Source organism: Elephas maximus, chromosome 3, assembly GCF_024166365.1.
Source record: "Elephas maximus indicus isolate mEleMax1 chromosome 3, mEleMax1 primary haplotype, whole genome shotgun sequence".
Classification (NCBI taxonomy): domain Eukaryota; kingdom Metazoa; phylum Chordata; class Mammalia; order Proboscidea; family Elephantidae; genus Elephas; species Elephas maximus.
This window is the reverse complement of record NC_064821.1, coordinates 48786210-48929659: the sequence shown is the minus strand read 5'-3', so window position 1 is coordinate 48929659 and position 143450 is coordinate 48786210. Positions and strand designations below refer to the sequence as shown.

Genomic DNA, 143450 nt, shown 5'->3' with positions numbered 1-143450 from the left:
TGGGGGCGGGGCTCTACGTACCGTCTCCACAGCAACACTTTTGCCATCCAGAGCTCCGCTCCTCCGGATCGCGCCAGGCGCTCTTGGATGACGTCACCCACACCGCGGCGCTTGCATGACGTAATGACAGCCGGGGTGGAGAGGGCTCCGCAGTCCGGCAGGTGTCAAAGAGTGCGACCTCGGGCAGTGCGCATGTGTCATCTCAGGGTAGCGCATGTGCAGCTGGTAAGCTCCAAGTCGTGAGCAAGCACAATTGCTCCCTGACGTTGGTAGTGAGATCTAGCTGCCTTCGTTGCTGTGCCTTTGATCTCGGCCAGAGAAATCGTTGAGATTACTACAGGTTCGATCTGGCTACCTCGGACCTAGTCTGCGCACAGATATCCGTGAACCTGACAGTTTACTTTGTCTTGTCAGTTGCCAGCTCCTGGCTTGTTCATCGTTGGCATGTATACGCGAGTTTGAAAATGCTAGTTGAATTCCCAAATTGCTGTGGTCAGCAAGCCTCATCTAACAGACCATCTCCTTTCTAAGCGGATGCTTCTAAATGTGAGCTGGAAAGATTACCACCCATGCTTTCTAGGACTGATTTTTTTTTTTTTTAATAATTCTTATTGTGCTTTAAGTGAAAGTTTACAAATCAAGTCAGTCTTACACAAAAACACATATACAGCTTGCTAACACACTCCCAATTACTCTCTCCCTAATGAGACAGCCTGCCCTCTCCCTCCGCTCTCTCTTTTCGTGTCCATTTCGACAGCTTCTAACCCCCTCAACCCTCTCATCTCCCCTCCAGGCAGGAGATACCAACATAGTCTCAAGTGTCCACCTGATCCAAGAAGCTCACTCCTCACCAGCATCCCTCTCCAACCCATTGTCCAGTTCAATCCATATCTGAAGAGTTGGCTTCGGGAATGGTTCCTGTCCTGGGCCAACAGAAGGTCTGGGGGCCATGACCACCGGGGTCCTTCTAGTCTCATTCAGATCATTAAGTCTGGTCTTATGAGAATTTGGAGTCTGCATCTCACTGCTCTCCTGCTCCCTCAGGGGTTCTCTGTTGTGTTCCCTGTCAGGGCAGTCATCGGTTGTAGCTGGGCACCATCTAGTTCTTCTGGTCTCAGGATGATGTAGTCTCTGGTTCATGTGGCCCTTTCTGTCTCTTGAGCTCGTAATCGCCTTGTGACTAGGACTGATTTTAAAGGAAGGGCAAAGAGACTGCAACTGAGGGCCTGAAAGTTCTAGGACTTGTGACTTCTGTTGACTGTGGTTCTTTCTGATTTTTAGCCAGGATCCAAACAGTTGACCTTGCTAAGGTAACAGGCCTCCAGATAAACGAAGTGTCACCCTTCTGAAACTTAGAATTCCTTCGTTAAATTATCTATTCATTCACTGACATTCATTAAGCATTCACTGTATGCGGACCCCTGGGGATAGGATGATAATGACATGGTCCCTGCTCTCGAAGATAGCACATTTCATTGATTAATTCAAGCAACATTTATTGAACACCCAACTGTGTGCTAGGCACAGTTTAGGCTATTTCTGTTCATTGAAAGAATGAAGTGTGATCTCCTAGGATTTAAATCTAAATATAGGATTTACCACGTGATTAGCAATCATTTTAATTTGAACTTTGGCCGTGGTCCATACTTGTCTTGTACCTTAGGTGACTTACAAATCCCTTCTGTATTTCAATTTCATGATTTGTAAAAATGAGCATAACAATGCCTACAACATAAGGGTAGTAGGAGAGTTAAACTTCATGCTACGGTTTTGTGAATCCTCACTCCCCCCATTTCCTTCTTCCCTTCAAAAAAATGAGGGAAACAAAAACAGCACAACCTGCACACTTTCTTACTCGCTTCACAAAGGATGGGACTACTAGTGGAAAAACAGCCCCCTGACCAGCAAACGGCCTTGGTGGTCATCCACAGATTCTCCTCAAATTGCTTTAAAAACAGCTTTCATCCAGACACTGCTTTTTGTGGGTCTGTATGCTGAGGCCAGGTTATATTTAAGCAAAGCTCTCCACCCCACCGCCCCCCCCCAAAAAACTTCTAAAACCACCCAAACCCAAAAGGAAAAGAAATCCGTCTTTTCAATTGCCTGGTGGCTTGAAGCTAAACACAGGCAGGGTGTCAGAGGGTGCCCTGAGAGATCGAGTCTGATCCCGACTCATTGTCTAAGGAGGGACGAGGCGCTATAAGAGTTGGGGAGCCAGTGTCTGGCTCCCTTGTCACGACAAAGCTTGTGGTTTCCAACCCTGTCTGCATCCACGTCTCACTAAACAACAGTGGGAGAGCAAATAGACATGCACACAGTCGGACACACGCACACACCCAGACTTGCACAGCCCTCTGAGGAAGTGGAGCACCAGATGTTCTGGGTTTCCTGTTCGATGCTTCCACAGCTGGTCGGGTCTGTGGTTGTGGTTTGTCTGTCTCGGGCTCATGTGAGAGACAAAAGCTGGGCTGACGGGAAGCCTCCCCTCCTGGCCCCCCTTCACCAGCTCTGACTGAGCAGCTACACGGAAACCTGACAGGTCAGAAATTTCCTGAAACACCCAGAGTTTGGATTCTTCCAGGAGCAGGCTGAATCCCCTGTCCCCAACAAATGACCTCCAAGTTGTGTGGTCCACCCTCACAGAACCTGGGGTGGAACTATGGAAACCTCTCCAAAACCCCATCCCTGCTGAGCAGAATGAAGCTGAGACCAGGCTGCTACAGCCTCTAATCCGGGACCTGGTCTAGAGTAACCACTCAAAAACACTTGCCACATGAAGGAATGACCAAGGAACATGGAACTTCATCTTTGGGGGTTGGATCTAAGAGTTCCAACTGGGCATCACTTCTCCTAAGTGACTTTGGATTCAAACAGACAAAGGTTTGAAGCTGCACTGTGCTGCTGACTTGCTGTGTGATTTTGAGCAAGTAATTTAATCTCTCTGGGGCCCTGGTGGTGTGGTGGTTAAGCGCTTGGCTGCTAACCGGGAGGTTGGTGGTTTGAACCCACTAACTGCTCTGGGGGAGAAAAATGTGGCTTCTATAACGATTTATAGCCTTAGAAACCCTATGGGGCAGTTCTACCCTGTCCTACAGGGTCGCTATGAATCAGAATAGACTTAAACACAATGGGTTTGGTTTTTTGGGTCTGAGGCCTGGTTTCCTCATCTATAAAAAAAATAGGGGACAATAATATTTCTTTCATAGGGCTGTGAGAGCTCAACGAGACACTGTACATGGATTTGCTTGACACAAAATCTCGTTCATAGTGGTTTCCCATTCTCCTTGTAACACTGCAGTTTATTTAAGGAGACACACTCAAAACAAATGAAATAAAACAAAATAGCCAAAACATTGATCCCGGGACAAGATCTTAGATGGGACAGCAGAGGAAGGCTGTTGGCCAGAGGGAGAGAAGTGTTGTTTTCCATGTCTTGGGTGCTGGTGTCTCCCAGTGAACAAGAGGGCAAAGTACACCAGAGTGTGCCAGGACCTTGAATCAGTCAGGGAATACTGGGTAACGCTGCAGTAACAAACAATCCCCGGATCTCACAGGCTGGGTGAACACAACAAAAATGTAGTTCGTGCTCATGTGTTCCAGGAGGGTGGCAGGAGGTTATGCTCCACAGAGGCACTCAGGGACCCAGGCTGACAGAAGCACCACCATCTTGCAGCAGCACTACCTGGAACAGCCTCCACAATCACAGTAGACGGCCGGGAAAGAAAGACTAGAGAGTCGGGGGTTGGCTGTTTACTGCCTCAGCCTGAAGGCAACACATGTCACTCTGGCTCAATTTCATTGGCTAACAACATATGGCACAGCTGGGAAAGGTAGGAGCAAATGGCCTATCTGGTGAGCATTATTGTTTCTGTCACAGGATATTTCAAAGAGTAGGAAGATCTGAACTCTTGGTTCAGTCTTCCAGTCTTTCCAGACAGACTAAGGACTCTCAGAGAGAAAAGGAAGGAAGACTCCTGTGTTGAATTGTTCTTGCACCCTACATTCTGAGCACCTCAGGGAAAACCCAGACAGTTTTCCTGCCGGGTGGAGTGCAGTTTTATTTATTTGAGAATGTGGGTTTTTTTTTTTTTTTCTTTCTCATTCTCTCTCACCATCAAAATGTAGGAAGCAAAGCAGTCTGCCTCCCACAGCCCGTGGCCTGGCTGAGGCCCCCTAAGATGGAGTGGAGCCACTTCCCAGCAGGCTGAGAAATACCCAAGAGCTCCCAGGGTCTGTGGGAGAGGAGGTTGACACAGCCAAGAGAACCAGAGTGGGGCTGAACAGAGGCCGCGGCGGTATGCCCGGCCGCCCACACCACAATCAGTCCTAGCGCTCGCAGAGCTGAAGCAACCCAAGTGTCTTCTGAAATGGAGAACACTGGACTGGAACCCAGCAATTTGGGGCAGCAGTTTTTCTGGAGCACACAGCTTGCCTTAAGAAATTTTTCACTCCTAGAGTGTTGGTAGATGAATGGCATTTATTTGTTTAACCTCAAATCAAGCTGCAGCCCCCATTTCTGGGCCGCTCTGAGAGGGTTGCTTTAAAAGAGCTGAACGTGCTGAAAAGTATGGGTCGAGGTTGCTGGAATGGCTCTGCAGAAGGCAGCCAGGCTCAGGAAGTTCTTTAATTTTCCATAGAATGTGAGTGGCAGTGGCAGACGGGAGGTGGGGTGTGGGGAGGGCGCAAGGCCTGGGGCAGTTCTGTTGTTGTTGGGTGCCATAGGGTTGACTTCAACTCATAGTGACCCCATGTGATGGAGTAGAACTGCCCCATAGGGCATTCTTGGCTGTAATCTTTATGGAAACAGATCACCATGTCTTTCCCGTGTGGAGCAGCTGGTGGGTTCGAACTGTGACCTTTCGCTTAGCAGCCAAGTGCTTAGCCACTGCGCCACCAGGTCTCATTTTCGGTTAGCAGCCAAGCACTTATACCAGGGCTCCCCTTGTAGAAGACTGCATATTGGCTGGACTGTCTGTGTGGTGGGGTCAATGTGCCCTTGGAGGTTCAGGGTGAGTGCAAAATCTAGAAGGTTCCTTTCTGAGATCCAGTCTAGGCAGCTTTAAATTCAACAGAGAGGCCTTCCTCTGTTATTTCTGTTTAACTAGTCTTTTACTCTCCCTCTTCGTGTGGTAACAGAATATCTCTTCCCTTTTTAGAATCTATTTCCTTGGTTTAGGTAGGGCTGACTCAGTGCTGTGCATAAGTGTTTAACAGTCAGCTCTGGAAAGTGGGGTAGGGAAGCCCTGATTGGTAGCATTTGCCAGTTCCCGTGGTGTAAATCTTCCCTCCATGGCCAATTTCAAGCTATAACCATGATATCATAGGGACATCACTGAACATGGCACTGCGAAGAGATGCGCACACTCAGCTGATTCCACCCATCCAGGGATGGGCACACGACCCAAAGATGGCCTATCAGAGAAGACTTTCTTTCTTTTGGCATTGATAAAGGTAGGATGTTAGTCTGAAGCTGCCAGTAGCCATCTTGCCAGCTATAGAAAGAAAACGTGTTTGAGAGAGGGGAAGAAAGAGCTCCTATGGCCTTATTGAACCCCTGGAAGTTCTCCTGGACTTTCTAGGTACACAAATCAACATTCCCCCTTCTTTGCCTAGGTAGTGTGAGTTACAGATGGGTCACCCATGAGGAAGCCAGTAAAGTAGATTTGGTGTGTGTGTCTGGATTGTGGTAGTGATTTCACAGACGTTAACACCCACTGAATTGTGCAACTTATTGTGAGTAAATTATACCTCAATTAAGGGGTTAAAAAATAGATTTGGGATGTGTATATTGGAGCAAGGTAAGAGGGGGAGCTTTTTCCGTATCTAACTCTGTCAGGCAAAGGTTCAGAAGGAAAATAAAGCAAAAATAAAAGGATTGTTCTACCATCAATATCAACCAGAATCTGCTTCAACCTGTACTATTATTTTTATCCACCCACCCGTTTAAGCACCTGGGGCTTCTTGGAGAAAAAAACAGGTGAAGGAAGGAAACACTTGTCTTGGAAATGGGAGAAGCATTGTTCTCCCAAGTTGAAGCTGGGTGTTACCTGTTCTTGGCAGCCGTGGAGACCAGCTGTGTTACCATTCTTCTTCACCCAGTAAAGACAGCCTTGCAGACTGTTGTTGTGGGGTGCCATCAAGTTGATTCTAACTCATAGCAACTCCATATGGCAATGTAGAACTGCCCCATAGAGTTTTCTAGGCTGTAATCTTTACAGGAGCAGATCCCCACGTCTTTCTACCATGGGGCTGCTGGCTGGATTGAACTGGTGACCTTTTGGTTAGCAGCTGAGCCCTTAACTGTTGTGACACCAGGTCTTCTGCCTTGCAGACTGTCAGCCCTGAAAAGAACAAAAGCGCAGCCCAGCAAGGCTTTAGTGGCCTGGTACAGCTTTGAGAAGGAGGTGAAATGAACTTGATACTAACCCGTTATCCCTTTCTCTCTATGCAGTCTGGGGAGAGGGTGGCTTTAGTATGTAAAGGAGAGGCCTAACCCTCAGTTCCCACCATTCAGCCCAGGCTGAGGGCTCTACTCCCTCCCACTGCCCTGAATTGCTGAGGAGTGCATTTTGGCACCTGGGCAAACACCTTTGTCTTCTATATGCCAATTTAGTTCCAAAGGGAGTGGTGAAATAGTATCGATAACAGTAGCTACTGCTACTTCTCTTTCTATGAGACCATTTGAGTGCTTTATAAGTGTGAGCTCATTTAATTTTCACAATCCTTGAGGTAAGTTCCCATTTTACAATTGAGCCTAGCTGAGGCTCAGAGAGGTTGAGTAACTTGCCCAGGGTCACACAGCTGAGAAGAGGACAGAGCTGGGCCTGAAACTCAGGTCTATCTGGCCCCAAACCTGGCTCCCATGTTTGTATAGGCTGCAAAGCAGAGAGAACTGCATGTATCTTTCTCACTTAGTGAGAAATTCTTCATAATCAGCCCCAAACAAGGTGAACACTTCTCCATAAAATATATTTCAAATACCTGCCAGCAGTATAGGATTGCTCCCTAGCACCATGGCCAGGGCAGTTTCCCAGCTGATCCACAGTCCTCCACCCCAAGAAGGAGTGGGGTGCTGGAGGTGGAGCAACGCAGGGGAGCCCTCCTTCCATGGGCCAAATCAGCCCCAGCTCGAGGCTCTGCAAGAAAGGCCAGGCATACGTGCCAGCCGTGGGCACTGCTCCAAGCTTGGTGAGTGCCTTCCAGGGCAGGCAGAGGGCTCCGCTCGGTCTGCCCCCCACACGCACTTCTCAGATGACCACCTGGTCCCAAGGGGAAGGCATTCTGAGCCATCGAGAAGTCACCAGTGACTCACATTTCCTGTACAATGGGTGCAAGGACGTGGCTCCTTGCACTTAGTTCACTCTGGGACGCCTGTGTCTGGTCTCCCGGAGCTCTGACATTCCACCGAAATCACCCCCTTCCCTGTCTCAGCTCTTGTCTGCCCAGAGCTGGCTCTGAGGAAAGGGCCTGCCTTGGCTGACACTTTAGCTAGATTCCAGAGAGGATGGTGTGGTCTGATTTGGGGACAAGGATGGGTGGCCCAGAGTGGGAGAGGCTGTAAGGACATCGAGTGACAGTGAGGGTGGCACTGGCTCTGCCCCCATCCAGGTGTGGAGGGAGAGAGTGAGAGGGCAAGGAGGAGGAGGGAGATGGGTGTGAGGTGGGGAGGTGGTCCAGGGGGTGGGATGTGGGTGGAGAGAATGGGAAGGCCAGTGAGTTTAGTAGGAAAGATGGCGCAGGGTGGGGGGTAGGGGGAGCTCTGAGGCCAAAAAGAGGAGAAAGAGAAGCATGCTGCCTGGACTGGAAAGAAAGATATTGTCAGGGAAGATGCCTGGAAGAGAGGAAAAAAAAACAGAATAATTAGAGTAGAAAGACAGAGGCAGAAAAAAAAACAACTAGTTGCCATGATCCCAACTCATGGTGACCGCAAATGTGTCAGAGTAGAACGGTGCTCTAGAGGCTTTTCAACGGCTAATTTTTCAAAAGTAGATCGCTAGGTTTTTCTTCCAAGTTGCCTCTGAGTGGACTCAAACCTCCAATCTTTCAGTTAGCAGCGAAGCTGATTAATCACGTGTGCCACTCAGGGACACCAAAATGGAAATATCCATAGTTTTATCTGTGTATAGAACGACACCAGAGGCTGGAAATTGACGAGGTGGGGAGCAGCTGAGTGGTCCCAGAGGGCGGGTGGACATTGCCCAGGTTTGGGGACTAATTGCCTGCTTTTCGGTGGTTGCAGTGCTGCTGTCTGTGTGTGTTTGGGTCTGGCAGTAATCGTGAGCAGGGCCTTGGCCTGCCGGTCTGGGCTTCGACGTCTGCAGGACAGATAGCCCTGGGTCTCCAGAGGCCATCCTGGTTGGGGGGGGCAGGGTGGGGTGACAGCTGTTTCTGTAAGGGAGCTGTTCTCAGGAAATGAAATTGTACCACAGGGAACTCCAGAACAAGAATGAACTCCAGGAGGCTTTGTTTAGGCCTATGGATCCTTTAGCTAGCTGCCTGAGGTAGCCACTGATTAAGCATTTACTAACTGTGGCAAGCCACACTGAGCCTGTGCTCAGCACCTAGCACGAATTATATCATTTAATTGCCCCAACACTACTGGTATGATGGAGATACTACTTTTATAGAGGGGGAAACTGAGGTTTAGGGTCCAGTCAGTCTCATACGAGGGAGCAAATGGTGGAGCTGGGATTTGGGCATGGATCAGCCTTCACTGCTTATGTCCTTAAGCAGCAGGCCCCTCTGGTGCCACGGAAGGACGTGGGAACTCAGGCAGGGTCTACAACTGCTGGGTGAGTGGACTTTAAAGGGCCCTTGTGTTTCATGCTGGGCCCAGTGAGGCCCTCAGCCCTTTGCCAGTTGGCTTCTCCTGGTTGACCAAGAGTTCCTCCTCCCTTTCCTCTGTGTGGGCCATTAAGGGCAAGTCAGTTCTGATGGCGCATGTATGCGTTTGTGTATGTGTGTAATGGGAGTGTGAGTGAATTGTAAGAGCAAGTGTGATTGTGTCAGTGTGACTGATTGTGAGCATGGAAGTGTGTGTATGTGCATGAGTGTGAGTGTGAAAGTGTGTGAGTGCATGTGAGAGTGTGAGTATGTGTGTGAGTGCACAAGTATGTGAGTGAGTGTCTTGTGTGAGTGTGTGTGGGTGGTTTCCTCAGAGATGGCTGCCTCTCTGACCTGAGGCTGTACCAGCCAGGGGACATGACCATTCACAGTGTCCAGTTGTCCTGACAGAGAGTAGCTGGGCCTTGGTTGTACATGGCAGCTTTCCCTGAGCCTGGACAGGATGTGTGGTCGCCACAGAAAAACAGGAACTGGGAGGGAGGGGAAGGAGGCTGTTGTCAAGAGAGGCTTGGGGAGGGTGAGGGTGGGAGATAGGTGTGGAAAAGGTGAAGCAGGTGAGAGGCTTGAAGTAGGCAGGTGGGAGACGGGGCTGGGATGAGCATGTCCATATCACCACCGCCTCCTGTCCCCAGGGATGTACTGGGGAACGGGGCAAGCCTATGACTGCCTCTTGGCCTGGCTTCTCATTGCTTTTTCACCTCTGGATGAGTTCTAAGTGCCAACCCAGGACCCCAGAGTACCCTGCCCTGGGGCCATACCTCCCTCCACTCTGCCAGCAGAAATGTGCATGTCTTTGAAGACACAACATACCTTCACCTTCCCCATGCTGTGGGACCAGTGGTTCTTCTCTCCATGCCCTAAGTTGCTCAAGTTGCCCAAGTCACCCAAGTCCCTGAGCCAGCACACTGCCCTCTGCCACAGGAATTTTCCTCACCAAACATACAGATCTTAGCTCCCGCTATCCATCTGGGAGCTAAGATCTGTACGTTTGGTGTATATATATATATATATATATATATATGAATGAGGCTTTGCAGGGGACAGGACAGAGCGTGGGATCTCTCCTACCCCTTTCCTCACCTCCCTATACCCTCCTCACCCCAACACATATGGTTTTTATCATCAGTAGTAGTATTGTCTACCTTAGGACAATATCATTTTTATCATTAGCAGTATAAAAAATATATATTATAAAATATGTATATATGTAAATATATACATATTTATATATATATAAACAAAAAACAAACCCTTTGCTGTCGAGTTGATTCCCACTCATAGCGGCCCTATAGGACAAAGTAGAACTGCCCTATGGGGTTTCCAAGGAGCGGCTGGTAGATTTGAACTGCCGACCATTTGGTTAGCAACCAAGTTCTTAATCACTGTACCACTAGGGCTATATATATACTGGGACTATATATGTATATATATTCCAAATATATGTATATATATCCCAAATATATATATAAAACCAAAACCACATCGCAGGCATATGCATATATATACACAGTCATATATATATTTATGTGTATATACCAAACCCATTACCATTCAACCTCACAGGACAGAGGAGAACTGACCTATAGGGTTTCCAAGGGGTGGCTGGTAGATTCCAACTGCCAACCTTTTGGTTAGCAGCAGAGCTCTGAACCACTGTACTACCCTAAGGCTCCTATCTAATCTTTCAAGTTGCTTTTGTCAATTTGACCCCATATAAATCCAAACCCACTGCTGTCGAGTCGATTCCGACTCCTAGCGACCCTATAGGACAGAGTAGAGCTGCCCCATAGAGTTTCCAAGGAACGCCTGGAGGATTCCAACTGTCGACCTTTTGGTTAGCAGCTGTAGCACTTAACCACTGTGCCACCAGGGTTTCCTGATCCCATACAGATAACGCTTAGAAGAGCATAACGCTCAAGGCAGACATCATTTGCTAGCTAAGCTAAACTACCATTTGATTTTAAAATGACTTCAGGGGTATTTTTGGCTTAAGGTTTAAGGGCAATAGTCTCAGGGGCTCATCCAACCTTCATAGCTCCAGGAAGTCTGGAGTCCATGAGAATTTGAAACTCTGCTCTGCATTTTCCCCCTTTTGAGGAAATAAACTTTTTAAATAATCTGTAACTTGGCCATTTGAATCAAGAATATGAAGAACATCTGCACTTTTCATGGTGTAATCCCACACACGGAAATTTGAGAATTTGATCTAAGACAATAGTCTCCAAAAAGGAAAGAATCTTACATGTGAAGATGTTCTCAACAGTGTTACTTAAAATAGCTGAAAAATTGGAAACCACCTATATATCCTAAAATCTGAGAATGGTTAAATGAGTAATAGTGTATCTACTTAATAGGTGTTAGATAAAAAGAGGTGTTAGATAGACATTTTAAAAGATGGTTATGATGGCTTTGTTATAACACAAGGTTTTGTAATGATGTAAAATACCTATGTTACAAAACAAAACTCTACATCCAAAATGTCTCCATGGAAAAATAGCAAAAGAAAACACAGCAAGTGTGCTGTGGAACTTGGGTCACCGTTCTACTTTGCAACAAAGTAAAAAGTAGTGGATTTTTGTTAGTCTAAGAAATAGAAACAAAGAAAATTAAGATTAAAAAAAAAAAAAAAAAGCCCCACAGCAAAATGTTAATGGTAACAGTACCACGGGTGATCTCTAGTTTCTCATTTCTACTTTCCTATAACAGCATGAATAATTTATATCGAGATCAATTTTCCTTTAAAAATAGCTTTTTTTTCCTTATCTTGAAAGTCATATTTATTTTTGGCAAAATAATATGAATAAGAAAAAATAAGAAATGTTAACATTTCATGTATTTCCTTCCAGTCCTTTCTCCATGCATATTTCCATATCTATAAATAGGTACACTTTTAACTAGGGAAGAAAACCCCAAGGAATTCTGGAGGCATTCTTTCTGGGCTTGGAGGTCCCAGTTCCCTGGAAGTTTCTTGCGGCTCTGGGAAGAGCCAGGCTGCTGGCCCAGGCTGGTGTGACGAGAGCCAGGATGTGGGGGAGGGCATTTCTCCCTCCTCAGGATCTCAGACCAGGCTGAGCCCACCACCCTCAGGCCAGGCAGCTGCCCCTCAGGGACCAGCTTGTTTGGTGTCCCCCAGGCCCAACTTCCCCATCCAGCTTCCAGGCCCTGGCCCTCCCTCTTCCATGTCTTTCTAGGGACCTCTGAGCAACCCATCTGCTAATTAATCCTGGCATTTCCAAAGTCTCAAGTCCCTTTAACCAGCAGGAAACGTTCTCCTTTCAAGTGGTTTTGGCAGTTGTTGGCCACAGTTGGGGGATTTTCCATCTCCGTTCCATGAGTTGGCCTATTGGCAGACCCCCAGGCCTGCTGGGCCCTCCCCCACCTTGCCCTGCTCAGGTGGTGACCCTTGCTTTGGACTCTGCTAAAGCTGGGCCATGCTGCCCCCTGGGAATCTGCGGGTTAGTTTCTGGCACCCTACAGACCTGTCAACTCATTCACCCCCGCAGGTCCAGCCAGCTCACTGCCCTTACGTCCCTTGATCAGGGAGGTAGATGCTGCCTTCACTCCTCTTAGGAAATGCCATGCACTTTTAGGGATGGGGGTGGGGTATGAGGAACCCCAGTTTCCGCACAGTCTGTCCTCAGTGAAGGTGTCCTTCCCCCTACCCCGCCCCTTCCCGTGCTGTGGCCACATCTGCCCCCATGAATAAGATCCTGTGATTCAGAACTTCTCTATTCCACCTCTAATAATCACCCTCTTCTCTTGGCCCCCACCCAACCCCCACCAACCCTGGGCCGCCCAGCAGCTTTCTGATAACCACAGCTGGGTTTCTTTCTTGGTCAGAGGTGAATATGAATAAACAGAGTCACTGGGTTCACCTCAGCAGACTTTTCTTTGCAGCAGCTTGCTTCTATGTAAAGGACAAAACAGGTCAGGCTGGCCGAGCCCTGCTCCCGTCAGGGTGAAGATGGGAAATGCGGAGGCTGGGCTGGAGATGGAACCAGGACACCCAGGAACTGTCATTTTCAGTCTGCTTAAGGGCCCAGTACAATCACAAAGGAGGCACTTCAGAGTATTTATAGACCAATGGTCTTCTCCAGGCCCCAAGGGGATGGAAGCCGCCATTTTAGTTCCCTCTTCTGGAATCTAAATTCATTCAGAAAGCATTAGCTAAGCATCCACTGTGTGCGGAATACTTGCTTCTTTTTCAAAGAAGAACGTTGTCACCCCATCCTTCACCCCCTAACCAGACTTGGAGGATTGCTGTTCCTGATGTCATAGGTCAAACCCAGGCTCCTAACCCTGTAGGGGAGGAATCCGATGCTTTGCGTACCTGGTCTTACCATGTGGCCTGGTGTGTTGGAATTTAAAGTGAACCTTCTTAGCAACACTTCCTTTAATTCCTCAAACATTTATTTTTAGGATGAGATTTTACTCTTTTAATCATTGCTAATGGTAGGGCCTCACATACCAAGGTGCCCCAGAATTGATGGCCAAACCCATAAGATGGCTGCTTGCCAAGGGCAGCAAAGAGAAGAAGGAGCAGGGCCTGGGGGGATATGGAGATGGTGAGAAACCCCACTATTTGTATTAGTGTCTGGCTCCTCAGAAAGGCCCACTCAAGGATTCCTCACAGACTGGGGGTCCACTGGAAGGATAGATGTGGAGCAAAAGATGACGACGGGAGAGCAGGCCTTGGGAGACCTGAGTGCCTCGGGATCTAAGAGACCTAGCAGAGCTGGGGGACCTGGGGCTGCCCCTCAGGGGAGGCCTGGCTAATCCCTTCTCTACAGCTCCACCCTTCACAGGACTCAGCAAATGTGCCCTCATCTCAGAGTCTGTCACTGAGGCGTCTTCTCAAAGCTCCTTCTGTTCCTGTTCCCAAGAGCCTGGCTCTTTCTAGGTACCTCACATTCAAATTCCTGAGGGAGGAAGCCTGATCGGCCCAGCTCATGATGGGGGTGGAGCTGGCACTCCTCAGGGGTACCTCACAGGCTGCTGATTGACCTAGCTCAAGTTGGAGTGGAAGATTTCACTCCCCAACCACCTCTAACTGCATGATTTGTTTAATAATAGGCACACAACCCAAACTGGCCAATCAGAACACTCCTGGCTACATTTCTGCAGTGTCACTGGAAAGCAGCCCTCATTTCTGGGGGGGAGTGCTGCTGGAGGGATGCCAGCCTTTGGTCTCACCTGACCCTCATTGTTCCCTCCTTATAGGGAATGCCTTATCTTAGAGATGTGGAGAATGACAGAGACTTAATGACATAATTTGAGCTCCTGGATCTTGATGTACCTGAAGCTGAAGCTGGCCAATCTGTGAACTTTTCATATACAAGCCTCTAGATTTTTCCCCCACTTAAGCTGTTTTTTTTTTTTTTTTAAGCTGGCATGAGTTGGGTTTCTGGCACTTTTAAGTAAAAGACAACTCCACAGGGTTGCTGCCACTGCAACCTTGATGAACTCAGTTGGATATGGCTTGAGTGTCCTTGGGAGGAACCCATTAGAGTTTATTTTTTTTAAGCTAGGCTTGATACACCAGGCCTTTCATGACTTGACTTCAGACTCTTTCTGCAACCTCATGGCTCCCCAAGTCCCCAACACACGCACACAAGCTTCTCTTTGGCTGTGCTCACACAGAATAATGGCCTCCCCAAAGATGTCCACGTGCTAATCCCTAGAAGCTGTGACTATGTTACCTTACATGGCACACAGCCTTGCATGATGTGAATAAGTTAAGAATTTTGAAATGGGGAGATTATCCTGAATTATCTGGATGGGCCTGATGCAGTAGCAAGGATCTTATAAGAATGAAGGAGGAGGATCAGCGTCAGAAAAGGAAAGGTTGGAGTGACCACAAGCCAAGGAATGCAGGTGGCCTCTAGAAGATGGAAAAAGCAAGGAAATCGATTCTCCTTGGAGTCTCCAGAAGACCGTAGCCCTCTTGACACCTTGATTTTAGTGAAATTGATTTTTTTTTTTTTCCTGGTGAGCTCTCCTGCCTTGTGTTACAGTGGCATCCTGATCAAGGGGTCCTTTGCTACCATGTTACGATCTCTGATCTCCAGAACTGTAAGGTAATAAATTTATATTGTTTTAAGCAACTAAGTCTGTGATAGAAGAAAGGTCTGGTGACCTATTTCAAAAAAAACCCTATGGATCACAATAGTCTGATCCCATCGTGCAGTAGTCGGGGGCCGACTTGAAAGCAGCTAACAACAACAAAAATGAAGTTTGTGGTAATTTGTTCCAGCAGCCATAGGAGACTGATACAGTCAGTCAGCCATGCTTTCTCCCTTTCACTGTAACTTCTTCATACCTGCTGAAAGAAAAGGCTTGGCTAACCCCTCCCCAAAGCCACATTCTTCATAAGACTCAGTAACACTCCCTTATCTCAGCCTGCCTGGCATGCCTATTACTGCTCCTAGCTGTCTAATCCCTCCCAGTCCTTCAGTACTCAACCCAAGTGTCCAGGAAGTCTTCCTTGGTCCCCTACAACCATCGGTTTATTTATCTGTCCTCCACCCCCAACCGGGCTGTAAACTCCTATCTCCCATTCATCCATCTAACTGATGAGCACCTGCTGTGGGCTTGCAAACACCAATACTCTTGCCCTTTAGGAGCTTTTGTTCTGCTAGGGGAGAGAGACACAGGAGTCAGAGGGCAGGGTCTCCACCTCTCTCACCAGTGTGTCCCCAGTACCTGGCTGTGTTGGGCACATGGTAGACTCAATATCTGTTGCATTAATGAAAGGCAGAGTGAGAGAGGTAAGAGAGTCTAGCCTGAAGGAAGCCTACCATTCCAGGCCTCATCCTTCCACAAATCCCTATGGCTGCCCCATGCCCAAGGGCAGCCTCCTTCTGAGAAAGCCCAGACTCCAGGTCTCAAGGCTGGTGCATTGGTCAGAGTGTTTTTCTGGCACTGAGAGCTCCCCGGCTCCTCCTGCATTTGCCAAGTCTTTTCATTGCTCAGCCAGCCTCCAAGGCCAACTATGGGACCAAGGGCATATGCAGCCTATTCATCAGTCTGTGCCCTCAGTGTGTCCCCTCTGAGTGGCACTTCTCACTGTCTGGGAGGAAAATCAATCCCACTTTCAGGACCCCAGTGGTTCTCAACTCGGGACAATTTTGTCCCTCAGGGGAATCTGACGGCGTCTGAAGACATTTCTGGTTGTCACAATTTGGGGGTGATGGTACTGGCATCCAGTGGGTAAAAGGCAGTGATGCTGCTAAACATCCTACAATGCACAGGACAGCCCCACAACAAAAAATCGTCGGACCCGAATGTCAATAGTGCTGAGGTTGAGAAACCCTGAGGCCTAGCCACAAACTTTTGAACTACTTTTGACTGGTAACCTTTAGTGTTTGGGTTATGGAGGTTTGGCTCCTATTTTCAAGAAATAGATGGACAGAGCTCTCTTGTCTTCCGTTATGGTGGAGTCCTGGTCAAGGGGCCCTCTGCTTCTTTTCAAGGCCTTCCCTGATATCTCTGCTCTAGTTAAGAGAGAACCCCCACAGTGCTGTATTCTTTACCTGGCTTCCTCCCCTACAGTGTTATATAGAAAAATCATTTCCTTTGCTGGGCTCCCCCCACCCACCCCTAGCTTTGCATGTGAATCCTGCTTTTGTTTGGAGGTTATATGTAACCCCACTGCACCTGCATAGTAGGGCTAAGAATGACTACCTTGTATGAACTCCCTACTTGTAAACCCCTTTAAAAATAACTTGCCTGCCCACCCTTGGCAAGCTGCCTTGGCAGCAGCAGCTCCGACTGACTCTTTTTCCTTGTACAATGAAATAAAAGTGTCTTTCCTGTTCTCCCACCTCCGTCTCTCGTTTATTGGCCTGTACAAGTCACGCTGAGCAAAAACCTGGGGTTTCCACCTGGTAACAGTGGATTATTACCCACTGGGGTTGTGATGTTTGGAGGCCAGGCCAGACTGGTAGGTATGTGTGTTAGCTGTTTCCTGGACACATAAGTAAGTGCCCAAGCATCTTTGGGGGTCAGCCCCTGCTCACCTTGGCCCAATACAAGCAACATGTGAAGGATGGCATCATGGCATTCAGACCATCCTGAGCTCAAGTCCCTGCTGCGTGGTCTGCTAGCCTCAGATCCTCATCTGTAAAAGAGGACTAGTAAAACCTGTACTGCAGAGTTGTGGGGAAATGAAAAGTGAATTTCACTGGTGTGCTAGAGCTGGCTCCTAATGGCTTGAGCTGATTGTTAAATTTTCAGAAATCTTGTTAGCCAGTTGTTAAACACAGCCATCATTAAAAATTAAGTTATATGCATTAACCAGTCAAATAAACTATGTTAAAAACAAAGCTAATAAATACTCAAAACTCATCACTTCCTAATTATTTTTATCACATCTGACTATTATCTATGCTCTTGAGGTTATTTCTATTTTATTGGATTGGTGGAAATACTGTAGAACAATGTGCTACTGCATGTCTCTTCCCAGCTCCAAGTTCAGTGATGCCATGTTGGTAGCTCGAAATCAGCCATGGCGGCAGTATTTACACCATGGAAATTGGCAAATGCTAGCAGTCAGAACTTGATTGTTTTACTGATTTTCTAGACTTAAGAAAGTGATAGGGAAAATGTTGATAAAGCAGATTAAACTTGAAAGTGAGTCATGTCTGTAGCCATTACATTATAAATAGCACAAAAAATTGAGATAATACTCTTTCAGTATTCAAAAACTATTACCCAATTCAGACAAAAGCGTGGAGCTCCAATATACATCTTCATTGTTTCAGTTTTTTCCTAGACACTAATGTAAACGAAGATATCAGTCCACTTTCCTGTCAGAACTGCTCTCCTTCATCAATGATACAAACTACTTCTTCGGTGAATGTGATAGTGATCAAGCATCTATTTGTAGTAAGATTTATACTAAACTTATGTACATCTCCTCTCTTCCCCAGAAAGCCAGTTGTTAAACATTTATCAGCACACCGTGGATGTAAAAATATTAGCATAGGGATGGTGCTCCACAATGTCAGCTCAGAAACATCAGGAGAACTTGGACTGAGCAGGTTGGAAGGGCAAGATCTAAGCCTAGGAGACTTATTGGGAGTAGAAGTGAGTCCTGTCTAGTAGGCAAAATGGTGGGCACTAGGTCATTTGCACCAAGTCATTCATTCATTCATTCAAGCATCATCCAAAGAGCATTAAGTCTGTGCCCGACACTAAGCTGGGTGGTAGTCATATAGTTCACCTATCTTTGGTGAGCACCTACTATGTTCCAGGTACTACTTTGTGGTGAACAAGATCCTCGTGGAGCTTATAGTCTAGTGAGAGAGTGAAATAACCAGGAAATTATAACATCAAGTTGGAGGTCTTTGAATGGGCTACAGGGGACGGTCCATGAATCCTCTGAAATGTGGAGTGAATGTGTGTGTGTATTTCAGGTCCCAGGCCAAGACCCCCAAAGCCCAAGCACAGCTCCGGCAGAGTGTAGTTAAGTGCTATGGCAGAAAAATTACAGGGTGCGGTGGGATGGACTTGGGGTGTCAGGGAGGGCTTCCAGGAGAAAGGCAAAGGTGGAGAGAAAGAGCGTTGTAGGCAGAAGGAACAGGTTGTGTCAAGGCCTGGAAGCTTGAGAGTATGGCCTGAATCGGTGGCAAGGGTAGTGGTGGCAGTGCAGGGCCGGGCAGGGATCAGACTGGGAAAGGCTGTATCAAGAAGCATCACAGCAACCATTGTGAATAATAAACTCTAAGCCGGCTAATGTGTTGCTGTTTTACTAGGAAAGTACAAAAGCAAACGTTGGTTGATGAAAGATAAATGAATAATTTATAAGGATCAGCACAAAGCTGGTTCCCATAAGGCAGAGGTTAAAGATCTCCTAAATGTCCAACTTTTCCAAACTCAGCATCTCTAACGTCAGCTCTCTTCCTCCTCTCTGTACTCTCCCTCCCACCTTTGGGTTCCGTAATTCATTGCAACTTCTCACAGAACTCACAAACTGTACTTAGAGTTAAGTGGTTCATTAAGGAAGTAACAGCATACAAGTTGGGATAGCGATCAACTTGGAAGTAACAGAAATAACTCAGGAAGCAGTTCTTCTGTCAGGACAGCTTCTTCTTGCCTTCTGCCACCAGGCCCTGCTGGGAGCCTTCTGCCCCTGGGCCCTGCTGGGGGCCTTCTGCCCCTGGGCCCTGCTGGGGGTCTTCTGCCCCTGGGCCCTGCTGGGCATCTTCTGCCCCTGGGCAGTGCTGGGGGCCTTCTCAGGCAAGTGTTACAACTCTTAGTTCCCTTAGTCGCTAAGCCCCACTGCAGCCATCTAGTGCTGGTCTCCTGGTTCCTGCCGTATTGTGCCGCTATCTTTCTTGCTACTGCTGCGCTACCATCTCTGGCTGTCTTCTGGGTTATAGCTCCTGTCTCTCTCCTTCCCTCCCCCGCCCCATGTCTCCCCTTAAGCCTAGCGGGATGGCAAAACTGACCAATGCCCTCATTAGGATTCCATATACCTTATTTGCATAATACACCCCACAAGGGTGCCATGCACCTTATTTACATTGTCAGCCAGCTACCCTATTCCTTAGGTAGGCCACATACACTTCATTTGCATAGTCATATCCAGTTATTTGGTGTGAGTTACAAAAACTATGGCTAGAAGGGTCATATTAAGTAATTCGCTGCAGAAGAATGAAGAAGAGACAGGAAACCCATCCCTGAACTTCGAAGGACTGAAAAGTTCTCAAATATCTGAGACCCTGCATGGGCAGGGATGAGCCAAGTGGGAGATTCCAAGCCAGCAAGGACCCCCACCCCCTCAAACAGAAGCCACAAGGACTTTCCCTTTCTCAGGACCAAATTGTCAGGTGAATGACTGGTGCAACGGGTCCTTGCCTATGATCAAGCACTTCCTGCCCTGCAGGATTGGCACTGAGTGGCTGGCAAGGTCAGGAGGGTGGTCAAGCAAGCTCAGACTTTATATAAAAGGCCAGAAGATGACCCTTCCTGGGGGCTTTTCATCCAAGCCCGCTTCCCATGACCCCACCTGAGATCTTCCACAAGGTTCTGCACCCATACCCCTAAGGCTGCCAAATTCAGCAAATAAAAATAGAAGACTCCAACTAAATTTGAGTTTCAGATAAACAATGAATATCTTTATATGAGTAAGTATAAGTATGTCCCATGTAACATTTGGTACCCAACACTAAACCCACCTACCTTCTCTCTCCAGCCAGTTTTCTGGGGGGTTTTGTGAAAGACAAGTGATGCCTTTGAAGGGAAAAGACTGGAGAGAGGACAGAACTGGATTGGCCAGACAAGAGGGGTTGAGCCTAGCACTAAGCCAGGACCCTGGGTCAGAGCCAGACACAAGGAGGAGCCCTGAGTCTGGAGAGAACAGAGAAGCAGAGGTGTCAGGCCAGATTCCTGACGGCAGAGCTAGACTTGAAACAGAAATGGGCCTGAAACTCCTTAACTCCCACCCACAAAGGGTGAGGAGGTGGGGGCCCTGAGAGGCCACAGGCCAAGAGTTTAGGAACACAGGCTCCAGATCTGAGTTCAAACCTGATATTTATAAGCTCTATGACCTTGAGAGCCCTGGGGGCACGGTGGTTAAGAGCTTGGCTGTTAACCAAAAGATTGGCAGTTTGAATCCACCAGCTGCTTCTTGGAAATCCAATGGGGCAATTCTACATTGTTCTATAGGGTTTGACTATGAGTTGAAATTGACTCAATGGCAACAGGATTGGTTTTTTTGGTTTGATTACGATCTTGGGCAGGCACTAGCTTCTCTGTGCTCCTGTTCTCCCATCTGTCAAATTGGAATAACAATATTACCCATAGGTGGTTGTGTGGGTTACGGGGATTGTAGGGCACTCAAGAAATGATAGGCATTATCATAAACTTTCACATTATTGTTGTTAGCTGCTGTCAAGTTGTTCCCTGACTGATGGTGACCCCTTGTACAATGGAATGAAATGCTATCTGGTCCTGAGACATCCCCATGATTGACTGTGGATAGGACCATTGTGATCTATAGGGTTTTCGTTGGCTGATTTTCAGAAGTAGATCACCAGGCTTTTCTCCCTAGCCTGTCTTAGTTGGGGGGCTCCGCCGAAACCTGTTCTGCATCATAGCAACACACAAGTCTCCACTGACAGGTGATAGCGGTGCACGAAGTGCATTGATCAGGAATCAAGGCCACGTCTCCCCAATGAAAGGTGAGAATTCTACCACTGAACCACCAATGCCCCCCCATATCATTATATAACTGAAAACCAAACCCAAACCCATTGCCGTCGAGTTGATTCTGACTCATAGTGACCCTATAGGACAGAGTAGAACTGCCCCATAGGGTTTCCAGGGAGTGGCTGGTGGATTCAAACTGCTGACCTTTTGGTTAACAGCCATAGCTCTTAGTAATTATAGATTACTTGGACTTTTGTCTGGTTTACTAGTATATACCCAGTATCTAGAACAGTGCCTGGGACATAGTAGGTGCTCTGTATTTGCGTGTTAAATGGCCAAATGGTGGGAGCAAGGGCTTAGTGTGCAGGTACCAGGAAGGGACCAGACACCCAACATCTCTGAAGTTGGCCTGTCCCACTCCCCCCTACCATGCCTCCCAGCATTAGCCCGATGACAAATAAACAAGACACATGGGAACTTAGAAAGCCCAAGCTGAAGAGTGTGGCTTTGTTGCAGCCAAGTTCTGGGAAATCAACCCCTTTCCAACACACGACGGCGTCTCAGGATCCTGACTCCTGTCGAGGACCTTGTTGGAATGAACAGTGTCCTGATCCCAACTACTTCCCATTCTCACCAGGCGGATGGAGAGGAACTTGGGAAAACAAACGCAGGAAGAACAGCGAACCAATGTCTGTTTTAAGCTCCTCTCTGTCCCCCCCACCCCCACCCCGCCTCTGCAGGCCAAAGGATGCAGCTCTACCACAGCCCAAGCTGAGGTCAGATTCCTGGTTTCACGGTTATTTGGGAAAATGCACTTTCAAATTCCTGGGACTCTAATGAAGATGCCTCACAAGTCCCAAACTCAACATGTCTGAAAGGGACATCTGGACATCTGCTCTCCCTGAGTCCTTTTGCCTCCAAAGGCAGCCCCTCCATCCCCCTTCATGCCAGAAACCAAGGAATTTCTCCTTGCGTCTTCCATCTCTCTCTCAGCACCAGGTCCCAAATACCACCTGCTTTCTTCCACAGCCCCTGCCACCATCCCAGTCCAAGCCTTCTGTCCTTGGTCTGATGATTAATAATCCCTTGGCCCCAGGCTTATCCTCAACCTCTTCTCCACTCATTGACCTCTCCAGGATGGGCCTTTGCCTGGCTGCCCCTCTGTCCTGTGTATGGTCTTCTCTGCTCAGCTACTTCCTGTTCAGCCTTCAGGTACCTACAAAGTCACCTTTTCCTCCTTGATGAACACCTAAATCCACACCTAAAAAAAAAAAACAAAACCCATAAAACCAATTCCGACTCATCACGATGCTACGGGACAAAGTAGAACTGCTCCATGGGGTTTCCAAGGAGCAGCTGGTGGATTCGAACTGCCGATCTTTTGGTGAGCAACCAAACTCTTAACCACTGTGCCACCAGTAAAGGCAAATTGCAGACATGAGACACTTCACTCCTGAATACTTAAGTATGTGCCTTCTAAGATCAAGGACAGTCTCCTACGTGACCAAAATGCCATTTTCATTCCCAGGGATTTAACTTTGATGCCGGAATAGAATATAATACGTAGCCTGTTGTGGATTGAATTGTGTCCCCCCAAATATGTTGGACTCCTAACGCCTATACCTACGGATGTAATCCCATCTGGGAAGAGGGTTTTCTTTGTTATGTTAATGAAGCCATATCAGTGTAGGGTGTGTTTTAAACCAATCACCTTTGACATGTAAAAACAGTAGATTAACACCAAAAAGGAACACAAACAAAAGGGAAGATGCACGCTAAAGGAGTATCACCAAGGAATAAAGGAATGCTAGGTATACAGAGGAAACCCTGGTAGCATAGTGGTTAAGTGCTACGGCTGCTAACCAAGAGGTCGGCAATTCGAACCCGCCAGGTGCTTCTTGGAAACTCTATCAGGCAGTTCTACTCTGTGCTATAGGGCCACTATGAGTGGGAATCAACTCTACGCGGCAGTGGGTTTGGTTTTTTTTTTTTTTTTTTGGTAGGAGTCGAGACTGGGTTGGGTTACAGACACTAGGAGATCTTTCCCTGGAGACAACAGACAGAGCCTTCTGTTAGAGCCAAAACAAACAAACCAACCCATTGCTGTTGAGTGCATTCCTACTCATAGGAGACCCTACAGAACGAAGCAGAACTGCCTCATAGGGTTCCCAAGGAACAGGTGGTGGATTCAAACTGCTGACTTTTGGGTTAGCAGCCGAGCTCTTAACCATTGTGCCAGCAGGTCTTCTTCCCTAGAGCCAGTGCTCTGAATTTGGACTTCCAGCCTCCTAAGCTGTGAGAAAACTGATTTCTGGTCTTTAAAACTACCCCCTTGCGGTGTTTCTGTTACAGCAGCACTAAGAAACGAAGATATAGTCCATATTTAAATTCTCCAATAGTTCCTAAAACTGGCTGCTGTCCTTATTTTAATACAGGATGCAACCAAGAGTTATACACTGTATTTGGAGCCGTCTCTTTAGTCTTTGTTAATCCCTCTGGCAGCACAGGTACTTCCCCACTAGAGCCCGAATCCCGCTCGCCTGAGCTGGTATGTTTGGTGATCGATTTCCCTCTTGACCGCAGACTCTTTGAGGGCAAGACCTAGCTGGGCTTGGGTTTCCTCAACTCCCCAGAGTTCTTGGCATATAAGAAGCATTCAATATGTATTTTTTTTTGAAGTTGAATTGAGGAGATGACACAAATTCTGTGTGGTCCTAACTTTTCTTTCACGATAAAATCTGTCATCCAGCTGAGAGGGGTGCAGCTGAGGAAATAATCTGGACTCAAACTCTTACTCAGTCTAAAACGTGGAAGCACACCGCATGAAAAGAGAAGGAGAGCTGGTCTTTGCTGAGTATCTTGTGTCTGTCTGTCTGGGATTTGATACTGTCCATTTCCAGCATGGAGGGAGTAAGAGGGACATCAAGGTGGGGGTGTGGGGGGAAGGGCAGGGTAAAAGTTGGGCACTTTTCTGGCTCTTTCTGAGTCAGGGCCTCCCAGTATTGCCCCTCCATCTGCACGCAGGGTCTTGAATTCTCAGGAGGGCTGGGGTGTTCTGGTTAAAATAAGAATGCAAAGCTTGGGTGCAGCAAACGCTTTCTAGATCATCACCTCTGGGGCCATCCATTCCTGAGCCCTCTCATTGGCTTGGAGAGTTGCACACTGGCTACAATAACACAGCCCTGACAAAGTCTTTGGAGGGGCAGGAAGGCCAAATGCCCCTGCGAGACAGAGAGGTCATTCCATGTCACCGGTATTTATTGACACAGCCGTGACTGTTCCTGGGACAGCTGTGAATCAGAGGAACTGCTGGGAATAGTACTCAAAGGCCAGACTCTCACTGTCTGACCAGCCGCCTGGGCATCCCTCCCTCATCCCTGACCCCCGCCCAGGGCAGGAACCCTCAGCGGGCCAGGCCTGCCAGCTCTGGTAATCACCGGGCTGTGTAAGGCACGGGGTGAATAAAATAGGGCGCCTGCTTTCATTTAACTTACTGCTTGGGGCTGAAGACAAACTTTATTCCTTCACTGTTCGACAGGTATATATTGAGTACCTTTTCTGTGCCAGACATGGATCTAAGCACTGAGCTTTGGTTATTTGTTCTACATTTTTTGAGCACCTACTGTGTGCTAGGCAGGCATTTTTCTAGATAATGGTTCTGGTCATTTGTTCTTTTTTTTTTTTTTTTTTTTACCACCTACTATGTGCCAGGAGTCCCTAAGTGGCACAAAGACTTAAGTTCTTAACTACTAACCAAAAGACTGGCAGTTCAAATCCACTCAGAGGTGCCTCAGAAGAAAGGCCTGGTGACCTACTTCCCAAAAACCAGCCGTGGAAAACCCTATGGAGTGCAGTTCTACTCTCACACACGTGGGGTCGCTGTGACTCGATGGCAACTGGTCTGGTTTTGGTTTTAACTATGTGCCAGGTACGGTATTCGAATGCTCACCAGGTAGTCAAGTCCAGCCCAGAATCCAGTTCTGCCCCTCTTTCCCTTTGGGGCCTGGAGGAGGGCCTTGCGCTCAACAGGTCATCTCAGCAGGGGAGCAGCCCCTGGAGGGGCTAGCAAGAGTGAGTGGTTCAGGTTGGCAGCTCGACTCCACCCCAGGGAGGGGTGTCCAGGCCACGCCACTCTCAGGCTGTGCAGCCCCCCCCCCCCATTAGAGTGGATACTGTTGCTTGGAGACGCTGTGCAAAACAGTGCTGGCTACTCTGCAAACCTGGCGTTACCCCCAGCCCCTTGGCCCATGCAAGGAGCCCAATCCCCTAATTAGAACCGGCCGGCTTGGCCCAAGCCCTCCCCTGGCCCGAGCTGACTTCAGTGGCGGTAAAACTTGCAAACTCTTTCCTGTGCACTCCCTAGGGAGTCAGCTTGCAGGAGCCTCCGAGGCGAGTCACTTCCCCTGGCCGCCTGCCGGGCAGGTGCAGCTGTGGCCTTGGCCTCCCGGACAAGGACTTTGGAGCTCAGAGCTGGCCGTGTGCTCATGCCTACCCAGGACCTGGGAATGGCCTGATGAATGAAGGAGCCCCTACTGGGTAAAGCTCAGCTGCCTCCTCCCAGGCCTCTCCCACCTCGGTATCATCACCCCTTTCTGCTCAGCCAGGAGCCCCCAGCCCAACTCTGTATCCTGGGAGGCCAGCGCAGGAGCACCTAGTCCAGGAAAGAGATTTACTGACCCCCAGGTGGTTCGTGGCTGCTTCTCTGAGCTTCCGAGGCACTCGTCCAGTGGCAATGATGGTGTTATCATTATTTTACCTGTCAGTCTGGGACTTCTTCTAGAGTAAGGACTGAGTCTTATCTATCTCCGTATCTCACCCTCACTACCAAGCTTGGCACAGAGCAGGATTCAGGGATGTCTGTTGGGTGGCTGAATTGGAGGCTCAGCCGTTGGTGCCAAAGCTCCTCTCCGAACCGCTGGTTCCGGGGGGAGGATGTCTACCCCCTGTCCTCCAGGAATCAGAGGCATCAAAGCTGAACTGCTTCCCCAAGGGACCCCAGAGGCTGGCGTGGCCTGGTCCATCGATGTCTCTGGCCAGGTGGATGGGGCTGATTCCAGTGCGTTAGCCAACTTCTGGCCAAGCCTGGGCCGAGATTTCCACTTGGAGAAGGTCCTTCTGGTTGGGCTGGCTGAGGACCCAACTCGGAATCTCTGACTAATCCCAGCTGTCCAACCTTGATCTCCAGGGCAAAGGGAGAAGCTGGCACTAAAGTCTTTTCCCAGGTCACCTCAGCCTGCCTGTGTGAGAGGTGGTGGGACCCAGGGTCAGGGCTTGGCGTCCCTGATGTCTCTTCTGGTCCCCCTTCTGCCCCCAAAGGCCATGTCAGTTTGCAGAAAATCATGGCTCCCACCTCAAGAACTGTGTGCAGCAGCTGCCAGTGGGCCAAACCTGGCTTGAGGTTTTCTGGAAAGGCCATTGCTCTTTTCTGAGCTCTGTCAGTGCTTGTCTACACCAGGGGCAGTGGGATTCCAGGTGGGAGGCCAGAGGGAAGGGCTGTCAGACGAGACAGTGACTTCAAAGGGCTCTCCCAGGCCCCCTGCTTGGGTGTCCAGCTGCAGGATGGGCTGAGTTGCCAGCCCAGCAGCTGGCAAAACATGACGCCACGGCTCGAAGCACCAAACTGCAAACAAGGACAGTGCTCAATGGCAGCTCACAAGTCAGGGTGACAGTGGTATCCTTCCAGGGAGCAGGGGATCAGGGTGGCTTCGGATTACAGAGTCTGCATTAGCGTCTCCTGGGACAGGGGAGGACAGGGTCCCTGAGAACAACAGGGCCTGACTGGTCCTTAGCCACTTCTCCCAGGCACTTGTAAACTAGTTCTTGCTAATTACTTAGCTACCACTTTGTGAACATCCCATGCTGAGGGCCTATGGGGCAAATTAGGCATCTAGACAGGCTCTGGGTAGTGATGCTGAGGAGGAGAGGAAATGACATTTATTAAGCACCAGCTGTATATCTACCTGGCTTGGTGCTTGATCTTGGGGATAGAATAAAGGGGAGTTTACCCTCTAGAAGCCGCAGGTGGGGCGGTAGCCCGGGGGGTGGAAGAGAGTGGGTGGAATGTGAGTTCAGACTGGGGGCTTCCCTGGGAACAGATGGGAATGGAGAGGCTGATGCCCTCTGTCCTTGTGGGTGGGGCTGTCACTTAGTTCAGAGAATAAGGTCTTTGGTGGGCCAGATCCCTGGCAAGAGTGGGGGAGAGGAAGTGGTGTCTGGGCCTGAGGCTGCAGCTGTATCCTCTTTCCCGCCTCTTTCCAGCTTTCCCTCACTGTAGGCTCCAGGCCCATCTCTCCTCCTGCCCTCTCCTGAGATCCTCGCTGAGACCATGACAGGCCCCTGGCCCTCCCCACACCACCTGCCTCCTGGTCTCCATGTTCTCGTGTGACTCAGGAGGGTGGAAGAACAGCCGGGAAGCCTCTCTACATCCTCTCTCATTCCCACCCCGGTCGCTGGCCAGAATTCCCTGCCTTTCCTAACGGGACCCGGATGGCCAGTGGACTCCTAGGTCCCGCTGAGCACACGGGATCTGAACCCGCGTTCCATCAGGAAAAACCTGGTGCTTTCCACTCAGGAAGAGCCCGGTTCGTCCAGGGTGTGGCTGGCAGGACTTGACAGGGACCGGTGCCAGCAGTGTAGCCTGCAGCGCCCTGGGGCTGTGCCCCAGGGACGAGGGCCACTGTGAGCCCTCAACTACTTCAGTGAACAGTGTTTGTAAATCTCGCCAGTCGCTGGGTCATGGAGACCTGGGCAGAGTGCTCTGGGCTCTGGAATCTGCCCAGGAGACAGCCTGCAGGGAAGCAGGAGACCAGCCTCCAGCCCCCAGCCTCACAAAGCTCTCCTGGAGCTGTCTGCTGAGGCTTTTAAAGAAATAGCAAGGCACTGCCTAAGCTTGATAATTTGCTATGGGAGGCCTCAGTCCCCCAAAAGCCAGTTTAACAGGACTCAGGAGGCACTGGGCTTTTCTAGAGGGTAGTAGGAAGTCGCCCAAGCAGCTGGCCTCAGGGGCCCCTGCCACTGTCTGGGCACTGTCTTTGGGCAGAACTTTCCTTTTTTTTTTTCTCTTCCTAGCACTGCTGAGACCATTTCCAGGCCATGTTAAGCAGGGCCCAGCCTCTTGTCAACAAACGCTATTGCCAGGGCCCAAACAGTCCAAGTGCAGGATGCCAGGATCTCACTGAACGCAGGGTGCCAGGCCTCAGGGCGTGAGCCAGTCCGTGGGTGCCAGCTCTGGGAAGAGTGAGCTGTGTCAGAGTCCACCTCTCCTCTCCTGTCTTCAATCATTTGCCTTTTTTTCTTTTTTTTAATCTTAAAGCTTTTTATTGGGTTTGGAATTCTGCCCCTAGAGTCTGTGTAAGTGGGGTTGAGAAGCACAGGAAGCCAGCAGAGTTCTCTCCCTCATTCTAGTAGGTTCTTCTTCCTGGTTTTCTTGTGACTTCCTAGAGAGCCAGGGCAGGAACATGCCCAGGCACAGTGTCCCCTTGGCTTTTGCCACAAACCTCTGGTCCTCCATGCCTCCACCCTGGCACTTTCTGGGAAAGGTTATCTCTCTGCTACTGAGCCCTATTTGCATAGGTCAAAAGTCAGGGGCAGCACTGTCAACTGCAGGGGTCTGACATGCTGGATGAGCCTCTGAGGCAGGTCGTGAATCATCTGCCGCTGGTAAGAGTTAGGCTTTGAACGTAAGCACGTTAGGATGGATATGAGGCTAATCCTTATAGGTGATGTGGTAGACAGAATAACAGCTTCCTAAAGATGTCCACAGGGAGCCCTGGTGGTGCAGTGGTTAAAGCCTTTGGTTGTTAACCCAAAGGTTGGCAGTTCAAACCCACCAAGAGCTCCAGGGGAGAAAGATATGTCAGTCTGCCTTGGAAGCCCTATGGGGCAGTTCTACTCTGTCCTTTAGGGTCACTATGAGTAGGGATTGGCCCAACAAGAGTGGGAAAGATGTCCATGGTGATGACCTGATGTGTGGTGGAGTAGAACTGTGCTCTGTAGGGTTCTCAGTGGTTGGTTTTTCAGAAGTAGATCACCAGGCATTTATTCTGAGTCACCTCTGAGTGGTTAGCAGTCAAATGTGTTAACTGTTTACACCAGCCAGGGTCACAAAGAGTTAGGGTTGACTTGATGACAACTGGTTTTTAAAGATGATCACACCCTAATCCCCAAGCCCCAAAACAAAGACCAGCGCTGTCGAGTCCGTTTCAACTCATAGCGACCCTACAGGACAGAGCAGAACTGCCCCACAGGGTTTCCCAGGAGCAGCTGGTAGAGTCTAACTGCCTACCTTTTGGTTGGCAGCCAAGCTTTTGAGCACTACACCACTTGTGAATATGTTACCTTACATGGCAAAAGGGGCTTTGCAGGTATGATTAAGTCAAGGATCTTGAGATGGGGAGGTTGTCCTGGATGAACTGGGTGGGCCCAATGTAATCACAAGGGCCCTTATAAGAGTGAGGCAAAAGGGTCAGAGTCAGAGAAGGAGATGTGACAATGGAAGCAGAGGTCAGAGAGAGAGAGAGAGAGAAAAGAGATTCAAGGATGCTATACTGCAGGCTTTGAAGATGGAGGAAAGGGGCCGTGAACCAAGGAATATGGACAGCCTTTGGAAGCCGGAAAAGACAAGGAAACAGATTCTCCCCTGGAGTCTCTAGAAAAGAACACAGCCCTGCCAGCACCTTGACTTTAGGAATTTTAACCTCTAGAACCGTAAGAGAGTAAAGTTGTGTTGTTTTAAGCCACTAGGTTTGTGGCACTTTGTTACAGCAGCAATAGGAAACTCATACAGGTGACATCTGTGGTCTCACCTGCCCTGTCTGGCATTCCTTCCTCCTCCTTCTTCGGACAGCTCCTGGACCTTCCTTTAGGAATCTCCCTTCCCCTATTCCCAGGCCCTGTGTTAGGTAGAGCTGGCCACACCCCCCACTTCTGGGGGAGCATGTGACCTGGCCTGGCCAGTGGGATCACTGCATCACACTGGGCAGTACAAGTGCCTAAACAGAGTCCACAAGGCTCTGTTCTGGGTTTTTTGCTGAAACTGTGGGCTAGAAAGTATCACCCTTTCCACTGAGGTGGCAGAGGATAAATGTTAAGCCTGGGGCTGCTGGCAGTCACCTGGTCACTAAGAGGCGAGGACCAGGAATCCAGAGCTGAGAGATGTCCTGGGTGTGTCTGGATTAAACCAATCCTGAGCTTTTCTGATATACAAACCATTAACTCATCATGGAGTCCCTGGGTGGCACAAATGTTTAAATGCTCAGCTACTAGCTAGAAGGTTCATGTCCAACAGAGCAGCGAGTCTTGGCGATCAGCTTGGGAAAGGTCACAGTCTCAAAAACCCTATGGAGCAATTTTACTCTGCACACATGGGGTCACCATGAGTCAGAATCGATTTGACAGCAACTAACAAGAAGCTCACCATTTTTGCTTAAGCCAGTTTGAGGTGCACTTTTGTTGCTTGTGACCCAAAGAGTTCTGTCATAATGTCACTGCCAGCTACTTTCATTGAGATCGATTTCCTGATGGAGGAGGGAATGGGGTGGAGTTACAGCCCACAGCATGGAAATTACCCGACCCTTGGCCTGTCTTAATTGGACCATGACCACTTCAGTGTTCGTAGGGGGCAATTGTGAAATACTGGACTACTCCCTGAACAAGTTTAGTTTGGGAGCTTCCATGAAAATCTGAGTGGGCTCCTGCATGGATATTTTCCATCCGTCATGTGTTTGCAATGAAACAAAGTGGAGAATTCCATTTCCAGAGGCCTGAAAGTCATTAAACCTGTCTTAATCTTTCCCTGGAGTACCTAGGTGGCGCAAACCGTTAAACGCTGAATTACTGGCTGAAAGTTGGTTGTTCAAACCCACCCAGAGGTGCTTTGGAAGACAGACTTGGCAATCTGCTTCCAAAAGGTCACAGCCTTAAAAACTCTATAGAGCAGTTTAATTTGCATACGTGGGGTTGCCATGAGTGGGAATTGACTTGACGGCAACTAACAACAACAGTCAGTCCCCAGAACTTTGTGATTGAGAAATGCATGCGGGGCCCACTTTTTGACCAACTTGGTGGGAGATATATGAGCTAGTGGTTACACAGTGAGAGATGTGTGGGCTAGCCTCCTGGGACTCTCAGAGGGATAAAGGGCTTGGCATTTGGTATTTGATGGACCTAACCCAAAAACCAAACCCAATGCTGTCAAGTTGATTCCGACTCATTGTAACCCTATAAAAAAACATAAGCAAAAAAACCCAGTGCCATCGAGTCGATTCCGACTCCCTATAGGACAGAGTAAAACTGCCCCATAGGGTTTCCAAGGAGTGGATTGTGGATTTGAACTGCCAATCTTTCGGTTAGCAGCTGTAGCTCTCAACTACTCCTTGATGAAGGAGCTGGTAAAAGACTGAAGTGAAATTCTTGCAACTCTCCTTTCTTCCCTTCCCAGGTGAGCACCTACCTCAGTTCTCCTAGACACCTTCCTGCAGATGGAGACCTTCTCTTCTGAAGCTTTCTTTTGTGACAGTCTAGAACAGAAGGCATGAGGCAGGGGCAAGGAAGCACGTGGTGAATTGCTGGAGAAAAATCTTGTGGTGCATGTGTGATAGTTGGCATAGAGTACACAAGCAAAGGTGTCAACGTTACCATCATTAAAACCAACCCTGAAACCAGGTGGGCAGCACTTCTTGTGCCCTCTGGCAGGTGGGGGTCCACTGAGGTCCTGTGGCTTCTGTTTCCACATCCAGGGGAATAGAAAGGCCACAGCTCTCCATGTGACCATCAGGGTTGGTGTGCCATTGTAATAATAGCTGTGCCAGACATCTTCTCCCTGCCCCCCATCCTTGTTCCATCATCCCCCTGTGTAGGAATGACGTGGTGGGGGCATCTGACCTTCTCTAATTTCACAAGGGGGAAGGAGAATCATGGTCAACAGCCCAAGGCTGATTCCTATGAGGTGGAGGTCGGACATGTCTCCACCCTCCAACCTTTTTACCAATTCTGACACCAGCCATCCCTCCCACAATACTCTCTATGTCTCTTTGGGGTTCCGTAATTCATGTACAATTACATGGCCACACAGAACTCACAGACAATACCCACAATTATGGAGTTTATTTGGGAAGTAACAGGTTACAATTCAGAATCAGGAAGGACTCAGTATAGAGTATTTTGATCAGGACAGCCTCTTTTCAGCCCTGCCCTCAAACAGGCTTCTCTCTGGCCCTCGGACCATCAGCGCAGCCTCTGCCCCCTTGAGTAAGTGTTACAAAGCTCTTTAGCTCTGCCAATAAGTGCTCTGAGGCACCCCACTCTGCCAGTAAGCCTCAGTCTGAAGGCACTCAGCTCTCTCGCTCAGTGGGTTGGCAAGCCTAGCTCCACCGACAAATGCCTGGAAGCACCCTCCTCTGCCAGCAAGTCTCCTGCCTGAAGGCTCTCAGCTTTCTCACACTGAGGACTGGGAAGCCTAGCACGCTCTCTCTTCTGGTTCTGCTGCTGCCATTTCTCTGCTGTGCTTCTTGCTATCTCCACTGTTACAGCTCTCTCTCTCTCTGTCTCCTGGGTTTAAGAGGGTCTCAGTGCATGGATCGTCCTGGGTCCAAAAGATGCACTCCACTCCCATCTTTTCTTCTTGGTGGTAGTCATGTTCCCCTCTGTTCTGGGATTGGCTCTCTTTCAAGCCTAGCAGGGTGGCAAAACTAACCAATCCCCTCGTTAGGACTCCACGCACCTTATTTGCATGGTCCCACCCCACCAAATGCACCATGCACCTTATTTGTATCATTACAAGCTGTCCAATCCCCTTGGAGGGCCACGAGCACCTAATTTGTGTAGTTCCACTCAGTCATTTGGTGGGAGTTGGGCAAATCTGTTGCAAAAGACTTCTTTAAAGTGTTGAAAAACAAAGGTGTCACTTTGAGGACTAAGGTGAGCCTGACCCAAGCCATGATATTTTCAACCACCTCATATGCGTATGAAAGCTGGACAATGACTAAGGAAGACCAAAGAAGAACTGATGCATCTGAATTACGGTGTTGGTAAAGAATATTGAATATACCATGGGCTGCCAGAAGAAAGCACAAATCTGTCTTAGAAGATGTACGGCCAGAATGCTCTTTAGAAGCAAGGATGGAGGGACTTCCTTTCACATACTTTGGACATGTTATCAGGAAGGACCAGTCCCTGAAGTGGGACATCATGCTTGGTAAAGTTGAGGGTCAGCAAAAAAGAGGAAGACCCTCAATGAGATGGATTGACACAGTGGCTACGACAGTGGACTCAAACATAGCAATGATTGTGAGGATGGTGCAGGACAAGGCAGTGTTCTGTTCTTTTCCAGATTTTGTTATTCATGCCCAGCTTTCTCATGCATGTGAGGCAATTGAAAATACCATAGCTTGGGTCAGGCGCACCTTAGTCCTCAAGGTGACATCTTTGCTTTTTAACACTTTAAAGAGGACTTTTGCAGCGTATTTGTAGAATGCAATACACCATTTAATTTCTTGACTGCTGTTTCCATGGGCATTGATTGTGGATCCAAGTAAAATGAAATTCTTGACAACTTCTATCTTTTCTCTGTTTACCATGATGTTGCTTATTGGTCCAGTTTCAAGGATTTTTGTTTTCTTTATGTTGATATGCAATCGATACTGAAGGCTATAGTCTTTGATCATCATCAGTAAGTGCTTCAAGACCTCTTCACTTTCAGCAAGCAAGGTTGTGTCATCTGTCTATCGCAGGTTGTTAATAAGTCTTCCTCCTATCCTGATGCCGTGTTATTCTTCACGTAGTTCAGCTTTCTTGTAGGCCTATGGATATTACTCTATCACTACGGTGTTGTTGCAGTACAATGGATCCCTTTTGTGTGGCCTTTCTAGCCTTGGTCTTGTAACTCCCATCCAAGTGATTGGGTGGGACTGTGCAATAAGTGCAGTTGTGGCCCTCCAAGGGGATTGATCAGTTTTGCCTTAAAAGAGAGCCAATTCCAGAGCAGAGAGAAGATCCCACCACCAAGGCAGAAGAGCCAGGAGAGGAGAGCACTTCTTCTGGATCTGGAATCCCTGTGCTGAGAAGCTCCTGGAACCAGAAAACTAGGAGAATGAGCTGTAATCCTGAAGATGGTGAGAAGTGGTGGCAGGAGAGACCAGCAGTAGACCACACAGTGGTCTTCCCAGCCCACCAAGCTAGAAAGCTGAGTGCCTGGAGTGCCTCTGGGGGACTTATTGGCAAGGGTTAAAAGAGTTTTGTAACACTTGCCTGAGCAGGACAGAGGCCTAGGGCCAGGAAGAGATGTGCCTGTGAGCACAGCTGAAAAGAGGCTGTCCTGATGGAAGAACTGTATCCTGAGTGTTCCTGAGCCTGAATTGCAACCTGTTACTTCCCCAATAAATCCCCAAATCATGAGTATTGCCTGTGAGTTCTCTGTGGCCATTGCAATGAATTATTGAACCCAGCAGAGAAGTAGGGAGTGCTGTGTGAGGGACAGCTGGTGTCAGAATTGGCAAAGATGGCCAAGAGAGGAGGCATGTCTGACCTCTGACTCATAGGAATCAGCCTTGGGTTGTGATCTTGATTCTCATTCCCCCTTGTGAAGTTACAGGAGGTCAGACACCAGCCCCGTGCTATTTTTACAGCTGTACTACAGGATAGATCTTGAAATGTTCTTTTTGACAACGAACACAACGCCATTCCTCTTCAATTTGTCATTCCCAGCATAGTAGCCATATGATTTTCTGATTCAGTATGGTCAATAGCAGTCCATTTCAACTCTTTGTGCCTAGGATATTGATGTTCAAGCATTCCATTTCGTTTTTGAGAACTTCCAACTCTCCTTGGTTTGTACTTCGTGCATTCTGTGTTCCAATTACTAATGGATGTTTGCAGCTGCTTCTTCTCATTTTGAGTCATGCCACATCAGCAAATGAAGGTCCCAAAAGCTTTACTCTATCCAGATCATTAAGGTTGTCTCTACTTGGAGGAGGCAGCTCTTCTTCAGTCGTATTTTGAGTGACTTCCAACCTGAGGGGCTCATCTTCCAGCACTATATCAGACAATGTTCTGCTGCTACTCATAAGGTTTTCACTGGCCCATTTTTTTTGGAAGTAGATTGCCAGGCCCTTCCTCCTAGTCTATCTTAGTCTGGAAGCTTTGCTGAAACCTGGCCTCCCCATAGGTGACTGTACACGTGAACCTTGCTGGGGGAATACACAGGGTTCAAATCAACTACCTTTGTGGAAAGAGATGATTGAGAAGCTCAATATCATCAGTCAGACCAAGGCCAGGGGCCAACTGCAGAACAGACCATCAATTGCTTGTATGCAATTTCAAACTGAAGCTGAAGAAAATTAGAGCAAGTCCACAAGAGCCAAAGTAAGACCTTGAATATTTCCACCTGAATTTAGAGACCAACTCAAGAATAGATTTGATGCATTGTACACTAATGACCGAATACCAAAGGAGTTGTCATGTATGAAGAAAGCAAAAGGTCTTTAAAAGGACAGGAAAGAAGGAAAAGTCCAAAACAGATGTCAGAGGACTCTGAAACTTGCTCTTGAACATAGAATAACTAAAACAAATGGAAGAAATGATGAAGAGCTGAATAGAAGATTTCAAAGGGTGGCTCAAGAAGACAAAGTGAAGTATTATAATGAAATGAGCAAAGACCTGGAGTTAGAAAAAACAAAAGGGAAGAACATGCTTGGTATTTCTCAAGCTAAAAGAACTGAAGAAAAAATTCAAGACTTGTGTTGTAATTCTGAAGGATTCTACGGGCAAAATATTGAACAACGCAGGAAACATCAAAAGAAGCTGGAAGGAATACACAGAGTCACTGTACCAAAAAGATTGAGTTGCTGCTCAACCATTTAAGGAGGTAGCATATGATCAAGAACCAGTGGTACTGAAGGAAGAAGTCCGAGCTCCACTGAAGGCACTGGTGAAAGACAAGGCTCCAGGAGCTGATGGAATACCAGCTGAGATGTTTCAGCAAATGGATGCAGTGCTGGAAGTGCTCACTTGTTTATTCTAAGAAATGCGGAAGACAGCTACCTGGCCATCCAACTGGAAGAGAGCCATATTTGTGCCCCTTCCAAAGAAAGGTGATACAATAGAATGCAGAAATTATCGAGCAACATCATTAATATCACATGCAAATAAAATTTTGCTGAAAATAATTCAAAAACGGTTGCAGCAGTACATCGACAGGGAATTGCCAGAAATTCAAGCCAGATTCAGAAGACAATGTGGAACAAGGGATATCATTGCTCATGTCAAATGCATCTTGCCTGAAAGCAGAGAATACCAGAAAGATGTTTGCCTGTGTTTTATTAACTATGCAAATACGTTAGACTGTTGGATCATAACTAATTGTGGATAACATTTCAAAGAGTGGGAATTCTAGAACAATTGTGCTAATGCAGTGCCTGAACATAGATGACAGGCAGTCGTTTGAACAGAACAAGGGAATACTGCATGGTTTAAAATCAGGAAAGATGTGAGTCAGGGTTGTATCCTTTCACCATACTTACTCAATTTTTATGCTGAGTGTTGTAGATTAAATTGTGTCCTCAAAAAATGTGTGTCAGCTTGGCTAGGCCATGATTCCCAGTATTGTGTGGTTGTCTTCCCTTTTGTGATCTGATGTGATTATCCTGCATGTTGTAAATCCTAACCTCTATGATGTTAATGATGCAGGATTAGAGGTAGTTATGTTAATGAGAGAGGACTCAATCTACGGGATTAGGTTTTATCTTGAGTCAATCTCTTTATGAGATAGAGAGAAGAGAGCAGAGAGGAGAGGAACCTCATTACCACCAAGAAAGAACAGCCAGGAGTGAAGTGTGTCCTTTGGACCCAGGGTCCCTGTGTTGAGAAGATCCCAGACCAGGGGAAGATTGATGACAAGGACCTCCCCCCAGAACCGGCAAAGAGAGAAAGTCTTCCCTGGGAGTTGGTGCCCTAAATTTGGACTTCTAGCCTCCTAAACTGTGAGAGAATAAACTTTTGTTTGTTAAAGCCGTCTGCTTGTTGTATTTCTGTTATAGCAACACTAGATAACTAAGACACTGAGCAAATAATCCAAGAAGCTTGTTTATAGAAGAGGAACGGGGCATCAGGATTGGAAGAAGACTCATTAACAACCTGTGATATGCAGCTGTCACAACCTTGCTTGCAGAAAACAAAGAGGACTTGAAGCACTTACTGATGAAGATCAAAGGCTACAGCCTTCAGTATGGATTACGCTTCAACATAAAGAAAACACAAGTTCCCACAATCGGACCAAGAAGCAACATCATGATAAATGGAGAAAATATTGACATCGTCAAGGATTTCATTTTACTTGGATCCACAATCAATGCCCATGGAAACAGCAGCTGAGAAATCAAATGATGCATTGCATTGTGCAAATCTGCTACAAAAGACCTCTTTAAAGTGTTAAAAAGCAAAGATGTCATTTTGAAGGCTAAGGACTCACACCTTTCCTGATTTTAAACCATGCAGTGTCCCCTTGTTCTGTTCGAACAACTGCCTCTTGGTCTATGTACAGGTTCAGCATGAACACAAGCCGTGGTATTTTCAATCGCCTCATACTCATGGGAAAGCTGGGCAATGAATAAGGAAGACCGAAGGAAAACTGATGTATTTGAATTGTGGCGTTGGCAAAGAATACTGAATAAACCATGGACTGCCAGAAAAACGAACAAATCTGTCTTGGGAGAAGTACAGCCAGAGTGTTCCTTAGAAGCAGGGATGACTAGACTTTGCCTCACTTGCTTTGGACATGTAATCAGGGGGGGGGGCCTATCTCTGGAGAAAGATATCATGCTTGGTAAAGTAGAGGGTTAGTGAAAAAGAGGAAGACGCTCAACAAGATGGATTAACACAATGGCTGCAACAATGGGCTCAAACACAGCAATGATTGTAAGGATGGCACAGGACCAGGCAGCATTATGTTCTACTGTACATGTGGTCACTCTGAGTCAGAACCGACTTGATGGCACCTAACAGCAAGACATGATGCTGAACACGTTTCAGGGGAGCATTCAGACTAAGATGGACTAGGAAGAAAGGCCTGGGGATCTAGTCTGAAAATCAGCCATTGAAAACAGTATGGATTACAAGGGCCCGATCTATAACTGATCATGGGGTCGGTACAGGACCAGGCAGTGTTTCCTTTCTTTGTGCATGACAACGCCATTTGTTGGGCTCCAACCCCATGACAGCTAACAATGATAGGCAACTAATGTGCCCATCTACCACTTTTAGGTACGTGACTTTGGACCAACTCTTATGCCTCTTGGCCTCAGTTCCCTCTGCTGTAAAAAGGGACAAATGTCTCCCCTTTGTTGAGAATTAAATGGAAATTGGAGGTTAGAATGTTGTCTGGCTTCAGTAGGCATTCAACAAATGCTGTGTCCGATTTTAAAACCTGGCCTCTGAATCTGTGCCTCAAGCCATGGCAGTGGAGCCACCACTGACATTTCTACAATTAGGTTCTGTTGTTTCATGTCCCCTCTCTGTTTCCTTCCCGTTTACCCTGTGCCCGACCAAGAAGGAAGGGCCTCTGGTCCTGGCAGTGCTTGTAGCCCTCAGCATCCTCAGTAAATGCTTGTTGAGAGGCTGCTGTGTGAACCAAACTCTGGAGAGCCGAGGAGGGCTCTGGTTTCTCTGGGTTGTTCACTGAATAAACATGTCTTGCGCCAGCGAAGTACCAGGCAGTGTGAAACAACACAGGGTGGTGGAGCCTCGCTCTGCCTCCTCCGGCTGTGTGTCACCTTTCGGGCAAGACTTTCCCCCTCTGTGCCTCAGTTTACCCTTTTGTGAATCAAAGCCAGAAGTCCAACTTCCTGGAAGTGCTGTGAGCACTAAACAAAATGGAACGTCCTGGAACTTTGCCTGGGGCCTAGTGCACAGAAGCAGTCCCTAACTCGTGGGCTTTGTAGCTGGTTTATTGAACAGCTTGAAGTGGTTTTAGTTCTCCCCAATCATTATCCCTTCCCCACAGCTCTGCCAGGTCAAGCTGCTGTTTCCTGGCCCTCAATTCGTAGATATTCAATCTCTTTCAGTTTTTTAAAAATATAGGCCTGGGCATTGTGGTTTTCTGGTATCTTCTTTCATTCTTCCCTTCTGCTTCTGTTTTAGCTCCTCCTGAGTGTTGAGTGGGACTGTCCCTGGGTGGTGCAGACTGTTTGTGTTCAGATGACTGTTGAAAGTTTGGTGGTCCAAACACACCTAGCGGCATTGGTGAAGAAAGGCCTGGCGATCTGCTTCTGTAAAGATTACAGCCAAGAAAACCCTCTGGAGCAGATCTACTCTATAACACAAGGGGTCACCATGAGTTGGAATCGACTCCAAGGCAACAAGTTTCTTTTTGTTTTGTTTTTTTGAGTGTTGGGTAGGGAAGGGGTGACAAGAAAAAGCCTGTCCTGGCTGGCTCTTGCTGTCGCCTCTTTCTGATGCCCTTCTGGGTGGGCCATCCTGACCTCCATCTTTCCCCTTCTGTTCCTGGTGATGCGTTCACTGTCCCTGCTGCTGCACCCTTGCCCGGAGAACCCCCTGGGTGCAGAACCAGAATAGTGGCCTGTCACCTCCTGCAGCATTTGTTTGCCACTAAAGATGCTCCAGGAGATGCTCCCATCCTTGACTGGCCAGGCATTGGGTGTGCAGCTTGCCCCACGGCTGCCCCGTTTCTGCCCCACCCATCCTCTTTCCTCCTGATTCTCCTACCTGCCTGCTTACATGGCATCAACAAGTCCGACGTGTGAGCAAACGTCCAACTGGGGGTAAGTGACAGGTCTCCCCTTCTCATTGCTCCCCCTTCCTTGTCCTACAACTCACTCAGATCTCCCTCCCCCACAAGTTTCTCCGATTCCCTTCCTTGTAGCCTGGGACAGCGAGACGATCACGGGCGGGGCAGTGGAGCAAAGCCAGTTCAGGCCGTCTTAGTAGGCTGTGAGAGGACACCTGGCCTCAGGGGTTGGGATCTCTCTGTGGCGCTGGGTGTTGTTGCTATTTGCTGTCGAGTCAGCTCTGACTCATGGTGACCCTGTGTACAAGAGAACAAAACATTGCCTGGTCCCGCACCATCTTCACAATCGTTGGTGAACTCGAGTTTGTTGCTGCGGCCACTGTGTATTTTGAGTGTTTTCCAACCTAGGAGGCTCATCTTCCAGCCCTATATAGGACGATATTCTTTTTTTTTTTTTTTCTATTATGCTTTAGATGAAGGTTTACAGAGCAAATTAATTTCTCATTAAACAATTAAGACACATATTGTTTTTCGACACTGGTTGCCAACTCGGCAACATGTCAAAGCTCTCCCCTTCTCGACCTTGGGCTCCCCATTTGCATTCATCCAGCTTTCCTGTCCTCTCCTACCTTCTCGTCATTGTCTCTGAGCTGGTGTGCCCATTTAGTCTCGTATACATGGTATTACTGTTTGTTTTATGGGCCTTTTCAATCTTTGGCTAAAGGGTGAAATTCAGGAGTGACCACTGTACTGAGTTAAAAGGGTATCCCGGGGCCATACTCTTGGGGTTTCTCCAGTCCCTGTCAGACCAGTAAGCCTGGTCTTTTTTTTGTGAGTTAGAATTTAGAATTTTGTGAGTCTAGATTTTTCTCCAGCTTTGTCCAGGACCCTCTATTGTGATCCCTGTCAGAGCAGTCAGTGGTAGTAGCTGGGCACCATCTAGTTGTACTGGTCTCAGTCTGGTGGAGGCTGTGGTAGTTGTGGTCCGTTAGTTATATAGGACAATATTCTGTTGTGATCCATGAAGTTTTCACTGACTAATTTTTGGAAGTAGGTGGCCAGGCCTTTCTTCCTAGTCTGTCAGTCTGGAAGTTCCTCTGAAACCTGTCCACCATGGATGACCCTGCTGGTACTTGAAATACTGGTGGCCTAGCTTTCAGCATCACAGCAACATGCAAGCCACCATAGTACAACAAACTGACAGATGAGTAGGGGTGTGTCACTGGAGATGGGTATAAATTTGGGGGCAACAGGAAGTGTCCTATTTGATCTCCTCTTATAACATCACCATTACTATTGAATGCTTGGGACATAAGATGTTCTCTTCTTGTTTTGTGCATGCGGCCAGTATGAGGGGAGCGTGAAGGGGTGGAGAGAGGAAGAACATTGTAAAGCCCCTTTCACGAGGAGCCCTGGTGGTGCAGTGGTTAAGAGCTTGGCTGCTACCCAAAAGGTTGACAGTTTGAATCCACCAGCCGCTCCTTGGAAACCCTATGGGGGAGTCCTACTCTGTCCTATAGAATCACTATGCCCCTTTCATGAGTCCTTTAGGGTTCCCATTGTCTGAGATGGTCTTGTGGAGGCCTGTCTGGAGCCAGAGGGGTAGTTGGGATGGTCCCTTCCCATTGCAGATGTGCTTGGCGTGATTTTGGGAATGTCTCACAGCACATTCGGGCCTAAAGTTGCCATTTAGATCAAATAAGCCAGCAGAGATCCCAGCAGGAAAGGCCTCTGGGTCCCCCTGGCTGGGTTTCCAGGAGTGGGGGCGGGGCCCAGGTGCACCATGGGATACGAGCCATGGCTCTGACCCCTGTTCTCCTGTCTCACCCGTTGCCCTCAGTTTTCTCTGGCTTGGTGCCCCAGGGCCCTGATCTGTGCAGACAGAGGGGTGGGGTTTGGCGATCCATAGGGAAGTGAGTCAGTGTGGGTGTGCTGAGTCCCACCGTGGGAAGCCTCCCGCTGCAGGGTGATTAGGAGCCTGAAGGGCAAGGATTTAGGCCCAAAGTCACCAGTAATGGAAGCAAGAGCTCTACCCCATCTCCAGGGCTGGTAGTGTGTGCCAGGCACTCTGATGGGCACTTAACTGCATATCCGTGCTGAATCCTGCCAACAGCCCTATTGGCTGGGCTCAATCTCAAAGCATTACCTCTTGGTGTAAATCTTCTTCTGCCCACTCACTGGCCCCCAGGCACCCCCAGTCCACACCAGAGGCAAAGATGAAGACTCTGCTGACCCAGGGAGGAGCAGGTTTCCTGTTCCAGAGTCTAGATCTGACTGGCTACCCTGGACAGGTGTTCAGGTTACGTACTGCACAAGGTGTCTCACCTAAGAGGGCATACTGTTCTCTGTGTAGACCTAAACTAATCTAGATGAGAGCATGTGGTCAAGCATGGAGATGGCCCTGTGGCTACAGCTGATACAGCCAGGCCAACTTCCTTGACGGATAAACTCACAGGCCTAGACACACTCGTGGCACTCCTACCCACCTTGTGTGCTGCTGTGCCATGCTCATCAAGCTCTGGGGACACCTGAGGTCCCCTGCCTGCCTGAAGCTCTCAGCAGCCTGATCCCTACCCTCACCCAGCTCCTCCAAGGGCAGGCCTGAGCCAGTGTCCGAGGAGCAAGTTGAGAACAAGTAAAGGATAAAGGAAGAAGGGGCCAGTGAACACAGGGGCAAGTAGCCGAGTGGCTGAAAAGTCCTGATCATGGGCCTGGGGGCTTGGGCTGAGAAGAGCTCTAGACCTTGGCAGGCTTTTGGGTCTGTGCCAGACCATGGAGAACACTCTTTTTCTCACCCCAAGTGGTTCTGGCGCTGGATCCTGCAGGCTCTCCCAGCCCAGGCCCAGGCCCGGACCTGGGGGGGCAGTGGTTGAGCACTAACTCTGGAGTCCAAGGTTAAAGATCCAGTGGGCTCCTCCAGTCAAGTGTGCCTCCTTACCCTCAACAGGCAGTGTGGGTGCTGCCCTCCTCCTCCTCACCCCCTGCCCCGGGCACAGGCTGGGGGCACAGCCAGGCACGCTGTGAGGCCGCCAGCCCACAGGGAGTCTGCTCCCACCCCCCTGGGCTCTGGAGAGAGGCTGGAACACAAAGCTATTTTTATTTATGATAGTGTCAGGGAGCCTGCCTCCGTCTAGACGGCTGGTATTATCATCTGAGGCCATCCTGGAATGTGCAGCCCCATTTATTTAGAACAGAGGACAGTGTGCAGATTAAACAGCTCGTAAAAATAAGCTGGGAACCAGCGCTGAGCTGAACTGACCAAGGTAACCTCGGCTAGGTCAATTGTCCTCATTTCTTTTGGACACGGGGATGTTTTCAGAGAAAATAAAGAGTGCTGTGGGCCTGGGGAAGCCAGCCCAGCCCTCCTGTGCCCCCTTGGCAGAGATGCACATGGAGTCTCTGCCTCACTAGTGGGGTGTCAGGAAAGGCTGCCACCCAGCCCAGGACAGGCCTTCCGGAATGCCTGGAACTTGGCCACCTTCGGTGATTGATGAGCGGCCACAGTGGACCCAGACGCCCTCTCTTGGAGCCCCTGCCCTCAGCACAGAGGCGATAGTCCATCCTGGGTCACTGCTAGGCATCCCAGGATCTAGGCTTCATGGGGGAGCCAGGCCCAGTGACTGATCAAGGAGGCATGCCCTGGTCACACATGTACCATTTAATTAATTAATTCATTCATTCCTTCGCTCACTCAACCCATAAGTATGTACTGAGCCAGGCTGAGACTCAGGTCTCAAGGGGCTTCCAGACAGACATACAGGTAGACAGGCATGAAAACACAGATTCCTCCAGCATGAAATTCTAGAGACTGCCAAATTATCTGATCTTATCACTCCTTTGGTTAAATCTCCCAAGGGCTCCCTGGTGCCTGTGATAGAAAGTCAGGGCTCCAAAGGTGGGTGCCCCAGGCCTTCCCAGCCTGGCCTACCCTCATCTCATGCTAGGCCCAGCCCGCTCATCCTGCCCAGTATTGGCAGCCTCCCAGAACCCTCCCTTCCCCACCCCAGAGCTCCATCACACTGCTCCCTCTGCTCTGAGTGCCTTTCCCCAGGCTCCACCTGGCACAGCCCGCTCCGACATCTCCACCTTGTGAAGCCTTGACAACCCCTGTTCCAGGCAGGGTTCCTGGCAGCCACGTTGGTGGGCTGCAAAGACTTCTCCCCCTGCGATCCCAGAAGGCAGGCCAGGAGGCTGCACAGTGTGTTGGTAAACCTGCTGGCCTGGGGCCTAAGCCAGACATTCCTGTCTGTTGAGTCCAAGACGATGCACCTAGCTGCCTGAGCCTCATTGTCGTCATCTGTAAAATGGGCGTGAGCTCAGACCCTCTGTGCCCCAGGGGCCCAGGCACCAGGCATGGAAGGTGAGGCCTTCAAGCACAGGAGTTCTTTCCCAGGACATTCCCAGCTGGCTGCCCTGCATTGTGCTGAGCAGGCTCCAAGCAGTCCCCCATGAGAAACAAGACACCACAAGGGCGGGACCAGAAGCCACAACAGAGAGGCCCAGACGCTTCTCACGAGATGATCAGATGGTTCGTTCCCGGAGGCTGAGAAAACACTGAGAACATAGATGGCTGGTGAAACCCATGACTGGAGCACCCAGCAAGAATCCAGAGCCAGAGTCTGGGCCAGGGGCTTCTGGAGAGGAAAGACCTCTGTGTTTAAGCAGAATAAATGACCCTGAATTCCTGAAAGTCTAGGTTTAAATCTGCTTCAAGAGACTGCCTGTGGAGACTGAGAGGCTGTGGGCTTAACACATCGGCTTCTTATCACCATGGTGCAGTGGTAGAATTCTCGCCTTCCAAGTGGGAGACACAGGTTTGATTCCCGGCCAATGTACCTCGTGCATAGCCACCACCCATCGGCCATTGGAGGCTTGTGTGTTGCGATGTAGCTGAACAGGCTTCAGCAGAGCTCCCAGACTAAGATGGACTAGGAAGAAAGAAAGGCCTGTTGATCTACTTCAGATAATCAGCCAATGAGAACCCTAGGATGGCAACAGTTTCACCTGCAACCTATCGTAGGGATGGCGTAGGACTGCGTAGCATTTCGTTCTGTTGTACTTGGGGTCACCACAAGTGGGAGCCAACTCCACGGCACCTAACAGCAACAACGGTCCACCCATCCCTTCCAGGGCACTCACCACATGCCGGACACACTGCTCTGGCACCTTACAAAAAGCCACCCACTCATCCTGACACCACCTCGTTTTATACAGGAACCTACACAAATTGGCTCACTTTCCTCTGCTGGCAAATTCCTATGAATCCACCGAAACCCTGAGCAGGCATCCCTTCCCCGATGGCCCTATCTCCCCCATCTGTTGGTCTCTGCCCCGCCCACTGAGCTTCTTGCTCCGGAGCCTGGTTTTCTGAGTCTGAATCCCCCCCAGGGTCCAGGATGTGTCTGGCACAGACCAGGGGCTCAAGACATGGAAGAATGGAGGCTGTGAGTGTGCAACAGTGCCCTCTGCTTTCCCTCATGTGGCCTCCTCACTCAGGTGCTCTGCTTTCCCTCGTAGGTGACAGGGACGTATGTCCTCAAGAGTCTGTCTTCCAAGGGAGTCTGGCTGTACGCTCCTCAGGAGACATACCTCCCCTAGTTAATCCTTCCAGGGGCCTTGGGGGGTGGGGGGCAAGCAGAGAAGGCCTGGCTTCCAAGGACGGCTGCAGAAGCCCCCAAGGAGAAGTTGCAGGATCAAAGCAGATGGCTCTCTGGGAGGGGTGGGCGTCACTAGGATGCTTACTTTTCTAATTTCCCATAAATAAATATTATAATAATAAGGCCTTGGGCATGTGTGGGCTTCACAGCTGTTCAAAGCATTGCCTCCTTCCTGGCCCCATTTGATCTTTGCAATGTCCTGAGGTTAGCTGCAAGGTGTCATTATTCCCACTTTACAGAAGAGGAAATTGAGGCTTCCCAAGGCGAGGACCTGTCCAGAGTCACAGGACTGGCAACTGTGTTTTGAGTCCAAAGTCTGGCCCTCCTGACCCCTTGCCTGGGCCTGGACACTTCCGCTGGCCGCTGTGGGGTTCTTAGGGCTGCCAGGAAATGCAGAGCTGGAGGGGTCATCCCTCCACCCCAGGGAGACAGGGTCCCGCAGGGTCCCCAGGTCCTGGCATGTGTGTCCCCAGACCTGGCCCCAACCCTCCTGGGTAACCCCAGCCCTGCACCCAGCAGGCCCCTCTCCTCCTCAGGCGGCTCACAGAGGCATCGTCCCTGGAGGGAGGGCCAAATTCTACTGCAAAAAGAGGATGTTTTCCTTTCCTGTGGACAAAACATTTCTGGCTCTTTCAGGAGAGGACTGAACACTCTGTCCACTCTGGCGGACTCTGGCGGGTTCAGGATTCCTGGATGGACAAGTGTGCTTTCACATGCAACAAGATGAATTACACAACCTCCCTCTGGGCTCCTCACCCGCCCCACCCTACCCCCCGCCCCTCTTCCCCTGTCACCCGCTCTGCTCCAGAGCAAACTTTCTGAGAAGCCGTTCCAAGTGGCCTCAGGAAGTGAGCACTTGAGTTGTGTGCCTCTTGCCACAGCCTTGGTTTCAGGGCTTCTCGGGATAGGAGGAGCTGAGAGACCCCCTACCCCAAGCCTGTGAATCCCACAGTCTCATGTGGGAAAATCGCAGCTGCCTGATATGGTGGCCTTGATCCAAAGGTTGGTCCTACTGTTGCTCCCTGGGACTTCCCTGGTTCACCGGGATTTCCAGAGGCTTGAGAACTTTCCAGAGCCCCTGGCTGAGCTGTGCTCCCAGCCCTGGTCCGCATGGCCTCCCAAGCAACATTTAAAGAGGCTGGCGTCTGATAGCCAAGGGGAAATGCATTGCCTAGGAGGTAAAAAAAGAGGAAAGAAAGAGAGCACAGACCGGCTGTCTTGTGTTCTGACCTCCCAGCCACTCCCACATGCTTGGGGTCAGTGCTTGTCATGGAAGACCTGCTCCTAGGGATGCCTCATTGCAAAGCTGTTTTAGACAAAATGGGTCCAGCAGTGAGCTCAGGCAGAACATTCCATAAGCTTAGGGTGCCTGGAAGACCCCTTAAATTCAGGGCCATGCTGCCACCCCCAGGAAGGTGGGGTGTCTGAGGGCTGGCTCCCACCCTATCTCACCTCCAGGCAGCACAGACTTGCAGACCAGGAGGGTGAGGCAAGGTTGCTGAGCAGAGGCCATGGCCCTGCGCCAGGGCCCTGAACCCGCTGGGGAGAGCTGAGCTCCAGAGGGAGGCAGGCTGCTAACCAGTAAGCAAGTTGTAAAAACCCAACTCAGACACAACATCTGGCAGCTGCTTCAAATAGTTCTGTGTCTGAGGTTGGAGCTGCTCACGGCCCTGCAGTGAATCAAACCGAGTCAGCGAGGAGCCCTGTGCGGGCCGCAGGCCCCTCGTCCAGCAGCGCCTCCCTGCCTCCCTGCTCTTTAAATAGCCGAGTTCACATTCCATCTCCTTGTAAGATCAATTCAGCACGGGCCTGGCTGCAGAAGCTCCAAGTGCTCCAGCCTCTGTCCCTACGTCCCAAAGAAAGACCAGGAGACGGGCTGTTGTGGATTGAATTGTGTCCCCCCAAAACACATGTTGTAAATTCTGACCCCATACCTGTAGATAAAGGAGCCCTGGTGGTGCACTGGTTAAGTGCTCGGCTGCCAACTGAAAGGTTGATGGTTCGACCCAGCTGTTCCTTGGCAGAAAGGCCTGGCCATCTTCTCACGTAAAGATTTGTTGTTGTTGTTAGGTGTCGTAGAATTGGTTCCAACTCATAGCAGCCCTATGAACAGCAGAACAGAACACTACCCTGTCCTGTGCCATCCTCACAATCATAGCTATGTTTGAGCCAATTGTTGCAGATACTGTCAATCCATCTTGTTGACAGTCTTCCTCTTTTTCGCTTGTCCTTGACTTTATCAAGAGGATGCCCTTCTCCAGGGACTGGTCCCTCCTGATAAAATGTCCAAAGTAAGTGAGGCAAAGTCTCGCCATCCTTGCTTCCAAAGAGCGTTTTGGCTGTACTTCTTCTAAGACAGACTTGCTCGTTCTTCTGGCAGTCTGGTATATTCAATATTCTTCTCCAACACCATAATTCAAAGGCATCAATTCTTCTTTGGTCTTCCTTATTCATTGTCCAGCTTTCGCATGCATATGAGACAATTGAAAACACCGTGGCTTGGGTCAGGCGCATCTTCATCCTCAAAGTTTATGGCCTTGGAAACTCTGTGGGGCAGTTCTACTCTGTCACGTGGGGTCAGTATGAGTCGAAATCATAGACGCAACAACCTAGGTTTGGCAGTATCCAAGGTCGAAGCAGCACCAATTGTAGAGGGCCGCTGAAGGGATTACATACGGTCATGCATGCACATTGTTCCATAAATCCTCATGGTCCTCCTAAGAGGGGGTGCTATCAGGAATCCTGTTCTGAAGATGTATGTAGTGGGCCAGAAAGACATGTCCACATCCTAATCCCTGTTCCTGTGAATGTGACTGTGTTTGGAAAAAGGGCCTTTGCAGATGTAATTTAAATTTTCCGGAAGAACCCTAAATCCAATGACAAATGTCCTTGTAAGAGACAGAAGAAAAAACACAGAGAAGAGAAGTCCATGCGAAGATGGAGGCAGAGACTGGAGTGATGCAACCCCACGCCCAAGAATGTCTGGAGCCACCAGAAATTGGAAGAAGCAAGGAAGTTTTGTCCCCTAGAGCCTTCGAAGGGAGAGTGTCCCCAAACCACACCTTGATTTTGTACGTCTGGCCTCCAGACTGTGAGAGAATAAAAATTCTTTTGTTTTAAGCCATCCAGTTTGTGGTAGTTTGTTACAGCAGCCACAGGAAGCTAATACAGTATGGGAACTGAGGATCAGAGAGGCTGATCAAAGCCACACAGCTCTTAACTGCTCTGCTGTCTGCCTCCCTGGTTCTGAGCCTGGCGTTTAGGAAACTACGTATTGTTTCCACCCTGAAGGACAGGGGCTCCAGGGCCTAGGCAGTTTCCCTGCTGAGACGCCCCCTAGGAAAGTGTCGCTTGTGGACAAGGCAGCTTGGATAAACTTGCGAGCACAAAGGTCTCTGGCCATTCTGACAGGCATGTGAGTAACAGTACTAGCTGCTCTTATTGATTGTTTACTGTGTGCCACGCAGAGTCTTAAGTACCTTGCAGACATTAGCTCATTCGATCCTCACAACGACCCTATGTTGTTGCTGTTAGTTGCTGTTGGGTCACCTCCAACTCATGGCCACCTTATGTATAAATGAATGAAATGTAGCCCAGTCCCATGCCCTCTTCACGACTGTTGACGTGTTTGAGTCCATTGTTGCGGCTATCGTGTCAATCCATCTCACTGAGAGTTTCCCTCGCTTTCATTGGCCCTCTACTATACCAAACAGGATGTCATTTTCTAGTGACTGGTCTTTCCTGATGATGTGTCCAAAGTAAGAGAGAAACCTCGCCACCCTAGCTATGAAGAAATATTATTCCCCCATTTTACAGATGAGGAAAATATGACACAGAGAGGTAACGGGGGAGGGTGTCCATGAGCACCGCTTAAAAAGCCAATTGGAAGGGAAAGAAGCCTGACACAAAAGGTCACATATTGTATGATTCCATTTACATGACTTATCCAGAAAAGGTAAGTCCATCGGATCAGAAAGCAGACAGGTGGCTGCCAGGGGCTGGGGGAGGAGGAAATGGGGAGTGGCTGCTGAATGGGTGGGGAGGGGTCTCCTTTTGGGGTGAGGAAAATGTTTTGGAACTAAATAGAGGTGGTGTTGTCCAACATTGTGACAGTACTAAATGCTACTGACTCATACACCTGAAAATGGCAAATTTGGTGTTACGTGAGTTTAACTTCAATTAAAAAAGAAAGGCCAACTAGAAAAGGGTGAGGTGGGAACCCTGTTGTGCCTGGTCCTTAATGATGGGCCTCCAGGGAGGAAACTTGTTCCCATTTCACAGATGAGGTCACCGAGGCTTGTAAGATTCTTGTTCAAGGCCATCAAACTGGGCAGTAATGGGGGGAGCTGGGCACCAATCCCAGGCTGTCCTGGCTCCAAACCCAGGCCTTTCTCCTCAATTACAAAGCTTCAACTCTGGGATCCGCTTGAAGGTGAAGTTCTTTTGCTTTTGGGCTGAAGTTTATTCTCTCTGTAACCAGCTGCCATCGGGTGGATTTCGACTCGTGGTGACTCCATGTGTGTCAGAGTTCAAACGCACCCTGTGGGATTGTCCATGGCTGGTTTTCTGAAAGTAGGTCGCCAGGACTTTCTTCCCAGGCACCTCTCGGTGGACTTGCACCTCTAACCTTTTGTTTAGCAACTGAGCAAGTTCACCATCTACAGCACCCAGGGACTCTTAGTCATCAGAAATCCTGACCGTCAATCACCATTACCTTTACAGAAAACGTTGAGAAGGTACTTCACAAATGTGCTTTAGCTGAAAAATTTTTCGAAAGGTGGGGACCTGGGTGCAGGTGGGAGGGGAATGGACAATTTGCTCCTTATGCTGTAAAGAGACAGGGGAAGACCAGATCCAGGGAGAGATGGTCCTGGATGGGCACCCTCATCCCAATTTGCTGTGCTGATGTTGTATGAAACACCTATGAGCAGCAAGCCTCCTCCTTGTCACAGTGGGCAACATTCTGGGAGGGGGCTTGCCTGAAGCAAGGGCTGTAAGAGGTGCCTTGCATCTCCAGAGCTCCTGGTTCAGCTTTCCAGAGACTAATTTCCTTGGGGAAACAGGCTCAGGGCAAGAGCCTCCACCTCTAGTATTGTTCCTTGGGCTTGACTTGCTAATTCTTGGTAAGACAAGCCCCTCTGGGCCTTGGCGAGGATGCTGGCATGACAGTACTAGGGTCCAGGTCTCCTGAAACATGGAGTGGGTGGAGATGGCTGAGTGTGGCAGGATGCCCCTTCTCCCCTACCATGCTAACCTTCCCATGGCATCTTCTACGTCAGTGTTCCCCAAGCTTTTCTGGGCTTTGGCACCCCGTAGGGCTGTGAAACAAACCCTGGAGGCATAGTGGTAAAGTGCTACGGCTGCTAACCAAGAGGTCAGCAGTTTGAATTCACCAGGCGCTCTTTGGAAACTCTATGGGGGCAGTTCTACTCTCTCCTATAGGGTCGCTATGAGTCTCAGAATCGACTCGCAGGCAATGGGTTTGTTTTTTTTTTTAGGACTGTGAAGGCCCATGGGGAAGGACACAGGGTACAACTTCTCATATAATTCCAGGAGCCCCAGGAACCCCAGTGCAATGGCTTCCAAATACCAGTCCCCAGACCTGCTACATTAGTCATCTGTTATGTTGTTCGCTGCCATCGAGTTGGTCCCCGACTCATGGAGTACCATAAGAACAGAATAAAATGCTACCGGGTCCTGCACCGTGCCCGTGATGGGTTGGGGTGGGACTGTTTTGATCCATAGGGTTTTCGTTGGCTGATTTTTGGAAGTAGATTGTCAGGCCTTTCTTCCTAGTCCGTTTTAGTCTGGAAGCTCTGCTGAAACCTGTTCAGCGTTGCGGCAATATGCAAGCCCCCACTGACAGATCCGTGGTGGCTGTGCATAAGGCATATTGGCCAGGGATCGAACTTGGGTCTCCTTCATGGAAAGCAAGAGTTCTACCACTGTACCATCATTGCCCCCATCCCAGAGTCATCTACAGGCCCCACATACTGCCTCAGGGGTTGTGGAATATAGCTTTTTCCTAAGTCCCCCTGGCGATTTGAATGCATGAAGCATCTGTGAACTTCAGACTAAGACTCCTAAACTAGGTCCCAAGACTCATGTGCACTTATAAGTGGCCTCTCTGAAGTGGACCTTGCAGCTGTCCCTAAATATGTGACTTACACGGGCACATGAGCTTGAAAGAGGTCTTTGCCTTTTCTGCCTACAAAGTGGACCCAGCAGAGGCTGCAGCGGGGGCTTGGCAGAAAGACCGGGCAGCAAGACCGAGCCAGGGCAAGGTCAGTGCCACCTTCTGTCCAGCTAGCTGTCCTCAGCCTGGACTTTTCCACCAAGAACTTTCCCTCTGCCTAGGAAAATCATTATCAAACCGGCAGCGACAGCAGCGGCTGTTCTCTCGTCCAGGAAGAAAGGTTCCAGCAAAGTGTTAGCTTTCTCTCTTCTTAACAAGAAAAAAGGAAAAAAAGATCAGAGCCCAACAGAGGACATGGAAGGTCCTGGGCCGGGTCGTGCTATTGCCAAGTGCCCCAGAAGGCCGGCTCAGGCTGCATCCTTCCTGCCCTAGGAGAGCTGTGGAGCGGCTGTAGCAGGCTTGGCTAGGGCAGGACATCATTTGTTGACTCTCGAGCCCAGTCCCTAGCTCATGGTTTCCTCCCTGGTTGCCATGGCCCCGTACAGAAAACACAGCAAACTCCTGGCCCCAGGCAGCTCATTTATTTCAAATATCCCTTGCAGCTGGAATCCAACCATGTTTGGGTGTCTGGACTGGAGCATGAACTAATTGCTCTGTCTTCGGCCCCCTCCCCAGCTCCCCCAGCATAGTTTATGGTTCAGTAAAGTCCGCATTCCTCATCCCATGGAGGAGCGGCTGGGAAGACGTGCGCAGAAGATGGACGGAGGCGGGAGGCCACTTCCCATCCATGGCCAAGCCCTGAGAGCGGCTACCTGCTTGAAGGCAGGATAGTAATTGCAACCACATGGGCCAAGTCTGCACAGATGGTTTTATTAACGCGGCTCCCTTCAACACGAAACCCTGTTCCCCAGAAGTCTCCCGGCAGCACAAAGACCCTTATTTTCCCTGTGTGCCCCCCCTCGACCCTCCCCCACCGCCTGACCCCAATCCTCCCCCTGCCATCTTCTTCAAAGGAAGCCGGAGTTCCAACTGCAACCCAGACATGAACTCCCAACTAAAACTAAATTTAGACCACCCCTTCCTCCTGCCGCCGGCCTGGGCACGCCTGGGGAGGGCACCTGGGGGTCCCTCTTTCCAATGCCCACCTTGATTTGGGGGACTTCAATCCGGAAGAAGGAACGTTGATTTAGGAATGTTTGGTCCGTTTTCAAAGACAACGTCCCAATCCCAAGAATTTGCCATTTTCCAGAGCAGAAATGCACGAGCTTGTGAATGTGTCCGTATCCTTGTTAATACAAAGAGCCTTGTCCTAGAAGACTCACCTGCGAGGCCTCAGGCCAGCCATGCTACCCTCCTGTGAGATTGTTATTGTTAGTTGTCATCTAGTTGATCAGTTCATGGTGACTCCATGTGTTGCAGAGAACTGTGCTCTGTAGGGTTTTCTTGGCCGTAATCTTAGGGGAAGCAGATCACCAGGTCTTTCTTCCATGGTACTGCTGAATGGGTTTGAACTGCCAACCGTTAGGTTAGCAGTCGAGCGCAAACCATTTAGTACTGTCATTTTACAGAGGCTTGTCCAAGGTTAAAAAGCTGGTGTCAGCGCCAGTATTTGCATGCAGGTTTGACTCATGTCCAGGTGCTTTTCCCTGGGCCAACCTCCACGAAAAGCCAAACCTATTGCTGTTGAGCCGATTCTAACTCATAGCGACCCTATAGGACAGAGTAGAACTGCCCCATAGGGTTCCCAAGGAGCTGGCTGGTGGATTCAAAGTCCCGACCTTTTGGCTAAGCGCAGCCAGGCTCTTAACCACTGTGCCACCAGGGCTCTCTCGGTCAACCTATCAACACTGAAATCGTTGCTCTTTACCCAGCAACTCTGCAAAAGGAAGAGCTGACAGGCAAAAGCAGTGGTCTTCAAACTCTCTTAGGCAAGGCCACCTGGGAGATTTGGAAAAATGCAGATCCCTGGGCCCAGCCCAAGAAATGTTGATTCAGTCCATCTTGGGTAGGGCCCTGGAAGCTGCATGTTAACACCCCCAAGGTGATGCTGAGGCAAGTGGTCTAGAAGAAATCTGGTCAGGAGACTGTCTGAGCAAGGGACATGGGACTTTGGTCCCAGTGGTCTTAGACCCTCCACTCACTAATAGACCCTCAGACCAGGGCATTTTCCACAGTGCCATCCAATCTTGACATGTCTTTAGAATTCAAAATTCCCCAGTGAGCTGAGTATACTCTGGCCAATTTTTCTGGCAACTAGTCATTGACACATGATCACATTTAGTGAATTTTTGCACTGTTCACTTTGTCTGGAGCTCCACTCACCCAACCTCCAACTAACCCAGAACTTCCTGTCCTCTCTGCTGGGGGTGGGTCTGCCCTCAGTGGCTGGCAGGATTCATGCAGGCAAAGGCTCATAGACCATCATTGTGCTCTCAGCACCGGGGACTCAAAGGCGGATGATGGACCAGCTCCTACTCACAGGGCCCGCCCCAGAGCGTGGACTCCAAGGACACCCACACTTGCTCACCCTCTGCTCCCAAAAAGCCCATTGTCAACTCAAGCTTGACAAATATATAAAGGAGCCAGAGGTGCTCACGAGGCTGTAGAATCGCTTTCCAGTAGGTTCTGCAGGCTCCCTTTGTCTGGACTGCCAAGTGTTCTAGGGTCATTAGAAGTCTCCTCTGTCTGGGATTCTGGCTGCTGTCCCACCCTCTGCCAAGGGGTGACAGGGTCACATCATCCTCTGTTGAAAGCTGTGGGCAGTGGGGCCTGCTGGGCTGAGGAGGGATGTCTTAGTTTCTCCTTGCTGTTCTTGGGTGCTGTTGAGTCGATGCCAACTCATAGCAACGCCATGTGACAGAGTAGAACTGCCCCTTAGGATTTTCTAGGCTGTAATCTTTACAGGGGGCCCTGGTAGCACAGTGGTTAAGAGCTCAGGCTGCTAACCAAAATGGCAGATCACCAAGTCTTTCTCCTGGGGAGCCAGTGGGTGGGTTCGAACTGCCAACCTTTTGGTTAGCAGCTAAGCGCTTAACCGTTGACCCACTAGGGCTCCTACTTAGTTTCTTAGTGCTGCTGTAACATAAATATTCCAAGTGGATGGCTTTAACAAATTTATTTGCTCACAGGAGGCTAGAAGTCCAAATCCAGAGTGCTAGCTGTATCGGAAAGCTTCCTCTCTTTCTGCCAGCTCTCAGTGAAAGTCTTGTCTCTCTTCAGCTTCTGTTCCTTGGTTCCTTGGCAATTTTCACATGGGTGGCATCTATCTTCCCCCATCTGTGCTTCCTTGCTTCTGTGCCTAATCTGCTCCTTTTATATCTCAAAATCGATTGGCTTAAAACACACCCTACACTGAGATGACTTCATTAACATAACAAAGAAAACCCTGTTCCCAAATGGAATTCCATCCACAGGTATAGGGGTTAGGATTGCAAAACATATTTTTGGGGGACACACTTCAATCCACAATGAGGGGTCAGTCAACCCTCTTTCCCCGCTCCCAAGGCACAAAGGAGGAACTCAAAAGTGGTTTTGTGTTTTAATAAACGTTCCTTTATTAGGTTACTGAGTATTATCAATGATCATAAAATAGAATGGGAATTTTGAAACTGTACAAGCCACAAGGCTCGGGGCTGACAGGAAAGAAGGGGTTAGGGGCACCGGGGAGCTGGGGGTAGGAGGTGCAGAGAGATGACAAAGAGCTGCCATTCACCCAGCCCCCATGGGGTGGGACTACGTTGGGGCCATAAGCTCGGCGTTGTACAAGTTCAATTGTCTCCTGTGCGACAAGGGTCAGAACATGGTCCACCCTGCACAGGAGCAGGGAAAATCTTTAAAAGTCTTACTGGTAAGCCCCTCTCCCCCCATGGGGGGAAAAAGACCCTCAAAATAATAAGAGGGTGATTTCTCACCCAGTCTTGGCACCAATTTTGTGCTTTAAAAAATATACTCCGCTGAAAGATTTTCTTTTTCTTTATAAAAGGTACCCTACAGCAGCTGTTTAAAACATAATCGTTACAGACAAATACATATGCGTGTATATATTAAACCTTTTAAACAAATAAAGTCATCTATTGTACCTGTACAGAAATGAACCAAAGTCAGAATCCAAGAGAGCTGACTTCAAGAAAGAACTGGGCACAACAAGGCAGTCTGCTAGTGGGGGGCTGTGGGAGGGGCATCCCCACCTGCTGGCTGACCTGCCCTTCCTCCCCCCTCCCCCCTGCCCTGGGGGATGCTGAGGCTCCAAGGGGAGTCACGATGACCGGGGGCCTGCTCCAAGACAGCCCAGAGCCCAGGCAGGGTGCTGAACAGGCACTGGCACTGGCTCCATGAGAAGGGGCTTGACCCTGCCCTTGGTGGCATCAATCCTGCCCCAGCCCAGGCCCTTAGGCCCAGAGACCCACTGACCCTCCCAATTTGGTTCTGGCAGCCCTCTGGGGAGGCCAGAGGCCCTGAGGATGCACTTCAGAAATTTCAGCTAGAAAAGCACAACCAAAAACAAAACCGAAGCATCCATGGGAGGCTTAAGAAAGATGTGGGAGCCCAAGAGGGACACAGCCACAAGCCCACTCAGACAGGTTCCCTAAGACACTCACGTGGCAAGTGGGGCTGACATCCCCCGAGGGACTCACTCGGAAACTCGGGCAGAGTCCCGGGGAACTGAAGTCAGGGAGCCCAGACAAAGACTACCTGCACCCACACCCGCGTGCACACATGGCACAGACACAGCCCACGGAGATGGGCAAGGGGGGCACGCACATCCCAGGGAGGGGGCAGGTGGGAGAAAAGCAACCTGACACTGCGGAGGGGACTGAAACAAGGTTTCCTTTCTCAATGGAATAAATAAATGGCTTTTGTTATTGTTAAAAGAATAAATACAGGGTATAGGGGCACCTACACCTGGGGCTGGTGCTGGTTGCTTATTTGCATGAGGTCCAATTTGGGTTTCTGCCTCGTGTCCATGGTGGGTTTCTGCCATCCTGAGCTTCACCAGCCATGGCTGGGCCCCTGCTGGGCTGGGCCCCGTCGGCCCTTTTCTAAAGCACCTCTCCAGCTCTCCTGGGGATCTGTTTTGGGTGCTGTGGCACTTCCCACCGGCTCCACTGCCCCAGAACCCCCAAGTGGCTGTAGCCTTCTCCCGGACAGTATGGGGGGCTCCCCATCCCACCCCGAGAGCAGATCGGAGCTCAATGTAGGACTATAGAAGTTTATTCTGTCTTTTTTAAACAGGGGATGTATACGGCATGCAGGGTGGCTGCCTTCTGCCAACGTTGGGAAGGGGGACAGAGGAGACTGTCGGGATCTGTTCATGTCCGGCAGAGGCAACCGGGGAGGGATGGATGGGAAGAGCATGGCCTTCTGTCCACGGCTGCAGGTGCCGGTTTCAGGACCCAACATGGTGGGCGGCCCTGTGGCAGGTGGCTCAGTGAGGTGGCACCAGATGTCTGTTGAGCAGAGGTCCTAGGAGGCGCATCACTGGTAGAGGAGGTAGGCCCTGAGCGCAGCGGGCAGCGGCAGTCTGTGGATCTCCCCGAGGCGCTCCTTCCCCAGGGCCAGGCGCACTGAGCGGCGGCAGAGATCCATGAGCGGCAGGGGCTCGGCTGGGTAAACCGAGGCAAGAGAGAAAAAGAACATCAGTTAGCACAGTGCTCTGCACATTCTGGATGGTTCTGGAACAGACAATACTAACCACAGCAGCAATATTAAGAGCTAACACAAGAACCCACTCTGGGCCAGGTAGCCCTCTGCAGACACTAACTCACTGGATCCCCATCACGACCCCCTGAGGGAGCTACGATTACCATGTCCCCATTTTACAGATGGAGAAGCTGAGGAATAAAAATCAGTTGCCATTGAGTTGACTCTGATTCAGGGTGAATCATAAGTGTCAGAGTAGAACTGTGTTCCACAGGGTTTTCAGAGGCTGATTTTTCAGAAGTGGACCACCAGGCTTTCTTCCCAGGAGCCTCTGGGGGGACTCAAACCTCCAGCCTTTTGGTTAGTAGCTGAGTATATTAACCGTTTGCACCACCCAGAGTAGAGTCTCAATGACTTCCCCAAGGCAGCACTGCTGGTGGAAGACAGGACTAGGATTCGAGCCCAGGCCATCCAGCTCTTACTCTCCAGCAGCAGCCTTTGATGTACGTCTGCTGGGGCACACTGGAGCCAGGTCTCCCCAGCCAGCACCTCAGCCCCGGGCCCCACCAGGCTTTCGGAAAGGGCATTGTTTGATGTTAACCCAGCTGCTCACAGACACTGTCCTCATCTCCGTTTCAGCTGCAGACCCTGAGGCTGAGTGGGGACGTGACATGCCAAGGCCATGGAGTTAGGAGGCAGCAGGGTAGGGGTTTGATTCAGGGAGTCTGGCCCCGGTGTCCATGCTCTGAGCCACCACACCATGCTGACAATTAAGATGTCAGAAACACTTGCCCAGAGTCCCCGTGACAGGTGGCAGGGCTGAGGGGAGGTCCCAGGCCAGTGGATCCCATGGCCTCGGTGGGTAGAGTCTGTGCTGAGTGTTGGCAAGTGAGAGCCTGAAAAACCCCCAGTCCCCGCGATTCTCTTCCTGACAGGAGCTCAGTTGAGTGCTGAGGCTGACAGAAACTGGAAATGCCCGCCCAGCCATAGCAGGACCCTCTGGGGCCTCGTCCTGGGCCACCCCCTCAGCTTCCCTGGGGGAGCTGGGACCTGGGGCTAGTGGCAATCGGAGTGGCTTCTAGATGCAGCCTGCAGCCTGTGTCCCAGGAGCCTGAGTCCTGCCTTCCTGGAGGGAAGCTCCCTTCTCTCCCATGTCCCTGACACACTCCAAGCTCTGGAAGTCTGAAAAGCTTCTGAGTGCCTGCAGGGCCCAGGGGGCCATCCCCATCATGCTCCAAGTCCACCCCTCAGCTGTTCTCTGTCCTGAGCCAGGTCCAAGTGAGCACACCTGGGCCCCCAGGCCCCTCCACAGCCCTCCAGATGAAGGAAGATTAAATGAGGGGACATGGGGCTTTACCCATGGCCTCCCCTTGACTTTGGGACTCCTTTGTAAGCAAGACAAAGGTCAGACTTAAAATACCCCAGCATTCCCCCTCGACCCCCTAATTCACCAATAAAGGGTGAATAAAACCTTTTTAATATTCACCAAAGCTCAGAATACTAAAAATAACTCAGGAAAGATCAAATCCTAGTCTGGGAGGGCTTGCGGGGAAAATCAGAGAGTGACTGCTAATAGGTACCGAGCTTCTTTTCTAGGATGATGAAAATATTCTGAAATTGATCGTGGGGATGGTTGTACAACTCTGTGAATATACTAAAACCTGTTGAAAGGTGCACTTGAAATGGGTAAATTGTATGATATGTGAATTAGATCTCAATAAAGCTGTAATAAAAAAAGAGAGAAAATCTTAGGCTTGGTAATGCATCGACTAATTTCCAGGTTTTAAAAGCCAAACGATTGCTCTTCATCTCCCCACAAGCAGCCACAGCTACAGCTAGACACAAGCAGGAACTAAAACGGTGAACGCTTCTAACTGAAAGCTTTGAAATGGGCTTTTCCTGGACAACCTGGGATGATTACAGGGAGCCTGCCTGGAGGCAGGAAGATGAACCAAAATGATCTCCCAAATCCTTTTAGGGTCAAAGATTCCATAAAACCCCTAGTAGAGTAGGGCCCAGTCCCCTTCCTTACCCCCTGTCTGCATGTGGAGCCTTGAGTCTCCTCCACGTAATGTGTCCTGTCCTGTGGTCCCATCTGGCTCCTCACCCCAGTGGTGTCACCCTGCACAGCTGCCTGACTTGAAGCAGGTTGCTCCCTCTGCCTGGGCCTCAGTTTCCTCATCTGTCAGATAAGGAGACCAGTCCAGATGCTGCCTGTACTGGGTTTCAGAGTGTTCCCCAAATTCTTGCCCACCTCAGAATGTGACCTTATTTAGAAATAGGTTCTTTGCAGATATAATTAGTGAAGATGAGGTTATACTGATTAGTGTGAGCCCTAAATCCAAGGGCTGGTGTCCTTATAAGAAGAGGAGACGCAGACACAGACACACAGGGAAGATGCCACATGATGACGAATGCAGAGACTGGAATGATGCGGCTAAAAGCCAAAGAACACCAGGAGCTACCAGAAGCTGGAAGAGGAAAGGAAAGATTCTTCCCTAGAACCTTCAGAGGGTACATGGCCCTGCCAGCACCTTAATTTCCAACTTTCTTAGACAATTGTGGCTTAAATTGTTCGAAGTCACCCGGTGGTTAGTGGTAATTTGTTACAGCAGGAATAGAAAACGAATACAGTAGCAAACTGAAATACCATGCAGTCCAGTCATTCCAACTCATGGTGACCCATGTGTGCAGAGCAGAACTGTGTTCCGTAGGGTTTTCAAGGCTGTGATCTTTTGAAAGCAGACTGCCAGGCTTTTCTTCTGAGGCATCTCTGGGTAGCTTTGAATCACCAACCTGTCCATTAGTAGTTGTGAACTTAACCATCTGTGCCACTCGGGGGCTCCCAAGGAAACTAATACTCTCCCCAAAGAACCATCCAGCTGAGATCCCGAGGGCCTGAAACACCTAGTAGCAACCTCTTGGCCTGGACTCAACTACAGAGGAGTGGTGCTTCTGCCTGAGTGAGCAAGTAGGGGAATTCAGGCTGCAAGCCCTCTTCTCCACTCAGGAGTTCCCCAAGGGCCTGGGTTGCCCCAAGCCCCACCTACCTAGGATGTACTCAGCCACTTGGAGGTGAAAGGGCTTCCCCTGGTGGCTCGAGGGCACTTGAGGAACCACTGAGAGCCATTGAATGTGGCCCCATCAGGAGTTCCCATCACTGCCCTCTAGGCTTAATGGGTTTCAGGGCAACTCATAAGCACCCTCACCAAGAAACGTTTCTTAATGGTGGGGGCCTGGGTGAGCCCTGGCTCCAGCTCACTAATTACAGGTGGCTAACATCACAGCAGGAGCCATGGTGGTGCAGTGGTTAAGCACTCGGCTGCTAACCCGAGAAGTCATCGGTTCAAACCCACCAGCTGCTCCTAGGGAGAACGATGTGGCAATCTGCTTCCATAAAGAATCCAGCCTTGGAAACCCCAGGGGGCAGTTCTACTCTGTCCTATAGGGTTGCTATGAGTCAGAATCGAGCAGAAGGCAATGGGAATATCAGAGCAATCTCTGGGCTGATAACCAAAAGGTTGTTAGTTCGAGTCCACCCAGAGGTACCTCAGAAGAAAGGCCTGATGATCTAATTCCGAAAAATCATTCATTGAAAACCCTATGGGGCACAATTCTACCCTGACACACATGGGGTCGCCATGAGTTGGAGCCAAGTTCACAGCAACTGCTACAACTTCAAACATCACAGCACCGACAGCAGCTACAGTCTGTTGAGTGCCTATTGTGTTCTGGTGGGAACTGTGGCATCCACCCTGCACAGGGGGAAGTGGGCTTGGGCAGGTTAGGGTTGGATGCCCAAGGTCAGAGAGCCACAGGCTAGAATCTGGACACACACCCAGGTCTATCAAATTCTAAAGTCTAGCTCTTTCTACTCCACTACCATGAAGCGGAAGTTCCTAATAGCCCTTCAAAGTTTATCCAAAGTGGAAATCACCTGCTGCCAGTGCCTCCCACTGCCCCATGCCAAAAGCTGCCCTGCAGTGTGGGGGAACTTCTGGTGCCTGGCCACCTTCCCTCAGAACTGAATAACCCAGTTTAGGGACGCATCCAGAAGCCAGAAGAGATGTGTTCTCCTGACACAGCAGACCTTCCAAGACTGTGGCAGCTGGTGGCTACAATGATGCATTAGGAGCTAAAAATGTGGCCAGAGTCATCAGCCAAGGCACCCCTTGAATGGGTCTACACTCAGAGGCCTCATCTACACAAACAGATGAGATCGCACCCCCAATGACAGAGGGCTAGGGTCTGTGTTATGGATTAAAATGTGTTCCCCCAAATAAAAAGGTAGCTACGTATGCCAAGAGGTATGGGAAGATGTAAGGGAACATACCCACTGGCAGACATAGGTTTGGTGGTGGATATTTCTACATACGTAACCAGATGTGGCTCATATAGAGGACACAAGGGTATAGTCAGGGAAACCTTTTAGACATAACCAAACACCTTGCAGGTTGAAGTTCCTAAGCTGGAAGACAAAGGACCATAGACTCAGGGGACGTCTACATCAACTGGCACAACATAGTTCATAAAGACAATGTTCTGCATCCTACTTTGGTGAGTAGTGTCTGGGATCTTAAAACCTTGCAAGCAGCCATCTAAGATGCAACTGTTGGTCTTTTCCCATCTGGAGCAAAGGAGAGCAAAGAAAACTAAAGACTCAAGGAAGCAATTAGTTCAAAGGACTAATGGACCACATGAACCACAGCTTACACCACCCAGGGAACAGAAGAGCTAGATGGTGCCCAGCTAACACTAACAACTGCTCTGACTGAGATCACAACAAAGGGTCCCAGATAGAGGGGGAGAAAAGTGTAGAATAAAAAATCAAATTCACAAAAAAGACCAGACTTACTGGTCTGACAGAGGCTGGAGGAACCCCTGAGACTACGGCCCTAAGACACACCCTTCTGACCTAGAACTGAAGCCATTCCCAAAGACCAGCTTCCAGGCAAACAATCGACAAGCCCGTAAGATTAAAAATAACACTTGAGAGGAACTTATTCCTTAGAACAATCAATTGTATGTGATCAAAACTGTAGTGCCTGCCCAAAAGCAAAGATGGGGTGGCAAGAAGGGGTAGAAAAGCAGGATGAAAGGAATCAGAGAACTCAGGGCAGAAATGGGGAGAGTGCTGACACATTGTGGGAAATGAAACCAAGGCCATGAAACACTTTACATACAAACCATTGAATAGGAAATTAATTTGCTCTGTAAATTTTTACCTAATGCACGATTAAAAAAAAAAAAGTATTCCCCCAAAATATGGCTAGAATCCTAACCCCTCTATCTGTGGCTGTGATCCTGTTTAGAAATAGGGTTTTCTTTGTTATGTTAATTAGATCATACCTGAGTAGAGTGGGTGGGTTCTAAATCTAATCGCTCCTGAGTTATAACAAGAGCAGATTAGACATAGAGATACACACACATGGGGGGAGACAGATGTCACAAGCCAAGGAACCAAAGAATGCCTGGGGCTACAAACAAGGAAGGAACTGACAAGGCTGAGACCATGATTTGGACTTTTAGCCTCCAGAACTGTGAGAAAATAAATTGATGTTCTCTAAAACCGCCACTTGTGATATCTGTGTTACAGCAGGCACGAGGTAACTAAGACACTCTGATTGCTTTTGAAAGGCTGGGCACAGACTGAGTGTGGGTACCAGCTACAGAAACAGAGTCAGATTCTGTGCCAAGGAAGAAGGTGTGTCCGACCCACTTCTGTTGGTTGCCGAGAGGACTTAAGGAGGTCTCCCCTGGCCCTAATGCCTTTGACAGGGGCTGCGAGGCTTTGTACTCAGCTCCATCCACAAACCCGATTCCTCTGAAATCCCACTCCTGGAAAGTTCCTGACCAGAGTTTAGCCGGTGGCTCCTCTCCAGCCAAAGCGTGAGCTGATGGCCCATGTCTCCTTGAAGGCCGCTATGCCAGTCTCCAGGAAGTTGAGGCACTCGTTCATTTACATAATTTATATGAATGAGAGAATGATGCCGAGTGCAGCTCAGAAATCAGGAAGTACAACAGGCGCTATCTACGGAGCAGAATGCCGAGGAGCTGGGAGAACCAAGGGCACTGACCTCTGCATGTCTGTGAGAACGGCTACCTGCTGTCCTGTCGGGTACGCATGGCCCAGTGCCCCCACCTGCGGCCCTCTGGCAGATCTCTGTGAGATTTCAACCTAACACAAACCTCCTGGGAGCACAGCACTAAGTGAATGAATTTCAGTCTGTGAGGTCAAAGGGTAAATGTCCCACGTCAGGACATGGCCCCAATTCAGTGACAGCCACATGAATTGCCTGTCTTCACGTCCCTGTGCCTGAAATGGCTTGCAGTGAAAATTCTCTGTGAAATGGATTCTAGAAGTTGTGGGTACAGAGATGGCCATCCCAGGAACATGTGTGCGTGTGTGTATGTGCGCGCACGCGCATTTCCTTTACATTATGCAGTTCTTACAAAAGAAGTCCCTAGGTGGTGCAAATGGTTAACATGCTTGGCTGGTAACCAAAGGCTGGAGGCACTTTGGAAGAAAGGCCTGGTTGGTGATTTACTTCTGCGAAATCAGCCATTGAAAACCCTATGGGGCACAGTTCTACTCTGATGCACATGGGGTCACCATGAGTCACAGTCGACTTGATATCAGCTGGTACTGGCACAAAAGAAGAACAAAACAAAGCAGCAACCCTTGTCCTTGTCAAGCAGGGAAGGATGCCTGGCATCTGCCCAGGTAATGGACACCCTCTGTGCCGTCCCCCCAGCTCTGACTGCCAGCTGTCCTTGCATGACCAGCCTTTCTGGGGGGAAAGTGTCTGGAAAAATCTCCCCTTCTCCCGTGGCCTCCCCTTGCCCCCTGAAGGAAGGCCCTGGCAGGGTGGGGCCGTCCAGCCCACAGGAGCTCCCCCAGAGCCTGGCTGCAAGGGGTGAGCAGGAAGGAGCCATCGTCAGGCGTCAGGGCGAGGCTCCTGGGGAGAACATCTTGCGGGGCAGGAGGAGCCACCAAGTGGAAAGGCTCCCGGAGGAAAGAGCTGAGCCATCCCTGAACCCTCAACTACTGGGAACCACGGCAAATTCATCTGGGGATAGTAAAGAGAGAGCTTTAAAATGCCAAACCGTGGGGAGTCTCCTTAGCAGAGAAGGAAGTGAGGGAAGGGAAAGGGCCCCGGGTCGGGCGGTGGGGGGCTCCCCTTGGTGACCTGCCAGTCCACCGCTTTGTTGTTGTGTGCCATCCAGTTGATTCCGACTCATAGCAAGGCTATAGGACAGAACAGAACTTCCCCATTGGGTTTCCAAGGCTGTAATCTTTATGGAAGCAGATGGCCAGGTCTTTCTCCCAAGGAGCAGCTGATGGGTTCAAACCACCAACCTTTCGTTAGTAGCCGGGTGCTTAACTACTGAATCACCAGGGCTCCTCTGCTTACAGCAGGCTCCAGGGAGGGCAACAGGGGCCAGGAGCAAGCTAAGCCTACCCCCTCACTCGTCAGTGCCATCTCCGCCCCCACCCCCACCACATGTGGCACCAGGAAAAGGAGCACGGTGACATGGGGAACTCAAGGAGGAGCCAAACCAAGCCGCTGTGGGGTGGTCACACAGGGAAAGATGGGTCCTGGTTTGCTGAGAATTCAAAGCCTTCACTTCACCCCGACCCAAAACGCCGGCCTCGCATACGTGAAAGAGCAGGGAGGGATGAAGGCTGGGGACATGTGCACACTGCAGTGTCCTGGGGGGGAACACGGGTGGAGTCGGTTTCAGCCAATCTGCCTCCACAACACCTGCTCCCAGCTGAGGGTCCCCACCTGGTTCAACCAGCTGGTGGGAGGTATAGACACCTCAGGGAGTAGCAGTGGGGTCAGGACTACCTCCAAGACTTCTGAGAGCCTGGCATCAAGAAGACGTGTCCAGCCAGGCCTGAGCCCAGGCTTCTGCCTGTCACGCCCACTGCTCCAGAGACCCCATAGGACCCAAGTTTCAACGACAAGACAGCGAAGTTATAAGAGGTTGAACCCATAGCCAGGGCAGCGGAGCAACCACGGGGTGGGGGTGAGGACTTTCCTCCCTACTCAGAGAACGCTGCCTCAGAAGGTAAAGCAAACCCTCCAGGGGCAGGGAACTTATGCAGCCTTTGACCTCACGTGGTAGGCACCTGCCTTCCACAGGAAGGAGTGAACAGAGAAAGCCTTGGGCTGTCTGTCACTGTCTATCCTTCCCCCTACCGCCTCCCCCTGCAGTAGCACTTAGCACCGGGTGAGGGAGGCCTCATGGGAATTTTCTCCACTTCCTTCTCTCTAAAACCTGCCCCTCCAAGCAAAACCCTGATCCCACTCTGCCCAAGCTGCTCCTATCAGGGCCACCAATGACCTCACTTTGCCACATGGGATGAATAATTCCCAGCTGCCAACATACCTGACCTGGCAGCACTTTGTTCTGGAAGTGCTTTCTTCACTGGCTTCCAAGACGCCCCTTTCCTGGGTCCCCTCCAGCCACGTGGCCATTCCCTGTCAACTGGCCTCTAAACCCTGATGCCCCAGGGCTCAACCTCAGGCCTCTCCCCTCTTTCTCCCCCACTCCTCCCCCCAACTCTCTTGGGAATCCCATCAAGGGTCATGGCTTTAAGCATCATCCCCACATGGATGGTTCCCCACTTATAACCCCAGTCCACAACGCTGTCCTGGACTCCAACCTTGAATCCACTCCTGGATGTGACCAAGAGCATCACAGACCTAACTTAGCCCTGGAATCTGCTCCTCGTTGGGATTCCCATCCTGCCACCTGCTCAGGCCAAATACCTTGGAGTCATCCCGAATCTTCCCTTCCTCATCTCATATCCAACCCAGGATGGTGCTTCCAAACAGCTCTGGAACCTGACCACCTCTCCTCACCTCCATGCTCCCACCCTGGCCCAAGCCCCCACCCCCTCCCACCTGAATACTTGTCACAGCCTCCTCCTGGCCCCCAGAGGCCTTTCCTACCCCTGTGGCCCATTTTCCATAGAGCAGCCAAGTGACCCTTCCAAAACACACGATATCTGTTCCGCAGAGGTCAGGATGGCAGCTCTGACACTCAACACTCCATCCTGCATCCCACAGTGCAGTGGGGCTGGCGGCTCTGCACCACCCTCCCATGCTTCTGCTCCACTGACCACATCTGTTTTCCCATCTGGACCCTCCGAAGTCCACTGGCCATGGGGAGAGGCCCATTCATGTCTGAGCAGGTCTGGGGCAAGAGAGAAGCCAAGGGGCCCTGGCACTGCACGACATTATGACCCTGGTGTGGGGGAGGGGTCCTCATCATTCACCACAAGTGCCCTGAGGTCTGCGCCCCAGTCACTGGCCACATCTAGTCTCCACTCTGGGTCCAGCTTGCAGGCGCGCTTCCCAGCAACTTATTTTCACTTTTGTGTATTTACTCTCTCCCTTTAAAATTTTCCAAACAAGTAAAATTAGGAAAGCACCAAGCTCCCCCCTCTGATGCAGAGCTAAGGTGGCCATTCCTCTATTCACCAGGCCTGCGCCTGGATTTCCGGGCCATTTGGCAGAGCCATTCTGCTCTGCCTTGTTCTGACTTGGCACAGGCGTAGAGCTCCCAGCCCCTCCTGGCCCCTCCCAGCCACTCCGGGGGTCTGTGTTGTGTTGATGCCGTGCAAACCCACAGAGCTAATGAGGGCATCAGCAGTCTGTTCCAGCAGGGACATGGCCGGACCACTGCACCGGAGACCAAGAGTCTTGGTGGCCTGCCAGTGACTCCACAGGCCCAGCAAGTCCCTCGCCTGTCTGTCTGCATAGAACAGAAGTGAAACCTCCTTGGGTCTGGGACCACTCCTTTGCTGGAGAGGAGAGGCGGGCCACAGCCCAGGGCACCCCTGAGGTCCAGGTCCTAGGGAGGATATGCCGGGACTTCTGACCTCTGACCACCCAGCTCTGGGTTTACTACCCTCCTTCATTTCCCCCAAGGGGATACACTCATACAACTCACTCTGCTGGTTCCTAATCCATGTCTGAGGTGACCTCCCAGGGAGGTCACCTGCTGGAAACACACTTGGTAACCTCTGCCAGGAGTCCTGTGACTTCAGGGTGCTGGGCCTCCTAGGTCGGACAGAGCAGCCCTGGAAGCCGGCAGTGCGGAAGCCCGCCAGGGTCAGCGGTTCATGTCATTGCCCAGCCAAAGCCTGGGTGGGGCAGCAGGGTTTCCAAAAGAAAATGTGTAGGAGTTGGCACCTGCCTGACTGCCGTGGAGGTTTTCTTTTCCAGTATCTTCTGAAGATTGAAAGGGGGGGCGTGGAGAAGGGGAGAAGGAGAAGCAGGAATGGGAGAACCTGAGGGTTTGGAGACTCTTAAGATAGAGTGAGTGTCTGTGGTGGGGGAAGGAGCCTCACCCCGCTCACTGGTCTGCCGGGGCAGTTAGAACGTTGGGTCCCAGGTCACACCCAAGAGGGTCGGCCCATGGTGGACTGAGTTTTCTGGCCTACCCCTTCCAGTGGTGGGACGTTCATGCTGCGGAAGGGACCCATGCAGGCCCGGAGCAGAGGGCGCCCGGCTCAAGCTCCAGAAGAGAGGGCCAAGTGGAGTGGACAGTTCCGGAACACTGGGACTTCCCACCACCTCGAGCACTCAGCCAGGCAGCCACAGAGCCTCTACCTCCCAAACCAGGGCGGTGTGCCACACGTGGGCTGTTTTCACACAGACAGTGAGAGAGGCATTTTCCTAAGGACCCCTGGAAATTGCAACTAAGAGACACTGCCTCTTTCTAACATGTGTTCCCCCCAGTCCAAGAGAAGTCCACTCAGGAGCCTTCAGCACCAGCAAAACTCCCTGAACCTGGCTGATGAGCCAGAAAGGCCATTAGCTTTCATTTATGTGAAGGAGGGGTGCCAGGAGTCTCCAAGGTCTTGGACTGCCAAGTCCACAATCCTCAGGCTCGATAAGAAACAGGTTACTGTGCTAGAATCTGGTCAACTGCAGATCAAACCTAGAGGCAGGTCAGGCAGAAATCAACAAGGTCTATCAAAGACCCTTCATTCATTTGTTCACTCATTCATTCATTCAGAAGCGCTGCCTGCCAGGTAATCTGGCAGATTCTGGCTTGTATTCCTCATTAAACCTGGAGCAGGCAAGAGTTGCCTTGAGGGTCTGAACACAGGGGTCTCTCTACTTAAAAGACATTTCCATTCCAGTGACTGGGTGGACTTGGGCCTGGGCCCAGCCAGGACCACTGGGACACATGAGGGTACCCCTCGGCCACGCAGGGGACACTTACGATCAAGCCCGTTCAAGTAGCGCATGCGGATCTCACAGTGGCCCCAGACAGCACTCACTACAGGATACAGTTTTTTGCCCTTGAGTCCCCGAAAAGCCACTCCCATGTACTGTCCATCCACAATGAAGCTGAGGGTCCCGTCGTCCATGTCCAAGGCCACCAGGAAGGAGTCAGGGACGATGAAGGTCTCGTCGGGCTCCAGAAAAGCTGGGTACGTTTTGCTCGGCTGGTTCTTGCCGTCGTGGTAGAGCCGGTTGCGCCCCAAGTCCCAGCCCCAAGACTCGTGGTTGTTCCCCACGAGCGTCGTGTACCCGACGGAGTGCAGGGGGGCATCCGCTGTGGCCACCCCCACCACGGCATGGGTGCCCCGCTGCCGCATGGCCCACGTGATCTGCCACACGTGCAGCCCCCGCGTGTACCCGACCTTGCCCCGGATGGCGTCCGTGCTCTGGGCCACCGGGTGGCGGTGGAAGATAAGCTTGTCATCCTCTTTCACGAAGACGTTGAGCGAGCGGTCGTTGTTATTCCATGAGTGCAGCAGCTGCACGTCGTAGGACACCGGGGGCATGTCCAACAGCAGGTCCAGGCGGGTGGGCTTGCAGTAGTCCAGGCCCTGCAGCTCCTGCTTCAGCGGCCGGTATGTGGGGTCCTGTATGGCCACTGTCTTGATCCCCCCGGTGACCTTCTGACCCATGCTTGCCTTGGGTTTCACCTTCCCCCAGGAGCCCCGGGCCAGCTCATCAACCCCAGGGTCTCTCGTCCAGCTTTCCGGTAAGGCTGGGGCCCTTCTTCGGGAAGGTTGTTAGGAGACTCCTCAAGTTGTGGAGCATCCAGGGTTGCCTAACAGATGGAAAGAAAAACAGATGGATGAGCAGGGATGCAGGAGGAAGGGGAAAAAGGAAACCGTGAGCACGAGGGTTATCGAGACAGCTGACCCCGTGGCACATCCCAGCCGCTGGGGAGCTGGGCTCCCCACAACACCTGACCTGGGGTCAGAGGGAGCCTTGGAACAGGAAAAAATCTCCCCTCTGGCCCGGCAGCTATAAAGGAAAGGGGCCAACCGCCAGCATCTGCATGAAGATAGGGACCAGACACTGTCCTCAATCATGGTGGGTGCACAGTGTGAGACCCACTCAGACGCTTGCCAGGTACCGCACTGAGGCCAGTGCTCTTGGTTTCAGGGCAGAGGCCAGGCTGGTGGAAACCCTGAGATGAGCCTCTAGGTAGTGGGCATTGTCTGTAGTCAAAATAAGAAAAAGCTTATCTCCCTGGCCTTGCTGCTTACAGGGAAAGGTGAAGTCTTCCACCCCTAGTTGCCATAAAGTCAACTCCAACGCATGGTGACTCCATATGTGTCAGAGTAGAGCTGTGCTCCATAGGATTTTCAGTGTCTGATTTTTTAGAAGTCTCCAGGCCTTTCTTCCAAGATGCCGCTGGATGGACTCAAACCTCCAACCTTTCGGTTAGTATGCAGACACTGCAGTGAAGCCCCCAGTAGCTGTTTAAGATGCCAAATCACAGCTTCTCTCTCTTTTCCAGCAGTGCAGCCTCCCACAGACACCCCCCCGGTTCACCCTGGGGAAGGTAACCCTGGTGTAGGCGGGAAGCTCTGCTGGGGTCTGCATGTGCACTTGACTGGGGAGGGCCAGGAACCTCCCAGCTCAGCAGTTCCTGAGGCTTCAGCAGCCCCTGAGCAGGTCCCCTATCCCGCCTGAACTGGGGGCCACAGAGACGCTCCTCTGCAGAGCCCTGTGCTGGTTCAGTAGGTGGGCACCAGAAGCTCTCACACCACGCACCCCGCTCCCTGGGGTTTTCTGCCAACTGTCAGATGACCCCCTCTTTTTCCTGCCTGCACCCGTCATCAGTGGATGGGTGCCTCCCTCCACTTGGCACCTCACCCCCAAGTCCCCTGGGTCCCTTGGAGGAGTAGGAAGGCAGGTTGGAAGACAGGCCTCACTGCGTCTATCTCCTGTCCTCTCCTTCCGTGGTGCCCTGGGAAAGTTCTACTCAAGAAGGAGGCCACTGAAAAAACCCACTGCTGTCGAGTCAGTTCTAACTCATAGTGACCCTGTAACTACCCTATAGGACAGAGCAGAACTGCCCCATAGCATTTCCAAGGTTATAAACTTTACGGAAGGAGCCCTGGTGGTGTACTGGTTAAGCGCTTGGCTGCTAACCAAAAGATCAGCAGTTCAAACCCACCCGCTGCTCTGTGGGAAAAAGATGTGGTAGTCTGCTTCTGTAGATATTAAGCCCAAACCCATTGCTGTGAAGTAGATTCTGACTTATAGTGACCTTGTAGGACAGAGAACTGTCCCACAGGGTTTCCAAGGCTGTCAGTCTTTATAGAAGCAGACTGCCACATCTCCCTCTTGCAGAGCAACTGGTGGGCTTGAACCGCCAACCCTATGGGACAGTTCTCTGTCCTACAAGGTCACTATAAGTCAGAATCTACTTCACAGCAATGGGTTTGGGCTTAATATCTACAGAAGCAGACTACCACATCTTTTTCCCACAGAGCAGCGGGTGGGTTTGAACTGCTGATCTTTTGGTTAGCAGCCAAGCGCTTAACTATTAAGCCACCAGGGCTCCTTCAAGGAGGAAGAGGTGGGTGAAATTTGGGGACTGACGGGACTTGGGCCACCCTGCTGTCCCATCCTCTGCTCCCAGCCTTGAATAACAAAAAATGATGTTGTTTTGGCTTCCTGGGCCCCATTCAAGAGAAAAGGTACTTCCTACCATCAAAAGCCTCCTGGGTCCTGGACAGGACTCTTGGCTGCCCAGTTTGGGAGACAGCTTCTGGAGACCAACCAGACAATGGACAAGATAGGCTCCTGGCTAAAGAAATGCAACCAAACAAGAATGCAGAGGTTACAACGTGAGCCATTGGTGGAAAAGCGTCACTCAGGTTGCCTGTTGTAGGGACCACTCACGTGCCAAGTGAATGGAATGGAGAAAATACAGAGGGACCTGGGGTGGGGGTGGGGGGCTGTGGGTTTATCGCTGCAGTTGGCCTATTGCCTCTTCAGCCTGCACAGCAATTGCTGCCTCGCAGCCGCAAGGACAAGGTGCCTGCTGGTAGGTGAGGGGGGCCGGACCAGCCACACTGCCATCAGCTGCCCGACGCGGGGAATGCTGGGAACCTAGAGGCCCAGGCCTCCCCTCTCTGATCCTGGGGCTACCAGGGCCTGGAAAGAGGAGCAGGCTCAGCAGTCGGGTGGAAGCCTCCCTGGGATCTTCAGCCACCCTGGAGCTTGCTCACTGAGCTGGGAGGAGCAACGCCTTTGGGATGGCCAGGCCTCTGGAAGCCTTCTTCCCACAGAACGTTCTGAGTGGGAACATTGGGTGCCTGGACTTCCTTCTCTACCGGCAGGGATGTGATAGAGGGCCCGTTGCTCCCTGAGACCGGCGAGGACAGCTGTGTCAAAGGTATGCCCCTCTACAGCAGGGGACCACCTGGTTCTGGGACAAGCTCGAGGGTTACAGTGACCTCACTGTGACACAGTGATCAGAAGACAGCATGGCCTCAAAGCGAGGCACACACTGTCATCTAGGCCAGTTCCAGCAGTGAGATCCCACCACTTGTGGTTGCCAAGCAAGTCCACAACACGCACCTGCTGCTAAACTTCCGCCTCCTTTGGGCCCTGTGTCGGGAACTATCGGAGGGGGCCCCATCTGGGCCTGGCACTGAATGGCTTTGAGCAGTGGAAGCTCTTGGAAGGAAAAGTCCGGGAGGAAGGGGCTGTGGAGAGGGTGGTGGGACATTCTCCTTGAGCATGGAGGGCAGGGAAAGTACCTGTGGCATCATGGGAGGACTCTCTCAAGGGGACGTGGGCCACCCACTCTGCCACTTCTGGGTCATCCTGCCATCTGAGTCACCTCAAGGTCATCAATTGCCATGGCAACTTCAAGGCCACTCTGACTCACCCATCACCTGCCCGCCCCCACCTATGTCCAGGCTATGGTTAAAGCTGACGCTTCCTTCTCTTCAACTTCCTGCCGTCCATACTTGGCCGCCTCCTCGCCGTGCAACGACACACGGGGCGGTTGGCTACTCGTCTCCTTCCATCCATTTTTAAATGCAGCTGCAGGGGCCCACCCTCCTTTGAGTCCTCCAGGAGTTCAAGTGGCCCACCTTCTCCCAGCTCCAGCCCAGCCAGGTGCTCTCTCCTTCAGCTTCTCCTTATCTGCCCTCTCCCACTGCCCAACGCTCGGTCCAGCCCTGCTTTCCTGAGCTTCCAGTCCTCAGGGAAACTCATGCACAAAACCACTGGCAAGGATTTGACCTTGACTTTCCCGCGCTTGTTTGCTCATTTGTAAGATGGGACGTCACCGGTGTGCCACTCACTCACCTGAAAATCAACTGAGACAATATGCAAGAGAAGACCTGGCCCACTGGCTTTTTTACTTTGTTTTATGCTGAGACTGTGCTCTGTACAACTAACAAAGACCACTGTTACCTAGTCTCCCCAGTCACCACACCTGGCCCTATAGATGGAGAGCTGTCTTTAGGCCACAACCGCCCAGTCAAGTGCTTGGAACGCTGGGCTAGAGCAGATCAAGTTCAAAGTACCTTCTAAACCAGGGATCGGCAAACTTTTCCAGAAAAAGCCAGATAATAAATATTTCAGACTTTGCAGACAATACGTAAACAGGTGGGCATGGCTGTGTTCCAACAAAAATTTATTTATAAAAGCAGGCAGTAGGCTGAACTTGACCCATGGGTTTGCTGAGCTCTGTTCTAAACCCAAGAAAAACTCAGGCAGCCCCCATGGCCAAAATACCTGAACATGGACCTCAGGGGAGGGGTTGTACCACCCACAGGTGCTGAGTGACTCTGATACTCGTCTGGCAAGGGCTGCTTCTGTTCACTGCCAATCTGAGATGGGGCATCATAGGGCAGGGTAGACCAGGTAGGAGGTACGGGAACCCTTTGGAGCCCCAGCTCCGGGACCACCCCACTTTCCTACCAGTCTATGAGAGAGGTGAATGCACATGCCCAGGCCTTCCAAGGCCCAGAGGTGCCCCAGGAGCACAGGGACTGTGATTGCTTAGTGAGCCCTTGGGAGTGTCCATGAGGTAGTGAAAACGAATTTTAAGCACACAAAAAAGAATAAAAGCTGAGAAACACCGATTTAACAAATCATATTCACAAGAACGAACTGCCCCCAAAGCAATTCCGAAAGGCTCTCCGTGCACATGCCTTCTCATAAAGCAAGCACTACCATCCTGAGTGCTTCATCCACCAAGATACATGGTCAGGACCTGTATCGGCAGAAGGTCATTTAACATAAAGGACAAGAATTCCCAGATACAGGTCTGGGGCCATCCATGACATGATTTCTACAAGGATTTCACCTTAGATCTCCAATCACTGTTTCTCAGTCACACATTTTCATTACCCAGGAAACGGGGCAGCTGCCTGCCGCCACTGGCCAAAAGCACAAGACCAGAATGGCTGCTCGGATCTGAAACCAGCCTTGGCAAAAAGAGACAGAGGTTACCATGATGGAGTCACCAACCACTGGTCCGGCCCCAAGGGGCCAACTCCAGAGAAGAGGAGGCAAGGAGGGAGAAATTTGGCAAGAGGCGTGGATTTGTGTGTGTGTGTGTGCATTAAAGTTTACCGAGCAAATTAGTTTTCCATTCAATAGTTTGTACATAAAGTGTTCCAAAACATTCGTTTCGTTCCCCACAATGTGTCAGCACTCTCCCCATTTCCATCATAGGCTCCCCCTTTCCTTTTGTCCTGATTTTCTATTCCTTCCTGCCTTCTCATCTTTGCTTTGGGCAAATGTCACCCTTTTGATCTCGTATAATTGATTGTTCTAAGGAGCATGTTCCTTTCAGGTGTTATTATTTCTTTTATGGGCCTGTCTATGGTTTGGTTGAATGGTGGTCTTTGAGAATGGCAGCAGTTCCAGTCGAGAAGGACGTCTCAGGGCCACAGACTTGGGGGTTCCTCCAATCTCTGTCAGACCAGTAAATGTGGTCTTTTCTGTGAATTCAATTTTTTGTTCTACAATTTTTCTCCCACTCTGTTCAGAACTCTCTGTTGTGATGCCAATCAGAGTGGTTGGCAGTAGCAGCTGGGCACCATCTAATTCTTCTGGTCTTGGGTCGTGTAGGCTGTGATTCGTGTGGTTCATTAGTCCTTTGGACTAATTGCTCCCTAGAGTCTTGGTTTTCTTCACTCCAGAGAGTAAGAGACCAATACATGTACCTTAGATGGCTGCTCAAAAGCTTTTAAGACCCCAGATGCTACTCATTAAAGTAGGACACAGAACTTTATGAACCATGTTGTACCAATTTATGTAGATGACCCCTGAGTCTATAGTCCTTCGCCTTCAAGCCTAGGAATTTCATCCTGAGAGGTGTTTGGTTATGTCTAAAAAGTTGCCCTGACTCTGGCCCTTATGTGCTTGGGGCACGGATTTCAACCCTCAACTCAGACACTACTTGGTACACAGCACCTGCTGAGATGCTTTGCCCTCCCTTTAATTAAAGCTGCGACTCTAAAAATTCTGCCTTCCAAAAAAAGGGCCATTGGGTCAGCTGGCCCTAGGCCCCACCTCAAAGCCCATTGCCATCAAGTCGATTCTGACTCATAGTGCCACCTCTACTACAAATTATCCTCTTGTTTTTTAAGAAAAGGTTTGGTGAACAGGCAGCACCCTTCACTGGAGGCATGTCCATGGTGGCCGTGGCAGAGGGGGTAGGGGGTGAGGGAACCCACAGCACAGAAACTACCAGAGAGTGACACACACACCCCCATGTTCTCTAAGCTCAGGTCCCCCTCAGTGCCTTTGGCTGACCCCGGAACAGTTAAACCATTGTTTTGACCCAAGATGGGGAAAGAACAAAATTCAGGATGTGGAACAAGGTGACCTATTTATAAAGCCTCCTTTCACCTGAAGATCAAATAAGCTTCCTTCACCCCTCCCTCCACCTCTCCGCCCCACACATCTGTGGTTGCAGCCCAGGGTTTTGCAAGAGAAGCATGCCCCAAGCGATCTGTTATTATATCAGAATGCACTGTCTGCAGCACGGCAGAGTGGCCGCTCCGGCTCCGCCTGCTAATTACGGTTTCTCGCTCCTGGGAACCAGACTCCCTTCAGCCTCCCCAACACAAGCGGCAGGAACATGATCCTAGGCGGAAGCACTGAGGACAGGCTAAAAGTGCCCCCGAGAGTAGGCCAAGGGCCATGTGGTTACAACACCCCCCCACCCCAACTGCCCACTTGAGGGGGGATACTGGGGAGAACCCAGGGGGCGCTGTGTTCTTGCTCAAGTAATAAGTCTCCACCCCTAGAATCAACAAAAAGGATTTAACCCTTCTGGAAAGTTCTGACAAGCGACCTTGGAGAGAAAATCCCACGCGGTCCAGGGCTCTAGCCTCTGACCTCAAAAGACTAAAAATGCACCTGCCATCGACACCTACGGGAGGACACAGATTACTCATGACACTTTCAGAATGGGCTCGGATCAGTTGGGCCCTGCCCCTGGGAAATCAGTGTGACACTCATATAGAGACTAAAGATTAAAACAAAAAGTTACGGCTATAGCCGTCTCCAGGCTGTGAGGGCAACAGTCCTCGTTCAGACGAGAGGTCCTGTTCTTGTAGGGACCTCAGGGACACACAGGGACCTTCCCAAAAGTTGATCCAAGACAGTAGCAAATGTGCCTTTGAGTGCTAATGGAAATTCAGTCTAGACTGAGATCCTGAATGCCACCCAACAAGGAGGCTGAGGGTTGGTCAAATGGCCTGCCCGGTCCACATGGTACCTGCCTGGCCCACATGGGATCTGTCTGGCCACATGGTGCCTGCCTGCCTGGTCCATGTGGTGTCTGCCTGGTCCACACGGGGTCTGCCTTGTCCACATGGGGCCGGCCCGGTGCACACAGCACCTGCCTGGTCCATGTGGGGCCTGCCTGGTCCACGTGGGGCCTGCCCAGTCCACACAGGAGGCAGAAAGGCAGAGTTTTGAGGGCAGAACCATGTGACCATCTCCAAGGGGAAGAGATGCTGGCAGAGGGAGCCCCTGGAGAAAGGCTCAGAGACTCCGATCTCTTTCCTTGCCCCCATCCACCTCCGTAAATTCCCCAGGGAAGGGAGGAAATGGGGGCTCATGGCAGATGCCTGCAAAGCCCCAGGGTGGAGAGGGTGGCCCAGTCAGGTCACTCTGGCCCTGAGGATGCTGAAGCTTGCCTTCCCCAAGGTGGGGCAGAGAGGGGCAGCAGGTAGGCAGGGGGACACAGGGACACAAAATTCTTACAGAGGGCTGGGCCTCACCCCTTCCTCTGGAACTGCCTGGCCCCAGGGGAAGAGTCCCAGGACGCTGCCTGCCACTTCCGTCCTCCTAAGTGGCCACCCCAGCACAGGAAGTCTGATCAAACCCAGGCTTTCACGTGGCACAGGGGCCCAAATGGGAGCTGGCGACACTCCAACCTCTTCCCAGGGGAGGTGCTGACAGGGAAAGGTCACCACAGGGAGTGGACTCTGGGTCACCCTACATCCATCCAGGGAGACTGAGAAGGAGGGAGACCGTGGGCAGACCTGAAACAAATCAGTTCACAGAGAGATGCAAGGGGCCACCCCAGGCGCTGCGGGTTTAGAAGGTCCTGGGCAAAGAGCCTTCTTCCCCAACCCTGCAGACCCAGGTCAAGGCTCTCGAGCCACCCTGGGGGGTGAACAAGGAGGAAGGAGGCTGGCACTCATGATTTCAACGTGGAATCCTACAGCTCAAGTGCCCGGCGCAGTATAGTACACACAGTAGGTACTTAATACATGTTGCTCCCTGTCCTCCTCCTGCCTCACCTTCAACATCAGGTGACACCTGGAAGAATGGAATCTTGGACACCAAAGGGCCAGAAATCGTAACAGGAAGGAATGCCAAGGCAGGCAGACACAGGCCCTAAGGCCTCACAGGCAGCCCAGGGAAAAGCAGGTTCTTGGGGGGGACCTGCCCCTTCACAGGGCAGCAGAAAGGGCAGGGCAAGAATAAGGCCAGCAAGAAGCCACAGCTCCAGCAAAGCCCCCTGTAGATGCATATCAAATGCCCAAATTAAATAATGCAAACCCCTTAGGTCAAGAACAGGGGCAGAAGTTCCAGAGAAGTTCCACCGGGAGTGAGGAGCAGAGGGGAGCTATAAGGATGTTCTCCTATAAGTAGGTTTACACCAGGGCTTCGAACTGATTTGTTCAAATTTGCATTTCCACCCCAGATATATTGAATCAGAATTGGCATTTTAACAAGATGCCCAGGTGATTCTTGTGTATAATAAATGTTGAGAACCACTGCTCTACTAGTGGTTCTCAGAATTGGTCCCTAACCAGCAGCATTAGCATTGCCTGTGAACTTGTTAAAAATGCAAATTCTCAGCAGGGGTTCAAACTGGAACGAACTGGTTTGAAGCCCTGGTTTACAGGAGTGGTTTTCAAAGTGTGGTCCCTGGACCAGCAACATCAGCATCACCTGGGAGCTTGTTAAAAATCAAATTTCTGGGCCCCACTCAGATCTACGGACTCAGAAACTCTAGGCGTGGGATCTGGTGGTCTGTGCTTTCATGAGCCCTCCAGGTGATCCGGTCCCTGGGTAGCACGAACGGTTAAGCATTGGACTGCTTAACCTAAAGGTTGGCTGTTCAAACCCACCCAGTGGCTGCATGGAAGAAAAGTCCTGGTAATCTGCTTCCATTAAGACTACGGCCATTAAAATCCTATGGTGCAGTTCTGTTGTGTAACACATGGGATCACCATGAGTCAGAATCAACTCAAAAACAACTAACAAAACAACTAGATGTTCCTGGGTGGTGTAAACGTTAATGCACTCAGCTGCTAATTGAAAGCTTGGAGGTCTGAGTCCACCCGAAGACACCTTGGAAGAAAGGCCTGGCTATCTACTTCCATTGGCTGAAATCAGCCATTGAGAACCCTAGAGAGCATAGTTCTACTCTGATATACATGGGGGTCACCATGAGTCGGGGCTGACTCAAGAGCAAGCGGTTTTAAAGTTTGAGAAAATGGTGCCGTACCAGGCAATGTCTCCTTCTGTTATATTTAACGTTGCTATCAGCCAGAGCTGACTTGACAACTAACAACAGCAAAATCTGAGAACCACAGGTTATTACGGAATCCATAATAATGAGAACTACCAGGCTTGGATATGCATACCATAATTTTTTTTTTTTTTTACCTTCTTGTTTTTCCATTTTGATTTAAAAAATTTTAAATGTTACATGTGCTCATAAAAAATCTCAATATAGGAAAGTATAAATTAAAGTCCTCTCCCCCCTCACCCCATACCACTGCCCAGAAGGAAGCACTGGGGTGTATGCACCCTTCCAGGCCTTTCTGGTGCGTACACAAGTGCAGACAGGGGGATGGTCCCAGTACACATACCATCTTACAGTTTGCCTTTCCCAAGTCCGTAATATACTAAGGCCCTGGGTAATGCAAATGGTTAACACCCCAGCTGTTAACTGAAAGGTTTGCAGTTCAAGTCCACCCAGAGGTACCTTGGAAGAAAGGTCTGGTAATCTACTTCTGAAAAACCAGCCACTGAAAACCCTACGGAGCACCGTTCTACTCTGACACACACAGGGTAGCTGGTTTTTTCGGTTTAACATGAATTTTATGTGTTAATGCTGTGACATTCCCTTATAGGTACACATTTGGTTGTTCTAACTGTGACAATGGTCATGTGTGGGGGGTTAAGAATTTCACCATACCAGGACAGGCTGAGAAGTTTCTTTTAAATTAGTTTACGGTCCTCTCTCCTATCATCCCTATGAAAATCATGGATCTCAGAGCACCCCTCCCCCATTGTCAAATTTAATAGAAAATCAAATGTCAAGGTGAGCCACCCCCAGGCTTCTTGATCTTTGTGACTGACTAGTGACCCATGGACCCCTGGTGGTGCAGTGGTTAAGAGCTCAGCTGCTAACCAAAAGGTTGACAGTTCGAATCCAGCTGCTCCTTGGAAACCCTATGGGGCAGTTCTACTCTGTCCTATAGGGTCGCTATGAGTGGTAATTGACTGGATGGCACTGAGTTTCATGAGTTTGGTTTCTTTGGTTTAGTGACCCATGGCAGGCTGAAGGTGCTCGGGAGTTTCTGCCAAGTGAGTTGGAATCAAAGGTTTGTCGACTGGACCGCATCCAATGTACTTGGAAAGGATTCTAGAAGGAATTGGGCAGTAGGTCTTTGAGTGCAATTTAATCGCCACTCCCTGTGTGGGATTTCACACAACTGGACAGGAAGCCGAGGGAGAAGTAAATCCCTGGGTCTCACAGGTCAGTCGGTGAAAAGGAACTTAAGCACAAAGATACTCTGGAAGCCACAGCGGCCCTCAGGGGCTTCCCCTTAGACCTCTTAGCTGGACTTCCTCGTACAACCCTATCCATCTGGATAATCCTGAACACCTGGGCCGACCGGCACTCCACAGGGGAGAGCCCAGCATGGCCGAAAGCATGGAATAAACTAATCCTGAGCTTCTGGGTAGGCCGTAGAGGTCTGGGTGCAAGATCCCGGTGGTGCCAGTACATCACGTGCAGAAGGTGGGAGCTGACTTCCCCCACCCTTGCCAAGAAAATATAATACATGAAATATTTAAATTTAGTAAGATTTTATAAAATCATAAAGCGAAATTGTATTTTATAAATCACAATAAGGAAAACAGTATATTTAAATTTAATAAAGTTTTATAAAGTTATAAAATAAAACTATATTTTATAAAAGATAACTAAAACATGTACCTTTAAAAAAAAAAACTCAGCTGCAATAAACATGGGTGTACATATATCTGTTTGTATGAAGGCTCTTGTATCTCTAGGGTATGTTCCCAGGAGTGGGATTTCTGGGTTGTATGGTAGTTCTATTTCTAACTGTTTAAGATAAGGCCAGATAGATTTCCAAAGTGGTTGTACCATTTTACATTCCCACCAGCAGTGTATGAGAGTTCCAATCTCTCCGCAGCCTCTCCAACATTTATTATTTTGTGTTTTTTGGATTAATGCCAGCCTTCGAGTGGATTCTGACTCATAGCAACCCTATAGGACAGCGTAGAACTGCTCTGTAGAGTTTCCAAGGAGTGCCTGGTGGATTTGAACTGCCGACCTTTTGGCTAGCCACCATAGCTGTTAACCACTACACCACCAGGGTTTCCATGTACCTTTTAGAAGATTATAAAATAAAATCATCTTTTATAAAATAGAAGAAAATATAAAAAAAAATAAAACAATCGAATTTTATAAAATGATATTTTATTAAATTGAATAAAATAAAATATTACACAGCCAATAAAAACGTTAACTGGAAAGGTCACCGTACAAAGGGCATGGAAAAAGCCTTGCTATGTTAAGCGAAACAAAGAACACAAATGTATTTATGCTAAGACTAAAAGGAAGAGAAGATTGGACAGGCATATGAGGGGAAAAGATGGAAAAATTAAAATTTATTTAGAGTGATGAATTTCCCTTCCCTTTATGTCGCCTTGTTTTATTGTGTGCTGTCGATTCTGACTCATAGCAGCTTCATGTCACAGAGCAGAACTGCCCCATAGGGCTTCCTAGACTATAATCTTTATAGATGAAGATCGCCAGGTCTTTTCTCCCAAAAAGCCAATGGTGAGTTCACACCAAACCTTTCGGCTAGCAGCTGAGTGCTTAACCATTGTACTACCAGGGCACCTTTTAAAATGCCTTGCTCTTTTTTTTTTCCTTTTGTTATTTTCTTGTGTTTTTGGTGAAAGCTTACACAGCTAATTAGGTTCTCATTTCTATACATATTGTTCGGAAACTCTGGTGGCATAGTGGTTAAGTGCTACGGCTGCTAACCAAGGGGTCGGCAGTTCGAATCTGCCAGGCGCTCCTTGAAAACTCTATGGGGCAGTTCTACTCTGTTCTCTAGGGTTACTATGAGTCGGAATCGACTCGATGGCACTGGGTTTGGTTTTTTTGGTATACATATTGTTCAGGGACAATGGTTACATTTTTCACAATACAACAGTGTTCTCTTTATTTCCATTCTGGTTGTTCTGTTTCCCTTAATCTAGCTTCCTTGTCCATCTTATCTTCTGATGTTTGGTCTAGGAAAATGTTTACCACTTGGTTTCATTTAGATCATTATTTAGAGGAGCACAGTACTCACAGGTGAATTGCCTTACTCTTGAAGAAACGGATGCAAAATGTCCACCTCCCAAAACCCACCCAGGCAGGAGGTGAATGTGGAAGGAGCAATGTGAAGAGCAGAGAGCTTGCAGGGACCTGGCCAGAAGACCTTGCTTGTTAGACACCAGCATTACACACAGGGACATAGCCAAAGATGTTCATATGGGAGCAGTGAGAAGCCTTCTACAGCTGCATTGCTACAATTCAGATCTCCCTCCCAGCCCCAGTCCTTTGCTTTCTCCAAAAGAAAAAGTGCAGAGCTGTGGTTTGGCAGCCCCTGCTGTCTCAGAGCAGCACCTGTGGATCGAGTTTCTCTGGAGGAATTTGGAGTGTGTGCCTGCATCTCTGGGGCTGCGCGTGAAATGTGGTCTGGGGAGGGGACGACCAACATACCCATAAGCGCCGCTGGTCTGGGGATGAGGACATGGAAGAGCAATGTCACCGCGGATCATGCATCCACACACTTTCACTCTGGGAACATGGGCAGGATGAGGAGAGAGACACGCTTGAGCTCCCAGGTCTCTACTCTTCACAGAGCAGGTCAAGACCCCGTGGCCACTCCAGACTGGCACTTTCTGACATCAGAAAACAGTGCTGGCCCTTTGGCTCCTGTTTTCCTTCTATCGATGTCAGCACGTACCTGCCAGCCATGATGCCACATATCAGAGCTCTGCCCACAGACAGGACGGCCCCAGGTTAATGCACAGTTTGACTGGACTTGTCACCACATGAAAACCCATTCAAATGGGTTCAGCTTCTGCGTTCTCACACTGATTAGGCCTCATGGACCCAGCACGCCCCATGCATCTCACTCATGTGCTGTTTCCCACAGACTCTTTCTGCCCAGACCTGCTCATGCAAAACGTGGAGAAAGTTGGCCAAAAGGACCATGCTCAAGGCCTATGCTTCTGAGTTGCTTCTTTACCCATCCACAAAGTATCTGTTAGGCCCCTGACACACCAGCCTGGGCTTCCCATGGATTTCCTTTGCTCCTTAGTCCCTGCGTATCTCAACAAGGTGGATGATACAAAAACGTGGGTTATATGTGGTCAGTGTTTAGGAAACTAGGAGAGGGTTCTCCCCACACTTCTAGAAAACATCTTCCCCAGGTGGAAGCTGGTAAGAACCAAACAAAATGGACAAAACAGTTACCTGCAGAAATGACCCGACTTGAGAGATGGTCTTGAATGCTTCACAAATGAACACTTGGAAAACACCCAAGTCCAGATAAAACACCTCAGGGCTGGAATTCATTCCAAAAATATTTATTAGGCACCTACCATATACACGGAAACCCTGGTGGTGTCGTGGTCAAATGCTACAGCTGCTAACCAAAAGGTCGGCAGTTCAAATCCCTCAGACACTCCTTGGAAACTCTATGGGGCAGTTCTACTACTCTGTCCTATAGGGTCACTATGAGTCAGAATTGACAGCAACGGGTTGTTTTTTTTTTTAATATACACAGGTCTAAATCGCTGTCTTTATGGAGCGTACAGTCTAGTGGAGGAGATAGATAATAAACAATTGAACAATTAATGCAAGCTTCACGGGGCAGGGATTTTCATCTGTTGTGTTCGCTGCAGTAGCCCCGGTGCCTAAAATGGTGCCTGGTTCATAGCAGGTACTCAATAAACAAATGCTGGATAAACAATGGATAGATATATCTAATACTGGGTCAGGTATTAAGCGTCATGAAGAAAAATGAAGCAGAGTAGTGAGGATAGAGGGACTGATGGGAGTAGGTGAGGAGGGAAGGCTTCTTTGATACAGGGATGTATAGACAGAGATCTGAATGAGGGGAGGGAGCAATGCATGTGAATACGAAAGGGGAACAGCTTTCTAGGCAGGGGAACAGAATGTGCAAAGGCCCTGAGGCACCTGGGCTGGGTGGCCTTGAGCAAGTTCCCTAACCTCTCTGAGCCTCAGGGTCCTCATCCACTGAAATGGGGATAGTGACAGTTCTGACCTCACTGGTTTGCTTTAAGGATTAAATGAGATATCCCATGGAAAGCTTGGCATATAATAAACAGCTAATGTTGGTGATATATTTGTAATTTAATGGTTTGAAGGGAAGGGACAGAAGGAGAGAGGAAAGGAAGGAAAGAGGGAGTGAGGGAGAGAGGAGTGAGGGAGGGAGAGAGAGGGAGGGAAGGAGGGAGGGAGGGAGGGAGGGAGGAAGGAAGAAAGGGGTGCATACGCACTGCATATATGAGGGCTTCTTGAGAAAGGTGGGTCTCTGGTCATTCCCCAGTGGAATGCAGCAGGTACAAATCCTCAAATCCATTCCCTGCCCCAAACTCAGTAATTTCAGTTAATGGGAGCAGAGAGGCCTTCACCAGACACCCTCAGGTGCTGCTGAAATCAAGGCCGCCCAAGGCCAATGGTTCTGTCTGCTCCCTGCTGAACGCTCTCTGGGTGCCTCCCCTGTAACCCCTGTGAACTGTGCCTGCAGGAAGCAGGTAGCAGCCGCGGTGGTGGGCCTGGGGTGGTCCTGGGTGGCGACGTGTGGGGTGTCCTCATGCCTTTGTGCTCTCTTTGTGGCCGGAATGACTGTTCTGAAGAAGTTTCTCAGGAAAGCAATCTAGATCGGGGGTAGGCCTATTCCACTGACACAAACGGCAAGCGGAAGAAGGGGAAATTGGCCCAATATCCATCTAGTGGGCTAGTCCAGGAAGGCAATCATGGTTGGGGCGGCGGGGAGGAAGAAACAGGACTGAAGGAACCTTCTATAATCTCAAAACATAACAACAACACAAACAACCCATTGCCATCGAATCAATTCTGACTCATAGTGGCTCTACAGGACAGAGTAGAACTGCCTTATAGGGTTTCCAAGCGGAAGAAGGGGAAATTGGCCCAATATCCATCTAGTGGGCTAGTCCAGGAAGGCAATCATGGTTGGGGTGGTGGGGAGGAAGAAACAGGACTGAAGGAACCTTCCATAATCTCAAAACATAACAACAACACAAACAACCCATTGCCGTCGAATCAATTCTGACTCATAGTGGCTCTACAGGACAGAGTAGAACTGCCTTATAGGGTTTCCAAGGCTGTAATCTTCATGAACGCAGAGTGCCAGATTTTTCTCCTGCAGAATGGCTGGTGGGTTCAAACCACTGACCTTGTGGTTAGCAGCTGAGTTACCTAACCACTGAACCACCAGGGCTCCTTCTCCAAAATATAAAGCCTACTAAAAGAAGGCTTTAAAAAAAATTTTTTTTTTCTTTTTTTTCTTAAAAGAAGGAGGAGATGGATGGGTGGGACAGGCCATGTCAAAGGGAGGCAGAAACCAATCTGAAAGATCTCCCAATGGCCAACTAGAAACAATTTGAGCAAACAACAAAGAATCGAAGGCACTTGGTTATCACCACAAAGTCAGCCAGCTTTGGGAACATGAGCAAGCCCAGCACTGGCCGTTTGGGCTTGACCAGGTCTCGGTGCTGGGACCTATCAGGACTGCAAAGGTGCACTGCATGTGCTTGCCTCCGCAGGGCTGCTCTGTGACATCGGACAGCCACGTTCAGAAAGGTATTTCCTCTGCAAGTTTGACTTTCCATCACATAAAAACAGCAGCATGTTCCTTTGCAGGCGAAAGGAGAGGAAAGCAATGTGCCCCACGCCCCCCGATGGCTAGGGAGGCCAGGCCAAGACCAGGTGTGGGACCCCTCCCCACCCTGCCCCACGCCCCAGCCAGTCCCCCAGCCCACTGCCTTCCCGCCAGGCAGCACATTTCCCTGGCTGGAGAAGGACCCCAGATTCTCCCCCAGTGCCAAACACACTGAGTGTTTCTAAGGCTGTCCCAAATTTCCGTTCCCATATCAAATCCTCCTCTTTTCTGCTGAGGCAGCAAGACCTGCCAACAAAACAAGGCAGTGGGACTCAAGTTTTCGTAACACATGCTTTCCCCTTGAAACGTGCTACAATGAATCACTGAAGTTTAATTGTATCAGCAGCTGGGCTGGTGGAAGGCATCGTGTGAAAGTCCAAAGCAGAGGAGCTCAGGCCAGTCCCCACTAGCTGCTGCTGCCTCTGCCCTCCCTCTCCCCAAATGTCCCACCACCCTCTCCAGGCCCCCAAATGGAAAATTAAATAGCATTTAGATCTTGACACACAGAAAGAGTCCTTGCCTTTAGGGGAGAGGGAGCTGGTCACCCTGCAGCCGTACACCTTGGTACCAGCCACTCACTCCGAGAAGCAGCATGGGCATCGCTTGGGAGAGCGTAGGAAATGCAGAGTCTCAGGTCTCACCCAGGCAAACTGCATCTGAATTGCACTTTAACTAGATCCCTGGGTGATCCTGCAGGTGGCAGGTGGGTGGGTGGGGGCTGTCAGTCTGGGTCCCCTCCCTCCCCGCCCCCCCCCAGCAGGAGACTCAGTGTAAGTCTTGGCTCAGTGGAAACACCCATGAGAAAGAAATAAGATGGAGCAGCTTCCTTCTTTCTCCAGTCCTGAACATATCTGACCCTGAGACCCTGAACAAATGAGAGCTCGAGGCTGGCCAGTTTAACGAAAGTACATGCAGCGCCTTCTGCCCAACCCACAGAAGGGCGTGCAGAAAAGTGGCTGTCGATCCACTCGTCCAGCTTCTGCTGTGGTCACGGGGGGCCTGGGAAGATAAAGGCCAAGGTAACACCCCTCAGAAGACCCTATCTGCTGCTCAAAACTTATCAGCGGGTCCTCTGCCCACCCTCCAGGCTCCTGGCGTTCTCAGCTTCCTCTACTCCTACAAATATCCCTTAGACACCAACTACCCAAGCCAGCCTGGCCATTCCCTACAGAGCCCCAAGCTTTCCCACAGCTACACCTGCCACACTGCAGGTCCTTTACTTCAAACAACCCCATCCAGCCGTAATCCCAGCCATTTGAAGTCTAATGCCTCTTCTATGGAGCCCTCCCAGATTGGCTCCCTCCACCTTGACTGACTCACAGCACATCTCGAATCTTCTCCAAACTTTCCCTGGAATTACTTCCAGACCTGCGCAGGTCCTAAGGTCCTGCCGGGACCTGTGGCAAAGGCCACCCACAGCCCCGTGCACACATCCTTGTGGAGACCAACAACGCTGCCAGAGACCCATCCATGCATGGCCACAGTGAGCAACCCCACCGTCTCCCAGACACCTACCAGAGGATCCGGAGTTCTGGAATGTTTCAGGCAAGGGCCTGGGGAAGGCGCCAGGAGAGAAGCCCCTATGAGTCCTCACAGGTAGGGAGAGAACGGAAGAAAAGGAAAGCAGGTAGTGCCCCAGCACCCTGTAGCAGGCCCTGAGTGTCCCCGAAGGCCTCCTTTCCTGGGCTGGATTGGCCCTGGCCTGAGTGAGCTCCACCGTCACCAAGGGGAAGCGGCCCTTGGTTACCACTGGCGGGGAGAACACAGAAGGCAAAACAAACACTGGAGGCCGAGCGGTCCGGGCTCGTTCCCCACTGCTGGGAACAATTACAAGGTACTTGGTCCTGGCTTTTCAAAGCCTCCAGCATAGAGGCTGCAGGCCCAATGAGAAAGCAAGTTAGAAAGCATTCTCTTCCTCCTGCAGCTGCGACACCCCTGCCCAGGACTCAGGGACCCTCCCTTCACCCCACTCGGCAAAGCATAGCCCCGCACCGCTGGGAATCGCAGCAGGATCGGGGGAATGCAGAATCCTGGGCATACACTGGGTTTGCAAAATCTCAAGTGGGCCTAGCTCAGCAGGCAAGGTGGTGACGCCCCCTTCAGGCCTCAGGCCTTCTTCAAAGAGGGTCGCTGCAGACCCCAGCTGGCCCATAGGTGCAGTCTCAGTGACAATGGTGCTGCTGGCTTAGTCCCCTACCTAACCCCCTCCAGCAAAGGCACCAACTCTTTTGTCCCCAAGAAAGTTGTCATGAAATGAACAGAAACTCATGACCAATGAAAAACACATTCCTGATCAGGCTCTGGCCAGGAGACCTGGAACCCTCGAGAATCACACAGCTCCTCCCTGGGGGCAGGGTCTCCCCTTGAAGAGGCACACACAGAGGGCTCCTGAGGAGCCCAGGGCTAGGGCCTCAGCGTCCCACCTCCTTGTGAGAAGTGGCTGGGGTGAGGCCAAGTGGAAACGGGGTGGAGGTGGGGCTGAGTGACCCTGTGTCTCCCGGGTCTGCCAGGTGGGGGGGCACACAGAAGGGAGAGGTGCTGCCCCACCCCCTCCCAGCCATCGATTTGCACTGGAGCCCTTGATGTCCTCTAGGCCTGTTTCCAGCCACCTTGTCTTTCTCTGCACCCTGACCAGACAGGGGGGAGCATCCTTCCCCTCAGCCTTTTTTTCTTTTTTTGGTGAAAACATACACCCATTCAAAAACTTCTGCATGTATAGTTCAATGCCATTGGTTATGTTCTTCACATCGTGTCAACATTCTCACTATCTCTCCCCATACTGTTCCACCACCACTGACTTTTACTCTCTATGTCCCTTAACGTTCTCATCTGTCCTTTGCACTTACTGTTGTCAATTTGATCTCACACAGATAATTCTTTACAAGAGGGCAATGGTCAAGGCTGACATTCTGTTTTAACTGAGCTAAACTGCTGCTTAAAGATGACTTCACGGGATCGTTTTGGGATAGTTTGGGATCAAAGTTTCAATCCCCCAGCCTTATTGTGGAGTCAGGCTCCTGACCTCGGAAGGGGAACGTGGCAGCAGGGCTACTTCTATAAACAGGGGAAGCCACCAGCACACGCTTGGCTGCTACCCAAAAGGTTGGTGGTTCGAACCCACCCAGCTGCAGAAAGACCTGGCGATCTGCTTCCATAAAGATTATAGCCAAGAAAACCCTATGGGGTGGTTCTACTCTGTCACATGGGGTCAATATGAATCGAAAACGACTTGCCAGCACCCAACAACCACCACCCCCCCCACCAAAGCCACACAGGTCAGTTTCCCCCAGGTTTACTGGAGTCATGCTGGTTGCAGACTATAAGAGCCTGCACCTGCTTCAGGACCCTCCTGAGAGACACAATGAGAGAGGAGACGAATGAATGGGAGGTGGGGGGGAGGGGCACAGGCTCCTCCTTACCTGTGGCTCCACAGGACCATCAGCCCGGGCCCCAGGTGGCTAGAGCCCCAGGTGGCTAGAGCGTCCCCAACAGGAGCTGGGGGAGGACAGGGCTGAGCCTCCCAGTGGGATACCGGGGAGCCAGGGACTGACCCCGAACAAGGTTGGAGGGTCAGCACACATTTCCAGAGGGGAAATGAGCCAAAGGAGAACTCGCGTGCAGGCAGGGCAGGAGGCCAGGCATGCTTCACGGTCCCCCTAGCCTCACTCTGCTCTCTCGCCTCCCAAAGTGTTTCTCAGCGACCAGGCAGGCCAGCCGCTCCAGGGTTTACCCTTGGCCATGCTTTTTCGACAGGGCGCACCAGTGACAGCCCCAGCAGCAGTGGTGGGGCACAGCAGTAGCGGCCCTGGCGGCAATGGCGGTGGATGTGTTGTGGTGCCGGGTAGGCTGGTGCGTGGCCACAGGTCCCCGCAGGCAGAGAGGGATGGGTAGGGGTCTGCCTGGGAGGAAGGAGCCCGAGAGGGGCACCTGTGCTCCAGCCCAGGCGGGGCGACTTGCCTTTTATTTTTTTCTAACAAATCAGTACTTTTGGAGGTGGGAAGCCCTGCCCCACCCAAGTATCTGAAGCCAGCTTCTCAGTCCTCACCAGGTCGAGGCCATGCTCGTATCAGGGCAGCTAGGGGCCAACTCCCACCCCCCCCCACCTCTGTCCTGGGTCACAGAGAACTGTTCTTTAGGGTGGACTGCATGGAGCGGTAGAAGCTGAAGCTACCAAGGGGCATTAGAGTCTCAGACCCCAGCTGTGACACACAGGGAACTTAAATGGAACACTTCTAGGACAACTCGACAGAAGCTACTGGAAAGCTCCCCTCCCCGCTTTGTCTCACCCTTTCCATACCACTTTACAGGCCGGGACAAGCAGAGTAGGTGGAGAAGTTTCTGCTAGACCTTCCGGTTTAGTCTCTGATTTTGGAGGTGGAAAGGAGGAAGGGCCAAGAATCACTGGACTAAGTCGTCAGACCCCTCCTTGTCCTCCTTGGAACCCCCTCTTTCCCTTCCTCCACCTTGAGGTCTCCCCCACCTGGCCAAGGCAACCATTTCTGACTTTCCCATTTCTGCGCCACCCAACAGGAGCCCAATAAGGAAAGCAGTCACTTAGCAGTGCTTTTCCTGTTTAAAAATCTTTAAAACTTACTTTTGTTCCATGACAGGTGAAGAAAAAATTTAATCAGGAAAAATAAAAGCTCTTGAGTTCCTGGGTGGTCCAAATGGTTCACAGGCTCAGCCGCTAACTGAAAGGCTGGAATTTTGAGTCCACCCAGAGGAGCCTCCAAAGAGAGGCCTGGCAATCAACTTCCAAAAGATCAGCCATTGGAAACCCTAGGGAGTACAGTTCTACTCTCACACACGGGGTCACCATGAGTTGGAATCGACTTGACTGCAACTGGTCCTAGTAATGACCCAGTCAGCAAATATAAGCGCCTGCCCTCCAAGGTACCGCCTGGTGTGGGGAGACCGAGGCAAGCCAGCCACAGTTGGCTCTCAGAACCTCACGGGAGAGATGATGTTACAACAAAAGCAGGATGCATGATTAGGATGGCCGCTGAGACTCAGGCCGGGGGAGGTGGGAAGGTATGAGTGGAAAATCAGTAGGATTCACAGGGATGTGCCCTTTTAGAGATCTTGACCCAAAGGGTTAGATTTCAATGACAGGGATGAGCCAATGGAGGAAGCAGACTGGGGAGACATACTCCTGGAGGGAGAGCCTCTCTAGCAGAGGTAAAACAGTTGCCGAGTTGATTCATGGTGATCCCATGTGTACCAGAGTAGAACTATGCTCCATAGGGTTTTCAGTGACTGATTTCAGAAGTAGATCTCCAGGCTTTTCTTCCGAGGTGCCTCTGGGTGGACTCAAACTCCCAACCTATCAGTTAGTTAGCTGAGCATGTTAACCGTTTCTACAACCCAAGGACTCCCTAGCAGAGGTAAGGAGGTGTATTTGGGAGCCAGAGGGTGGTCAAGTTTGATCAGAATGTAAGGAACATTTAGGGCAATAATGCCAGAGAAAGAGGAAGAAACAGATGGGCAAGGACCTTGAATGCCAAGTCGGGGAGTCGGGGCTAAGGCACTGTGGAGTCCCCCCCTTCCCGGAACTGGCAGGGACCAGATGGGGAGGCGACAGGTCAGAAAGTCTCCTCTGCAAGTTCATCCAACCCCCTGGGTTTCCAGATAGGAAGCAAAAAGAACTATAAATGGAGAGCTAATGGCCCGCTCTTTCCATGGAGCACTTCCAGCTTTACTTAATGAATTCTGCAGTAAACGGCAGTGGTGCTCTAAATACAGCAACTGATGCCCTTTTATTGTCTCAAGGTGAGTGACCTGCCAAACAACGTGGCCGAGGCACCATAACACACAGGAGATGGGTGTTCACCTGCCCCCACGAGAACCACTTCCTCAAAAACGCTGTCAGAAAACACCAGCTGATAGTTCTCCACTCATTGTTCTTTCTTTCTTTTGCTTTGGGGCAGGTAGGTTAAGAACCAGGAAGGAAGAATTAGAAAATTCCTCTCAGGTAAACAGAAAATTTGAAGTGTTTTAACAACCTAAGACCCACTCACTGCCATCCAGTCGATTCCGACTCATAGTGACCCTACAGGAGAGAGTAAAACTGCCCCATAGAGTTTCCAAGGAGCGCCTGGCAGATTTGAACTGCCAAACTCTTGGTTAGCAGCCATAGCACTTAACCACGATGCCGCCAGGGTTTCCAACCTAAGAAATAGCTCTTAAAATGAACAGCAGGAGAAAGCATTGCTAATTTTTCACCTGCAAAAACAAGAATAAATACCTGTTTTGGAAGACTACTGAGCGAATCAGAGGAGGCAATGAATATACAGGAAGAGTCAAACAGTTCCTAGCACATGCAAGTCCTCAGGCAATAGCAGATGCTGGCACAATTCCCACTATGCACGGGACACTTCTAAGCCCTTGGCAGTTTATATACATGAATGCATTTAGAGAGTGCCTATAATGATTACTGTTCACAAGACATTCAGGTGGTCAAATTGTGACTCCAGTGCTTATCCGTCCAGCTACTGACCAAGGAAGCAGAGAACCACAACATTCTTCTAAAGCACAAAGATGCCTTATAAGATCTTCCAATCAAAAGACTTCATTTTATATGGGGGGGGGGGGAGAAAGAAAGAGAGAAAGCCCTGAGGTATAGAAAAATTAAGTGATGAAAGAGGAGGCCCTTTATTCCGATGCTACTGGAACAAATGGAAAATGCTAAGAAATTTGGCTGATCATCCTTGGCCATCCTCCATTCACCACTTAAAACTGCCCAAAGGCCTAACTTGTCCATACATCTTGCTGCCTTTCCCACGATCCGTGATGGAGAGCCTCCAGGGTCTACCTACGCTTAAGAAGAGGGAGAATGTCTCCAGTTATTTGGCTCACGGGTTAGGGATTTTTTAAGTCCACTGATATTTCTGCCAATTCTGTTTCCACGTCAAATTTGTGAAGCACCTACATCGTGAAACAGATGTGAATACATTCTGCTGCCTTGGCCACTGGAATATTCTCACACAGCATAGACTTCACCTAAGCAGCCAGGGAATATTTGAGCCAAGTTCTTTTTTTATTCCAAGGAAAGGAGGTTGGCAAAGAGGTCTGAGTAGCCTGTTAGCCACCCTCCTGCCCCCAGAATAGCCCCATACCTCCCTGCCTGCCCAAGCAGGTATGTGCGTATCTTTGCCGATACCATTATTTTATTAAAAAGGGATCGTATTTCACATTTTCTACCACTTGTCTGTCCATTTGTCATGCTATGGTGGCTTACATGTTGCTGTGATCCTGGAAGTTATGCCACCGGTATTTCAAATACTGCAGGGTTACCCATGGCGGACATGTTTCAGAGAAGCGTCTAGACTAAGACAGACTAGGAAAAAGGACCTGGTGATCTACTTCTAAAAACTTATAAATAGCAGCAGAATCCTGTCTGACTTAGTGCCAGATGATGAGCACCTCGGTTGGAAGGCACTCAAAATATGACTGGGGAAGAGCTGCCTCCTCAAAGTGGAGTCAACTTTAATGATGTGGATGGAGTAAAGGCCTCGGGACCTTCATTTGCTGATGTGGCATGACTCAGAATGAGAAGAAACAGCTGCAAACATCCATTAATAATTGGAACATGGAATTTACGAAGTATGAACCTAGGAAAATTGGAAATTGTCAAAAATGAAAGGGAATGCATAAATATCAATATCCTAGGCCTTAGTGAGCTGAAATAGACTGGTAGTGGTCATTATGAATCAGACAATCATATGGTTTACTATGCTGGGAATGACAACTTGAAGAGGAAACAGCATTGTGTTCATCATCAAAAAGAACGTTTCAAGATCTACCCTGATATACAATGCTGTCAGTGAGAGCATAATATCCATATGCCTACAAGGGAGACCAGATAATACAACTATTCAAATTTATTCACTCACCACTAATGCCAAAGGTGAAGAAATTGAAGATTTTTACCAACTTCTGCAGTCTGAAATTGGTCAAAAATGCAATCAAGATGCATTGATAATTACTGGTGATTGGAACATAGAAGGTGGAAACAAATAAGGATCAGTAGTTGGAAAACATGACCTTGGTGACAGAAAAAATGCGGGAGATTGCATGATAGAATTTTGCAAGACCAAAGACTTTCAAACATCTTTTTCAGCAACATAAATGGCAACTATACACGTAGACCTTGTCGGATGGAATACACAGGAATCAAAGTGACTACATCTATGGAAAGAGACAATGAAAAAGCTCAATATCATCTGTCAGAACAAGGCCAGGGGCCTACTGCAGAACAGACCATCATTTGCTCAAATGCAAGTTCAGGCTGAAGCTGAAGAAAATGAAAACAAGTACATGAGAGCCAAAGTATGACCTCGATTATATCCCACCTGAATTTAGAGACCAACTCAGAAACAGATTCGACATGTTGAACACTAATGACCAAAGGAACAAATTGTGCAAGGACATCATATGCGAAGAAAGCACGAGGTCATTAAAAAGACAGGAAAGAAGGAAAAGACCAAAATGGATGTCAGAAGAGACTCTGAAACTTGCTCTTGAACATCAAGTAGCTAAAGCAATTAAAAAAAAAAAAAATGATAAAGTAAAAGAGCTAAACAGAAGATTTCAAAGGGTGGCTCGAGAAGACAAAGTAAAATATTATAATGAAATGTGCAAAGACCTGGAGTTAGAAAACCAAAAGGGAACAATACGCTCAGCATTTCTCAAGCTGAAAGAAGTGAAGAAAAAATTCAAGCCTTAAGTTGCAATTTTGAAGGATTCTGCAGGCAAAATATTGAACAATGCAGGATGCATCAAAAGAAGATGGAAGGAATACACAGAGTCACTATACCAAAAAGAACTGGTTGATGTTCAACCATTTCAGGAGCTACCATATGATCAAGAACCAACGGTACTGAAGGAAGAAGTCCAAGCTGCACCGAAGGCAGTGGCAAAGAAAAAACTCCAGGATTTGATGGAACACCAATTGATGTTTCAACAAATGGATGAAATGCTGGAACCAAGCTACCTGGCCAACCAACTGGAAGAGATCCATATTTGTGCCCATTCCAAAGAAAAGCGATCTAACGAATGCAGAAATTATCAAACAATATCATTAATATCACATGCAAGCAGAATTTTCCTGAAGATAATTCAAAAACAGTTGCAGCAGTGCATTGATAGGGAACTGTCAGAAATTGAAGCCGGATTCAGAAGAAGATGTGGAACGAGGGATATCATTGTTGATGTCAGATGGATCTTGGCTGAAAGCAGAGAATACCAGAAAGATGTTTACCTGTGTTTTATTGACTGTGCAAAGGCATTCGACTGTGTGGATCGTAACAAATTATGGATAGGATTGCAAAGAATGTGAATTCCAGAACACTTATTTGTGCTCATGAGGAACCTGTACACAGACCCAGAGGCAGTCATTCAAACAGAATAAGGAGATAATGGGTGGTTTAAAATCAGGAAAGGTGTGCGTCAGGGCTGTATTCTTTCACCATCCTTATTCAGTTTGTATGCTGAGCAAATAATCCGAGAAGCTGGACTATGTGAAGAAGAATTGTATCAGGATTGGTGGAAGACTCATTAACAACCTGTATTATGCAGATGACACATCCTTGCTTGCTGAAAGTGAAGAGGGCTTGAAGCACTTACTGATGAAGATCAAAGACCATAGCCTTCAGTATAGATTACACCTCAACATAAAGAAAACAAAAATCCTCACAGCTGGACCAATAAGCAACATCATGATAAACAAAGAAAAGATTAAAGTTGGCAAGGACTTTATTTGATTTGGATCCACAATCAACACCCATGGAAGAAGCGGTCAAGAAATGAAACAATGTATTTCATTGGGCAAATCTGCTGCAAAAGACCATTTTAAAGTCTTGAAAAGCAAAGAAGCCACTTTGAGGACTACGGTGAGCACAGCCCAAACCATGGTATTTTCAATTCCCTCATATGCATTAGAAAGCTGGACAATGAATAATGAAGACTAAAGAAAAACTGATGCCCTTGAATTATGTTGCTGGTGAAGAATACTGATTATATCACAGACTGCCAGAAGTAGGAACAAATCTGTCTTGGAAGAAGTACAGCCAGAATGCTCCTTAGAAGTGAGGATGGTGAGACTTCGTCTCCCTTACTTTGGGCATGTTATCAGGAGGGACCAGTTCCTGGAGAAGGACATCATGCTTGGTAAAGTGGAGGGCTGGTGAAAAAGAGGAAAACCCTCAAGGAGATGGACTGACACAGTGGCTGCAACGGTGAGCTCAAATGTAGCAAAGATTGTGCGGATGGCTCAGGATCAGGCAGTGGTCTCCTTCTGTTGTACACAGGGTTGCTGTGAGTCGGAACTGAATCAGCAGCACCTGACAACAACATTTCACCTTCTACCCTGCCTTTCTCACTGAATGCATGTGGAAATGTGTCCAGGTTTACTGGTGTGGTTCTGCTGCATATTTTTAACTGCTGTGTAATAGTTCACGGTTCGGACGTACCGGAGTTGGCCAATGGACTGATTTTGTCAATGGCGATACACCTAATTTGGAGTAGCAAAAAATGGTAGTCAAGTGCAAACATCCTGAGCCACTCACGGACCTTGTACTCTATTGTTGTGGTTGTTAGGTGCCATGGAGTCGATTCCTACTCACGGTGACCCTGTTACAGAGTAGAGCTGCCCCATAGAGTTCCCAGGCTATAATCTTTATAGGAGCAGATCATCAGGTCTTTCTCCCTTGAAGCTGCTGGTGGGTTTGAACCACCAATCTTTCGATTGGCAGCCGAGCTCTTAACCAGAGATAGCACCTACCGCTAGTGGGGAGGAGAAGAGCGTGCACCTGTGTGGGCAGTGGAAACATGATTTGATGCATCCTTTTGGGAACCAAACTGGCAATTGACCATGGTATTCCTCTCTGGGGATTCAAGCCCATAAAAACACAAGCACTGGTACTAAGGACATCTGTGAAAGGACATCTATTACACAGTTGCTGTCATTTTGCTGTCATTTTTTGCCACTCCAAGTTAAGTGTGTTGCCATTGGGTTGTTTCCACTTTTTGGTTATTGTGAATATTGCTGCTATGAACACTATCTGGTATGTTTTTGCTGCAGGTATACTGTCCTTAAATAAAAGGCTTACATTAAAAAAAATACATATATATATACACACACACAGGACACACTCCAGATTGTTAACATTGTTTGGGAGTGTGAGAAAGAAGGGGAAGAAGAGCAGAGGGGTGGTAGACAAACACAAAATACTCCCCCAAAATGCGTCCTCATACACAAAGGGCCATATAAACCAGGGATTCCATCAGCCTGAGACCAGAAGAACTAGATGGTGACTGGCTACCACCAATGACTGCCCTGACAGGAAACACAAGAGAGACTCCCTGATGGAGCAGGAGAAAAGTGGGGTGCAGAACTCAAATTCTAGTAAAAAGACCAGACTTAATGGTCTGACTGAGACTGCTAGGGACCCCAGAAGACATGGCCCTTGGGCTCTCTGTTAGCCCAAAACTAAAACCATCCCTGAAGCCAACTCTTCAGACAAAGATTAGACTGAACTATAAGACATAAAATGATACTCATGAGGAGTGCACTTCTTAGCTCAAGAAGATACATGAGACTAAACAGGCAGCTCCTGTCCGGAGGTGAGATGAGAAGGCAGAGAGGAACACACAAAAAAAGACCGGACTTACTGGCCTGACAAAGACCGGAGAAACCTCAAGAGTATGGCCCCCAAACACTCATTTAGCTCAGTAATGAAGTCACTCCTGAGGTTCACCCTTTAGTCAAAGATTAGACATCCCCATAAAACAAAACGAGACTAAAGGGGCACACCAGCCCAGGTGCAAGGACTAGAAGGCAGGAGGGAACAAGAAAGCTGTCCATAGGGAACCCAAGGTCAAGATAGGTCAGTGCTGACATGTCCCTGGGTTGGTAACCAATGTCACAAAACAGTACGTGTACTAATTGTTTAATGAGAAGCTAGTTTGTTCTGTAAACCTTCATCTAAAGTACAATAAGAAAAATGCGTCCATGTAAGGTCATGAATGTGTGTGTCTAGGTGTTACAAGGTTGGGCATCAAAACCTTAAAGATGATTACTTGAGGGTGGCAGGATTTCCAATGATTTTTACTACTTTATATTTTATGTATCATCACCATTCAGATTCTTACCGATGAGCACGCGTTATAATCAGAAACAAGAATAAAGCTAGTTTCATTGTGGAAAAAATTACATACAGAAAAACACAAAGATCAAAAGTGCCAAACCCCATGTTCTTTCCGCACAGAGTGGCATGGTGGTTAAGAGCTACAGCTGCCAACCAAAAGGTTGGCAGTTTGAATCCACCAGCTGCCCCTTGGAAACCCAATGGGGCAGTTCAACTGTGTCCTATGGGGTCGCTGAGTCAGAATCGACTCAATGGCAATGGGAACACGAGACCAGTCCCTGGAAAAGGATGTCATGCTTTAGTAGAGGGTCAGCAAAAAAGAGGAGGACCCTCAAGGAGATGGACTGACATGACACAGTGGCTGCACCAATGGGCTCAAACACAACAATGATTATGAGGATGGTACAGGCCCGGGCAACGTTTTATTCTGTTATACATAAGGTCACTATGAGTCAGAATTGACTCGATGGCACCTAGTAACAATAACAACAGCATGGGTAGAAGAACCCTGGTGACACACTGGTTAAACACTAATGGAAAGACCGGCTGTTTGAACCCACCCAGAGGCTCCATGGGAGAAAGATCTGACGATCTGCTCCAGAAAGGATTACAGACTAGAAAACCCTATGGGGCAGTTCTACATCGGGTCACTATGAGTTGAAAATTGACTCGAAGGCACCTAACAACAATGATACGGGTAAATCCAGGTAGCGGTGCCTCCTATGAGCACATGAGAAAATGCCCCGTAATACATGGATATCTTCTTCAAACGGGCACCATTTCCGTCATTATATTCTTGCTCTAAAGTTTTCAGGGGCTTCCTCCTGCCTACAGGATCAAGTCCAAATTTCTGAGACTGGCACCAAAAGCTGTTCCCACACTGACCCCAGCCCCCTTTGTTACAGAAGGGTTTTCTCAAACCCTTTGCTCGTTCTAATCAACTACTCCTGATTCTCAATACGGCTCAGATATCCGCTTATGGTCCTTAGTCTACCCCCTTCCCCACCTGGAAGGCCTTTACCTACAGAACCATACAGACCTTCCAGAACTCTCTGCAAGTTCCTCATCACCTTAAAGAAAAAAACAGCAAAGGTACTGTCCCTTTTCCTTTCATTCATGTTAGGCTCCAAAACAAAACCTTGGTATATGCCCCCTGCCCTAACTCAAACAAACCAAACCCATTGCCACTGAGTTGATTCTGACTCATAGCGACCCTACAGGCAGAGTAGAACTGCCCCACAGGGTTTCCAAGGCTGTGATCTTTACAGAAGCAGACTGCCGCACCTTTCTCCCGGGACGGCTGGTGGGTTCGAACCACTGACCTTTTGGCTAGCAGGTGAGTGCTTAATCACTGCACCACCAGGGCTCCTTGGAAAAACCTCATAGCATCAAAGTTTCAAGAATAAAATATCAACATAGTGCCATTATTGTTGTTGTCAGTTGTCACTGAGTCAGCTCCCACTCATGGCAACCTTATAAATAAGAGAATGAAATGTTGCCCAGTCCTGTGCCATCTTCATGATTATTGGTATGTTTGAGTCCCTTCTTGTGGCTATTGCATCAATCCATCTCACCGAGGGTTTCCCTCATGTTTGCTGACCCTCTATTTTACCAAACAGGATGTCCTTTTCTAGCAAGTGGGCTTTTCGGATGACGTGTCCAAAGTAAGCAAGTCAGAGTCCCATCATTTTCGCTTCTAAGGTGCTTTCTGGTTGTAGTATTTCTTCTAAGACTGGTTTGTTCATTCTTCTAGCAGTCCGTGCTATATTTGATATCGTTCACCAACACCACAGTCTGAACACGTCACAGAATGTTCTCCATATCCCTCTCTACCTCCCGTTCAACCTCACCGCCTCCCCCCAGGCCTGATGGTAGCCCCTCACCCCACCATTTGTCTAAGGCAAGAGCTGGAAGAGCTCCTTGACTCCATCATTAACTTCAGACAGGTTGTCAAGTTCACCTCCACCACTCCGGTCCTCCTCATTCCTCACCTGTCCCACCTCCTGTGCAGCATCACCTTGCTCAGTGTTTCACCACCCTGCTGCCATGTAGTCATCCCATCCTGCCCTCAGCGTGAAGTCCTTGAACCTTGGCACACTCCCCTCCATGCATCGGGATCTTGCCTTTGCCTCCCTCTCCAGCAGTTTCTCCCTCCCCCATCAGCCCCTCAACCTGGGATACGTGACCCTGTTGTAGAACCCAACTATCTGTGGCTCCCCATACTGTTTCCTACTTTCAGGATTCTTCAAGTATGCTGCCTGGGATGCCTCCCCAGCTGACACCCATGCCCACCCAGGCTACATATCCATCAGCACCCTAGCAAGTTTTTCTGCTGTTTATCAGCAAGTCCTGGAAAATAGGGGGTCCACACCTGTTGACTTAAAGATAGAGGAGGGGCGACTTGGCAAAGTCTGAAGACAATGGGGTAGGCAGAGAAATGCTACTGGCATTTAGTGAGCAGAGACCAGGGATGCTGCTCAACATCGTACAAAGCACAGGACAGCCCCTCACATCAAAGAAATATCCAGCCTGACATGTTAATAGTGCCAAGGGTGAGAAGTCCTGAGATGAGTGAGCTTCAGATGAAAGGATACAGTGTTTCCCTGAGACAAAACCGCCATAAGGGACCACTTGGGACCACTTAGAGCACTGACACCTGTGACTTCATATCAGGACAAGTGGGGAGCACTTCAAGCCCCCAGGCTTTCCCAGGGAGGCAGTTGAGCAGGACTTCACTGCTTGCCCCCACGCTGTAACCAGCCTTCTGCGCTACCCTGAGCCAGACACTGAGCCCCTCTGGGCCTGAAGTTCCCCTATGTAAAAATGAAGGGATCAGAGGAGATCAGCTCTTCCCCAAAGTGGGTTCAACAGATTCTTAAACACCTGAAAAACAGTGCCGAGTTTGGGGAAACAGTGCTTATACCCCTCCAGGAGATTCACAAAGCCCATCTGCACCTTAAAGGCTCTAAGAAGTCCTGCAAACAGAAACTTGGGTTTTATTGAACTCCACACCAGTTCCCAAACTCGAAGAGAAGGGCACACTCCCCTCATAGCATGTCTTCGCATCCCGTCCTGAGGGAAGCTGGTTTGGGGAATGGAGGAATGGACTGAGGGCCTCAGGATCACTTTTGGCTCTGTGACTCCACAATTGTGTGATGAGCAGGACCCTGCCCCCTCCCTCAGCTCCAGGACAGAATCCTCCACCACACACAGACAAAACGCCACCACAGCCACCTTTATGTGGCTCTTGAGAGGATGGCACAAAAGTGTGCTGCAAAGTGGGGAGAGTGTTTTACGATGTGATGTAAGGGGCTGTTCACAAACCCATCCAGCTCTGTGAACTCTCTGGAGGGGTCACATCATGTAGACTGTTACAGATTGAACTGTGCCCTCGAAATGTGTATCAACTTGGCTAGGCCATGATTCCCAGTACTGTGTGGTTGTCCTCCATTTTGTGATCTGATGTAATTATTCTATGTGTTATAAATCCTAACCTTTATGATGTTAATGAGGTAGGATTACAGGCAGCTACGTTAACAAGGCAGGACACAATCTATAGGATTAGGTTGTATCTTGAGTCAAACTCTTTTGGGATATAAAAGAGGGAAGCAAACAAAAAGCAGAGAGACCTCCTACCACCAAGCAAGAAGAGCTGGGAGCAGAGTGTATTCTTTGGACTTGAGGCCCCTGCACTGAGGGGGTCCTAGGCCCAGGGAAGACTAATGACAAGGACCTTCCCCCAGAGCTGACAGAGAGAGAAAGCCTTCCCCTGGAGCTGGCACCCTGAATTCAGATTCCTAGCCTCCTAGGCTATAAGAGAATAAATTTTGTTTGTTAAAGCAATCCACTTGTGGTATTTCTGTTATAGCAGCACTGGATAACTAAGAAAGAGACTCCCCCAAAGTCCATGTCTGACTAGCACCCCACTCATGAGGCCGGGGTCAAGGACTTACTCTTTGGGAGCAAACCGAGTGCCTGGTTCTGTGCCCGCTTCGGGCTTGTCCTCTTCATCTAGGCCAGGAGTCAGCAAACTACAGCCCATGGGCCAAATCTAGCCCACCTGCCTGTTTTGTAAATAAAGTTTTATTGGAACACAGCTACAGTGATTTGTTTATGAACTGTCTGTGGCTCCTCTCAGGCCACAACAGCAGGATTGAGTAGTTGCAACACAGACCATGTGGCCTGCAAAGGCTAATACATTTACTAGCTGGCTCTTCACAGCACAAGTTTACTGACTCCTGGTCTAGACCTTAGGAATGGGTGTCAACCACTGAAGAGGCAGGGCCCAAATCCTCCCCCAAAACTTCTCCAGGAGTCCATCTACTAGGCTCAGGCCTCTGGCATCTGTGCACGCTGGGCTGATCAGCTGTATCTAAACTGAGAGAGAAGGGTGGGTCCTGCAGTTTGCCCACCCCATAATATACACTCCCTTTTTCCACACCCCTCTTTACCCTTCAAGATGCACTTCTGCCACCAGCCTTCCCTGGACTCCCACAACAGCCCTCTTCATAAACCAGGGCCTTATCAAGTTTCCTATCCTATCCTATCCAAAACTTAGGAAATGACTTTTAAGCATGTATCCCCCAAAAGATATATCCAGTTGGTCTTGAGCTCATGGCAAGCCCATGTATGTCAAAGTAGAACTGTGCTCCATAGGTTTTTTTTTTTAATTGTGCTTTAAGTGAAAGTTTACAAATCAAGTCAGTCTCTCATACAAAAACTTACACACACCTTGCTATGTACTCCGAGCTGCTCTCCCCCTAATAAGACAGCACACTCCTCCTCTCTACCCTGTATTCCCCGTGTCCATTCAACCAGCTCCTTTCTCCCTCTGCCTTCTCATCTCTCCTCCAGACAGGAGCTGCCCACATAGTCTCATGTATCTACTTGAACCAAGGAGTTCGCTCCTCACCACTATCATTATCTATCCAAACCCTTTCTGAGGAGTTGGCTTCGGGAATGGTTCCAGTCTTGGGCTAACAAAGAGTCCGGGGACCATGACCTCTGGGGTCCCTCTAGTCTCAAACCATTAAGCTGGTCTTTTTATGAGAACTTGAGATGTGCATCTCACTGTTTCCATAGAGTTTTTAATGGATGATTTTTCAGACGTAGATTACCAGGCCCTTTCTTCCGAGGTCCTGAACCTCCAACCTTTCAGTTAGCAGCCAAGCGTGTTAACCATTTGTACCACCCAGGGACTCCAAAATATATATACTTATTTATAAGTTATACTCACGTGCTTCTGTATCAACAGATTATATATGTTACGATATACACTAAAAACACAGATATTTAAAAAAAATGAGATAAAAATAAAAGCAATGCTACGAATCTCTGCCTACACCTGAGTGGATTATCAATACACGGCCCAGTCTGGGGCCTCTTGCTAAGAGCGTTACCCTGGCACCTACAGGTACTCAGTGCACAGGCATGGGGTATCCTCGTATCCTCCCTGAGAAACAAGGACCGATTTATCTAAGGGGTCATCGTGATGCCCAGAGGCTCCAGAGTGGAGGAGTCCAGTGTGAGGGTGGCCCCGGCTCTCAGAACCCAGGTGCCTCCCCCACCTGGAGGGCTGGGCCTTAGACTGAAGGCAGAAAGAGAGGATTAGGGACCCCCCAGAGCTGGCGCCAGCTGTTCCCATGGCGGCGAACACCCGGTGGATCCAGGGGGATTTTTGTGCTTTGACTCAGAGGCAATAAGTCTTTCAAATTCAACCAACACAGACTAAACTGCAGTAATGAGGAAAGCCCCTCCGAGGCAGTTTGTTCGGCTTACCATCTCTGCCAGGAGAGTGGGAGGGAAAAGGCTGACAATCGGGCTGGTGTTTACGATCTGGAGGCGGATGAGCAGGGCCAGCGTGAAGTCGGCTCTGGGAAAGCAGGGGCAGCTGTGTTCAGGGTAAAACTTCTGGAAGGTGGGCATGGGGTGGCAGGAGCATAGCCCATGGGTACAGCAGTTTCCCCTGGGGTCTTAGACTCCCACCTGCCCCAGCTTCTGCACTGAGCCCTCTGGCCCTCACTCCGGTCCTCCCAGCCTGCCCTCCCACCAGACAGGCCAAGTGCAGACAGGGACCATGAGGGCCCAAGGCCCCATCTGCCACCTTCGTATTCATTCAGGTAGTGCTTTTAGCCATTGTTCAGGGGCAGTTTGGGGTGACTGCTCCGACATTATCCACAGGCTTTCTCTGGGGACTTCAGATGGTTCCAAGGGCCCTCAGAGGGTTAAGTCTGAGCAGCCAGAAGGCATCTCTACCACCATGCCACAGGGGGAGACTGAGGCTCAGAAGGGTGATGTAACTAGCCCTTAGGGTAGTGCTAGGATTAAAACCCAGGTCTTCTCCAACAATCCGCCAAAGGACTCTCCATTTCCCAAGAAGTCTTATCATGGGCACTCTCCAAAGTCAGGGAAGAGCAAATTCGGCCCCACGGAGAATATTCCAGCTGAGCTCCAGCTAAGCATCCCACTACCAGCCACACTCCTGGGCAATGAACAGACAGAATAAGGGAGATGGGGCGGGGGGGGGGCGGGCGGGGGGCGGGGGCGGGCAGGGCACTGGTGGTTCAGTGGTAGAATTCTCGCCTTCTGTGCAGGAGGCCCCAGCTTCAGTTCCTGGCCAAGGCATCTCATGGGCAGCCAGCACCTGTCTGTCAGTGGAGGTTTAAGTGTTCCTACGATGCTGAACAGGTTTCAGTGGTGCTTCCAGACTAAGACGGACTAGGAAGAAAGGCCTGGTGATCTACTTCATCCGCCAATAAAAACCCTATGGATCACAAGGATCCAGTGCAAGCAATCCTGGGGCTGGTACGGGACTAGGCAATGTTTCATTCCATTGTGCATGGGGTTGCCATGAGTTGAGGTCAACTCAACGGTGCCTAACAACAATGGGGGGGCGGGGTAAGCTAGGGTTACCTTGACCTCATGGAGGCCCCAGACTACTTAAGAGTTGGGGCCACAGAAGAAATAGGATCCGATGGAACAAGAACTTCGGGTTCAGATGCAGGACTATGCCCCTCCAGGGTGGAAGAAACAGGCATATTTTCTGCTCCTAAGGAGGAGTCAAGGTAGACGAGGGAACCAGGATTTACATCTTTCTTGAGTTTTAATGGAGAAAGAACTCATCCACAGGGAGCCTTGTGCCTGCCCAGGCAGCAGGGCCACCCACGTGCCCAGGCGGCCTCCCCGTGCAGCTGCCCTGCTTTTAGAAACACACCCTGCTTGTTCACCACAATCTTCCACCAGCAGTTAAAGAAGGAAGTGAACCAAACAGCTCCCCCCATCAGCTGAGGGCTGGGAGGATGCTGGGGGTAAAGGTAATGATAGGGTTCAACTCTGCCACCCAAATTTGTCTCAACGGCTGCCACCGATGGCAAGGAGTGTCACAGCAAGCCCAAGAGCCTGCTGCGGGGATGGGGGTGGGGAGTGATGAGGGGAGAGGAAGGGTGGGGCCTCCCCCTCCTTCCCTCCCAGCCCCCCATCCCTATGTTGGGTCCTGCGCTGGGCAGGGCCTCCCCCATGCAGAGTCCTCAATTGTACATGTAGAAATTATTGAATTGGTATATGTTTGCAACAATTTTTAAAAAGAACAAGGAAATGCTTATGAAAAAATAAGAAAGGACAGTGGATGGGGCCCTTGAAGGCCTGGGCAGGAGGGACAGGAGTCGGCTTAGGAAGCAGACGCACCTGCAGTGAGCAGCCCAGGAGCGAGCAGGTAGTGGGTGAGCGTGGCCAGGCTTAGAGAGGTTTGATGGTGGAGGCGGCAGGATTTGCCCCTGGGCTGGGCTTGATTCCTGTCCCACCACTTGCACACCATGAACATGGGTGAGTTCCACCCCTACGGCACAATCACTCTCTCATTCAGAGGATCCTTATTTGGCACCTGCTGTGTACCAGGCTCTGTACTGGGTGCTAGAACTGCCTGGCCAAACGGGACCTGGTCCCTGTCTTCAAGCAGGCAGCCCTGCAGAGGGAGAGGCGGGTGAGAAAACCAGCATCCTCATGTCTCCCCCCACTGGACCGTGTGGACTGAGAGAGGGGACTTTGGCACCCAGTATGGGTTCGAGAGGGAGCTTTAGTGGGGCAGGGTTAAGAGCTCAGCTACTAACCAAATGTTGGCGGTTCAAACCCATTCAGCGGCTCCTTGGGAGAAAGCCCTAGAGATTTCCCATAAAAATTGTTGTTGTTAGGTGCCATCGAGTCAGTTCTGACTCATACCTACCCCACAGACAACAGGACGAAACGCTGCTTGGTCCTGCGCCCTCCTCACAAGAGTAGGTATGTGGCAAGAGCAACCCCACACGCCCCAAGCTGGCTCTAAGAGCAGGCCAGCCAGGACCCAGAAAGCAGGGAGCAGCCGTGGCCTGGGCGCCCCCCCCGACCCTGGCACTTTTTCTCAGGGTGAGGTACACTCACTTGGGGCCACATAACAGACCACTGGCCCTTCTGAGTGGCCGGTCCCCTGGCTGGAGTACCTGCATCAGCAGTAGAGCAGAGATGGGCTCCATCCGCCATAAGCTCAGAGTAGACTGCTGCCCCAGCGCATCCATGCGAACCCTCCATTCAGGGGGCAGCCGCCAGAGGGTGCCTCCTGAGGGGGCTGCCAGGGCCCTTGCCCGCCCAGCCCAGGCCACTTCAAGATGTCTCTTGTCAGCCAGGCTGCTTGAGGCCAGGCTGTCCATACCACTCCCACCCAACTGTCTTCCAAGAAAAAATGTGTCTAGTCTGGCTTCAACACCACTAGCCCCATGACATTGTGAATGGACTCGTTTCCAAAACACAACTGTCCACCCAGTGTTGGTTGTAAGAAGACAGGTCATGAGGGTTATCATGGCAGCAAGTGTGGCTTTGAGGAGGCATCACGCGCATTCCCAGAGAGTCTCAGTGCCTGCAGGAGTGGCTAGCCGGCCTCCTTTTCCCAGCGGGAGCCACACACAAAGTTCCCTTTATGGGAACGAGACAGGCTGGCACTGGTCGCTCGGCCTCAGGGAAACCCAGGTTTAGACTTTCTCCGAGGCACAACAAGGCCTTTGTCTTGACTCTGCCCCATCCCCACGTGGGCTGGCCTTCTCCTCAGCTCACAGAGTCAAGAGCCACAGCCCTTCCAAGTCAGCCCTTCCCAGTCTGGGCACAGAGAGACACCACAGAGAACAGCAAGGGACATGTGCCCAGGCACTGAGCACAACCATGTCCCATGTCAAGACAGCCTCACGGTCTCACTATGTGCTGAGCACCGGGGTCTCAGTGGAACCACTGTCAGGAGGGTGACGAGGTGACAACTCTGGCAGCGAATAATGATATGATGCACTGATACAACCAACAATCCTGAGGGCCTATGTGCCAGGTCCTGAGCCTGTAGGCCTCCAGACATGACAAGGATGTCCCTGTCCTCCCGGAGCACAACCCAGCTGCACCAGCAGCACAAACTTTCTGGGTAAGGAAAGTGTAAACATGGGATTTTCCAGTTTCAGCTGCCGTCCAGTCAAATCCGACTCACTCTGGCGGGTGCAAACAGTTAATGTGCTCAGGTTGGAGTTTTAAGTCCACCCAGAGGTGCCTCGGAAGAAAGGTCTGGTGATCTTCTTCCAAAAAATCAGCCATTGTAAACCCTAGGGGGCCACAGTTCTACTCTGACACTCCTGGGGGGCCATGAACATAAGATTATCAACCAGGAAGTTGGTTCCCCACTTTGGCACACACAGCAGGTACGGCCTAAAGGCCGAAGTCATGATCAAGACAGAGCAGCTAGGAACACACTGCAGATCCCCAAGGAGGGGCTTTGGAGCTGGTTCTCAGACGGCCAAGGGCAGCTCGCGAGCCTCAAACCTGCGTGCCACCCACCTCTCTGCGGTCTGTATCCTGTGACTTCTTCCTGCAGAAAACGCCCCCTTGCACTTCTCAGCTCACCACAGGGAGGAAGGAGCCAAGAGAAATGAAGGGTAATTTTAAGGTCCAGGCTTGAGGCCTGTGGCTGCATAACCCCTGCATCTGTGAGCAACAGCAGGGAAATTTATTCCTCATCAGCTGAAGCCCTAGTCAGGGGAGTGTGGACGGTGAGGCCCAAGAAGGCACTGTGAGGATGTACAAAGGCTGTGTCCCCAGAATCTGCTCACTTGGGCTCCAGGTACCATAAAACACAAGGGTAGCTACATGTCAGAGGAGGAGCCATGCCTTGGCAGGAGATGGGTCCTTGTGTCCCTCTCAGCTCTGTTCACATCTAGATTCTGTGCATTCTAAAAACTAGGCCACTCATTGCAGATGGGGCCCAGGTGAGGGGAAACACGGCTTACCACTGACTTCTGGGTACCCAGCAACACTGTAGCATGGATGTCTAGGGTCAGGCTGTCACTCATGCCTTGGCATGCCAGTTACATACACAGCAAGCATCTCCAGACATCCACCATGACCTCTGTCAAAAGGCCAGAGGGACACCTCACCAAGAGAGCTAGGGGGAACAGAAAACCCCAGTGATTTCATGGAAGGAACAGCCTGGCTGAGTGCCCACACAGAGGCTGGGGCCAGAGAGGAGCCAGACAGGTCAAGCTATCATTCCCTCAGCTCCCGCCGGCTGGAACCAGTCTGCCGCACCCAGACCCTCAAAGCCACAGTCCGCCAGGCTACTTCACAAGGAGGGGGCAAGGTCAAAGGCGGAGATGGAAGGTCTCAGAGATGGATTTCCCCAGTCCAATATGGCAGAGGGGAGGAGGTGCGGCTGGAAGGAACCGTGGTTGGTGGGTGCTGAGGTCGTGACGTTCTGGAGGCCAGTCCTGGACAAGGATGGCCACCTGCCCCCAAGACAGCACTGTCCCTCCTCAGCCAGCATCAAAGCAGCGATGGCCAGACACTGCCACCATGGGGAAGGTCACCTCTGGGTCAGTGCTGGCGGCACGGGAAGGGAGTGACCTACTTCCAAGCCCCATTCAGGAACCTCCTGCAAGCCCAGACGGCTGACGCAGCCAGACAACAAAGGAAGGGGGGGCTGGGGAAGAGGATCAGGAAGGGTGGAGGGGGGTGCTGGAGGTGTCCGATGAGCTAACACGGGTGGGCAGGCAGCTTCCCTCCATTGGGAGGGCTCTCACCTCAGCCTCCACCTCCTGCTGACCATTAGTGTGACCAGAGCAAGACCAAACATATAAGCCACTAGCCCTCCACAACACCTGCCACCTTCTGTGCTGGCTCTGCTGACCCGTCTGGAATATTCCGCCACTTTGCAGTCTCGGTGGAACCTGCAGTGGCCCTGGCTGCCCGAGAATTTGGTCCAGGACCCCTTAAGCACTGTGATTCCTTCTCTCAGCCCACCTGCACCCTCCATCTGGCAAGTATCTCATTTCCTCATAAGCCTTTTAAGAAATTCATCAACACATCAGCTTTGACCCCTGGGCTCTCAGCATTGATATCCCCTCTCCAACAGCCACGAAGTTAGGACTTTGTGTGTGTGGTGAAAACATACACAACAACACGTGCCATTTCAACATTTCTTATGAGTACTATCCAGTGACATTAATTACCTTCATCAAGTTGCACAACCAACACCACCAAAAGTCAGGACTTTCAAAACCCTTTTGTCAACAAGTCAATGCATGCTACAAACTGGAGAGGTGAACAGGTACTTTTCTGGACAGGAATAGCAAGTGAGAATCTGTTAAAAACTTGTGAAAATGAGAGCCACCCATGGACTTTGAAGTTGAAAGCCCTGGGTTCATATCCCAGCTCTGCCCTTTGCCCTGCTATGACCTGAGATGTTCTAAGACTCAATTTCCCCATCTGCAAAAGGAGGAGAGTAACAGCACCTGCCTCGTAGGGTTGTTCTGAGGATGTGACGAGACGATGTTGGTGCACATTTAGCTCAGCACCTGGTGCATACTACTGAGGCTTTCATGGTCCAGTGGTAGAATTCTTGCCTTTCATGTAGGGGACCCGGGTTCGATTCCCGGCCAATGTACCTCATGCATAGCCACCACCCATCTGTCAGTGGCAGTTTGTGTGTTGCTATGAAACTGAACAGGTTTCAGCAGATTTTCCAGACTGAGATGGACTAGGAAGAAATGCCTGGAGATCTACTTCTGAAAATGAGCCAATGTGGGGCGGGGGAGGGGGGGAAGTATGGATCATAATAATCCAATCTACAACCGAACATGGGGATGGTGGAAGACCAGACAGTGTTTTGTTATCTTGTGCATGGGGTCACCATGAGTTGGGGCTGACTCGACGGCCGCTAAGAACAACTGGTCCACACTAAGTGCTCATTCGGGAGAAGCTACAGAGTTGGGTCCAAGACAAAGAAATATACCTCAAGCACTAGGAACTAAGTCCCAGTGACTTGGGCCTTAATAAAGAATCAATCAAAATCCATAGAGGATAGGCATTCGAGAAGAATCTCCTGCCAATGCCTGGGTACCACCTTTGCCCATCTGTAAAACAGACATGTTGTGGCAGCTTCCCGATAGAGTCAGGAGGCTGCAATGAACATTGAGGGCCCACGGAGCACACCATCTGTCAGCGCTACCTATTCGTATTGATCTTGCTGCTGCTGTGGTACCCAGCCCCCCCATACTCATAAACCCCTCTGTCAGAGGCTCGAAGGCCCTGCTCAAAGGCCAACCAGATACCCACCAAGCTGAAGGAACCTCTCCCATGTACTCAGCAAAGCTCCCGCCAGCCACCTTCCTTAGTCTCTCACTGGCGCACCTTACCCTCAGTAAGATCCTTGAGTGGTGCAAACAATTTGCATTCGACTACTAACCTAAAGTTTGGCAGTTCGAACCCACCCAATGGTGCCATGGAAGTAGGGCCTGGTGATCTGCTTCTGTAAAGACTACAGCCAAGAAAACCCTATGGGGCAGTTCTTCTCTGTCACATGGGGTCACCACAAGTCAGAGTTGGCTCCATAGCAACAGGTTTGGGGTTTTTTTGTACCCTCGATGGGGTCTTAAACATGATGCAACACAGTATTGATTAGCCATTCATCTGTCTACCTCCCTCATGGGTTCATTAGCTTCTCAAATGGTTCTTGTTATTGATTGAATTGTTGGAGTTGCTGGGTGCTATTGAGCTTATTCCATTCATAGCAACCCCATGTGACAGAGTAGAACTGCTCCATTGGGTTTTCTAGGCTGTAATCTTTACATCTTTCAGCCTTTCTCTTGCAGAGCCACTGGGTGGGTTCAAACCACCGACCTTTTGGTTAGCAGCCAAGTGCTTACCTGTTGTGTCACCAGGGTTTCTTATGAGCCCCCAAAATAAATGTTAAAGTCCTAACCCTTGTACCTGTAAATATGACCATGTTTATGATATTAAGGTCATACCAGAGTTGGGTGGGCCCTAAACCTAATGCTTCTCAGTTATAAAAAGAGCAGAACAGACACAGAGACAGACACACTAGGGGAAGACAGACGCCATGTGAGGACCTGTCTACAACCAAAGAAACACCAAGGAAAGCCGGTAGACACCAGGAACTAAGAGAGAGGCCCACAAGAGGAATCAACATGGCTGTCTTAGTCATCTAGTGCTGGTGTAATAGAAATACCAGAAGTGGATGGTTTTAACAAATAGGAATTTATTTCTTCACAGTAAAGCAGGTTAAAAGTCCAAATTAAGGGCGTCAGCTTCAGGGGAAGGCTTTCTCTCTCTGTTGGCCCTCAATCTTCCCCCTGACTAGGAGCTTCTCCATGCAGGGACCCCAGGTCCAAAGTATGGGCTCTGCTCCCAGCACTGCTTTCTTGGTGGTATGAAGTGCTCCCTCTCTGCTTGCTTCCCTTTCATCTCTTGTAAGATAAAAGGTGGTGTAGGTCACACCCCAGGGAAACTCCCTGGGATCAGGGATATGACTTGAGCAAGCGTGTTACAGCCCACACTAATCCTCTTAAACATAAAATTACAATCACAAAATGGAGGACAATCACACAATACTGGGAATCATGGCCTAACCAACTTGACACATACTTCAATCCATGACAATGGCCAAGACCCTGATTTGGACTTTTAGCCTCCAGGACGGTGAAAAAATAAATGCCTTTTCTTTAAAACCACCCACCCATGTTATTTTCTTCCACTCTCGAATACTAAGATGGCTCTCATGCCCATCTCTGCGTTTCTCTGTTGCACTGGCAGAATCCTTAGTACATAGTATGTGTTCAACAAAGGCGTAAAGAATTAAACTACTGAAACTCCTTTCTGGAAGGCACCAAAGTCAGGGCAAGTGTAGATAAGAGTCGTAGAGGGTCTGCTCTTTCCTGCGATGGGCCCTGGAGCTCGGTGGCCGTCCGGTGCCATGTGGGATATTTGGAATTCCACCCCACACACATGCTTTTTTTTATAAAGCGCTTCTTGCTTCAACCTAAATGTACCACTAACCCAGAAACTCGACACTCAAAGGAGTTGTCTAAGCCCAAAGAATGCACTGTTTAAGGCCCACCGCCTGGGACGCCTCTGCAGACTAAACTAAGAAGTTTTAAGAGCTTTTTTCAGCTTACAGAATTTTTTTTTTTTTTTTTTTTTGGGAAGGGTAGGAGGAGAAGGGGAAATAAGACTATTTTCAATACCTGTAATTACTCTGCTGCCTTTTCCAGCCAGAGTCCCGGGGAAGGTCCCTCCCATGGCCTTGGCCTGGGGGGTGGGAGTCAAGAGACTCAAGAATTCTGAGCTGTGAATGGAGCAGAGGAGAACCAAGATCTCTGTTTTAAAGGGGAGGGGACCCTTCCCCTGGAGCCTGGGTGGTTCAGTCCCTCCCCATCATGCTACCCCTTCCTGACCAGAACTTACTAGAATTCCTTCCCACTGAACCCGGCCACAGGAGGTTCTGGCCTCAAGAACATCGGTGATGTAAAGGAAGGATCCCCACAAGGAACACGGAGCCCACCCCCCGCGGCCCTTCCAGACGAAGGTCATTGTCAGCAGGTGTGGAGCTTGGGTCACAGCCACAGCTAAAAACCAACCACCAGCTGAGTCAGTCATTCAGCCCCTAAATGGATCCAACACCCACTGTGAGCCCCGCAGTTACAGCCATGGGGCCGTCAGAACTCCGTAGAACAAGCCCTGCCCTCCGGAGACAGATATCAACAGGCAACCATGAGTTATAAACTGATTAGATCAAATTTTTCCATAGTCAGTGGAGAGGTTGGCTAGCTCGATCATTCATTCCTTCCTTCATTCTTTCAACAAATTCCACCCGAGCAGACACATGTTCCAGTCACTGTGCTGGGCAGGTACCAGGAATCCAACAGTGACCAACAAAGGTCTCTGCCCTGGGGGGCTCCCCTGGGGATGTTTCATCAGATGGGGGTCCCTGTGATGTCCACCATGCCTCCGTGACATGGTGGGGACCTGGTGGGCTGCAGGCACAGGGCGATGTCCCCATGGCAGCCTGGAGATGCTGGGCCCACACTACCAGGGTTTAAAGAGGCAGAAGGCCAAAGAGAATAAACAGCAAAAAGTACCGAGCAGGGAGAGGGGGTGCCTTCTTTGGGCTTAGACAATCCTTTATCCTAAGGGGGGGTGGATGAAACATGCTCTGCGGTGGACCTGGAGAGGCACCCACAGGGTGCCCACGCCCACCCTCACCCTCACCCTCTGCCCACTGTCGGCCTAGACCTCCCTGCCCGTCCTTCACTGGCCCTAGAGACACCATCCCTCCCCAAACTGAGCTTCCCATAACCAACACTGCACTTCCCCAATCTGCCCGGAAGAGAGGGAAGTGAGCCCAGCTGCTTCCCAGCCCCACCTGGCGACATGGCTGCTGGCCTCCGCAATGTCCACCCGCTTCCTCCACTCTAAGAGGTGCTCAGGCAGACCCTCCTTCACACCAGCCTGGGCACACCAGGGCAGGCCCAGAGCCCAGGAAGTTCCAGAATAAAATGGGCTTAAAAACTCACGGCAACAAACAGGAAGCTGGACTCTCCCTCAGGCCTGCACCTGTGTCCTCGATTCCCGTCTGGGTGCCTCCTGGAAGCTCAGCCCCAGAGGCAGGACAGAGCCTGCTCACAGAGGCCCTTCACAGACCTGGGCTGACTGAATGGAAGGTTAAAGAAGAATAGAAATCACCCACCCAATGAACTAACCAGTTGCTGCCGAGTCGATTCCGACTCATGGCCACCCCATGTGTGTCACAGCAGAACTGTGTTCCATGGAGTTTTCAATGGCCGATTTTTCAGAAGTAGATCACCAAGCCTTTCTTCCACAGCGTCTCTTGGTGGGCTCAAACCACCAACCTTTCAGTTAACTGTTTGCACTACGCAGAGACCCAGTGAACTACAAGGGCTCAAAATAAACCTGTTCTATGGCCACAGGAGATCAATTACATATACCTATGAAATTTTTTTCCACTAAAAATCCTGGAGTCATACGGAAGATGATGATAACATTTATTAAGCACTTACTACACACATGAGGAAGCCCTGGTGGCGCAGTGTTAACAGCTCAGCAGCTAACCAAAAAGTTGGCAGTTCGAATTCACTAGCCGCTCCTTGGGAACCCTATGCAGCAGTTCTTCTCTGTCCTACAGGGTTGCTATGAGTCAGAATTGACTCGACAGCAATGCGTATGGGTACGGGTACGGGTACGGGTACGGGTACGGGTACGGGTACGGGTACGGGTATGGGTATGCACGTGATACCGTCTAAGCTCCTGGTGATTTTGAATAGCCATACCGCCTCCACCAGTGATAAATCTCTTCCATCCTCCTCTTTCTCCTCCTTCTCCAGATCTCACTCATCCTGAAGGCCCAGCTTCAACGCCACCACCTCCAGAAAGTCTTCCCAGATTCACCTGCTGAGAGTAAACCCTGGTTCCCATCAACATCCTCCAGGATTCTGCTTGCCTCTCATTGCCTTTATCACCCTCTGCTACGTATTACATTGTTGGAGAGTTATCTTTGTATCTGCCCTCTTCCCTTCCAGAGAGCTACCCATACAACGTGGTAGGTGTTATGAGAGACAAGGTTTCCCTAGTGCACACAGCAAGCCCTCAAGGACCAGAATTAAGGATTATAAATTCCAGAGCACGTTCACACCTCAGAGCTCATAGGTCTTTTGGAGATGAGCCCTCACCCTGCGTCAGGCCTGGGATTCCACGGTGACAGCACCACAATGATTGGAAAGGATTCATGGGGTTCTCTTACATCCGCATTTCACATATGGGATACTGAGGCTCAGTGAGGTTAAATGATATGTCCAGAGTCAGACTGAGGAAGTACCAGAGCCAGACCCCAGCCCTGTCTGTCTGCCTCCCAAGTCAGGCACTTAACAGCTGCAGTCCCCATACCCAGACTAAGCACAGCTTCCCAGGATGGCATCATTGTGAAGATGTGTCACCAGAACAGGCTGCACTGAGATGGCCATCGGGCTCTGGACACTGAAGCACTTCCATACTCATCTATACCAGTACCAGTATCCCATGTGTGCAGTGAAGAACAGTGTGCCATAGGGTTTTCAAAGCTGTGACCTTTTGGAAGCAGATTGCCAGGCTTTTCTTCTGAGGCACCTCTGAGTGGGTTTGAGCCACCAACCTTTCAGTTAGTAGTCAAAAGCTTAACTGTTTGCACCAGCCATAGCTACTGCCCTGTGCCTCTGGGTGCCCACCTCCATCAGTCAGCCCCTTTGCCATGCACCCCCTCCCATCCACCAACTAAAGGGGCTATACCTGGAACAGCAGAGGCCCTCCAGGACCCTGCCCCAATGCCAACACCAAGGTCTGCTCTGCTTGGTTGATGCCCACACTAAACCAAGGTGCTACTACTCCTGGTAGGGTCGTCATGGGAAGACACACACACATACACATACACACACCCACCCTTGTCTGTTGGGAGCCAGCTGTCCTTCACCCTTTTCCCAGAAGAATCAAACACACCTGAGCACAGCCCATTCTCCTCTGAAGCAAGTGGCCTGCCCAGCTGAGAGATGTCTCCTTCCCAGATGGGGTGCCCTGGGAGATATTGGGAGTCCAGAGTGGTAAAGCCACTGTCTCGCCCAGCACCTTCTTCTTCACGCAGTTAGGCAGCACGCCAAGCAGCTGCCCCCTCCGCAGGACCCTGGTGGCTCCACCTCCCTGACCTCCTGCACCTTGTCCCGGCTTGTCAATGACTAAGTAATTTCTGCTGAGCCCAGGTGCCAGGAAGCTCTGCTGGCAGCAGAACGGCCCCAGGATGCCCGGAGCCACACGCGCTAAACCCATAATTGGCTGAGTCCTCTTCTTAAGAAAGAAACCCCCCTCCATGTTGTGTTGTGTTTTGCCTTCCCCTTAAATGAAACAAATCCACCCACGTAGTTACTGGAAACTCAAACATGTGAAACTGAACCGTTTGCAGAGAGGATTAGTCAGCAACCTCGAGAGCCCGCGAGCAGTCTGCGAGAGGTCCTCCTGTCTGAGCCTGAGGCTTTCAGCGGGGGGCAGCGAGATGGCCCAGACTCCTCACTCTGGGAGGCAGGGGCAGCAGGGCTCTCCAAACTGCAGGGGACGCCCCAACTGCACCTACGGAGGTCATGCTCCTTTGCACCAGGTGGGGATGTGAAACCGATTGTCATAAGCCCTGGCTCAGGAATTGGACTCAGGCTCAAATCCCACCCCCACCGAGTTCATGGAACCTCTCTGAGTCTCGGTTTCCTCATCTGTAAAATCGGGGTAACAGAACTGAAAGGGGCGGTGTTGAGATTACGAAAGACCATCTACGTGAAGTGTGGTGCCCGGCCCCCGACAGGCAGTCACAAATGTCGGCTCCTGCTCAGATGCCAGAGCTTAGCTAGGCAGATGTGTTCAACCTGGGGTTCTGATCCTCAGAGCCAGCATGGGGTCTCTTGTCACAGTGGAATACGTTGAGCTGGTTTCCGATCTTGCTGCTTTACACACGACAGAGTGTAACAAGGACGGAATTGGGCCAGGCCAGGGGCCAGCAGGTACAGTTCTAAGCCCAGGTCCCTGTGTCCAACCTGTGCAACCCTGCTGGTTTCCTCGGCCTTGACCCCCTCATCCTTAAAGGGAGGCCAGATTTACTCCACGGACATTTTATTTTAAACGAGCACTGTGTGTTCAAGAAAAGCAAATGTTAAATTATTTGCCAATGTTTTAAAATTGTGGATTTCCAGCTTATTTCAGGGGAAAAAAAATGGATGCTAGAGCCCCACTGGGCTCTACTTCCCCAGCTAAAAGAGGCTGTCCCTTACACAGGCTACTCTTTGCCATAGTCCTCCCCTTTCCCTATAGCCTTTTACTAGCTGCTCCCGTCATTTTCACCTCCTTCCCAGCCCTTGGGGACATCTAAACATATGACCCAGTTTAAAACCCTCATTTTATGTAGGAGCACGACCTCAGCCACTTGCCACTAGAAATATCCACAGGAAGTGTCCCTCGGGAAGGTAATTAAAGTCTGATGCTTGCAGCTGATTTTTCTTGGAGAAAAACAAGGTTGATATACGAAGATCTACACTCCCAGTGGGGCCAAGGGAAACCCAGGGATGAGACTGTCATTTTCTCAAATTCTTCAAGTGATTTATTAGACAAAGATCAGAAGCTGGTGTCCCAGATCCTGCCCTCCACTTCCTCCACCTCCCTCCCACTCCTCCTAGTTACAAACCCAAAGACGCCTCTGACTCAGGACCTCCACATTCTGGGCACAGCGAAGGTGGGCAGTCGAGACAAAGACTGAGGAGCCAGCAGCACAGTGCCGATTTTCCCATCAGGAGGGGCCTGGGACACGGCTCGCAGACAGAGGAGCCTTCCAGCTTGCCAACCAGCCAGCTGTTTTATTTCGCAAGAGGAGGAGGATTAGGGAGGACATGGCCGGATCTACTCAGAGTCCAGCAGACATGCAGAAAATGCCAAGTGCGCACTGGAGGGCTTTTGCAAGTGGCCTTGGTCACCTTTGCTGGCAAAAGCACAAGGTTCAGGTGCTCCAGGTTTCTTGCCTCTCCATTGACACTCCTTCATTCATTCTACCCTTACCCAGCCCTACTAAGGGCAGCCCCTGAAATACCGCAGTGAACAAGCTGGACTCACCCCATCCTCCCAGGCTCACCTCCCTGCCTTTCTCTTTCACTCCTCCATCTGGGCACACTTCCTGCACCCTTGTCTTTGCCTGGCGCAGGCCTTCTTCTTCAGAAAGTTCTGCCTTTTCCCTCCATCCCAGGCACCCGGGCACACACCTATCTGAGAACTTCCACTACATGGTACCCAGTGACTGCTGCCCCCCCATCCCCCTAACTCATGAGCCTATTCAGGCTCACAGGCAGTGAAGGGCAGTGGTTAAGAGCAGAGACTTATTGGGTCTGTAACCCCACTTGACATCTTAGCTGTGTGACCCTGGACTAGTTATTTAACCTTTTTGTGCTTCATTTTTCCCATCTGTAAAAATGGGCATAATACCCACTGCACAGGGTTCTCAGGAGCAGCAAAGAAGTCAACAGATGGAACGTGCCTAGAGCGGCCTTAGTCTTGACGGCCCGCCTTCTGCACACCCACGGTGGCGAGGTTCTGAGTGCGAGGTCATCTTTTGGTTCATAACCAGGAGGTGAGAGAGGGAGAGGGAGGTGGAGGAAGTGGGAGGGCAGAATCTGGGACACCAGCTTCTGATCTTTGTCTAATAAATCACTTGAAGAATTTGAGAAAATGACAGCCGAGTCTCTGGGCTTCCCTCGGAACACTGGGGTACAGGTCTTTGTACATCGAGTACATTGAACACACTTGTCTGGTTTCCCTACAGTCTCCTCTCTAAAGCCAGGAGGAAAAGGCAGTCCACGCGAGGGCCGGCTCGCACCCATGGCCTCGGACTACGCCCTGGGTAATCCGCAGGTGCTGCACTGGCTGCCTCAGCCCGCTGCCTTCCACAGCCCAAACTTCGCCCAGGCCGCCTTTGCCAGGTGCTTTCCAAAACCATGCACCTTGGTGAGATGAGTCAATATGTGAGATCGTCCAGTCTTCCCCAAAATTCAGCTCACAAGCTGAGCTGCCCATTCAAGAAACCTCTGTGACCGTACTTGCTTGCATCGCTATCAGCAATTCCCAGTTAAAACCAGTTGCCGTCGAGTCAACTCTGACTCATGGCGACCCTGTCTGTGTCAGCATAGAACTGTGCTCCATAGCGGCTTCAATGGCTGACTTTTCAAAGTAGATCGCCCAGCCTTTCTTCCAAGGTGCCTCCAGTGGGACTCAAACCTCCAACCTTTCAGTTAGCAGCTGAGTGCATTACCCGTTTGCACCACCCAGGGTGCAATTACGGTAATTACAGAGCTGGGGGAAAAGTGCCACAGTCCCCCACCCCACTGCATGCTGCAATAATGAGAACATGGACTCTAGGATGGTGCTGACAGCTGCCCAACTACACATTTACTAAAACTCATCAAACTGCACAGTGTGGAAATCAAACTGCACAGTGTGGAAATGATACCTTGATAAACTGTCAAAAACGAATTCTGCACTAGCGCCCACTGAATACACTCTAAGCCTTGAAGAGACAGCACGCCAAGGCCTGTAACCTTCAGGAAGCTTGGTGTCTTCTTACTTGTCCTATAAAAAATTCAGGAAGACACAAGCAGGGGAAAGAGTTAAGCCAAGACGAAAAGCTTAGTCATCATGAGGGCTGTTGTTGCTAGGTCCTGTCAATTTCAACTCATAGTGACCCCATGTGACAGAGGAGATCTGCCCAGAGCGTTTTTTAGGCTGTAATCTTTATGGGCGCAGTTCAACAGGCTTTTCTCCCGTGGAGCCGCTGGATGGGTTCCAACTAACAATTTTTCAGTTAGTGAGGGCTACTGTATCTCAGTGCTGAGTCACTGGCTTAAGGGGAGAAAACCAGCTACATTTTTCTACTTTGTCTCACCGAGCAGAGCTGTTTTATCTGACTAGGGCATGTAGTTTCAAGCACAGCGCAGTAGCAGCAAGAAAACTCATTGTCCCCAGCGTTGCTCCAAACTCACCTTCCCAGAAAGGAAACACAGGTCATATCTTAAATACCCAAAACATGGTGGGTAAAGCTGCATTTCACACCAGACACGACACAATGCAACTCTGGTAGGATGGTCCTGGGTGCTGCCTGTTCTGCCCCTAGTATAAGCCTGTTGCCATCAAGTCAGTTCCGACTCATGGTGGCCCCACGTGTGTCAGAGTAGAACTGTGCTCCATAGGGTTTTCAATGGCTGATACTTTGGAAGTAGATGGCTAGGCCTTTCTTCTGAGGCACCTCTGGGTAGACTCAAACCTCCAACCTTTTGGTTAATAGCTGAGTTTGTTAACCGTTTGCACCACCCAGGAATTCCACCCTGTTGTTAGTTGTCGTTAGGTGCCATCCAGTTGGTTCTGACTCATAGTAACCCTACGTACAACAGAACAAAACACTGCCCGGTCCTGTACCACCCTCACAATTGTTGCCATGTTCGAGCCCATTGTTGCAGCCACTGTATCAGTCCATCTCCTTGAGGGTCTCCCTCTTTTTGGCTGATCCTCTACTCTACCAAGCATGATGTCTTTCTCCAGGGACTGGTCCCTCCTGACAACATGTCCAAAGTATGTGAGATGTAGTCTTGCTATTCCCGTTTCCAAGGAGCACACTGGCTGTACTTCTTCCAAGACAGACTTGTTTGTTCTTCTGGCGGCCGATGGTATATTCAATATTCTTTGCCAACACCATAACTCAAAGGCATCAGTTCTTCTTTAGTCTTCCTTCTACACTGTCCAGCTTTTATATGCATATGAGGTAACTGAAAATACCAGGGCTTAGGTCAGGCACACCTCAGTCCTAAAAGTGACATCTTCGCTTTTTAATACTTTAAATAGGTCTTTTGCAGCGGACTTGCCCAGTGCAATGTATTCTTTGATTTCTTGACTGCTGCTTCCATGGGCATTGATTATGGATCCATGTAAACTGAAATCCTTGACGACTTCAATATTTTCTTCATTTATCATGATGTTGCTTATTCCTAGTCTGTCTTAGTCTGGAAGTTCCAATGAAACCTGTCCACCATGGATGACCCTGCTGGCATTTGAAATACCAGTGGCGTAGCTCTCAGCATCACAGCAACACTCGAGCCACCACAATATGACAAACTGACAGACATGTGGTGGGATTCCACTCTAACAGAGACCTTTATCTGTTCCTGTCCATTTACCCAAAGTGTTTCGAGGAGAGGGCAGAAGCAGAGGGGCAGAAGACTACCCACAGTCTGCCTCTGGTGAAAATCAAACCCATTGCCGTCGAGTCAATTCTGACTCTTAGTTGACCCTACAGGACAGAGTAGAAATGCCCCATAGAGTTTCCAAGGAGCGGCTGGTGGATTCAAACTGCCGACTTTTCGGTTAGCAGCCGCAGCACTTAACCACTACGCCACCAGGGTTTCCGCCTCTAGTGAACGGGTCTCCAAATTTATTTTCAGCAGTTCTAACAATTTTCCACAAAGTTAAATCTTACAGAATTCTTCCCCACCCCACCCCCCCAAAAACAAAAAAGATAAAAGTAGCACCGCTCTCGTTCAAATGGGTCTTAGTCTCCCCCTCCCACATGGTAGCCTGAGGCCCTGCACGAAGCCCCGGACCAGCCCAAGGAGGCAGGGTCCAAACCCTGCTTTTCCTAGGCAGGGCAGAGCCTTGCCCAACTTTACAAGCGGGCATCCCAGGACAATTCAATGTCAGCTTTTCAGGGTTGCCTACTGTTGTCGTTAGCTGCTGTCAAGTCAGCCTCAGCACACAGCGACCCCATGCACAACGGAATGAACCACTGCCCAGTCCTGTGCCATCCCCATAATTTGTTGCAGATTGGACCATTGTGATTCTTAAGGTTTTCACTGGCTGATTTTCCAAAGTAGATCACCAGGCCTTTCTTTCTAGTCTTTCTTAGACTGGAAACTCTGCTGAAATCTGTTCAGCATCGTAGCAACATGCAAGCCTCCAATGACAGATTACGGGGAGTGGGGATAAGGTGACTGTAATAAGGTGCATTGGCTGGGAATTGGACCTGGGTCTCCTACATAAAAAAACCCAGTGCCGTCAAGTCGATTCCGACTCATAGCGACCCTATGGGGCAGAGTAGAACTGCCCCATAGAGTTTCCAACATGGAAGGTGAAAATTCTACCACTGAACCACCACTGCTCCTCTCAGAGTTGCCCAAGAAAATGAAAACACGGTTTAAAACCTGCAAAACACAAGAGCCATCTCTGACCCATCCTGGAGCTTCGACATTATCCCTACATTTGACCTTTCCAGAGAAAGGAGGATATTTCATGCATATTAAAGAGACGAGGGAATGAGTGATAATTGTTGATGCTACATGATACAGGTGTGAGGTTCAGGATATCAGTCTCTCTGCTCTTGCCTGTGTTTGAAATTTTCCATTAAGAAGTCCACATAAACACTGACTGTAAAGCAAAACCTCAACCATGATGAGACGCATTAGAAAAATCCAGTCAGCTCTCAGGACCCAGCTCAGACGGCCTCCTGGGCTGGGCCTTGTCTGGCCATCCCTCTTTTGGCGTAGGGACCACAACAGACAGGACAGAGTGGCATTCAGGGAAGCCTGGATGCAGGATGAAGGAATTAAAAAAATCCTTTATGTAGAGCCATCTGGACACCCCTGTGTGCTGCTCGGTGGTGAGGAAGATGGGCCTTCTGGGGCAGTCCGGAGGGAAAGAGGCAGGGGGTAAAAAGAAAAAAAAAAGATTTGTTTACACAAAACAGCTCAAAATTGCCCCAACAAGATGGAACTGGAATGAAATTAAAAAAAAAAAAAAACTATCTTTCTGAACATCACATTTCTCCAAAGATGAGGAAGTTTTATTTTTTAAAGGGACCTTAGCCTTTGTATGTCATTCTAATAAATTTAACACTGGTGTTGTCCCCTTACGATCATTTTTTCCAAACTTCATAAAATGGCAGGCGACCTTTTTCTTTACAGTTTTCTTAAAATCTCCAAGCTGAGAAGATGCTCAAATGTCTAAAACACTACTGGTCTCCTCCTGCTCCCCAGTCTGCAGAGAATTCAGCAACGCAGTTCTGATTCCCAAGTCTCCCCAGTCTATCCAGGGGTTCATCCCCTCAGAAATTCTATGGTTTCTCTATACACTCAGCCCCCCGTGTCCGCGGGTTCCACATCCACATATTCGACCAACTGCAAGATGGAAAATATTTTTTAAAAAGGACTATTTTTAAAGATTATTATTCCCTAAACAATCTAGTATAGTATAACAACTATTTACATACCATTTGCATTGTATTAGGTATTATAAGTAATCTAGAGATAATTTGAAGTATACGGCAGGATGTGTGTAGGTTATATGCAAATACTATGCCATTTTATACAAAGGACTTGAGCATCCTCAGATTTCAGTATCCACAGGTGGTAGTTCTGGTAAGATAATTTTCCAGGCACAATCTTGTGACGGGATTGGGTAGTCTACTAATTAAATAAAAAAAAAAAAAACCCATTGTCGTCCAGTCAATTCCGACTCATAGGGACCCTATAGGACAGAGTAGAACTGCCTCATAGAGTTTCCAAGGAGCACCTGGTAGATTCGAACTGCGGACCTTTGGTTAGCAGCTGTAGCATTTAACCACTGTGCCACCAGGGTTTGCAAAACCCCTGCAGGAATTGGTCAATTACTATGCAAACCGGGTAGCTGTGGCTCATCAAGGGTATTGGTCAGTTTTGCCATCCTTCTAGGCTGAAAAGAGTCAGTCCCACAGAGGTTGAGGAGGACTTCACTACCATCGAAAAGAAGAACCTGGAGTGGCCCATGTGTTTTGGACCTGGGGTCCCTGGGCTGAGAACCTCCTAAACCCAGGAGACAGATAGAGACCTGTAACACCAAAGATCACGAGAAACAGCACAGCAAGCAGCAGCAGCAGTGTAGGGCAGCAGAAACCAAGAGACCGGTGCAAAACGACTGCGTTGGGACTTGTCGAGCCAGAGCCACGGTGCGAGAGAGCTGAGCCCCTTCAGGCAGGAGGCTTCTGGCAGAGTGGGGTGCCTTCGGGCCCTTACTGGCAGAGCTAAAGAGCTGTACTTGCTCAAGCAGAGCAGAGGTCAGTAGCAGGAGCAACAGCAGTAGGCCGGAACACAGGGCCTGGCAGCAATAGGAGCTGAGAGCTATCTTGGTTGGAAGCTGTCCTGAGTGACCAACTATATCCTGTCTCCTGAATTGTAACCTGTTACTTCCCTAATAAACCCTATAATCGTGAGCATGGTCTGTGAGTTCTGTGTGGCCATTGCAATGAATTATAGGGCCCAGAGAGAAGCAGGGAGTGCTGTGGGAGGGATAGCTGGTATCAGAATTGGTAAAAAGGTTGGAGAGAGGAGGTCTGTCTGACCTCTACCTCATAGGAATCAGCTTTGGGCTGATGCTGTCTTGATTCTCCTGCCCCCTTGTGAAGTTAGCGGACTCTGACACTACCATCATTACATTCCCCCATTAACATAAACTCACTGTCCCCCAAGCTTCCTGTCTAACCTTTTGAGTCACTGTTGTCAATTTGATCCTATAAAGATGGTACTTTAAAAGAGCACGGAACCCTGGTGGTGCACTGGTTGAGCACTTGGCTCCTAACCAAAAGGTCAGTCTTTTGTACCTATCGGCCACTCCACAGGAAAAAGATGTGGCAGTCAGCTTCCACAAAGATTAGAGCCTTGGAAACCGTACGGGGCAGTTCTATTCTGTCCTGTCTGGTTACTATGAGTTGGAATTGGCTTGATGGCAATGAGTCTGGTCGGGTTTTTTTTTTTTGTTTTTTAGTTAAGAGCACAATGCCTAAGATAGACATTCTTTACTAATTAAGCTAAACTATTGTTTGGTTTAAAGAAGACTTCAAGGGACATTTTTGGTTTAAGGTGTAAAAATTATCTCAGGGCAATAGTTTTGGGGGATCATCCAGATCAATGGCTCCAGAAAGTCTAGACTCCATGAGACTTTGAAATTCTGTTCTGTACCACACTTTCAATGCAAGAGGGAATAATAGTCGAATCAAGAGAAAAAACTGTAGTGTACCCAAGCAACTTCGGAACAACTTTTGGGGGAATAGAGCGGGGGAGGATGCAAGGACACCCTGTACCCAATGACAACTCCTCCTGGGCCTGGCATTCGAGGCCCTCTGTGCTGTACAGCTCCAGGCAGCTTTCCCATGATCCTACTCATGGTTGCCAGCCCCTCCTCCGCAGGGTCACTCTACCTCCCTGCCCCATCCCTGATGAGGCCCAACCAGCCTAGACTCAATTCTGAACGATCACACGAGGCCCCTAGTATCCACCTGTACTGGTGCCTACCCACCACACCTGGCCATGAGCTAACATCTCTGGCACACACCTGTCATCTCCACCTGCTGGGTCACAGCTGTCAAGGGCCTTGGGCTGCTTCACCCACCTCCAGTTGTGCCTGGCAAATAATAAAACCAAAAAAAACAAACCAGCTGTTGTCAAGTCAACCCTGACTCATGGCGACCCCATGCGTGTCGGAGTAGAACCGTGCTTCACAGGGAGCACAGGCATTTTTGAAAATCCTATGGCTGATTTTCCAAAGCAGATCGCCAGGACTTTCTCCTGAGGCACCTCTGGGTGGGCTCGAACTTCCAACCTATTTACTAGCAGCCGAGCTTGTTAACCATTTGTATGACACAGGGACTCTGGCAAATAATAAGTGCTCAGGAAACAAAACCAATATGTCCAAGAGTCACAGGAAAAAGAACACAGGCTCCGGAATTAGGCCAACCACTTGCAAATCCCATATTATCCCCATAGCGTGTCACCTCAGGCAACTTACGAAACCTCTGTGAGGCTCTCCTTCTCATACTGGGAGGTAACTTCTAACTCAGAGGATTGTTTTGAGCCACAGGAACCCCCCTCTGCCGTGGCAGGCACAGTACTTGGCACATGGAGGGGCAACCAGTAAAGGTTCAGACTATGACTGGCAGGATCAAACACAGAGCAGAGAAGACTTGGGACACCCCAAACTAAATGCTGGCCTGAGAACAGGAGGGAAAACGCAGGAAAAAATGTTAGGGAGTCCCAGCAAGTAAGGGGTCAATGCTCCTTTCAGGTGGTGACAACTCAGCTCTTCTCCTATGCCTGGGGCGACCCCACCAGTCTCCTTTCTATAAACTGTTCCCCACCCACAGTCACGGGACCAAGGCCGCAGGGCTCAGGCATGCCGAGACCCGCTGCGACAGTGCCGATGACGCAGCCAAGTGTAGACACAGGGCAAATGGCACTCATGCTGGTTGACACAGGTCAGGGCCACCAAGTCACTGACCAGAGGGCAGGAAGCTACTGGCCACACACCAGGTGAGACACAGGCAGTCCATTCCATTTGCACCCCCCCCCAAAAAAAACCCCACTGTCATCAAGTCCATTCCAACATACTTTGACCCCACTGGTTACAGAGTAGAACTGCTCCATTGAATTTTCTAGGGTATAATCGTTATGGAAACAGACCGTCAGGTCTTTCTTCTGCAGAACTGCTGGGTGAATTTGAAACACCAACCGTCAGGTAAGTAGTTGAGCACAAACCACTTGCACCACCCAGGGATCTTATTCAGGGTCTAACAGGTCTAATAAAATGCTGGGGGAAAAGGAGAGAAGAAAGTAAGCAGCTAACACTGAAGCTCTGGTCCCAGACAAGCCAACAGGATTTGGAAGTGGCTCCAAACTGAAATACTGTCAGAAACCAACCATGGAAGCAGCTCCCTCCCACCACCACCCCCACCCCCGCCCACAAGCGGCCTGGAGGGGAAAGAGCACCAGGCGTGCCTATAGCCAGCCTCAGAGCGCCCGCCCGCCCGGGGACGTGTCTGGTATCATGCTTGAAGTGGGAAAGGGCAAGTGGCACAAGATCAGTTTGGGATGAAGTCAGCGGGGCCACAAAGGCCATGTCAATGGCTTGGGGGTTTACCCTCAGAGATTTCAAAAAGGGTTTGACGATGAATGTTGACTCAATGTGAAGAATGTACTAGCGTCAATGATCATTTTGTCTAGAAACTGTTGAATGGAAACGGCTTTTGCTATGTATATTTTCACCAAAAATAAAATATAAAAAAAATAAGGGTTTGACATTGTCTGGTTTTCATTACACAAAGGGGACTGGCTGCAGGAGGATGGTGTGGGGTCACAGTGGCCATGGACATGGGGAGGACAGATACCACAGCTCTAGGTTGACCTGACAAACACACTGGATCCAATCACTCCCGCCATCAAGAGACCTATGATTGAGCCAGGAAGGGAAGCCAGCTTCCATTTAGGGAACATCTCAATCTTGCCTGCAAAACTGAATTAGCCAATGTCGGCAGAGTACGTCAGCAAATTCACAGACTCCTGGAGAGAAGACTCTGCCCAGACGCCCCAGTGGAATCAGACTGCCACCCACCACCCATGCCATCTCTGCCACAGGTGCCATCACAGTGCCCTACAAACCTGGGCCACCTCTGACTCCCCTCTCTCCAGGTCCCTCCATCCAATTTATCAGACCATAGGTGACATTTCTTTTTCTGTCTTGTCTCTCAGATTCCTTCATTATTCTCCATGCCTTCTTTGAAGCACAGTGTGGCAGCCAAGAGCAGAACCAGAAGCCAAGCTGTTGGGGCTCAGGTCCCAGCTCTTCCCCTTGGTGGCTCAGTGACCTTAAACTAATCACTTAACCTCACGGAATCTTAGTTGTCTCGTCTGCAGAATGGGCATAATACCTACCTTGTATTATTATAATAATACCTTGTACATATTACCGGTTCCATGAGTATCAGATGACTTCGTGAAGGCCCAGCACCTGGAAGCCTGAGCAGGCCAGCGGGGTCTGTTGTTACCATCCTTCCACACAGAGCAACCTCAGCGCAGGGCACGAATTACAACAGGCCCCTCGGCGCCGCCTCTGTTCTTGTGACTTCCTCACATCCAGTTGCCCAGCTTGGCTTCCTAGATGTCCCCTAAGCCGGCTTCTCCCCACCTCCATCCCATCTCCACCTCCTCTGGTCTGTCCTTGAAAGGTAAGAGGTACCACACAGAAAAACTGGTGCCCATCCACCTCTGCTGTGTCTAAAATGCTTCCTGTGATCGAATCCTGGCTATTTATAGTGAAAAACTGCTACGTGGACTGCTGTGGGGAACAGCATTCACCACAGGGGAGGCCCATTGGCTCAGCCATCTACCACAGGGCAACGTCGGTGACTAACTGAGAGACTCACGGCCACCACCTTGGGGCATCAGTGTCAAAGCTCATCTGGCAGAGAGGCCGCAGGTGCCCTGGCCCCTTCCCATGGGGTCACCATCCAGTGTCATGGCCTCTCTCCCATGGTCACTGTTCCCTGCCCCTCTTCCTGCAGGCTTGTCCTCTAATACGCCAGCCTGCTGTTTGAGGTTCCAAGACCACCCCCTCCTCACTTGCCACACTGCCTGTCATGGACCAAATTACGTCCCCACAAAAATGTGTGTATCATTTTGGCTGGGCCAGGATTCCCCTATTGTGTTGTTGTCCTCCATTTTGTGATTATAATTTATGTTAAAGAGGATTAGGGTGGGATTGTAACAGCCTTACAGGTCACATCCCTGATCCAATGTAAAGGGAGTTTCCCTGGGGTGTGGCCTGCACCACATTTTATCTTACAACAGATAAAAGGAAAGTGAAGCAAGCAAAGAGTGGGGACCTTATCCCACCAAAAAAGCAGTGCTGGGAGTAGGGAGCAGAGCATGTCCTTTGGACCCAGGGTCCCCGCACAGAGAAGCTCTTAGTCTAGGGGAAGATTGATGAGAAGGCCAACAGAGAGAGAAAGCCTTCCCCTGGAGCTGACGCCCTATAGTTTTTTTTTAGAGCCTACTAGACTGTGAGAAAATAAATTTCTTTTTGTTAAAGCCATCCACTGGTGGTATTTCTGTTATAGCAGCACTAGATGACTAAGACACTGCCCGAGTACACTCCCTAGAGCACAAATTCCTCGCCCGTCTACTCTCAGCTGCACACATGTCACCATAGCCTGTGGGGCCCCCTGGCCTCTGGCCTCTGGCCTCTGCCCTCTCCTGGCCTCCAGCTACATACTAGCCATGCTCACCTACCTGTCTTCCCACCTGGAATGCCTCACCTACCTTCCCCACCCCCCAGCAGTGTCCCCACAATGTGCTGGGCACTGTCAATACCAGTGACAGTCCTGTCTCTCCCACTAGACAGCAAGGCACCCTGAGAGTGAGACCACCCTAGGAGCCCTAGGCCAAGGGTGTAAGCACAAGGGTCTCTTCCTACTGTAGATGAACCCTCGCCAGGAACAAGGGTTCCATCCCCTGGGCATGCTTCATCTCATGCCAAATGCTCCTCTGCTGATGGTGTCAGCCCCCCTTTGAAAGGAGGTTCCAAAGTTCCTGTCTCCAACCCAGACCGTTCTCCCCAGCTTCAGGTCAAACTGCAGTCCAGATGCCTCCACTTGGACCATTTCCACCTGGGACAGGTTCAGGGCATCTCTGTGTGCTGAGCTCGCTGGCTCCACCTGATCCTCCACCATTTCGTCTGTGCTCAGAGCTATGTATGAGGTCGCAGTCCACGGTAACCTCCAGTCACCCACGCACCTCCTGGGCACTGCAGTTGGCACCCTCCTCGCCCCCAGGGCAGGCTGTGAACCCACAGGTCTTCCCACCTCTCATTACCATCAACCGAAGGTGTCTCTCAGAGCACACCTGGTCATGCCATCAACACTGTTGCCTGTGCGACCACGAGGAGCCATGACAGATGGCACCCTGGCACCCAGCCCAGGTGGGTGTCTCTCACACAATTTCTTGTTTCATCCTCAAACCACCCCAAGTGGGGGTGTCCCTGAGTTAAGGACATATGCTTGCTTTACCTGCATCATCCCATCCAAGCACTACAACCCCATGAGGTAATACTGACAGTATCTCATTTTACCAACACAGGAACTGAGGCTCAGAACAGGTGAGCGACCTACCCAAATTCACCGTCAGCCAGCGACAGACAGGGCTGCAATCAGAACCCCATCTCCTGGCTTTACTATTGCTGCATCCTCACCTTGTCACACAAAGTCACCCATGAGCCAGCCCCAGCAGCTCTTACCCACAAACCGGCAAACTCCTATTCCCCCTATAGGATGCAGACTTCTCCTCCAGGAAGCCTGCCCTGATCTCCCTAAGCAGAGCTGGTCACTCCTTCTTCTCTTTTCCCTGAGCCGTATGCATCACACCTCCATCTGCCCAGTGGCCAGGGAGCTCTTTCAGGGGGAGGACTTGGTGGCTCATCTATGCACACTCAGCTGCTCTTCGGAACCCAGCTTCCCACTGCTCACCAGCTTGCTGCTGAATGACTTTTCTGGCCTTTGCTCTGGAGCCTGCTCCCTTTTTGAGGATCAGCATGAGACAGCAGACAACGGTCAGGACCTGGAGCTCTTAGCCCCTGTCCTGAAGGATGAGGACAGGGAAGGAAGCCCCAACCTGGGTCCCCCAGCTCAGAGGGCAGCAGGATGCCTATTCCAGCCATTTAGGAGTGTGCTTCCCATAAGGGGAAGCTCCTTGTCAATGGCTAGGCTTCTTCCTACATGCCAAAAAAAAAAAAAAAAAAATAGGGGCCACGAAGGTTTTCTCCTCTCTTCCTTTTCATAACCAAAACCAAACCAGTTGCTGTCGAGTCAATTCTGACTCAAGGCGACCCTATGTGTTGCAAAGTAAAACTGCACTCCATAGAGTTTTCATGACTGCGACTGTTCAGAAGCAGATTACCAGACCTCTGGGTAAGTTCAACCTGCCAACCTTTCATTAGTAGCCACATGCTTAACTGTGCCACTCAGGGGTTCCCCGGGTCTTCCTTTTCATGGAATAGGGCTTGTCAGACTCTCAAATGATCAGAAGGAGAAGCAAATGAGGACACGGGTCCCCCCTCTGCCACTACTCTGCTAACATGGTCACATCACCTTCCAAGCTCTGGCCTTCCCAAGGGAATCCAGTCGGCCAGTCCCAGGTAGGGGGATATCCTCACCAGCACTTCAGCTAGGAAGCCACTGCCAACCTCCCTCAGGGCTGCCAGGCTGAGCTACCCAAGGGCCCCTGGAGACCCAATGACTCCACGCCCATCTGACACAAGCTGCTGTCCTAGAAGATGCCCCCTCCAAACCAGGAGATCAAGAAGGGTTCTAGGGAGTCCAAGAGCTCCCTAAAATGATGTGCAGGCTCTTGGCTCTGTGTGTGTGTGTGTGTGTGTGTGTGTGTGTGTGTGTGTGTACGTGAAGTTTCTTGTGCAAAGGACCCACAGCTTCCACCCGATCCTTAAAGCATCTATGACCCAAAGGAGAAGACAACATGACCCTCGGAGACAGGGTGACGAGACCACAAACAGAGGAAGCAGGTGACATCACAATACAAGGACACATTTTGGATCATTGTTGTTGTTAACTGCTGTTGAGTCAGCCCCTGACGCACAATGACCCCACGTACAACAGAACAAAATGCTGCCCATCCCGCGCCATCCTCATGATTGGTTGTATCCCCACGATCGACCATTGGGATCCACAGCGTTTTCACCGGTTGATTTTTGGAAGTAGATCACCAGGCCTTTCTTCCTAGTTCATCTTGGTCTGGAAGCTCCGCTGAACCTTGTTCAGCATCACAGCAACACTCAAGCCTCCGCTGACAGAAGGGTGCTAGCTGTGCTCCCGAAATCCAATCCAGGCCTGCCACATGGAAGGTGGGAATCCTACCACTGAGCCACCGTTGCCTGATTTTGGACCATCTGAGTGGCCTAAAAATGGAGCCAGCAGCTCTGGGCTCCCAGGCACTGCTCTTCTGGCAAGGGGTGTTCGCAACTGGGGCCGCTGTTGAGATCCCATCATCAGGGAGGTCCTTGCAGCCCTGGGACCCAAAATTCCTGCCCAGCTGTCTTTCTCCAGGTATGGCGTTTACCTTCTACATCCTTCTAGTCTTGGGCCCAAATTAGACCAGGTCACCCACTGCCTCCCTTGTTTCCCAGGACACACCCTGGCTGGCAGGTATTCCCTCTTTCCTCCACCATCACCACAGGACAAGTGCAAAAGGGCTGAGCTTGGGTCCAGTGCTTGTTGACAAACCACTTCTACGTACCCCACGGCACCCAGCCCTGCCACAACCCCCTTGCCTGCATTGCACAAGGCTCAGACCTCACCAGGCGGCCAGGCTGTGCATCAGCTGGGTTTGCCCTAGTGGGAACTCTTCCCTGTCCTTCTCCAAGGAAGGCCCAGAGAGCCCAAAATGAAAGGCTGATGTGGTTTGTCTTATGATCCTGGGCCTCACTTATTTTTAGTGTTGGGCAATAAGCAGAACTTTTAAAGCACAAAACAAGCAAGAAGCTTCTCAAAGGCTCCGGGGGCGGGGGAGGGGAGGCTGACCATAAAACAGAACACCTCCTCCAGGCAGTCACAGTGAGGAAGGACCTCAACTACAAGTGGGCAAGAAAAGGCTTCCCGAGGCCTGCCCCTGAGTGGAGTAAGAGTTGATCTCTTTAAGACTCAATTCTTCCCTTAAATATTTCTTAGGAAGTAGTTAGAGACGATTTGACATCACGTCTGGAGCTTGCTTCGATGTGTGTGTGTGTGAGTATGCACACATGTGTGTGTTGATACTTGCTGAAGCAGGGTGGTGTGTGTGTGTGTGTGTTGACGCTTGCTGAAGCTGGGTGATGGTGTGTGCGTGTTGACACTTGCTGAAGCTGGGTGATGGTGTGTGCATGTGTGTGTGTGTTGATATTTGCTGAAGCTGGGTGATGGGTTGTGTGTGTGTGTTGACACTTGTTGAAGCAGGGTGATGATGTGTGTGAGTATGTGTGTGTTGATACTTGCTGAAGCTGGGTGATAGGATTGTGTGTATCGACACCTGTTGAAGCTGGGTGACAGTACCTGGGGGCTCATTATACTCTTCTCTCTACTTTTCTATATGTTTGAAAAAAAAAAGACAAACAACCCAATCAAAAAATGAGCAAAGGACTTGAAGAGACAATTCACCAAAGCAGACATACAAATGGCCAATAAGCACATGAAAAGATGCTCAACACATCATTAGCCATTAGCAAAAAAAAAAAAAAAAATGTTGCCATCAAGTCAACTCCGACTCATGGCGACCCTATAGGACAGACTAGAACTGCCCCCTAGGGTTTTTAAGGCTGTGGTCTTTACAGAAGTAGAATGCCACATCTTTCTCTCGCAGAGTGGCTGGTGGATTCAAACCACCAACTTTTTGGTTAGCAGCTGAGCACTTAATCATTGCACCACCAGGACTCCTTTAATAGCCATTTAAAAAAAATCCGTTGCTATTGAGTCGATTCCGACTCATAGTGACCCTATAGGACACAGCAGAACTGCCCCATAGGGTTTCCATTAGCCATAGGGAGATGGGAATCAAAATCACAATGAGAAACAACTTCACCCTCACTAGAATGACTATGAGCAAAAAAACAGAAAATAACAAGTGTTGGCGAGGATGTAGAAAATGTGGAACCTTCATCCATTGCTGATGGGAATGCAAAATGGTACAGCCACTGTGGAAAACAGTTTGGTGGCCCCTCAAAAAACTGAACATAGAACTACCATGTTGTTGCTGTTAGGTGCCATTGAGTCAATTCCGACTCATAGCGACCCTATATACAATAGAATGAAACACCACATAGTCCAGCACCATCCTCACAATCTTTGCTATGTTTGAGCCCACTGTTGCAGCCACTGTGTCAATTCATCTCCTTGAAGGTCTTCCTCTTTTTCGTTGACCCTCTACCAAACATGATGTCCTTCTCCAGGGACTGGCCCCTCCTGATAACACATCCAAAGTATGTGAGACAAAATCTCGCCATCCTTGCTTCTAAGGAGCACTCTTCCTGTACTTCTTCCAAGACAGATTTGTTCATTCTTCTGGTAGTCCATGGTACCTTCAACATTCTTCACCAACGCCATAATTCAAAGGCATCAATTCTTCTTCGGTCTTTCTTATTCCTTGTCCAGCTTTCACATGCATATGAGGTGACTGAAAATACCATGGCTTGAGTCAGGCACACCATAGTCCTCAAAAGTGACACCTTCTTTTTTTAATACTTCAAAAAGGTCTTTTGTAGCAGATCTGCCCAATGCAATACATCTGTTGATGTCTTGACTGCTGCTTCCATGGACGTTGATTGTGGATCCAAGTAAAATGACAACTTCAGTCTTTTCTCCATTTATCATGATGTTGCTTATTGGTCCAGTTTTGAGGATTTTTGTTTTCTTTGTATTAATGTGTAATCCATACTGAAGGCTGTGGTCTTTGATCTTCATCAATAAGTGCTTCAAGTCCTCTTCGCTTTTTTGATGCTGCATTCGTCTTCCTAAAGTCTAGTTTCTCGGATTATTTGTTCAGCGTACAGAATGAACAACTGTGGTAAATGGATACAATCCTGACATGCACCTTTCTTAATTTTAAACCCCACATTATCACCTTGTTCTGTTCGAACAACTGCTTCTTGATCCATGTACAGGTTCTGCATGAACACAATGAAGTGTTCTGGAATGCTCATTCTTTGTGATGTTATCCATAATTTGTTATGATCCACACAGTAGAACGCCTTTGCATAGTCAATAAAACAGAGGTAAACATCTTTCTGGTATTCTCTGCTTCAGAGAAAATGGTAGTTCTTCTTCTCTGAACAATGCAGGGAGAATTACCATATGACCCAGCAATCCCAATCCTAGGTGTACACCCAGAAGCGAAGGCAAGAACGCAAACAGAAACCTGTACGCCAGCATTCATTGCAGCCGTTTTCACAAGAGCCAAAAAGTGGAAACAACCAAAATGTCCATCAACAGATGAACGGGTAAACAAAATGTGGTACGTACATACAATGAAATATTACTCAGCCATAAAGAGAAATGAAGTCCCAATACTATATGCCACAACATAGGTGAACCTTGAAAACATCATGCTGAGTGACATAAGTCAGTCACAAAAAGACAAACACTGTATGATCTCACTTATAGAAAATAAGCAAATATATAGAAACCAACTTATTAGTGGTTACCAGGGGTAGGAGGGAGGAGGAAAGGGGGAAAATGCATGCAGCCTTAGGTTAGGGGGCACTGAGTTTCTGTTAATAAACCAAACCCAAACTCGTTGCGGTCGAGTTGATTCCGACTCACAGCAACCCCGTCGGACCCAGCAGAACTGCCCCACAGGGTTTCCAAGGAGCTCCTGGTGGATTCAAACTGCCGACCTTTTGGTTAGCAGCCGTGGCTCTTAACCGCTACACCACTATAGCACCAGGGTTTCCTCCTGCTAATGGTGGTGGAATAATTTGGAAATGGATAGCAGTCATGGTTGCAAAACATGAACATAACCAATGTCACTGAACTGTACATGTAAAAAAATGCTGAACTGGCAAATGCTTTATTATAGATATTTTACCACCATAGAACAATTTCAAAATAAATGCGTGCTTCTTGAAGGAAAGGCTGAGGCAGTGGAGGGGCCGTAATGTACCGGTAAGGGTTTAACAGTCAAAATCTGGTTAGAATTCTGGCTCCACCACTCAGAAGCAACGAGACCTTGGCCAAGTCACCCATGCCCCCGCCCCCTAGCCTCAAGAGAATGTGGGTGGCAGCGCCCGATGCCCAGGGTTCTAAGGAAGTGTAAAAGGGTTAACGTGCCAAGGTCTCAGATCACAGCCTGGGACTAGTGAATGCTGTAAATGCGCTCCTGCTATAGGGGGGCAGAGGAAGACACCGAGCGTAGAAGGGAGGAGAAGCGACCGCCCCTCTCCTTCCCTGCTGCTACCCAACAACCAGGGGCGGATTTATGGGCTCAGCTCCTACCTCCCTACCAAGTGTGCGGAGTAGAACTGCTCCACAGAGTTTTCAAGGCTGTGACCTTTCAGAAGCAGATCATCAGGCCTTACTTCTGGGGCACCTCTGGGTAGGTTTGAACCACCAACCTTTTGGTTAGTAGTCCTGCGCTTAACCATTTGCGCCACGCAGGGATGCCTCTATTGTTGTTACTCAAGCTCAAGCAAGGTCACGTGCCATCATGGATTGAATTGTGCCTCCCAAAAATATGTGTCAAGTTGGTTAGGCCATGATTCCCAGTATTTTGTGGGTGTCCTCCATTTTGTAATTGTAATTTTATGTTAAAGAGGACCTTACCCAGGTCACATCCCTGACCCAGTGTAAAGGAAGTTTCCCTAGGGTGTGGCCTGCACCACCTTTTATCTTACAGGAGATAAAAGGAAAGGGAAGCAAGCAGGGAAGAGGGGACCTCATACCACCAAGAAAGCAGCGCCTGGGCAGCAGCCTGGAGCAACCTGGAGCAGAGCGCATACTTTGGACCTGAGGTTCCTGCGCTAAGATGCTCCCAGGCCAAGGGAAGATTGATGACAAGGACCTTCCTCCAAATCTGACAGAGAGAGAATGCCTGCCCCTGGAGCTGGCACAGGAGTACAGACTTCTAGCCTACTGGATCGTGAGAGAATAAACTTCTCTTTGTTAAAGCCATCCGCTTGTGGTATTTCTGTTATAGCAGCACTAGATGACTAAGACACGTGCATAAAGCACTTAGCTGCATGGTGCCTGGTACCTGGCTATAATAAGAACTTGGATGAATGCACACCAGCCACAATCTATCTCTGGAGAAGAATGGGTGAGAAACTCCCAGAGTAAACGTGTGCACATCATAAGAATCAGAGGTTTTGCTAAATGCAAAAACGCATCTGCAGGCAAGTTTTCACTCCCCAGGAGGAAGGAATAGGTGCAAGAAGGGGGCAAGCACAGAGCAGGGGAGCACTGGATCCCCGCCCCACTCCTTGCCTGGAGAGGAGAAATTAAACATCTGTGCTGACTCCATAGGGGGTGAGTTTTACAAGGCAGCCCCAGGGAGCCCACTGAAGGGTGGATTCAGCCTGGAACAAGCAGCCTGAGGAACGCAGCCTCACCCAGCTCCAAAGTGACATCACCAGGGCCCAGGCAGGACCACTCCCTCCTATGAGCCCTGAAACCATCTATGTCCTGCAGGGCCCCCACCACTCAGAAGCCCATCACTCTTGGCTGAACGAGCCACTGGAGTCAATGTGTTGCTATTTTCTCAGCCTCTCTGGTGCTAGCCAGGCTTTTTTGAAAGGAAAGCTTTGTAAAGTTATTGCATTCGGCCACCATAAACACACACACACACACACACACACACACACACACGCACGCATGCTCCATCTACTGGGTAAAGTGTTCCCTGCAGAAGAGAGAAGCAGTAAGAGAACAGGAGGAGCGTTAAAATGATCTAATCCAGCCATCACTTTACAGCTGGGGAGACAGGAGGAGCCTTGCCCATGACCTCAGTGCTGGAGGAACAGCAACGGGAGGCAACAGCCAGGACTTCGGAGACTTGGTCTCTCGCCCTGGCTGTGCAATGTGGGCAACTCAGCCACCCTCTCTGGGCCTCCACGGGGAAAAGAGGTTGGACTAGGGAGATGCTCAGTTAGGGCTTCTCTAACTCTGTACTCCTCAGGGTGGAGAATCCTGCTAATGCTTAGTTCAAAACTTTCTGCCACCCAGAGGGGAGCAGAGGAAGACACTAGGCGTAGAAGGGAGGAGAAGTGACCGCCCCTCTCCTTCCCTGCTGCTACCCAACAACCAGGAGCGGATTTATGGGCTCAGCTCCTACCTCTCCCTAACGCCTACTCCCAGTCTACTGTCCTAGCTGGGGAGAGAATTCTTCCAAGGACATCAAACTTTAGTCACCGAGGATGGTGCTCTTACTGTGAACACCTGTTAAAACTCAACTCATAACCAATTTCTGATGCTACCAGCTGGAGTGTTTAATTAAATATTACTCACTCAGGAAGCGGCCCCTGCCAACTCACCCCTAACTGTACAGTTCATTTCCACAGAAAGAGAGAGAAGGAGAGAAAGCGGCTGCACCCTCTTCACTGGCACCAGTGGCGAACCTGGCTTCCCAGGTGGGGTTTGGATGGTCCAGCACCGCCCATTTTTTAAAACCAAGCAAGGAAAGTCAGATTAAAGCAACTCTCAGCAACCAGAGGCCTCACTGGCAGGTCACTGCAGATGGCATACACACTTGCTCACACACACATACACACTCACAAAGACATAGGCAGACATACACCCACTCAATCACACAGATGCACTCATGGGCACACGTATAGACACACAGGCACATACAGAGACACACAGACACACACACACAGACATCAGACACACAAGCCATGAAGACACACACTCAGGCACACACCCTCACTCACATACAGCCTCACTCACACAGTCACACACACACACACAAATACACAGACACACACATTCACACACACACACACACATGCACAGGACCTACAGTCTGTCATCCGCAGGTGAAGCCCACCAAGCCCGGAGCCGCTGGCATTTGGAACTTTGCTCTCCAACAGGACAACTACCAAGTCCACCCCACGCTCGGGGCGAGATGCGCAGTCCCGCCAACGGCCTGAGCTGCTTTTACGTTTCCCTAACTGGTTCCTGATGGGAGCCCCCCGCTCTCCAGCGGTCGTCAGGAGAAGTCGCCGCGGCCGGGCCCGGCGGGGAGGCGGCGCCGCCCAGGGTGTCGGCCTGCGGCCCCCGGGGAGGCGGCTGCGGGCTGCGGGAGATTCCTAGGGGCCAGTCGGGCCGCGCTGCAGAGCCCGGCTGGGACTGGCGGGAAAAGTGAAACTAACTCTGCAGCGCGGGGTCGCGATGCCCCCGTGCGGGAGGGGGCGGATCGATGTCCCCGCCCGGCCGCGGGGATAGTCGCGGGAACCGAGTCTCGGAGCGCCGGGGCACCGAGAGGTCTGCCGGGGCCGCTGCGCGCCCAGACCCCATCCCGTGTTGCAGCCGCCGATCCTCCACCCCAGCGCGACCGTCCCCGGGGCTCCTGGGACCCCCACCCATCCAGGCTTGCCGCGACCCGCCTCCGCCCGCAGCGGCAGCGGAGAAAGCGGCGCTGGGCGGCGCCCCGGCCCGGTTCCCCAGGACCCGCGCGACCGAAGGGCGCCCGGGCGCCACAAGGAGAGGGACGGCGCCCCGCGCGCTCCGCGCCCACCCATCCGGCCCCGTGCCAGCCCGCGCCCCCCGCCGCTCCCGCCCCGCCTGCCTACCGCACCCAAGGCCGCCGCCGCCGCCGCCGCCGCTCTCGGGTCGGGCCGCGCCCGCGGTGGGGACAGAGTCACCGCCTTCCGTGGCCCCGGCGCCGGCGCCTGGAGCCTGGTTCCTGCAGCAAGCGCGCTGGCTGCCCGAGCGCTACTTCTGTGCAGAGAACGCCAGAGCCACCGCGGCTTTAAAGTGAAAAAAATCAGCACCGGGGGCGGGGCCACCCGCCACGCCCCCTCCGCCACGCCCCTCCTTCCCTCTCCGGCTCAAGCCCGCCCACTCCCCGCCCCGTCCCACGCCCCAGGCTCCTGCGCGGCGCTGCAGGGGCTGCAGCGGGTCCCGGGCTCTGGGGAGTGGCTGGGCGGGGCGGGGCGGGGCAGGGGCACGGGCTGGGCGGGGCAGGGGGCGGGGTTCGGGGGCGGGGTTGGGTAGGGGCGGGGCTGGGCAGGCGCGGGGTGGGGCTGGACAGGGGCGGGGTGGGGCGGGGCAGGGGCGGGGTGGGCCGGGGCAGGGGCGGGGCGGGGCGGGGCGGGGCGGGGCAGGGGTCGGAGGCGCATCGCCGGCCTCGCGTCCCCGCCGCCTCTTTTGAGTCGCGGGTGAGCGGGAGCGCGGGCGGCGCGCGGCCGGGTCTTCCCGGCCCTGGCGTCAGGGGGTGGCGGCCTTGGCTTGGCCATATCCGAAGCCTTCGGTCCCTGCGGACGCGTCTTCGGGAATCGCCGGGCAGCCTCCGCAGGCGAAAAGCCTGGGTTGCAACACCAGGAGGGTGGAGTGGGGGGCTTGTTTAAAAAAAAAAAAAAATTCTTTGGGAGGATTGGGTTCTCTCAGTCACCTCGGAAGCAAGACCCTGTCGGCCTTGTCTGAAATTCCCAACAGTTTAAAAGTTGTCATTCGATTCGAGGCGCAGCGAATATTGCAGGGACTCCCCTTTCAGTATCCACAGGGACAGGGAGTCCTGGGCACCTCCAGCAGGCTCCAGGCACCCGGCAGGTGCTCCAGGAATGTTTGTTGAATGACTGAATGATCAATTGCCTGTTAAGTCCTTCCTTTAGCTCTCTGGGGACCTTGTAGCCCTCTGGGGATTTCCCCATACAGTGTCCTGTGACTCCAGCTTATCAAGGAATTCTCTTCCCCCTCCTCCCAGCAGTCACCTGCACCAGAGGGCTGGGAAGATTTTAAAGAAATTATTTTGAGAGCAAAATGTCCTTAAATTCCCCCACCCCTCACTGTGTGTAAAGAGCGCCAGTGGCTCAATGGTTAAGCGCTTGGCTGTGAACTGAAAGTTTGGCAGTTGGAACCCACCCACCAGCTCTGAGGGAGAAAGGCCTGGCAATCTGCTCCTGTAAAGATTACAGCCAAGAAAACCATATGGGGCAGATCTACTCTGTCCATGGGGTCACTGTGGCTTGAAATTGACTTGACAGCACCCACCAACTGTGTGTAGCATCCAACAAAGGAGAGAGAAAACTAACATTACTGGAGAATCTGTTAAAAAGAAGATGTTTTCCATAGTTATTTAATCTTTACCATAACCCTGTGAGGGTGGGACTGTAATACCTGTTGCAAAGATGAGGAAACAAATGCCCCTCCATTCCTCCACCTCCCACCCCACCCCATACACACCCATTACCAGAGCTGAGATCCCAACTATGTTAGATTTCAATGTTTGTTTTTTTTACCTCACTGTGCTGAAAATCACCACAGCCCTCGTCTCCTGGGGAGACCTTGAGGGCCAGACTGTGTATAATTCAAGCAGCAAGGTCTGTTTACTTACTGGTGGTACAGTGGTTAAGCACTCGGCTGCAAACCAAAAGATCAGTGGTTCAAACCCACCAGCTGCTCTGAGGGAGAAAGATGTGGCAGCCACCTTCTGTAAAGATTACAGTTTTGGGACCCCCTGTGGGGGCAGTTGTACTCAGTCCTATAGGGTCGTTATGAGTCAAAATTGACTTGATGGGAATGGGTTCGGTTTTGTGTGTGTGTGCTGAAAATCAATTTGTTTCATTTCATTTTGAACGTAAAATAAAAATGTTAGTCGCCCTGAGTTGGCTCCAACTCATGGCAACCCACATGTAACAGAAGGAAACCTTGCCTGGTCCTGCGTCATTTTCACATTCGTTGGTGTGCTTGAATTCACTGTTGTGGCTGCTGTGTGTTTTAAGTGCCTTTTGACCCAGGCGGCTCATTTTCCAGCACTAAGTCTGACAATATTCTGCTGTGATCCAAAGGAATACTAAGGCTCAGTTGATCACCGTAGGAGGGCGGGCCTGAGCAGATATTCTAATCTCTCAATTGGCTTTTGTGGTTCAAGTTGTCTACAAATGTTGAGCCCCAGGCCGGTTATGTGACAGCCACTGTCAGCAATCTAGTGGACCTTCAAGTTTAAAATAGCACATGACTCCCTCTGGCCACATCGCAATTTGAGAACAGTTAGTCTTCCGATTTTATGGCACTTAGGAGAACTATGGGAACGCTGGGGACAGCAAAGGGCCTTTCCAAGCTACTTGAATATCCCAGAGTAGTCTCATTCCTGAACATCACAGGAGCTAAGGCTCTCTGTTTGAATTGTTCCTACTGTGTTTGGTGTGTTATGAAGAAATGTGCATCCCTGGCCAGGTCCTGACACCTGGATGGAGCTGGCAGTCACACATCCTGGGCCATGATGCTGTCACCTCTCCTAATAGAACTCCTCCAGTCCTCCCCTCTTCTCCTGGGGAGGCCTTGAAGACCAGACTATGTGTAATTCAAGTGGCAAGGGCTGTTTACTTACTCTTGGCACAATGGTTCAAGCTTGGCTGCTAACCAAAAGGTCAGCAGTTCGAATCCACCAGCTGCTCCTTGGAAACCCTATGAAGCAGTTCTACTCTGTCCTATAGGGTCACTATGAGTCGGAATCAACTCAATGGCAATGGGTTTTTGGGTTTACTGATCTTACCTTTGATGTGAGGACCCATGAAAAGGACCTCAGAATTAAGATTCCTTAGCCGCTCTCCACCCACCCCTAGCATCATTAATCTTGAAATCTCAGCTTTAATCTAGTCGGGTAATTAGGTCCTGCTGACTTAACTTCCCCAGAGGAATTCCTGAGGAGTGAGCCTTCCTGTTCTCCAAGATCCTTGGCAGGTGGACTGGACAATACTAGACAGCTGATCATCCAACAAGGACCCACTGTGGCCACGTGGAACAGTGTTGAGTAATCATGAGGCTAACTTGTGTGTGTAAAAGGGTTGTATGTACATCATATCAGCACTGATACTATTGTTTGTTAAAAAGATATATAATCTTGCAATATTGTAACATCAGCTGATAAACCCCAGCCCAGGAATTTGAAGACTGACTCAAAACTTAATCTAAGTATTTGTGTTCCACAGGGGTGAGTAAGGAGGGGGGCGGCTCATGGGCTCCTGGTGGCGATATCTTCAGCCCCCCACTCCACCCTATACCCCCACACACATTTCATCACTTGTATTGGCACAACTTGTTCACTTCTTGTCTGTTTCAGGGAAATGACGGGGAGAAACTGTTAGATAACAAATTAGCCTTCACTGGTTTTTCTGATGACTATTCTGAGTCTGTTCAGAAATGTCTTGTACAACCTTTGGGCCCGTAGAGCTGTACACTGCTGCCCTTACAAGTTAGTTGTTGTTGTTAGGTGCCATCGAGTCAGTTCCGACTCATAGTTACCCTAATGGACAGAGCAGAACTGCCCCATAGGGTTTCCAAGGAGCAGCTGGTGGATTTGAACTGCCGACATTTGATTAGCACTGAGCTCTTCACCACTACACCACCAGGACTCCAACCCCTTATAAGCTTAAGGGTTGCTCTTTTCCCTGTCCATATACCACAGACTGCCAAAAGAATGAACAAATCTGTCTCAGAAGAAGTGCAACTAGGGTGCTCCATAGGAGGAAGGATGGTGAGACTACATCTCACATACTTTGGACATGTTATCAGGAAGGATCAATCCCTGGAGAAGGACATCATGCTTGGTAAAGTAGAGGGCCAGCGAAAAAGAGGAAGACCCTCAGCAGGATGGGTTGACGCAGTGCCTGCAAAAATGGGCTCAAGCATAACAACGATTGTGAGGATGGCACAAGATGGTGTAGAATGTTGTACATAGTGTTGCTATAAGTCGGAGCTGACTCAATGGCACCTAACAACAACTACAGCATTTTCCCTGAGTCCTTTCTGTGGATTGGAGTGAATGGGCAAGGGATTTGGAATCAGACAAACCTACAGCTGTGCCATTCACTAGCTATGTGACCTTGACCTTTTCTGAGTCTCAGCTTCCTCATCTGTAGAATAGCTGTACACATTTCTCAATGGGAGGGGAATGCATCATTCAACAAATATTATCAAGAACAATAAGTGCAGGGCATTGTGTAGACTTAAATCAGAGGGTTTTGAGGAGTTTTGAGATAATAAACACACATTATTTATTACTATTGATAATAATAAAAAGAAGTTTCCTAAAAAATTATGGGATCCATAGCATAGAAGTGTGGCAAGATACACCAGAATAAAAAAAACCCTGAAACATATTAATAAAATTTAGGCCTAGACCCCATTCTGCATCCTTAGTGTAAGATATATTTATCTAACAAAGTGAAATTGAAGCAGAGTTGCTGTTATCTTACATAATTTGGATCTTATTACATTCATGAATTAGTACATTGATTCATTTTATAGAACCCCTGGCCTTAAACTTCTGTAGTTTTCACACGGGATTACTGTACATACTATTAAACAGTGACACCTATTGGCAAAGTGTGAGCTTGCAGCCTAGCTCTATTGGATATTGCTGATCATCAGAATAAAGAAAAAGATGCACAACAAAGTTTCAGGAGCTTTAAATGAAATAGTGGGTGATAATCAGGCTTGGGGAGAGTTCCTATGACCTTAAGAGTAAATTAATAAAGAGATGATCTTGGACTTGTGACAATAATTATTGCAAAGTTCTTCAAAAACACTTCCAGTAAAGTAATAGTGAGCAGGCCATGATTTTTTGCTTTCTGTCTTAACTCTTCCCCAGACAGTTTCAACAGTCTTTCAGTGTAATTTTTCCATGGAATGACATCTTGACTATTATAGCAAAACTCC

The 143450-nt window shown here is 50.0% G+C and overlaps 1 protein-coding gene and 1 long non-coding RNA gene across 5 annotated transcripts in view; both read right to left on the bottom strand.

Moving 5' to 3' along the window:
* The window catches only part of LOC126072537 (uncharacterized), a 13256-nt gene extending 13163 nt beyond the window's left edge, over positions 1-93 (bottom strand). Inside the window, exon 1 of the long non-coding RNA XR_007516527.1 lies at positions 22-93. This is a non-coding gene — a long non-coding RNA (uncharacterized LOC126072537). The remainder of the gene's footprint in view (positions 1-21) is intronic.
* A 54969-nt stretch (positions 94-55062) lies between these two features.
* SPSB1 (splA/ryanodine receptor domain and SOCS box containing 1) lies at positions 55063-138523 on the bottom strand. Of its 4 annotated transcripts, none has more exons than XM_049877844.1 (3): positions 138362-138523; positions 68414-69253; positions 55063-57129 (listed from the first exon to the last, which is right to left on the bottom strand). In XM_049877844.1, exons 2-3 carry the CDS (start codon positions 69105-69107, stop codon positions 57002-57004), a joined length of 822 nt encoding a protein of 273 aa, XP_049733801.1. In that variant the 5' UTR covers positions 69108-69253; positions 138362-138523; the 3' UTR covers positions 55063-57001. The 4 variants fall into 4 exon arrangements, with proteins under 4 accessions (XP_049733801.1, XP_049733800.1, XP_049733802.1 ...); XM_049877843.1 differs by having other exon boundaries at positions 138367-138523; XM_049877845.1 differs by lacking the exon at positions 138362-138523 and adding an exon at positions 113977-116825.
* Between the last annotated feature and the right edge of the window lie 4927 nt (positions 138524-143450).

What these genes read in the sequence shown, in the direction of transcription:
- SPSB1 (XM_049877844.1), bottom strand. Translation starts at nt 69,107, where the DNA reads ATGGGTCAGAAGGTCACCGGGGGGATCAAGACAGTGGCCATACAGGAC. An exon ending in CTACTTGAACGGGCTTGATC is followed by an intron (nt 57,130 to 68,413) that starts GTAAGTGTCCCC and finishes CGGTTTACCCAG; the next exon opens with CCGAGCCCCTGCCGCTCATG.